The 144179-nt window shown below is 49.1% G+C and overlaps 1 protein-coding gene, 1 long non-coding RNA gene and 1 pseudogene across 4 annotated transcripts; 2 read left to right on the top strand and 1 right to left on the bottom strand.

Annotated features, from left to right (window-relative positions):
* Positions 1-43268: 43268 nt before the first annotated feature.
* LOC119976183 lies at positions 43269-106356 on the top strand. Of its 2 annotated transcripts, XR_005462879.1 has the most exons (5): positions 43269-43467; positions 83239-83339; positions 90343-90400; positions 105866-106103; positions 106257-106356. It is a non-coding gene; the product is annotated as an uncharacterized LOC119976183 (long non-coding RNA). The 2 variants fall into 2 exon arrangements; XR_005462878.1 differs by lacking the exon at positions 106257-106356 and having other exon boundaries at positions 105866-106179.
* Positions 59470-108497, bottom strand: LOC119976182 (contactin-6-like). Of its 2 annotated transcripts, XM_038816464.1 has the most exons (11): positions 108214-108497; positions 93104-93409; positions 90097-90417; positions 85664-85924; positions 83208-83324; positions 79684-79785; positions 75721-75846; positions 75056-75151; positions 72066-72170; positions 66012-66091; positions 59470-60011 (listed from the first exon to the last, which is right to left on the bottom strand). In XM_038816464.1, exons 1-11 carry the CDS (start codon positions 108467-108469, stop codon positions 59976-59978), a joined length of 1806 nt encoding a protein of 601 aa, XP_038672392.1. In that variant the 5' UTR covers positions 108470-108497; the 3' UTR covers positions 59470-59975. The 2 variants fall into 2 exon arrangements, with proteins under 2 accessions (XP_038672392.1, XP_038672395.1); XM_038816467.1 differs by lacking the exon at positions 90097-90417.
* A 12517-nt stretch (positions 108498-121014) lies between these two features.
* On the top strand, positions 121015-121140 carry LOC119976845 (annotated as a pseudogene).
* The last annotated feature ends 23039 nt before the right edge of the window (positions 121141-144179 follow it).

Below are 144179 nucleotides of genomic sequence, written 5' to 3'. Positions count from 1 at the left end.
TTTTAAAGGATGTGGGGCAACTCGCCGCTACCACTCTCCCAGGCAGCATTCCTGACTGTCACCACCATCTGGATAAAATTATTTTCCTCATATCCCCCTGAACCTCCTGTCCTTCACCTTGTACTTGTCTCCACTCGTAACTGACCCGTCAACTAAGGGGAACAGCTGCTCCCTATCCAACCTGTCCACGCCCCTCATAATCTTGTACACCACAATTCCGTTCTATACTTATTCGACTAAGTATTCAGAGCCATTTCCCATTGATTTTTCTGTTTGTTGCTGCAGCACATGTCTCAATAAATGAGATTTTAAAAATACTTAGAGAAACTCCAAATGGTGCAATCCGAAATGAATGAGGGGTGAATATTTCCAACAAAAGTATTATTATCGATCAGCAGCAAATAAGGAGAAAGAGTGGGACCTTAGAAGAAAGCTGATAAATGAAAGCGCTGATAAATATCCCTCCACTCCTGCAGCATGTTTACCGGCGGCAGAGATAGCTCGCCATTGGCCAAAGGTGGGATTTTCCAGTCCTGCCAATGTCTATGGCATTTTCTGTTGTTCGCCAGCCGAGCCGCCATGGAGCCCACCGCGGGTGGTCACTCTCGGTGGGACTGAATGTTGCCACCAGCGTGAAAGGCCAGAAAATTCAGCCCAATATTGAACAAAATGAAAATGGCTTATTGTCACGAGTAGGCTTCAATGAAGTTACTGTGAAAAGCCCCTAGCCGCCACATTCCGGCGCCTGTTCGGGGAGGCTGGTACGGGAAGAGATGGTCAGAATTAACAACATCAAGAACTTGAATTTATGTAGCGCCTTTTTTTAAAAAATAATTTTTATTCAAATTTTCAACAACAAATTTTATCACAACAGAGAAAAACAGTAACCCCTCCCCTCCAATACAAAAACAATAAATTAACAAGAAAAAGAAATAAGCATAAAACCATGAGAACAAACCCCCATAACGAACCCGTTGTCCGCCCCTCCCGGACGGGTCTCGCTGCCGTCCCACACTCGCCCCCGCTTCTGCTGCTCCTCCCGTCCTCCATCTCCATTTTCCTCGTTCCCCGCTCCTGAAGGTGTCATGCACGTTTTGGAATCCGTGCCCTCTCTCCGGCTCCTGCTTCCCTGCCCCCGCTCCACCCCGCCGGCCCTCCTCCACGGTTCGCCTCCCTCTCCCCAGGTTTAGCTGTCTTTCCCCCCCCCCCCCCCCCCCCCCCCCCCCCCCCTGTGGTTCGCCCCTCCCTCCTCAGGTTTAGCCGTCCCTGTCCCCCCTCCCAGTCTATCTCTCCCCTCCATGCCTTGGCTGCCTTCCCCCGATTCCCGACCATTTTCCCCTGATTCTTGGCCACAAACAGGTCCCGGAACAGTCGTGTGAATGGCTCCCACGTTCTGTGGAAGCCGTTGTCTGACCCTCGGATGCCGAATTTGATTTTCTCCATTTGGAGAGATTCCGAGAGGTCGGACAGCCAGTCTGCAGCTGCTGACCGCCAGCCGAACAGGATTCTACGGCAGGTGATCAGGGAGGCAAAGGCAAGGGCATCCGCCCTCCTCCCCAGGAATAGATCTGGCTGGTCCAAGACCCCGAAGGGCCGCCACTTTCGGGCATGGCTCCACCCTCACCCCCACCACTTTGGACATGGCCTCGAAGAAGGCTGTCCAGTACTCCACGAGTCTGGGGCAAATGTAGCACCTTTTAACCTGGTGAAACATCACAAGACATATCTAAGGGGAGATCATAGAATCATAGAAATTACAGTGCAGAAGGAGGCTATTCGGCCCATCGGGTCTGTACTGGCTCTTGGAAAGAGCACCCTGCTTAAGCCCAAACCGCCAACCTATCCCCGTAACCCAGTCACCCCTCCTAACCTTTTTGGACACTAAGGGCAATTTATCATGGCAAATCCACCTGACCTGCACACCTTTGGATTTGTGGGATGAAATCGGAGCAGCCGGAGAAAACCCACACAGACAGGGGGAGAATGTGCAGATTCCACAGGGACCCAAGTCGGGAATCGAACTGGATCCCTGGAGCTGTGAAGCAACAATGCTAGCCACTGTGCTACCATGCCAGCCTGTTTGGCAGTGGTCATGTTATTGGGTGGTGCAGTGGTTAGCACTGCTGACTCACGGAGCCGGGGACCAGGGTTCGATCCCAGCCCCAGTCTGTGTGGAGTGTATACATTCTCCCCGTGTCTATGTGGGTCTCACCCCCACAACCTAAAGATGTGCATGTTAGGTGTATTGGCCACGCCAAATTGCCACTTAATGTTATTGCACTAGTTATTCAGAAGCACAGGCAAATTATCTAAGGTCAGGAGTTCAAATCCCACCAGGGCAGCTGGTGATTTATAAAAAAACTATTCCACCACAATACTAGTGCGGCTGGCTAGGCCACCCCTAAGTTCCCTTGGGAAGGTGGTGCTGAGCCACCTTCTTGAACCATGCAGTCCATGTGGTATAGATACACCCACAGTGCTGCTTGGGGAGGAATTCCCAAGGGGGGAATCTGCACATTCACCCCGTGTCTGCGTGGGTTTCCTCCGGGTGCTCCGGTTTCCTCCACAAATCCCGAAAGACGTGCTTGTTAGGTGAATTGGATATTCTGAATTCTCCCTCAGTGTACCCGAACAAACCCAATCAAACAGGTTATGGCACAAAACGGGATATTAGGCTCCAGGACCAAAGGAGGCAGCTTTTAAGATGGTTCTTAAAGGAAGGAGGTGAGGCTGAGAGGCAGAAAGGTGTCGGGAGAGAATTCCAGAGCTCGGGCTTGAGGTGACTGAAGGTATGGGGCGAGATTCTCCGATCCCCCAGTCACCTGTTTCTCATCCATGCAAAGTTCGCTGGCAGTAGGATTCTAACCTCCCGCCGCTTGTCAATGGGATTCCCCAGTGAAAGCACTCGGTGCAACCACGAAGCCCGCTGGCGGGGTGCACTGCCGACAGGAACCGTGAATCCCAACAACCAGAGAATTACGGCAATATAGGGGCAATATAGCGTGGCCAATCTACCTACCCGGCACATCTTTGGATTGTGGGGGTCAGACCTACGCAGACACGGGGAGAATGTGCAAACTCCACACGGACAGTGACCTGGGGTTGGGATCGAACCCAGGTCCTCGGCATTGTGGGGCAGCAGTTCTAACCACTGCGCCGCCTTGCTGTCCAATGGTGGCGATTAATGATGAGTGGCATAGTGGTTAGTACTGCTGCCTCACAGCACCAGGGAAATGGGTTCAATTCCGGCCTTCGGTGACTGTGTGGAGTTTGCACGTTCTCCCCGTGTGTGCGTGGGTTTCCTCCGGATGCTCCAGTTTCCTCCCACAGTCCAAAGATGTGCAGGTCATATGGATTGGCCTTGATAAATTACCCTCTGTTGTCTAAAACGTGAGGTAGGGTTATGCGGATAGGGTGGGGGTGTGGGCCTAGGTTAGATGCTCTTTCCAAGGTCGGTGCAGAATCGATGGGCTGAATGGCTTCCTTCTGCACTGTAGGGATTGTATTTTTTTTAAATAGCCATGTTCGTGAAGACGAAGTGCATGGAGGGATTTGAAAATAAGGATTTATTTTGGGAATTATTTTTCTTGAAATGTTTTGTTGAAATGTTAACACTTTGAAATCAAAATGTTACTTACCAGTGGGCCAATGTTGGGTGGAGATTGGAATTGGGATTCGGGATTGGGCTCAGTGGTCACTCCCACACCCTCCCTTCCTCACTCCGCTCCCTATTGCATTTATTGGAAAATTCTGATAGGAAGGATATACTTTGTGAACCCCAGCCCTTCCCATTATTGAATTACTCAGGGAGATGAAGACAGTTCAAAGATTTCACTAATAATGTTTCTTATTGATGTTTGAAGGAGCCAATTGAAGTATCTGGAGGAGACGTGACACCTCAGAGGTACGAGTGGACAACTGATCAGTTATTCTAGATTTCTGTATGTTTAAAAAGTAAAGCAAAGCTGTGCCTCCAACCTGCATGGCATGGCGGGGAGATAGGGTGGAGAGTGGGAACCGGGATGGCGAGGATGGTCAACTCTTCCCCCCCCAACTGAATTCACAGCCGGCGGGCATGCAAACCATGCAGAATTTCCAGGCCTGTGTTTCTTTTTTTTAAAATAATTTTTATTGAAATTTTTACAAAATACAAAATATAAACATCTTAACTCTATTAACAAACAACCGTGGTAACACCCCATGAACAATACCCCCCCCCCCCCCAGCTTCAAGAGCAACTTCAAACAAAAGGAAAGAACAAAAACAAAGAAAAAGAAAAAAACAAAAAAGAGAGAGATAGCACCCTCCACAAACCCATGTGCACAGTTCTCCCTCCCCCCAATCCTTACCCCCCTCCCCTCCTGGGCTGCTGCTGCTGTCGGTCTATTTCCCTACCGTTCCGCCAGGAAGTCCAGAAAAGGCTGCCACCGCCTGAAAAACCCTTGTACTGATCCCCTCAGGGCAAATTTCACCTTCTCCAATTTAATGAACCCCGCCATATCCGAGATCCAGGCCTCCACGCTTGGGGGCCTCGCATCCTTCCACTGGAGCAAAATCCTCCGCCGGGCTACTAGGGACGCAAAGGCCAGGACACCGGCCTCTATCGCCTCCTGCATTCCCGGCTCCACTGCAACCCCAAAAATTGCAAGTCCCCAGCCTGGCTCGACCCTGGATCCCACCACCCTCAACATCGTCCTTGCTACCCCCTTCCAAAACTCCCCCAACGCTGGGCACGCCCAAAACATATGGGCGTGGTTCGCTGGGCTCCCCGAGCACCTAGCACACCTGTCCTCGCCCCCGAAAAACTTACTCATCCTCGACCCAGTCATGTGGGCCCTATGCAGCACCTTGAACTGTGTGAGGCTAAGCCTCGCACAGGAAGAGGAGGAATTCACTCTCTCCAGGGCGTCCGCCCATGTCCCCTCCTCAATCTCCTCACCCAGCTCCTCTTCCCATTTCCCCTTCAGTTCCTCCACCGAGGCCTCGTCTACCTCCTGCATCACCCGGTATATGTCTGAAATCCTCCCTCCTCCAACCCACAACCCCGAGAGCAACCGATCCCGCACCCCCCATGGGGGCAGCAAGGGGAACCCCTCCACCTGCTGCCTGGCAAACACCCTCACCTGCATGTACCTAAACATGTTCCCCGGGGGGAGCCCAAACTTCCCCTCTAACTCCGTCAAGCTCGCGAATCTCTCCTCCACAAACAGGTCCCTCAACCTCCTAACCCCTGCCCTGTGCCAGCCCAGAAATCCGCCATCAATGCTCCCTGGGACAAACCGATGGTTCCCCCGTATCGGGGCCTCCATCGAGCCCCCCATTTCTCCCCTGTGCCGTCTCCATTGCCCCCAAATTTTGAGGGGAGCCGCCACCACCGGACTCGTGGTATACCTCGTTGGAGGGAGCGGCAACGGCGCCGTGACTAGCGCTTCCAAGCTCATGCCCACACAAGACGCCTCCTCCATCCTCTTCCACGCTGCCCCCTCCTCGTCCATTACCCACTTACACACCATCGCTGCGTTGGCAGCTCAATAGTACCCACAGAGGTTGGGCAACGCCAGCCCCCCCCCATCCCTGCCTCGTTCCAGGAACACTCTTCGAACCCTTGGAGTCCCATGCGCCCACACAAATCCCGTGATACTCCTGTTGACCCTCCTAAAAAAGGCCTTCGGGATAAGGATGGGGAGGCACTGGAACAGGAACAAAAACCTCGGGAGTACCGTCATCTTAACGGACTGCACCCTCCCCGCCAGTGACAGCGGTAACATATCCCACCTCTTAAACTCCTCCTCCATCTGCTCCACCAACCTTGTGAGGTTGAGCTTGTGCAGGGCCCCCCAGCTCCCCGCCACCTGGACCCCTAGGTACCTGAAGCTCTTCCCTGCCTGCTTCAATGGGAGCCTACCAATCCCCTCCTCTTGATCCCCCGGATGTACCACAAACACCTCACTCTTGCTCAGGTTCAACTTATACCCCGAGAAATCCCTGAATTCCCTAAGAATCCTCATCACCTCCGGCATTCCCCCCACCGGGTCCGCCACATACAGCAACAGGTCGTCCGCATACAGCGACACTCGATGCTCCTCCCCACCCCGCACCAGGCCCCTCCAGTTCCCTGACTCCCTCAATGCCATGGCCAGGGGCTCAATCGCCAACGCGAAGAGCAAGGGGGACAGGGGGCACCCCTGTCTCGTCCCCCGGTACAGCCGAAAGTACTCCGACCTCCTCCTATTTGTGGCTACACTTGCCATCGGGGCCTCGTAGAGCAGCCTCACCCACCGGATAAATCCCTCCCCAAACCCAAACCTCTCCAACACCTCCCACAAGTACTCCCACTCAACCCTATCGAAGGCCTTCTCCGCGTCCAACGCCACCACTTTCTCCGCCTCCCCTTCCATGGCCGGCATCATAATGACGTTGAGGAGCCTTCGTATGTTTGTGTTCAGCTGCCCTCCCTTCACAAACTCCATCTGGTCCTCATGAATGAACCCAGGCACACAATCCTCTATTCTAGTGGCCAGGATCTTTGCCAGCAGCTTAGCGTCGGCGTTCAGCAGCGAAATCGGCCTATATGATCCACACTGCAGAGGGTTCTTGTCCCACTTCAGGATCAAGGAAATCAGTGCCTGTGACATAGTTGGGGGCAAAGCCCCCCCTTCCCTTGCCTCGTTAAAGGTCCGGACCAACAGGGGGCCCAACAGGTCCAAATACTTTTTATAAAATTCCGCTAGAAACCGGTCCGGCCCCAGCGCCTTCCCCGACTGCATGCTCCCTATCCCTTTGACCACCTGCTCCAGCTCGATCGGCGCCCCTAGTCCCTCCACTGCTCCTCTTCCACCCTCAGGAATCGCAACTTGTCCAAGAAGCGCCCCATTCCACCCCCCTCCACCGGGGGTTCAGTTCCCCATAGAAGTCCCTGAAGACCCCATTGACATCTACCCCCCTCCGCACCACCTTCCCAGCTCTATCCATCACTCTCCCAATCTCCCTGGCCGTGTCTCGCTTCCGGAGCTGGTGCGCCAGCATCCTGCTCGCCTTCTCCCCGTATTCATACACCGCCCCCTGTGCTTTCCTCCACTGAGCTTCCGCCTTTCTGGTCGTCAGTAGGTCAAATCTGGCCTGTAGGCTGCGCCTCTCCCCCAGCAATCCCGCCTCTGGGGCCTCCGCATATCTCCTATCCACCTGCGCCATCTCCCCTATCAGTCTTTCCCTTTCCCTCTGCTCCCCCCTCTCCCTATGGGTTCGGATGGAGATCAATTCCCCCCTCATCACCGCCTTCAATGCCTCCCAGACCGTCCCCACCCGAACCTCCCCGTTATCATTGGCCTCGAGGTATCTCTCGATACACCCCCGGACCCTCCCGGCCACCTCCTCATCTGCCAGCAGCCCCACCTCCAAGCGCCTGAGCGGACGTTGGTCCCTCTCTTCCCCCAGCACGAGGTCCATCCAGTGTGGGGCATGATCTGAAATGGCAATGGCGGAGTATTCCACTTCCTCCACCCTCGACACCAGCCCCATGCTCAGGACAAAAAGAACAATCCTCGAGTAGGCCTTATGTACATGGGAGAAAAACGAGTATTCCCTGGCTCTTGGCCTCGCAAACCTCCAAGGGTCCAGCCCCCCCCAACTGGTCCATGAATCCCCTCAACACCTTAGCCGCCACCGACCTCCTACCCGTCCGGGACTTGGATTGATCCAATGGGGGATCCAGCACAGTGTTAAAGTCCCCCCCCCATGATCAGGCCCCTCGCCTCCAGGTCTGGAATGCGGCCCACCATACGCCGCATAAACCCCGCATCGTCCCAATTTGGGGCATAAACATTCACCAACACTACCCGCTCCCCCTGCAGCTTACCACTCACCATCACGTACCTCCCGCCACTGTCAGCCACCACCTTCAACGCCTCAAACAACACCTTCTTCCCCACCAGGATCGCCACCCCCTTACTCTTCTCATCCAGCCCTGAGTGGAATACTTGGCCCACCCACCCCTTCCTCAGCCGGACCTGGTCCACCACTCTCAGGTGTGTCTCCTGGAGCATGGCCACATCCGCCTTCAGCCCCTTCAGGTGCGCAAATACTCGGGCCCTTTTGACCGGCCCATTCAGCCCCCTCACATTCCAGGTTACCAGCCGGATCCGAGGGCTCCCTGCCCCCTTCCCCTGCCGATTAGCCATACCCCATCCCTTGCCCACCCCCAGCCAGCGTCCCACGCTCTGCCAGTTTCCCACGGCGGCAACTCCCCCCCCCTCCAGCACCCCCTGCATCCTCCAGCTCCTTCCTGACCATTTCAGCAGCAACCCTGTACCCCCCCCTCCTCCTCTCCCCCCAGGCTAGGACCCCTCCTAGCCGCGCCCCCCCCCCCCCCTTCTACAGCACTCCCGTGAGCCAGCTAACTTCTGCTGACCCCGGCGGCTCCCGCCCTACTTTCGGCTCCTCCCAACGTGGGACTGCCCCTCCTCCATTGTGCCCGTCAACGAGTCCACCCTCCCCCCGCTCCTGCGCGGGAAAAGAAAACAGCCAGCAACGACCCGCGCTTCTCAGCCCCAGCCCCGCCCCCACCATCTCCCAGCGCGGGAAATCCACAGAAAGCCCGCGCTTTCGCCCTGCCCGGCCCCGCCTCCTCCAGGGCCACTCCCATTGTCAGTCCCCCCATCAGCTCCCCGAACACCTTGTTTACCCCTCAGTCCGAACCCGTCCACCCAACCCCTACTTGACAACCCATAGAGAAAAAACCCGTACGACATCACCCCACCCACCCTAAAACCACCCCACATCTTACCCTAAACCCAGCAAATACAAATACAGTATAAATAACTACAGTATTATACAGCATCCCCCATCAGGGGGACCCTCAGTTTGAGTCCAGCTTCTCGGCTTGCACGAAGGCCCACGCCTCCTCCGGGGACTCAAAGTAGTGGTGTCGATCCTTATAGGTCACCCACAGACGCGCCGGTTGCAACATTCCAAACTTCACCTTCCGTCTGTGGAGCACCGCCTTTGTCCGGTTAAACCCGGCCCTCCGCCTCGCCACTTCCGCACTCCAGTCCTGGAAGATCCACACCTCCGTGTTCTCCCATTTGCTGCTCCGCTCTTCTTGGCCCACCGGAGCACACACTCACGATCCACGAACCGGTGGAACCTCACCAACACCGCCCACGGCGGCTCGTTCGGCTTGGGCCTCCTAGCCAGAATTCTGTGGGCCCCCTCCAACTCCAGGGGCCCCTGGAAGGACCCAGCCCCCATCAGCGAGTTTAGCATCATCAGCACATAGGCCGCTAGGTCCGACCCCTCCAGCCCCTCCGTGAGGCCCAGGATCCGTAGATTCTTCCTCCTCGACCGGTTGTCCAGCTCCTCGAACCGCTCCTGCCATCTTTTATGGAGCGCCTCGTGCATCTCAACCTTCCCCGCCACGGCCACGACCTCGTCCTCCCTTTCGGCGGCCTGCTGCTGCAGCTCCCGGATCGCAGCCCCCTGGGCTGTCTGGGTCGCCATCAGCTCCCAGGTGGTTACCTTCAGGGACTCAAGCAGCTCCAACTTCAGCTCCTGGAAGCAGTGCAGCAGAGTCGTCTGCTGCTCCTGGACCCACTTCCTCAGCTCCTCAAAGCTTTCGCCGGACGCCATTTTGTTTCCCTGCCCCCGATTTTTCCTGGGTGTTTTTGGCGATTTTCTCACTGCCCCACTCCTGGTCCGGACCATGGGACCACTGGGGCGACTCCTGGCCTCTTTCCCCCGTCGGGAATTGCCTCCTCAGCTCCGTTGGGGGCCCTGAAAAAAGCCCCGAAGTCCGTTGATCGCGGGAGCTGGCGAATATGCGGCTCAACTGCGCATTGCCGCCACCGGAAGTCCACCACCATCATTCATCAAGACAAGCAGAAGCCTCGATTCCTGACTACCCACGGATCCCTGACCTGCGATCGCTACGCTTGCCGGTGGGACTACCGGTGTACGAGGAAAGGCGACTACCGGTGTACGAGGAAAGGCAGGCCATGAGTTCCTGCAGATAAGACTATCCATACTAAGACTATCCATACTAACCTGCCTACCAGGAGGAAGCGGGCAACGCACCATGTGACTGCAAATTCATTCCTGTTTATGTCTTATACTTATGCAAAGAAATTGAATGTCTCCTCTTGTTGGATATGTACGCATGTTCCCAGCCATGCCCATGGGGGTATTCCTTTGGTCCCTCTTTCCTATTTGATCGAGGAGGTCGCAGAATGGGCTTTGCGACGTAATCACACTGATTCTGATAATGATACACAAGATATGATAGATTGGCAATCGGCCGGGTTCAATATGAACAGATTTAAAGGATGGTGGTGGCCGAAATTTACTGCAACCCGTCAGCCGCCCTTCCTGATCCTCCCCAAGTATGCTAAATTTCCAAAAGGCAGTATATGTTTTAAAAAGGATCATGCCAATGGGACCCACCCGGTAGGTACCAGCCAATGTAACCAGACCCTGATTTGGCAACCACCCATAACTAATCTTACACAAAAAGGCTTGTTCACCTTTAATTGGTCAGCAATAGAAAACCAGACTAGTGTCGGCCCCTGGAGGGGGGAACCGACTAGAATCATGATGACTGATGCCAAGGGGAACTTGACCTCGTACAACGATACCTATTTTATATGCGGACATAAAGCATATCCCTGGTTGCAGGAAAATTGGTCGGGTTCTTGCTATATGGGCTTTGTAGTCCCTGGTATCACCCATTATACAGATCTATCCAAACATCCCCATGCCCGTAGCAATAGGTCCCTTGTGCCTTGGGAGGTAATAGCTACTGTCCTTTGGCCGCAGTTCGGCAGTATTAGAGCTCCGGGATATATTGGAGCAGATGGCCAATGATACCACGGAAGGACTCGGTGAGCTCAGCGCAGAGTTAGTAGCTGTTCGGACGGTTGCCTTACAGAACCGCATGGCTCTAGACTACCTCCTCGCCAGCGAGGAGGTACATGTGCTGTGGTGGGCTCTGAATGCTGTACTTATATCCCTGATAGCTCGGAGAACATTACTCACCTAGTGCACCACATTAAGGATGGGGTAAAGAGACTCCGCCAGTCCTCCTCGAACGACTGGTGGGGAGGGCTGAGGTCTAGTTCCTGGACCACCTATCTGTTTCATGGATTTATTATCTTTATCGCTATTTGCCTTTTGCTATGTATCATTATAACCTGTGTTAAATGCTTTTGTAATCGTTTAGGCGCCTCTGTGATGCCACAGATGCTGCAGCGGTTTTCCCAGTTAGACAAGCAGGACTTAGTAAGTGCCGAAAATTTGTATGAGGACGTAGGACCAAAGGATGATTTCCCGGAGGAATTCCTCAAAGAATGACTAGGGTAAGAGTAGGGCCAGTCAAGGACAGTGGTGGGAAGTTGTGTGTGGAGGCTGAGGAGATAAGCGAGATACTAAATGAATACTTTTCGTCAGTATTCACTCAAGAAAAAGATAATATTGTGGAGGAGAATGCTGAGACCCAGGCTATTAGAATAGATGGCATTGAGGTGCGTAGGGAAGAAGTGTTGGCAATTCTGGACAAGGTGAAAATAGATAAGTCCCCGGGGCCGGATGGGATTTATCCTAGGATTCTCTGGGAAGCCAGGGAAGAGATTGCTGAGCCTTTGGCTTTGATTTTTAGGTCATCATTGGCTACAGGAATAGTGCCAGAGGACTGGAGGATAGCAAATGTGGTCCCTTTGTTCAAGAAGGGGAGTAGAGATAACCCCGGTAACTATAGGCCGGTGAGCCTAACGTCTGTGGTGGGTAAAGTCTTGGAGAGGATTATAAAAGATACGATTTATAATCATCTAGATAGGAATAATATGATTAGGGACAGTCAGCATGGTTTTGTGAAGGGTAGGTCATGCCTCACAAACCTTATCGAGTTCTTTGAGAAGGTGACTGAACAGGTAGACGAGGGTAGAGCAGTTGATGTGGTGTATATGGATTTCAGTAAAGCGTTTGATAAGGTTCCCCACGGTCGTCTATTGCAGAAAATACGGAGGCTGGGGATTGAGGGTGATTTAGAGATGTGGATCAGAAATTGGCTAGTTGAAAGAAGACAGAGAGTGGTAGTTGATGGGAAATGTTCAGAATGGAGTTCAGTTACGAGTGGCGTACCACAAGGATCTGTTCTGGGGCCGTTGCTGTTTGTCATTTTTATAAATGACCTAGAGGAGGGCGCAGAAGGATGGGTGAGTAAATTTGCAGACGACACTAAAGTCGGTGGAGTTGTAGACAGTGCGGAAGGATGTTGCAGGTTACAGAGGGACATAGATAAGCTGCAGAGCTGGGCTGAGAGGTGGCAAATGGAGTTTAATGTGGAGAAGTGTGAGGTGATTCACTTTGGAAAGAATAACAGAAATGCGGAATATTTGGCTAACGGTAAAATTCTTGGTAGTGTGGATGAGCAGAGGGATCTCGGTGTCCATGTACATAGATCCCTGAAAGTTGCCACCCAGGTTGATAGGGTTGTGAAGAAGGCCTATGGTGTGTTGGCCTTTATTGGTAGAGGGATTGAGTTCCGGAGCCATGAGGTCATGTTGCAGTTGTACAAAACTCTAGTACGGCCGCATTTGGAGTATTGCGTACAGTTCTGGTCGCCTCATTATAGAAAGGACGTGGAAGCTTTGGAACGGGTGCAGAGGAGATTTACCAGGATGTTGCCTGGTATGGAGGGAAAATCTTATGAGGAAAGGCTGATGGACTTGAGGTTGTTTTCGTTAGAGAGAAGAAGGTTAAGAGGTGACTTAATAGAGGCATACAAAATGATCAGAGGGTTAGATAGGGTGGACAGCGAGAGCCTTCTCCCGCGGATGGAGGTGGCTAGCACGAGGGGACATAGCCTTAAATTGAGGGGTAATAGATATAGGACAGAGGTCAGAGGTGGGTTTTTTACGCAAAGAGTGGTGAGGCCGTGGAATGCCCTACCTGCAACAGTAGTGAACATGCCAACATTGAGGGCATTTAAAAATTTATTGGATAAGCATATGGATGATAAGGGCATAGTGTAGGTTAGATGGCCTTTAGATTTTTTCCATGTCGGTGCAACATCGAGGGCCGAAGGGCCTGTACTGCGCTGTATCGTTCTATGTTCTATGTTCTAAGTCCCTGAGGGCTGTGTGATCATGGAATGATCAAAGGGGGGAATGAGAATGTGAAGCAAGGGTTAATAGCTAGAACAAGCCAGAATGACCGGGATACATTAGTGGAAAATCACAAATTAGAAGAATGTGTTATTGAAGCCATTGAAGGAGAATGAATTTGTTCAGAGTAGAGGAATATGTTATTGAAGCCATTGAAGGATGCTCAGAGAAGGGAGTGATATTTGAAGTTGTGAGCCGACTCATGACTATAAGCCAAACAGCCTTGAGAAACAAGGCGCATGGCCGGATGACAGGATATGAAATGTGGGAGCCGCTTGCAACTATAGCTAACATTTATCAATTAAGCTAAAACTGCTACATTATCATGTGCCAATAGATAACCTCAAAGTCTGTAAAATCATGTACTGGAACTATTGTTTTTTTTAATAAATGTTTTTTATTCAGTTTTCATGTTTTATATTGAACAAATTACAAATTGTTAGAGAGAGAGAGAAAAAAAAAGAACACGCAAAAATTAACATATATATTTACAGGCAAGCATCTTCGTAATAATAACTGTGGCCTCCCCCCTTTAGCCGGCATACATATTTTACATTCCCCAATATATGGAACTATTGTAATAACCAAACTATGCTTTGAAATGTGGGCTAGCACAAGCGAATGTAAGAGACAACCCCTTAAAAAAACATATAAAAGAGGGGTGCTTTGAGCAAGACTTTGGCACTCTCAGAGAGGTGTTTCTTTGGAATACCTAGAGAGCGGCCCCGATCGCAGTAAAGAATATTCTGGAGTACGGACGTGTTTGAGACCGTTTCTTCCGGACTGAGAGACAAGTGAATTAGAGACGCATTCACACTGGTGCGGTTCCATCAGTTCAGTGACCGGGAGTGTGTTCTCCGATGGGCCAAGAAGGTGAGGTGTAGTAAGTGGGAGAATTCGGTAGTGCGTATCTACCAGGACTGGAGTGCGGAGGTGGCCAAGTGGAGAGCCGGGTTTAACCGGACGAAGGCGGTGCTCCATGGAAAGCAGGTGAGGTTCGGCATGTTGCCGCCGGCGCGCCTGTGGGTCACCTACAAGGACCGGCATCACTACTTTGAGTCCCCGGAGGAAGCGTGGGCCTTTGTGCAGGCTGAAAAGTTGGACTTGAACGAGAGATTGGGAGCTGTGGGAGTTTTTCTATTCTATTCATGTATCACTGTTTATGCTATAGCGGGTTATTCTGTTTTTGTTTTTTCTCTCGCTTTCAGACGATGTGGGTTATGGTTCTGTGTTCTAAAGGGGGTACTGGGGTTTGTGGTTGATCTGTGTCTTTGTTTGTACGGAGTTGGTAGTTGGGTTGGGACTACGGTTTGGGAGCTGCATTGGTGGGGTGGGGCAGTGTGAAAACGTGGGCTTTTCTCTGGTTTCCCGTGCTGCGGGACGAGGGGGTGGAGCTGGTGGCGAGGGGCGTGGTTATTAGACCGGGTTTCCTGCGCTGAAGCGGTGCCAAGGAGCTGATGCAGGGGAGATGGGGGGGACCTCATATCGGGAGGGGTCGGAGTTAGAGCGGGAATTGCCGGGGTCAGCAGAAGTCAGCTGGTTCACGGGAGTACAGTGTAGGGAGAGTCGCGGCTAGGAGGGGTCCTAGCCTGGGGGGGGGGGGGGGGGGGGGGGATACCGGGTTGCTGCTGGATTGGCCAGGGAGGAGTTCGGGGGGGGGGGTCAAGGTGAGGTTCTATCGCCGTGGGAAACGGGCCGAATGGGTGATGGCCAGGGGCAAGCAGTCGATGGATTATGGCTAGTCGAGGGGGGCGGGGTGCCCCTGTTCCGGCTGATTACGTGGAACGTGAGGGGGTTGAATGGGCCGGTTAAGTGGGCCCGGGTGTTTTCGCATCTGAAGGGGCTGAAGGCGGACGTGGCCATGCTCCAGGAGACCCACCTGAAGGTGGCGGACCAGGTCCATCCGAGGAAGGGGTGGGTGGGGCAGGTTTTCCACGGGTCTCGACTCGAAGAACCGGGGGGGGGGGGTGATCCTAGTGGGGAAGAGGGTGGCGTTTGAGGCGTCTGACGTTGTGGCTGATAGTGGCGGCAGATATGTGATGGTGAGCGGTAAGCTGCAGGGGGAGAGGGTGGTGTTGGTTAATGTGTACGCCCCAAATTGGGATGATGCTGGTTTCATGAGGCGTATGTTGGGCCGCATTCCTGGCCTGGAGGTGGGGGGCTTGATCGTGGGGGGGGACTTCATTACAGTGCTGGATCCCCTACTTGATCGTTCTGGTTCAAGGACAGGCAGGAGGCCAGCGGCGGTCAAGGTATTGAGGGGGTTTATAGACCAGATGGGAGGGGTGAATCCCTGGAGGTTCGGGAAGCCGAGGACTCGGGTGTACTCCTTTTTCTCCCATGTGCACAGGGTTTATTCCCGCATTGTTTTCGTTGTTTTGAGCAGGGGACTGGTCCCGAGGGTGGAGGATGCCGAATATTCGGCTATCGCGATTTCGGACCATGCTCCGCATTCGGGTGGATCTGGAGATGGGGAAGGCGCGGGACCAGCGCCCGCTTTGGCGTCTGGTCGTGGGCTGGGTGGCTGATGAGGAGGTGTGCAGGAGGGTCCAGGGATGTATCGAGAGGTACCTCGAGGTCAATGATACTGGGGAGGTCCAGGTGGCGATGGTGTGGGAGGCTCTGAAGGCAGTGATTAGGGGGGAGCTGATCTCCATCCGAGCCCATAGGGAGGCCCCGGAGGAGGCCCTGGAGGAGGGATTGCTGGGGGAGCGGCGTAGCCTGCAGGCCAAGTTTGATTTATTGACCACCAGAAAGGCAGAGACACAGTGGAGGAAGGCGCAGGGAGTGATCTATGAATATGGAGAGAAGTCGAGCATGATGCTGCGCACCAGCTGCGTAAGCGGGATGCGGCTAGAGAGATTGGTGGAGTGAAGGATAGAGATGGGAATGTGGTGCGGCAGGGGGCAGAGGTCAATGAGGTCTTTAGGGACTTCTATAGGGAACTGTACCGGTCGGAGCCGCCGGCGGTGGGAGGGGGAATGGAGAATTTTTTGGACATGCTCCGATTTCCAAGGGTGCAGGAGGAGCAGGTGGAGGGACTGGGGGCGCCGATCGAGTTGGAGGAGCTGGTCAGTGGGATTGGCCACATGCAGTCGGGGAAGGCTCCGGGACTGGATGGGTTCCCGGTTGAATTTTATAAGAAATATGCGGACCTGCTGGGCCCCCTGTTGGTCAGGACCTTTAACGAGGCATGGGAGGGGGGTGTTCTGCCCACGACGATGTCTCTGGCACTAATCTCCCTGATCCTGAAGTGTTATAAGGGCCCCTTGCAGTGCGGTTCATACAGGCCGATTTCACTGCTGAATGTAGACGCCAAGTTTCTGGCGAAGATCTTGGCCACTAGAATAGAGGACTGTGTGCCGGGGGTGATACATGAAGATCAGACAGGTTTTGTGAAGGGGAGGCAGCTGTACACTAACATGCGAAGGCTGCTAAATGTGATAATGATGCTGGCAGCAGAAGGAGAGGAGCAGAAGGAGAGGCGGAGATTGTGGTGGCATTGGATGCGGAGAAGGCCTTTGACAGGGTTGAGTAGGGGTACTTGTGGGAGGTGTTGGAGAGGTTCGGGTTTGGGGTGGGGTTTATTAAATGGGTGAGGTTGCTGTACGAGGCCCCGATGGCGAGTGTAGCGACAAATGGGAGGAGGTCCGAGTACTTCAGGCTCCACCGTGGGACGAGGCAGGGGTGGTGCTCCCTGTCCCCCTTGCTTTTTGCGCTGGCAATAGAGCCTCTTGCCATGGCTCTCAGGGAGTCGGGGAGGTGGAGGGGTTTGGTGTGAGGTGGGGAGGAGCACCGAGTGTTGCTGTATGCGGACGACTTGCTGTTGTATGTAGCAGACCCGGTGGGGAGAATGCCGGAGGTGATGGAGACTCTTGATGAGTTTGGGAGTTTCTCGGGCTATAAGTTGACCTGGGCAAGAGTGAGCTGTTTGTCGTACACCCGGGAGATCAGGAGGAGGGGATTGGTAGTCTCCCGCTAAAGAGGGCAGTGAGGAGTTTTAGGTACCTGGGGGTTCAGGTGGCTAGGAGCTGGGGGACTCTGCACAAGCTCAATTTTACTAGTTTGGTGGAGCAGATGGAGGAGGAATTTAAAAGGTGGGACATGTTGTCGTTGGCGGGTAGAGTACAGTCCGTTAAAATGACGGTGTTCCCAAGGTTTTTGTTTTTGTTTCAGTGCCTCCCCATTTTCGTTCCGAGGGCCTTTTTTAGGAGGGTGATCAGCAGCATCATGGGATTTGTTTGGGCGCATGGGACTCCGAGGGTAAGGAGGGTCTTTTTGGAGCGGAGCAGGGATAGAGGGGGGCTGACGTTGCCCAACCTCTCTGGGTACTATTGGGCGGCTAATGTCTCGATGGTACGCAAGTGGGTAATGGAGGGGGAGGGGGCAGCATGGAAAAGGATGATGGCGTCCTGTGGAGGCACGAGCCTGAAGGCACTGGTAACGGCGCCATTGCCGCTCCCTCCAATGAGGTACACTACGAGCCCTGTGGTGGCGGCTACCCTCAAGATTTGGGGGCAGTGGAGGCGACACAGCGGGGAAGTGGGGGGCTCGGTGGAGGCCTCGCTGCGGGGGAACCACCGGTTTGTCCCAGGGAACATGGATGGCGGGTTCCTGGGGTGGCACAGAGTGGGCATTAGGAAGTTGGGAGACCTGTTTATTGACGGGAGGTTCTTGAGCTTTGGTGAACTGGAGGAGAAGTTTGAGCTCCCCCCCGGGGAATATGTTCAGGTACCTTCAGGTCAAGGCGTTTGCTAGGCGACAGGTGGAGGGGTTCCCTTCGCTGCCCCCGTGGGGGGTAAGGGATAGGGTGCTTTCGGGGGTGTGGGTCGGGGATGGGAAGGTGTCTGACATCTACCAGGTAATGCAGGAGGTGGGGGAGGCGTCGCTGGAGGAGCTGAAGGCTAAGTGGGAGGTGGAGCTGGGGGAGCAGATTGAGGAGGGGACATGGGCGGATGCCCTGGAGAGGGTGAACTCCTCTTCATGTGCGAGGCTTAGTCTCATCCAGTTCAAGGTGCTGCACCGGGCCCACATGTCCAGATCTAGGATGAGTAGGCTCTTTGGGGGTGAGGACAGGTGCGTCAGGTGTTCGGGGAGTCCAGCGAACCATGCCCATATGTTCTGGGCATGCCCGGCACTGGAAAAATTCTGGAAGGCGGTGGCGGGGACGGTGTTGAGGGTGGTGGGATCCAGGGTCAAGCCAGGCTGGGGACTCGTGATATTTGGGGTTGGGGTGGAGCTGGGAGTGCAGGATGCCGATGTCTTGGCCTTTGCGTCCCTAGTAGCCCGGCGGAGGATCTTGTTGCAGTGGAAAGATGCGAGACCTCCGAGCATGGAGACCTGGATTAATGACATGGTGGGATTCATTAAGTTGGAGAGGGTCAAGTTCGCCCTGGGGGGGTCGGTACAAGGGTTCTTTAGGAGGTGGCAGCCTTTCCTCGACTTTCTGGCTCAATGATAAGGTACTAGGTCAGCAGCAGCAGCAACCCGGGGGGGAAAGGGCGGGGGGGGGGGTTTAGGGGGATAGTGTTTAAGTTAATTTGCTTATTGTTAAGTTATTCCGTTGTTTATTGGGGTTGAGGGGGGTGGGGGTGTTTGTTATATGCGTTGTTACGGGTGCCGGGGGGTGTTTATTATTATTATTACTGTTATTGTTATTATTGTTTTGTTGATATATATTTTTCAAAACTGCTGTTTTAAAAAAAATGATTTAAAAAAAAAATATATGTTTTGTTCTTGAAAATGGGCGAATATTTATGACCTATCATTATTGTTATTGTTGGTATTTTATTGCGGTTCGTTGTTATATAAATACAAACTTTTTCAATAAAAATTATTATTTTTTAAAAATAGGACCTTGTGTTGAGGTTCTTTGTTCTTTCTGTGTTTAGAGATTTATTTTGTGCTTATGCTTTTGTCATGTGCTTGAAATTTTTCTGTATTGTTTGATATTTTGTTTCTAACTTTTATTCAGTTCTGAAGTTCTTATTTTTTTAAAAATAATTTTTATTAAAATTTTCACAAAATATAAACAACAAAAGAATATTAACAAAACAACCATGGTAAAAACCCAAGAACAACCACCACCCAACTACAAAAGCTACTACTTAAACAGAAAAAAACAAACACAAAAAGCAAACAACAAAAGGGAAAGAGAAAACACCCACCACATCCCACAAACCCATGTACGCAATTCTCCCTCCCACCGAACCCAACCCCCCCCCACCCGGGTTTCTGCTGCTGCCGGTCTATTTCCCTACCGTTCTGCCAGGAAGTCCAGGAAAGGCTGCCACCGCCTAAAAAACCCCTGTACTGATCCCCTCAGGGCAAATTTTGCCTTCTCCAATTTAATGAACCCCGCCATATCATTGATCCAGGCAATGGCGGACTGGCCAAATGTCAGCTTGCCTGATGGCAAGTGGGCCCCTGATGAAGTGGGCCCCCTATATCAAATAAAAATGCAATAAAGAAACAAACATAGACAACTGTTTTAGTAATAAAAAGGAATAAGAAAAAAGAGAACAGGACACAAATAAGCAGTGCATGAAATGGAACGAAGCAGGGGAGGTAGTGGAAGGATGTGGACTAGGGGGGCCCGGGTTGGGCATAATTAAGGAAATTCCATGTTTTCAGCAAGAGTGTGTGAATTTAAAGATAAAGTTACAATTCGTGATTTGAGATGGTCGGCAACTTCAAAGGATATCGAACAGTAGTTTTGGTTCAGCCAGGAGAGCCAAGAAGGAGCCCGTGAATCTCTGAAGGGCCCTTAAAAACCATATTGGTTCACCCGGGTCGGACATAGTTGGAAATCCACGTTTTCAGCAAGAGTTTGTGAATTTAAAGATAAAGTTACAGTTCGTGATTTGAGATGGTCGGCAACTTGAAAGGATATCAAGCAGTACATAGGGTCGTGAGGTCACCGAAAAGGAGAAGCGGGTACCTTTGACCGTGAATCATGAGGTCAAAGATATTGAAGTGATAAGCCATGGTCGGTAAACTCAAAGGGTTGCGACTTGTAACACTACACTGGTATCAAACTGGACATGTTAACTTTGGTCGTGGGACCATTCTTTTTTTTAAATATAATTTTTATTGGAATTTTTTACAGAAAATATAAAACATAACGACAAACAATGAAATGCAACAAAATAACCCATAATAACTGTAACACCCCCAGACCGTATGTATCCCATCCCCCCACCCCCTCCCCCAACCCCAATGAACAACAAAAGAACTTAAAAATAACTTCAAATTAAATAAACAAACATAGTAATTGTCCGCCCCCCCCCCCCTTTCCCCCCCCCTTCCTCCCCTCCCCCCCGGGCTGCTGCTGCTACTGTCCCTGTACCCTATCGTTGAGCCAGAAAGTCGAGAAAAGGTTGCCAGCGCCTAAAGAACTCTTGTACCGACCCTCTCAGGGCGAATTTGACCTTCTCTAGCTTAATGAAACCCGCCATGTCATTGATCCAGGTCTCCACGCTTGGGGGCCTCGCATCCTTCCATTGTAGCAAGATCCTTCGCTTGGCTACTAGGGATGCAAAGGCCAGCACACCGGCCTCTTTCGCCTCCTGCACTCCCGGCTCCACCCCAACCCCAAAGATCGCGAGTCCCCTGGCTTGACCCTGGATCCCACCACCCTTGACACCGTCCTCACCACCCCCTTCCAGAACTCCTCCAGTGCCGGGCATGCCCAGAACATATGGGCATGGTTCGCTGGACTCCCCGAGCACCTGACACACCTGTCTTCACCCCCAAAGAACCTACTCATCCTTGTCCCAGTCATGTGGGCCCGGTGCAGCACCTTGAATTGGATGAGGCTAAGCCGCGCACACGAGGAGGAAGAATTAACCCTCTCCAGGGCATCAGCCCATGTCCCGTCTTCGATCTGTTCCCCCAGTTCCCCCTCCCACTTAGCTTTCAGCTCCTCTACTGACGCCTCCTCCGCCTCCTGCATAACCTTGTAGATATCAGATATCTTCCCCTCTCCGACCCAAACCCCCGAAAGCACCTTGTCACTCACCCCCCTCGCGGGAAGCAAAGGGAATCCCTCAACCTGCCGCCTAGCAAACGCCTTTACCTGCAGATACCTGAACATGTTCCCCGGGGGGAGCCCAAATTTCTCCTCCAACTCCCCCAGGCTCGCAAACCTCCCATCAATAAACAGGTCCCTCAGCTGTCTGATGCCCGCTCTGTGCCAACCCTGAAATCCCCCATCAATGTTCCCCGGGACGAACCTATGGTTCCCCCTTAACGGAGCCTCCATCGAGCCCCCCACTTCTCCCCTATGTCGCCTCCACTGCCCCTAAATCTTGAGGGTAGCCGCCACCACCGGACTCGTGGTATACCTCGTAGGAGGGAGCGGCCACGGCGCCGTTACCAGGGCCCCCAGGCTTGTATCTCCACAGGACGCCCTCTCCATCCGTTTCCATGCTGCCCCCTCCCCCTCCATTATCCACTTACGCACCATCGACACATTGGCCGCCCAATAATACCCCGAGAGACTGGGTAACGCCAGCCCCCCCCCCCATCTCTACCCCGCTCCAAGAAGACCCTCTTCACCCTCGGGGTCCCATGCGCCCAAACAAAGCTCATGATGCTGCTAGTCACCCTTCTAAAAAAGGCCCTAGGGATAAAGATGGGCAAACACTGAAAAAGGAACAAGAACCTCAGGAGAACCGTCATTTTGGAGGACTGCACTCTACCCGCCAATGATAGCGGTACCATGTCCCACCTTTTAAATTCCTCCTCCATCTGCTCCACCAGCCTGGTAAAATTAAGCTTATGGAGAGTCCCCCAACTCCTGGCCACCTGCACCCCCAGGTATCTGAAACTCTTCACTGCCCTCTTAAATGGGAGTCTCCCAATTCCCTCCTCCTGATCACCCGGGTGTACTACAAATACCTCACTCTTGCCTAAATTTAACTTATAGCCCGAGAAGCCCCCAAATTCTGCTAACAGCTCCATCACCCCCGGCATTCCTCCTTCTGGATCCGCCACATACAACAGCAGGTCGTCCGCATACAGCGATACACGATGTTCCACCCCGCACCAGACCCCTCCATCTCCCTGATTCCCTCAACGCCATAGCCAAAGGTTCAATCGCCAGTGCAAAGAGCAAGGGGGACAGGGGGCACCCCTGCCTGGTCCCATGGTAGAGCCTAAAGTACTCCGATCTCCTTCCATTGGTAACTACACTTGCCATCGGAGCCGCGTAGAGCAGCCTCACCCATTTGATGAATCCCTCCCCGAATCCGAACCGCTCCAGCTCCTCCCACAGGTACCCCCACTCAGCTCTATCAAACTCTTTCTCCGCATCCAGCGCCACCACTATCTTCACCTCCCCCTCCACTGCCGGCATCATAATAACATTTAGCAGTCTCTGCACATTCGTGTTGAGCTGCCGTCCCTTGACAAATCCTGTCTGATCCTCGTGTATCACCCCTGGCATATAGTCCTCTATCCTGGTGGCCAGGATCTTCGCCAGCAACTTAGCGTCAACATTGAGGAGCGAGATAGGCCTGTATGATCCACACTGCAAGGGGTCCTTATCCCGCTTCAGGATCAGAGAGATCAGTGCCCGCGACATTGTCGGGGGCAAAGCCCCCCCCTCCCATGCCTCATTGAAAGTTCGCACCAGCAGGGGACCCACCAGATCCGCATACTTTTTATAAAATTCCACCGGGAACCCGTCCGGCCCCGGCGCCTTACCTGACTGCATTTGTCCAATCCTCCTGACTAGCTCCTCCAACTCTATCGGCGCCCCCAGCCCCTCTACCAGCTCCTCTTGAACCCTTGGGAAACATAGCCTGTTCATGAAGCTCTCCATCCCCCCTCTCCCCATCGGAGGTTCTGACCGGTACAGTTCCTCGTAGAAGTCCCTAAAGACCCCATTTACTTCTGTCCCCTTCTGCACTACATTCCCACCCCTATCCGTCACTCCACCAATTTCCCTAGCCGCATCTCGCCTGCGGAGCTGATGCGCCAACATCCTGCTCGCCTTCTCCCCATACTCATATACCGCGCCCTGCGACCTCCTCCACTGTGTCTCCGCCTTTCTGGTGGTCAACAAGTCAAATTTGGCCTGCAAACTATGCCGTTCCCCCAGCAACCCCTCCTCCGGTGCCTCCGCATATCTCCTGTCCACATCCAGGAGCTCCCTCACCAGTCTCTCCCTCTCCTTCCTCTCCCTCCTTTCCCTATGGGCCCGGATGGAGATCAGCTCCCCCCGGATCACTGCTTTCAGAGCCTCCCAGACCATCCCCACCTGGACCTCCCCCGTGTCGTTGGTATCAAGATACCCCTCAATACTTCCCCGGACCCTCCTACACACCTCCTCATCAGCCAGCATCCCCACATCCAGGCGCCAGAGCGGGCGCTGGTCCCGCGCCTCCCCCATCTCCAGATCAACCCAGTGTGGAGCATGGTCTGAAATCGCTATGGCCGAATACTCTGCATCCTGCACCTTCGGGATCAATCCCCTGCTCAGGATGAAAAAATCTATTCGGGAATAGACCCTATGGACATGGGAGAAAAAGGAATACTCCCGCGCTCTCGGCCTCCCAAACCTCCAGGGATCCACCCCTCCCATCTGGTTCATAAACCCCCTCAGCACTTTGGCCGCCGTCGGTCTCCTACCCGTCCTTGAACTGGACCTGTCCAGTGCGGGATCCAGCACTGTGTTAAAGTCTCCCCCCATGATCAGGCCCCCCGCCTCCAGGTCCGGAATGCGGCCCAACAAGCGCCTCATGAAGCCGGCATCATCCCAATTCGGGGCATATACATTTACCAGCACCACCTTCTCTCCTTGCAGCCTACCCTTCACCATAATATATCTGCCCTCCTTGTCCGACACCACCTCAGCCGCCTCGAACGCCACCCTCTTCCCCACCAGAATCGCCACCCCCCGGTTCTTCGCATCCAATCCTGAGTGAAAAACCTGCCCCACCCACCCCTTCCTCAGATGAACCTGGTCCGCCACCTTCAAGTGGGTCTCCTGGAGCATAGCCACGTCCGCCTTCAGCCCCTTCAGATGAGAAAATACCCTAGTTCTCTTAACCGGCCCATTCAGCCCCCTCACGTTCCAGGTAATCAGCCGGATCAGAGGGTAACCTGCCCCTCTCCCCTGCCGGCTAGCCATAGCTTATCGACAGCTCGCCCCAGGCCAGCTCGCCCCGCCTGACCCGTTCCCCATGGTGATAACGCCTCTCCTCTACCCCCCCCGGCCCACACCAGCTCCTTCCTGGTCATTCCAGCAGCAACCCGGTAATGGGACCATTCTTAATGACTTACTATAGTCGGACCAAACTTCTAAGTTTCAACAGTTGTCTCAGTTGCTTGCTGGTGTGAACACTGGACAGTGGATTGTCTCCTCTTCTGAAGCTGCATAGGCCACAGTAGTATTGACTAATGAACATAGCCTATTGAAGTGTAAGTAAGTTATTTTATATTTTTTATCAAGTAGGGGTTTATCTGGCGTTCCTTCAAGTTATTCTTGCAATCATTAATATTCATTTTTCCCAATGTGGGCTATTTTTAATTAAGTTTTTATTTCAGGAATATTGCCCCTACCAGCATCGAAAAGAAAAAGCATAAATCTGGGTCACTAAAACGCAAAGAACAAAAAGAAGCAGAAAGGTAGGGATCAGCCAAGCGATGCAGGCTTATTACAGAGTTTATAATACCACAAGCACAATCCACATCAATATCCAGTTCTGCAACAAATAATCAAGAAGCAAGAAACAATGCTCATGGTGATGATGCAATGACATGCGAGTTACAAGAACAGAGAAGAGCTACTTTGAATGTAGAGACAAATACAAGTGCATCCATTATTAATCAACCCAAGCCCAATAATTCTTCTGGCTTCCTTGCTCCGGTATCTGTACTGCCTGTAGTTGCAACATCTGAACACATAGCTTCAACTCGTGACAGGGAATCAGGTATCAGCATAAATGACTTGGTTTCTGAAGCACATCCTGTAAATGAACCTATGCAAGAAAATAAAAGATCAATTACTGGAATCTTCCAATATCCATCACGAGCAAAGCTAAAACAGTTTTTTGCTGAACATCCACTTCAGCCACTTGATTATCTGCCATTTGATGCTCGTTTGTATGAGAGGAAAATTATGAATTACTCAGTCCCAAGAAAATGGCTAACATATAACAAAGAAAATAGATGCTTATATTGTTCATACTGCTTAGCCTTTGAGTTTCCCAACACTTGTAATCCATCACCCTTTGTACGTGGCTTTAGTGACTACAGGCGTATTAGTCAGAGCTTGACTTTACATGAATCGCCAACAACACATGTCAGAAATGTTCAGCAATATATCAGTGTGGTTTATGATGGCACCTTAGATAAATTTTTGCAGCATCACTAATTAAAAGGAAAGAAGAAGTATTGAAGCAGAGAAGTATTGTCATGAGGATTATAGACATCATAAAGATGTTAGGCAAGCAAGCACTTCCTTTTCGAGGTCACAGAAATGAATCGGCCTACACTCTAGATAATGAGGTTCTGAATCATGGCAATTTTTTAGCTACAGTGCAGTTGATGGCAAAATATGACCCCATTATGGCAGCTCACGTTTCTGCAGTGCAAAACAAGTCTAAACAAAGAATCAAACGATTAGAGCAACAAGGAAAGGCTCAAAGTAAAGGCCGTTGTGGACTTGTTACATATCTGAGTAAAACATGATATAAACATGTTAATTAAAATTATGAAGAATATGATACAAGAAAGAATTAGTCATGAAGTTTCTCAAGCAAAATATTATTCTATTCAGGTTGATTCAACACAAGGTAATTCATCCATCGATCAGTTTAGCATTGTTATTCGGTATGTGCTTAAAGGTATTATCTGTGAGCGACTACTTTCAGTTGTGCCAAGTAATGATGGTACAGGACTGTTCTTAAGTAGATTAAATTGATGGAACCATCAATTCACGAGACACGTGCTTTAAGATATGAACAGTGGTTTTAATGTACTTACTACAGAGCCAGCCTGTTACCCGTTGAACTCTCGATGAACTGCAGGCTGGCTCTGGACACGGTTATTTATACAGCAGTCTAGGGGGAGGAGTCGTGGGCGGAGCCAAGGATGGAGCCCTGTACAAACTCCTGAGCATTCCCAGAGTTACTCACCCTAGTGGCCGGATAACGCTACTGCGCTTACAATGGTATTGGTAAATATAGTGTGAATTACTAAGTTACATTCACCACAGTCCCGCAACTGTAGGTACCTAAAATCATTTCCCCTTACCAGACCAAATTTCTCCTCCAAGCTCCTCAAACTCGCAAAGCTCCCTTCCAGGAACATATCGCCCACCCCCGCCCGCCGCCATGCTTGAAACCCCCCATCCATACTCCCGGGGGCAAACCGATGGTTGTCACAGAGTGGTGCCCAAAAGGACGCCCCCATCTCCCCTACATGCCTCCTCCACTGGCCCCATATCCGCAGGGTCGCCACCACTACCGGGCTGGTGGAGTACCTGGCTGGCGGCAGCGGTAGAGTAGCCGTGACCAGGGCTGCCAGGCTGGAGCCCCTGCACGAAGCCGCCTCCACCCGCTCCCAGATAGATCCCGTACCCACCATCCACTTCCTTATCATAGCGATGTTGGCCGCCCAGTAATAATTAATCAGACTCGGCAAAGCCAGCCCTCCCTCGCTGCGGCTCCTCTCCAGCATCGCCTTCTTCACCCGCGGGGATTTTCCCTTCCAGACAAAGCTCATGATTATCCTGTTAACTCTTTTGAAGAAGGACTGTGGGACGAAGATCGGGAGGCACTGAAAAATAAACAAAAATCGAGGGAGGATTGTCATCTTTACAGTCTGCACCCTCCCTGCCAGAGACAGCGGGAGTGCATCCCATCTCCAAAACTCTCCCTTCATTTGCTCCACCACCCTGGCCAAATGTAACTTATGCAGCCTGCTCCAGTCTCGCGCCACCTGGATTCCCAAATACCAGAAGTTTTCCTCAACCAACCTAAATGGTAGCCCTCTCAATCTGTTCTCCTGGCCCCTTGCCTGTACCACAAACATTTCACTCTTGGCCGTATTTAATTTGTATCCTGAAAACTGGCCGAACTTCCTCAACATTCCCAGCATACTTCCCATCCCGGCCACTGGGTCCGACATATACAGAAGCAGGTCATCCGCGTAAACAGAAACCCTATGATCTACCCCGCCCCTCACCATCCCCTTCCATCTCTCTGCGGCTCTCAGCGCAATCGCCAGCGGCTCTATGGCCAGTCCAAACAGCAGCGGGGAGAGCGGGCAGCCCTGTCTGGTCCCTCGGTACAGCCTAAAGTACTCTGACATTTCTCTATTAGTCCTGACGCTGGCCAATGACCCATTTACTGATTGATGCCCATTCAAAATGGCTCAAGTTACCTAGGATGACAGGAACAAGGTCTCATGCGACCATAGAGAAGATGCGTTTAACTTTTTGCACACATGGCCTCCCGGAAGTCCTTGTCACTGATAATGGCACTCCATTCTCAAGTGAGGAGTTTGCTGGTTTTATGAAGATGAACGGGATAGGGCATATTTGCACCGCCCCATTGATGTGCCATCAATTGTTCACGAGACGAGTGCTTTACCAAAGTCAGGCTTTAATAGACTAGAACACAGCTCTGCGATCGTCTACAATGGAAAGGACGATCGTCAGGCGTCTGACCATTTATACCTCGTTAATGGAGGCGTGGTTAACTCAGCCTCTCGGCCAATCGGTCGAGAGGCACATGACCGACCAGGGCCAATGGTAAGCCGACGTTCTGGCCCAATGGCAGACAGGTATGCAGATCATATCACCACACCCATACTACCTGGCTTCCAATGGATTGGCAGAGCGCGCAGTGCAAACGTTAAAGCGAGACCTCAAGAAAGGTCTTCTGCGTCCCTGGATACTAGACTGGCTCAGTTTTGTTTTTCTATAGGAGCACTCCGCATGTGGTGACTGGGGCAGAAATCCTAATGGGTTGGAAACTTTGTACCCGCCTGAGCATGATGTTTCTGGACATTGGCGTGAAAGTACACCGCGATCAGGAACAGCAGGGGCATTGCCCTTCTCGACATCGGGCTGTCCACCAGTTTTCACCTGGAGACTTGGTGTTTGTTCGCAATTTTGCTGGCGGTGCTGCAGAAGCCAACTATTTCTAAAACACCCAATATAGGTAAAAGATATTTAGCGTAAATATTAAGCCCCAGTTTTACCCATTTTAAATTAAGGATTTCAACACTCTCAAAACATAACAGTTTCATAGAGGCAGCAAAATTCACTTTACTGGATTAAAACAGACAGTTTGAATACATTTTTCAAGTCATTGTCCAAGGACAGAGCAGTACCCATAGCAACAGCATTGCCTGACAAGATAACAAGAAGGATAATAGCTAAGCCAGCAGAAAACCAGGTTTTGCTGGCCTTGATAAAGCACAATATCGCATTCTTTAACATACACAAGTATGCAGGTACGGAACAATTAGAAGTCCTGTTGCATATTAAAGATGGACGGCTTGCCGTCAAATCAGATGTGTTTGAGTCAAACCCAAACCAATTAGGATTATATTGGGGTGTGATTAGATGGCTTAAGACAGATATGAAACAGTATAACTGTAAGTTTTGTGGGGTCATTTTTAGTTGGTTGGTTGGTGGTGTTGATTTGAAGCTGAAGATTAGCTGGATTTCTTTCTCTCTTTTTGAATCATCTGTACTTTGATCTGAACCATTCACTGTCTCCCTGTATTCATATCTCATTTTCAGACTTTGACTTTTAAAGTTATTGTCGAGCTGTTTGCCAAAGCAAACAGGTTCGATCCGGATCTGGGTCACTGTCCGTGTGGAGTTTGCACATTCTCCCCGTGTTTGTGTGGGTTTCGCCCCCACAACCCAAAGATGTGCAGAGTAGGTGGACTGGCCACACTAAATTGCCCCTTAATTGGAAAAAATGAATTGGGTACTCTAAAATTTTTTTTTTTTTAAATTATTGAATTTACAGTGCAGAAGGAGGCCATTCGGCCCATTGAATCTGCACTGGTTGTGGCGCGTCATTTTTAGCAACTTAGAAAAAAGAAATCTGCCCAGGTTTCATGCTGCCTCCGTGGTGGGCAGCTTCTGATTTGCCTGCCCCGCTAATGAGCTGAGTGCTTCAATCAGCTGATGTTGCATTAAACAGCTGCCCCAGTGCTCTATAGCCACTTTGTCCTGCTCCACCTGTGGTGATATGCATCACTGTAGGTACACAAGGGGTTAATGTAGGTACACTGCAACTAGGTAGACACTAGAGGGAGCACCAGAGACATCATGACACACAGACATTCAACCAATAGGTCAGTAAAATAGGACACGACCAATGGGCAGTCAAGACACACCCAGAGGTGACACTACCACAAGGGGGCTACCCATATAAAAGGACAGGGCACACATGCTCTTTCTCTTTCCATAGGCGATACTCAGAGAGACAGGGGCAGAGCAGGAAGCATCACACCCACCACGTGGCTTAGAGCAGACTGGTTAGTTAGACTGAGTTACTATAGCAAGATTAGCAGGAGAGTCGAACTCAAGTAGGAGAATTGTTAACTGTTCAATAAATGTGTTAAACCTATCTTCAAGTCTGAACCTCCCTTTGTCAGAGCATACATCAAGGAAGCAGCTTATGCTACATGAAGAAGGAGAACACAACACCACCAATACTCATGGATGCTAAGAGGACTGCCCCCAGTTTATCCAAAGCCCCCCTCAGCAGACTGCTGGATTCCATGGCTGAGCTTCATGATGTCCCGCACCCACACACAGGAAGGTGAGCATCAACCTAATATGGGATGGAGTGGCCGTGGTAGTCAATGCCAACTCCCTGCAGAGGAGGTTGGGCATTTAGTGCCAGGAAAGAATGAATGAACTCCTCCTTCATGCCAGGGTAAGTCACTCCTCCCATCACTTTCAACTCACACATTCGCACACCCATCGCACCTCCACAGGGACCTCACTCACTACCAGCTCAAGGGACACTACCAGTCGCTCTCCGGTGGGATCGTGTCCTCATCGCCTCACTAGTCGCACTCATCATCCACACATGCCAGGCACCCTCACCATTTTCCCTGGTAGGCACCCTGCTTACACTCCCTCCATCTGTTTTCATGCAAGACAGGATGGAGCCTAATAAAAGCGAGAGATCCCACACGCGCAGAGGAATGCCAGAATTGAAAGACCTCCCTGAATTCAAGGAAAGAGCCCTCCCGCTGGCCGAGGACATCCAACGTTCCTGCACTGGGGGTGAGGTGGGGTTTGAGTGACGTATCCGAGAAATCTTCCACTAGAACGTAACTAAATCCTATTTAACTGTTTGTCGACCAGAAGAGTCATCTCCCCCTAGTGAGAGCTGTTCAACGTCTTGAAGAGAGATAGTTTTCCCTTTTTCAGTGGATTAGCCGGAATAGATTAAGAATAAGATTAAAGCCCTCGAACAGGGAAATACTATTCCCGTCACACCGTTTGTGCGACATTGGCATGATATCATCCTGGTCACTGAGAGTAAGCGAGTTGCCTTCCACCAGAAGGGAGTCGGACATTCAGAGTAGCTCTTTCAGGACCAATGCACTGTCCCCACTGTAAACCATCATTATCCACCGTCAATGGAAGGATTATGGGTAACTTCTCCCTAATCCTAACCCTAACTTCTCCCTCCCCATGACATGAGCTATATCAGTGAAGGCAAACGCTGCCAACAGTCCCAAGGGGAAGCAGTGCACTTGGAAGGGTCTTTGGTCCGAATCATCACCATCCATTAATTTGGCGGATATGAGCACGTCCCAATTTGTTCTGCACTGTCTGGTCCTCATCACTGTCTCATAACCGACTCTCTCACCTTCCACGACCCCCTCTTTGTCATCCACCTCGACATCCTCCTCATCACAGGAAGGTCGTCCTCAAGCAGTTCCTCCCTCTGTTGAGGCATCAGGTTATGGAGGGCGCAGTAGACAGCCATGACACCGCTGAGAGGACCCCAGGAGAATCCCTTGCCGAGTTTCTATCCAGGCTACGCAGGATTGCGGAGTACTGTGACTATGGTGAGACCTTGTCAGAAATGTTACGCGACCGTTTGGTTTGCGGTATTAACAATCCGGCCACCCAGAGAAAGTTGTTAGCTGAGCCAACATTGACTTTTCAACAGGCCATTCAGATAGTATTGTCCCGAGAGAGCGCAGAACGGGGAGTGCAGGAGGTACAGGGAATGGAGGTGCATGCCTTGGGGCGCAACCCCTTCCGTTCGAAAGCGTCCCCCCGCACCCCTGTGGTACCTTGGGTGAGGCGATGTCCGGATCGACGCCAGTGGCCGTCGGACATTCCTCCCCGAAGGGAGCCTTCTCCAGAACCAATGGATGAGGAACCATGTCCGTGTCAGACTTGTAGGCGCCGACCCCGTTGTGGACGCCGGTCCTGGGGGCACCAGAGGTGCCGTCATTCCGACCAAAACTGGGGCCAGCCCAGGGGCCGAACTTTCCATTTGAATGAACCTGCGACAACTACTCCCGAGGATGTGGAGATGGAGGATGACTGCCTGCAGCTGCATTGTGTGGCAGCTCCCCGTGTGGCCCCCTTAAAGTGACAGTACGAGTCAATGGTCACCCGCTTGAGATGGAGTTGGACACTGGCGCAGCAGTCTCCGTGATCGCCCAGAGGACATTCAACCGCATCAAGCAGGGTATACAGACCCTTACACTAACTGACACACAGGCGAGGTTGGCCACCTACACGGGGGAACCATTGGACATTGCAGGAACTACGATGACCCCTGTTGTTTATGGACGTCAGGAGGGGCGTTTCCCACTTATCGTGGTGCGCGGCCATGGGCCCAGCCTGTTGGGTCGGGACTGGTTGCACCATTTGCAGTTGCAGTGGCAGCACATCCTCCAAACAGTTTCTGGAGGGTTGACTGAGGTGCTAGGACGATACCCAGATGTATTCCAGCCTGGTTTGGGGAAAATAAAAGGGGCCGTAGCCTGTATCCAAGTTGAACCAGGAGCCACGCCGTGCTATTTCCGGGCGGCCTGGTGCCTTACGCCTTGCTCGAGAAGGTAGAAGGGGAGCTCACTCATTTGGAGACTTTGGGTATTATCAGGCCCACCGTTTCGCTGACTGGGCAGCACCAATTGTACCTGTAATGAAGCCAGATGCTACAGTTCGCTTGTGCGGCGGCTATAAACCTACAGTGAATACGGCTTCCCGACTCGACCAATATCCAATGCCTCGCATAGAGGATCTCTACACGAAGCTTGCAGGCGGACTCTCGTTCACAAAATTAGATATGAGTCACGCCTCCCTACAGTTGGAGCTGGACCCTGCCTCTCGGCCATATATAATGATTAATACACACCGGGGCCTGTATGAATATACACGTTTGCCCTTTGGAGCATCCTCTGTCTGCATTATTTTTCAACGCGTTATGGAGGGCATTTTGAGAGGTTTACCGCATGTCGCTGTTTACTTAGATGACGTTTTGATCACAGGGACGTCGGAGCAGGAACATTTTGAAAATTTGGAGGCTGTCCTTAGACGCTTTTCAGAGGCTGGAGTCCCTTTACGTCACACAAAGTGCGTCTTTCAGGCGAAGGAATTGGTCTACCTGGGTTATCGGGTGGAAGGTTTGCACCCCGTCGCAGAGAAGGTGCGCACGATTCAACAGGCCCCCGCCCTGACTGACACTTCGCATCTTCGTTCTTTGTAAACTATTACGGGACGTTCCTCCCCAATCTGGCAACTACGCTGGCCCCGTTGCACCTTCTGCTAAAGAAGAATCACACCTCGGTTTGGGGTCAGCCGCAAGAAACCGCTTTCCGGCGGGTAAAACAACAATTGTCGTCGCCTGGGTTACTAACCCACTATGATCCTGGAAAGCCTTTGCTTGTCACATGTGATGCATCCCCGTATGGTATTGGGGCCGTCCTGTCCCACAAGATGGAGAACGGGGCCGAGCGGCCGATAACTTTCGCCTCCCGCACATTGACTGCAGCGGAAAAAAAGTACCCGCAGATGGAGAAGGAAGGCCTGGCAGTGGTCTTTGCGGTGAAACGTTTCCACCAGTACGTGTATGGCCGCCACTTCACTATCGTGACTGATCATAAGCCTCTGCTGGGACTTTTCAGAGAGGATAAGCCAATACCGCCCATTGCTTCCGCACGGATCCAGCACTGGGCTTGTTGCTCGCTGCCTACGAGTATTCTCTGGAGCACAAACCAGGAACCCAGATAGGGAATGCCGACGCACTGAGCCGATTGCCTTTATCGACCAGCCCCATGTCGACCCGCACGACCGGTGAGGTGGTTGCAACCCTAAATTTAATGGACACCTTGCCTGTCACGGCATCACAGATCCGTGAGTGGACCCAGACGGAGCCAGTCCTGTCAAAGGTTCGGCACATAATTCTGTATGGTGGGCAGCATAGACAGCTCCCAGGCAAGTTGCGGGCATTTTCCTCCAAGCTGTCAGAATTCAGCGTGGAAGATGGTATCCTCTTGTGGAGGACGCATGTGATTGTCCCGGAAAAAGGACAGGAGCTGATACTGAGAGACTTGCACAATGGGCATCCAGGTGTGACCAAAATTAAAATGTTGGCCTGGAGTTATGTCTGGTGGCCAGGCCTCGACACCGACATTGAGAAGGTGGCCCAAAACTGCTCCATTTGCCAGGAGCATCAGAAGCTTCCGCCGGCCGCGCCCCTACATCACTGGGAATGGCCAGGGTGGCCTTGGGCGCGCTTGCATGCGGATTTCACCGGCCCTTTTCAAGGATCCATGTTCCTTCTATTAATCGATGCCCAGTCTAAATGGCTAGAGATGCATAAGATGGGAGGCACAACGTCCTGAGCAACAATCGAGAAGATGCGGTTGTCTTTCAGTACGCATGGCCTCCCCGAGGTGCTGGTCACGGACAACGACACTCCGTTCACAAGTGAGGAGTTTGCCAGGTTCATGAAGATGAACGGCATACGCCATATCCGCACTGCCCCTTACCACCCGGCTTCAAATGGGTTGGTGGAGCGTGCAGTGCAGACATTCAAACAAGGCCTAAAGAAGCAGTCTTCCGGGTCGATGGACACGAGACTGGCTCGTTTTTTGTTTTCATATAGGACCACCCCCCATGCGGTGACTGGGGTATCTCCCGCAGAACTACTAATGGGCCGGAGACTTCACACCCGCCTTTGCATGGTTTTCCCAGACATTGGCGCAAAAGTACGCCACACCCAACAACGGCAGGGACATGTTTTTTTTCGGCATCAGCCGATTCGGCAGTTTACGCCCGGTGACCCAGTGTTCGTTCGGAATTTTGTTGGTGGTGCCCAGTGGGTCTCTGGCGTAATCTTTCGCCAAACAGGCCCTATCTCTTACCAGGTGCAAGCCCAGGGTCATCTCCAGTGCAAACATGTAGACCACGTTCGGTCCAGAAGACCATCCCTTCCAAAGATTCCCTGCCCCCGGAGCTCATTTCTACAGCCACAGAGACCAGACACAATGGAAAGTATTCCTCACAATCTTCCTCTGGTGCCTCAAACAAAGCCTGCGCAGGTTGTTACAGAACCGGGTGGAGATAGAGACGCCGAGATGACGGAGGCAGCAGACTCCGACTCCGAGATGGAGACACAGGACGCCTCAGAGGGGGAATCCTCGGGCCCTCGGGCCGTGGATGTACAACCGTTACGCCGTTCATCACGGAAGCGCCGGTCTCCGTCTTGTTACACACCGCCCGATCCAGCGCCTTGTGCAAATGGCGTCCAGCCTGCGGCAAAACGAGTCCGACGCCCTCCTTCGCCAGGGTCGTTGATGGATTCTTTGGACTTTGGGGGGTGTTATAACCTGCCTGATTACCACTGGCTGGGGACTAATGGCAATCCCACAATCCTTTGGGAGTATGAGCTTCCCCAATGAGGGGGGAGGAGAAATCATTAGCAGATCCCCTGCATAAATAAAGCTGGCCAGATTGGAACCAGCTAGAGGGGAGTGAGCAGCAAGGGAAGTTGCTGCTGCTGTTGTTTTTGTTTGTGTATATATGTTATTGTAAATAAATGTTATTTCTTTGTATCCTGAAAACTCCTGCTGGATTCTTCGTGGCCCTCACAAAAGATTGGAAGCATTTGTGGTTGATGAACTGCGCTCCGTGATGCCACAGGGATTAGAGAGCCATGTGAGTGTAGTCAATCGCTTCCGACACTTGTGGAAAGCCTGCAATCCGGAAAAATCCCATGGCTCTTGCATTCTGGCTAGCCTGATCCTGAACAAGCTGACGTAATTGTAGCCCTTGCTAAGAGTCCATTTGTCAACTCCATGGTGCATTCTGAGTGGAGGCTTGTGAGATGCCGCAGCTCACTGGGCTAAATCGCTGGCTTTTAAAGCAGACCAAGCAGGCTAGCAGCACGGTTCGATTCCCGTACCAGCCTCCCCGGACAGGCGCCGTAATGTGGCGACTAGGGGCCTACTCGTGACAATAAGCGATTTTCATTTCATTAGGGGCTGGTTTAGCTCACTCAGCTAAATCGCTGGCTTTTAAAGCAGGCCAGCAGCACGGTTCGATTCCCGTACCGGCCTCCCCGGACAGGTGCCGGAATGGGGCGACTAGGGGCTTTTCACAGTAACTTCATTGAAGCCTACTCGTGACAATAGTTAGGTGGATTGGCCAGGCTAAATTGCCCTTAGTGTCCTTAAAAATAAGGTTAATGGGGGTTGTTGGGTTACGGGTATAGGGTAGATACGTGAGCTTGAGTAGGGTGATCATTGCTCGGCACAACATCGAGGGCCGAAGGGCCTGTTCTGTGCTGTACTGTTCTAATTCTAATTCTAATAAGCAATTTACATTTACATTACAATGGTAATTCTTGGAGCTCTTGAAGGAGCCAGTCGAATAAAGGCTGAGGGCGGCTGTGACTTTCAAAGCCACAGACAGTGGATGCCCTCCAGCCCCCGTGGCACTGACTCCTGCAGAGTCAGAGAGGCAATTCCGGCGAGCAGCGCAGTGGGATTAGTTTTGGATTATTCTGGTCAAAAAACACTGCACTGAAACCATCTTGCAAAACATCAGACCACAGCTGAGTTTGCCTTTCTTGTAAATGGGATCATTCTTTCACCAGTCCGAAGTTTCTGTTTTGTTTTGCACACACCTCACAAAATCCATTTCCCTTATTGCGCAGAAAGGACATGGAGCCCGACAGCAATATAACACAGAAAGCAGTGATTCGGCCCAGCAACGACATGCCACCTCTCTGTAGCCCAACCCAGTCAGTCTGAAACTCCCACTCTATTCCCATAGCCCTGAGGGTTTATTGCCCTCAATAAACAAGGGGTAAAATGGAAGAGGGGAACGGAGTGCATGCTGCAACAACAACTCGCTGCATTTGCCTAGAGGGGAACGGAGTGCATGCTGCAACAACAACTCGCTGCATTTGCCTAGAGGGGAACGGAGTGCATGCTGCAACAACAACTCGCTGCATTTGCATAGAGGGGAACGGAATGCATGCTGCAACAACAACTCGCTGCATTTACATGGCACCTTCAAAAGAGAATAGCAAGACGCTTCATGGGAGTTTTGTCGAATGAGATCTGACACCGAGGACAGTTCAGCAAGAACGTGGTCAAATAGATTTGAAGGGGCAGCACGGTGGCGCAGTGGGTTAGCACTACTGCCTCACGGCGCTGAGGTCCCAGGTTCGATCCCGGCTCTGGGTCACTGTCCGTGTGGAGTTTGCACATTCTCCCCGTGTTTGCGTGTGTTTTGCCCCCACAACCCAAAGATGTACAGGGTAGGTGGATTGGCCAGGCTAAATTGCCCCTTAATTGGAAAAAATGAGTTGGGTACTCTAAATGTAATTTTTAAAAAAAATAGATTTGAAGAGGTTTCTTAAAGCAGAGGGAGATGAGAAGTGGAGAGATTGAGGAAGGGAATTCCAGGCTGGAAAGCCTATGGAGCTGAAGGCATGGTATCCAATGGCGGAGCAAAGGAAACCTGAGATGAGCTGGTGAACAGAATTGGAGGAGTGCGGCGATCTCGGCTGTTTGCCGGGTTTGTGTGAGCCAATGTACCTCAGTGAGCACAAGTGGTGACAGAGAGGGAAGGTTATGGATAAACCCATTGAAGGAAGGTGGAAGCCTGGGAGCACTGGAATATTGGAATAGCCAATTCTAGAGATAAACAAGGCAAACATGAGTGTTCCAGCAACAGCTAAGCTTGGCAGGGATGGAGACGCCCTGGTTTCATACATTGCACAGTAAACACTGTGACACAGGGCAGAATTGCATAACACTGTCTCTGTTGTTGATAAGAATGGCATTGTTAATAGTCACTGCTGCCAGCTCCAGTATTAATGCAGAATTTGTGATTCATTTGTGGCAGCTCCTGATGGAATCTAAAACATGTTTGCAAATGTTAAATACAATGGGCGGGATTCTCCGACCCCCCGCCGAGTCGGAGAATTTCCGGGGTCGGCGTGAATCCCGCCCCCGCCATCCTCCAAATTCTCCCACCCCCCCAAAAATCGGCCTGGCGTAAGTCGCACCGCCCGCCTCGGAGAATGGCGGCGACCGGCGCGGCTCAATGGGCCCCAGGGCTGCCCGGATTTTCCCGTCGGCCATTCCCGGTGCGGAAGTGAATCCCTCTGCGCATGCGCGGGGATGACGCCAGCACATGCTGGCACCCCCGCGCATGCGCCAATTTGCGCCGGCCGGCGGAGGCCCTTCGGCGCTGGTTGGGTGGCGGCCAGCCCCTTTCCCGCCGGCCGGCACGGCACAAACCACTCTGGGGCGGGCCTAGCCCCTGAAGGTGCGGAGGATACCGCACCTTTGGGGCGGCCCAATGCTGGAGAGGTTCACGCCACTCCGTCCCGCCGGGACCCCCCGCCCCGCCAGGTAGGGGAGAATCCCGCCCAATGTGTTAAATTTGCTCCTTCAGCAATTCTGTTATTAAGTTTATTTTTCTGCAGACGTGGAAGAGGAAGTGAGTTGGAGTTTCAGCAATTGTAATCTTGGCAATGGTCCAGATAGTTCAGTTTAACAATCTCCATTTCAATTATACAATATTTCCTGGAGTTGCATGAAAACCAGCTCGACAGGTCGCATTCTCTGCGAAACATACATAGAAACATAGAAAATGGGAGCAGTATTTGTTTATTCAGCCCTTCAAGCCTGGTCCGCCCTTTATTATGATCATGACTGATCATTCAACTCAATAGCCTAATCCCACTATCCACCCATATCCTTTCATCTCCTTCATCCCATGTGTTATATCAACTGCTTCTTGAAAAAAGACAATGGGCGCAATTCTCTGCACCCCACGCCGGGGGGGAGAATCGCGGGAGGGCCGGGCGAATCACGCAATGCCGCCCTGGCACCCCCAGCGATTCTCCCCTCCCCCCAAAATGGCGTGTCGCGTTTTGCGACAGGCCGCTCGGAGAATCGCTGCTCGCCTTTTCTCGCGGCAACCGGCGATTCTCCGGCCCAGATGGGCCGAGTGGCCTGCCGAACCCGACCGGTTCACGCCGGCGCCAAGCACACCTGGTCGCTGCCGGCGTGAACAGCCACTCCTAGTCCCCCGCGGTGGGAGGGGGGAATAGGGGGCGAGGTGCGGCCTCCGATGCCGGAGTGAAACTATTTCCTGTGGCAGTGAATTCCAAAGGCTTACCACCCTCTGGGTGAAGAAATTTCTCCTGATCCTGGTCCTAAATGGTCTACCCCACATCCTGAGACTGTGACTCGTGGTTGTGGACTCCCTGACCATTGGGACCACCCTTCCTGCATCTACCTTGTTTAGTTTTGTTAGAATTTTATAGGTTTCTATGAGAGCCCCTCTTATTCTTCTGAATTCCAGTGAATATAATCCTAAACGACAGAATCTCTCCTCATATGTCATCCCACCATCCCAGGAATCAGTCCGGTAAACCTCTGCACTCCCTCTAGAGCAAGAATATTCCTCCTCAGATAACAAGACCACAACTGCACACAATGTTCCAGGTGTGGTCTCACCAAGGTCCTGTATAATTGCAGCAACACATCTCTGCTCCTGTATTCTACTCCTTCCGTTATGAAGGCTAAAGTGCCATTTGCCTTCTTTACCGCCTATTGCTTACCTTCAGCGATTGGTGTACAGGACACCCAGGTCACGTTGCACATTCCCTTCTCTCAATTTATAGCCATTCAGATCTGCCTTCCTGTTTTTGTTCCAAAGTGGATAACCTCACATTTATAGTGCATCCGCCATCCATTTGACACTCAATCACCCTCTCCAAATCACACTGAAGCATCTCTGCAACCTCCACACAGCTCACCCTCCGACCCAGCTTTGTGTCACCTGCAAATTTGGAGATATTACATTTATTTTCCTCATCTAAATCATGAATATATATTGTGACTAGCTTGTGCCCCAGCTCCGATCCCTGCGGACCCCACTAATCACTGCCTGCCATTCGGAAAAAGACCTACCCTTTGTTCCCTGTCTGCCAGTTTTCTATCCATCTCCATACACTACCTGTAATTCCATGTGTTTTAATATTACATGCTAATCTCTTATGTGGGACTTTGTTGAAAGTCTACTGAAAGTTCAAATAAACCACTTGTCAACTCTACTAGTTACATCCTCAAAGAATTCCAGTAGATTTGTCAAGCATGATTTCCCTTTTGTAAATCCATGCTGACTCTGTCCAATCCTGCCACTGTTTTACAAGTGCTCTGCCATTAAATCTTTTATAATGGACTTGAGCATTTTCCCACTACTGACTTCAGCCTGGACTGGTCTATAATTCTGTTTTCTTTCTGTCTCCCGCAGACACGGGGAGAATGTGCAAACTCCACACGGACAGTGACCCAGAGCCGGGATTCGAACCCGGGTCCTCAGCGCCGTAGTCCCAGTGCTAACCACTGCACCACATGCCACCCTACTGTTTCCAACTAATACTGATTTCTTTCAGTTCTTCCTTCTCTCTAAACCTTGTGTTCCCCAACATCTCTAATTGTGTCCTCCATTGTGAAGACAGAACCAAAGTAAGTACTTAATTGGTCAGCCATTTCTTTGTTCCCCATTATAAAGGCCCCTGTTTCTGACTGTATGGGACTTACATTTGCCTTCACCAATCATTTTCTCTTCACACATTTATAGAAGCTTCCACTGTCAGCATTTATGTTCCCCATAAGCTTATTCTCATACTCTATTTTCCCTTTTTTTTATCAATCCCTTGATCCTCCTTTACTGAATTCTAAACATCTCCCAATCCTCAGGCCTGTTGTTTCTCCTGACCAATTTGTCTGCTTCTTCCTTGGACCTCGTACTATCCTAATTTCCTGTGTAAGCCATGATTTGGCCACCTTTCCCATTTACACTTGGGCCAGACAGGAATGAACAATTGTTGCAGTTTACCCATACTCTCGTTGAATGTTTGCCATTGCCTATCCACCTTCACCTTTTTAAGAAACCTTTCCCAATCCATCATACCCAACTCACTCCTCATACCATCGTAGTTTCCTTTATTTAGATTCAGGCCCCTATTCTCACAATCAACAACGTCACTCTCCATCCAGATGAAGTATTCTATCATATTATGGTCACTCATCCCAAGGGGCCTTGCACAACTAGATTGCCAATTATTCCTGTCTCATTACACAATTCCCAGCCTAGGATGGCCTATTCTCTGGTTGGTTCCTCAACCTATTGGTCCAGAAAACTATCCCGTATACACTCCAGGAATTCCTCCTCTCCAGTATTGTCACTAATTTGATTTGGCCAATTTACATACAAATTAAAGTCACCCATAATTATAGGTGTTCCTTAATTGCATTTATCTCTAATTTCATGTTTAATGCTATTCACAGCATCACCACTGCAGTTTGGGGGTCTATACACATCCCCATTAACGTTTTTTGCTCCTTGGTGTTTCTCAGCTCAACCCATACAAATTCCACATCGGCGGAGCTAATATCTTTCCTCAATATTGTGTTAATTTGCCCTTTAACCAGCAATGCAGCTCCATCACCTTTTCCTGTGTGTCTGTCCTTCCTAAATACTGAATATCCCTGGATGTTCAATTTCCACCCCTGGTCACCCTGCAGCCATATCTCCGTAATCCCCATACTCATTTATATCTACTTGCACGATTAATTCATCCACTTTATTGTGAATGGTCCGTGATTTAAGGCACATAGCATAAATGCTTGTCTTTTTAATGTCACTTGACCCATTCCATTATTTGTCACTGAAGCCCAGTTTGATTCTGGCCCTATCTGCCTATTCCTTTTCTTATTCCCATTTCTATCTTTTGTCCTTGTCCTTGATTTCCCCCTCCTTTGACTCCTTTGCATAGGTTCCCCGTCATTTTAGTTTAAACCCTCCCCAACTACTCTAGCAAATACTCACCCTAAAACGTCAGCCCCAGTCCTACCCAGGTGTAATCCATCCAGTTTGTCCATGTCACACCTCCCCTGAACCAGTCCCAATGTTCCAGAATCTGAAATCCTTCCCTCACTTCATCTCTTCAGCCACGTATTCATCCGAGATACCCTATTTCTACTCTGACATAGAATCATAGAATCCCTACTGTGCAGAAGGAGGCCATTTGGCCCATTGAGTCTGTACTGACCCTCTGAAAGAGCACGCTACTTAGACCCAATCCCCCACCCTATCCCCTTGACCCCCACCTACGGGCAATTTAGCATAGCCAATCCACCTAACTTGTATATCTTTTGGACTGTATTTATTCCGTGCAGGCTCCGGAAACCTGGCCTAGCATTGGAGAAGGATACCCCGACCATAGAATAGAATCCCTAAAATGCAGAAGGAGGCCATTTGGCCCATCATGTCTGCATCGACCCTCCGAAAGAGCACCTATCTAGGCCTAATTTCCTACCCTATCCCTGTAACCCTACCTAACTTTTTGGACGCTACGGGGCAATTTACCATGGCCAATCCACCTAACCTGCACATCTTTGGACTGTGGGAGGAAACCGGAGCACCCGGAGGAAACCCATGCAGTCACAGGGAGAAGAGCAGACTCCACAGTCACCCAAGGTCGGATTTGAACCTGGATCCCTGGCCCTGGGAGGCAGTAGTGCTAACCACGGTACCACTGTGCCACCAGCCAGAGTCTGACAAGAGAACAAGCGACATGAACTCTTGTTCTGAGCCATCCATCCACCCACAGGCTGCAAAAGGTGATAGATCAATGCAAATGATTTTCTTTCTCAAAAATTGACGTTTAGTGAGTAGAGTTGAGTTGTGGGGATCGGGGAGGGTGAGAAACATACAGAGGAGTAAATTGGGGAGTGTAGGAGACATGTCAGGGAAGAGGAGCAGGGTGCCGTGGTGGGGGGGGGGGGGAGGGGTAGAGCTGGGACAGTAGGGAAGGGGGTGGGTTACGGCAGGGAGGAACTGCGAGCGAGGGGGCAACTGCAACACGTACTGTCTGAGAATTTCCCCACGCCAAATTAAGAAAATTTTGGATTACCGGCTAGTGAACGGGAGTGAGGTAGGGGGGAGGGGCTGCGGCCATCGGAGCCTGGCAGAACAGGGTCCGAGTAGTCTAGCCGGGGTGGAAAGTTGGGGGGAAGGAACCGAGGTTGGGGGGAGGAGTTTTACAAGAGGTGTGGACGGGAGGAGTTGGGGAGGTTTACAACTCTTGGGTATCATGTACTGCACTCTTTCAGAGGTTGGACAGCGTTGGGTGTGGGGGGGGGGGGGGGGTTGGGGGGAGTGGACTCTATGGTGACCATGGGCGGTCCAGGATTCCTTTTTCTTTTTCTCCTGTTTTTTGTTTCCACCTTGGGAGAGTTTGTTTTATTGGATGCATATATTGACAGGCAGGCCGTTGTTTGGGGTGGTGGGAGGATGGGATCGTTGTTATTGTTAAGGGGATTGATTTTGTATTTGTTACTGTTTACTGTCTGTGGGTGGGGTGCAAATTTTGAAGGAAAATGTGAAAAAAAACATTTATAAAAAAAAAAGAAAACTTGGGGGATTGTTTTTTGCAGGATGTTGTGTTATTTTCGAATGCATTTGAAATTCCGGGTAAGCCAATTCTGTGCAGGTCAGAAGCACAATTAAAGATATTTCCCTGGCTGCTTGAGTCGCTGAAGAAACACTTACTCACTTCCGTGACCAATCGGGGTGGGACCAATAAAATTGGACGGGTTTTTTCAGACGGGTCTTCGTTTCACATCGAGAGTTGTCACAAAAACAACCCCCTCTGCAAATGGAATCTCCATGGAGGGGTGAGGTGGAAAGTTACAAGCGGCGGCTGCGAGATTGTTACCTGGAGGAACTGGAGCAGATCAAATCTAAAGCAACGATCCGCAGGTATGGACTCCTTTGCTTTCGTTTTCCAAACGCCTTTTACTGGTTACGTTTAACTGTTGTTATCAAAAGTTTGCCAAACTTTTGCAAACTTTTACAGCCTTTACCAAAACACAACATGCTGCAAAGTTTGAATTACCCCCGAGCTGTCAAATATCGACTTCTAACTAGGGTTTGACAGTTCTCAGCCTGTGCGCAAGCCAGAGTATGTTAATCTACAATTGGGAGAATGTATTGTATTCCCCAGTAAGCAGGTTCAATGATCCCCCCCCCCCCCCCCCCACTCTCTCCCTCTTCCAGTGGTATTCCCTGGAATTTTCAAAGTTATGGATCAGAGGTTTGAAGCTATGAACGGATCAATAGAAGGGAGGTTATCCTCTGATTGGGGAATCCATTTGAAGAGATGCAGACAGACCTTTCAGTGAAGTTGGAAACCAAATCAAAGGGTGGGGAAAAGTCTGGAACTCCGTTTCACCAGCTGCAATGATGTTAGATCAGCTTTAGTTCTGCAGTGGGACTTGAACCTACTGTCTGACTCAGTACTAATGAAGGAGCTACCCTCCGAAAGCTAGTGATTCCAAATGAACCTGTTGGACTTTAACCTGGTGTTGTCAGACTTCTTACTGTGACACAGTACTGCCCACTGAGCCACAGCTAGTTAGCCCATTGCTGGTGTCCACTTTTCTAATATTTCCTCTAACTCCAGCTCTCCTTCAGCTGAAGGCTACCTCTGGTGTTAATTCCCCCCTTGGTGCAATAACAGGAGGTTGGCTAATTTGTAGTGAAATTGACAAATGCACTGAAAACAGGCTGGCTTTGGCAATGAACACTTGCCTGTGGACAAAGGAGGGTTTTGTTTCTGTTTAGCTTCTTTCACTAAACGTAGGAGACCAGCAGCTTTCAGCGACAAGTTCTGAAGTAGTAGAACCGTTTTATTGCTAGAAGGGCAAAGACATTTCCTGAAATCGGGGTTGAGAGAGCAAGAATAATTAAACCATGGAATAAACAATAGTTATGTTTAAAAAGGAGCCGATTCAACCAAGCATTCTTGAGTTAACAAGGTGTATGGTGTATCGGCTTCCATTAACAGCGGGATTGAGTTTAAGAGCCGTGAGGTTCTGCTGCAGCTTTATAAAACTCTAGTTAGACCACACTTGGAATATTGTGTCCAGTTCTGGTCGCCTCATTATAGGAAGGATGTGGATGCTTTGGAGAGGAGACAGAGGAGATTTACCAGGATGCTGCCTGGACTGGGGGGCATGCCTTATGAAGAAAGGTTAAGGGAGCTAGGGCTTTTCTCACTGGAGTGAAGAAGGCAGAGAGGTGACTTGATAGAGGTGTACAAGGTGATGAGAGGCATGGATAGAGTGGATAGCCAGAGACTTTTCCCCAGGGTGGAAATGGCTGTCACGAGGGTACATAATTTTAAGGTGATTGGAGGAAGATATAGGGGAGATGTCAGAGGTAGAGAGTGGTGGGTGTGTAGAATGCACTGCCAGCAGAGGTAGTGGAGTCAGAGTGATAAGGGATATTTAATCGACAGGCACATGGACAGCAGTAAATTGAAGGGGTGTAGGTTGGGTTGATCTTAGATTAGGATAAATGGTCGGCACAACATTGTGGGCTGAAGGGCCTGTACTGTACTGTTCTATATTCTATGCAGCTACATTCATATGGATTAGATAACTGAGTCCAATGTAAGTGAATATAAATAAAAGTTACACGGTACAGTCCTTGAGCTGCGAGGCGTAGATGATAATGTGTTGCGGTTGAAACAAGTTGCTAACTTGCGCTGCCGCATAGTTAATTCTTCAGTTCAGCTGTTCAGTGGTTTTGGAGAGGGTTTTCAGTTGCAATCCCTCTGCTGCCTGAACAACTTGCAGTCGGAGAGAGATTTAGATGTTCCTGCAAAAACTGGCTATTTTGGCAGGGGTCCTGCCTCTGTCCCAGGACCTCTTTCAGTGTAACGAGCTTCCAGCTACTTTTTTGACAGCACATCCGCACACAGACAGCCCCCCCCCCCCCCCCCCCCCCGCAGTTAGGTAGTAACCAGGCTTTTAACCTCCTCCTATGTTAATCCCAATGGAGACTCAGAATACAATAGTCTTGATTAGGCAATTATACCCAGGGTCTATAGATGACCCTGGCAGCACAGTAGCACAGTGGTTAGCACAGTTGCTTCACAGCTCCAGGGTCCCGGGTTCGATTGCAGGCTTGGGTCACTGTCTGTGCGGAGTCTGCACGTTCTCCCCGTGTCTGCGTGGGTTTCCTCCCGGGTGCTCCGGTTTCCTCCCACAGTCCAAAGATGTGCAGGTTAGGTGCATTGGCCATGATAAATTGCCCTTCGTGTCCAACCAAAAAGGTTAGGTGGGGTTATTGGGTTACGGGGATAGGGTGGAGGTGTGGGCTCAGCTGGGGTGCTCTTTCCAAGGGCCGGTGCAGACTCAATGGGCCGAATGGCCTCCTTCTGCACTGTATATTCTATGATATTCTATGATGAGAGAACCATTATGTTCCTTTGTCTTTACCAGATGGTTTTACAACTCCTTGTCTGGAAGCACAGGGAGGGGTTCCATTGTCCCTATGAAAAGCCCCATGTAGCCATTCATGTCAGGGGCTAGCTGTGTCCTTTTAAACAAAATATAAAACTCAGGTCTTTATTTAAGTCCGATATTTCTGTTTTTGGGTGTTTTTTTCCTGCATCATCATAAGACTGGCACATTGAGGTGGGAAGGTGCTCACACTGATTGATGGCAGTAATTGAAAACAAGGGACAAAATGCTGGAAAATCTCAGCAGGTCTGGCAGCATCTGTAGGGAGAGAAAAGAGCTAACGTTTCGAGTCCAGAAGACCCTTTGTCAAAGTTAATTGATAACACTGCCCTCGCAGTACCTTTGCTGATTTCCTGGGAAATCCCACCTCATGTTAAGGTGTTTCCTTTAAAAAGTGGTGCCTGGCTGGGTTATGGGAGGAGGCCCTGAGGAGACTCAATGCTTCCTCGTCGTGTGCCAGGCTCAGCCTGATACAATTTAAGGTGGTCCACAGGGCGCACATGAGGGTGGCCCGTATGAACAGGTTCTTTGAATGGGTGGCGGATAGGTGTGGGCACTGTGTGAGGGCCTGCAAATCATGTTTTGGGCATATCCGAGGCATGGGGGATTCTAGCGGGGATTTGCTGACGTTGTGTCGGAGGTACTGAAGGTAAGGGTGGTTCCGAGTCCAGAGGTGGCTATTTTTGGTGCGTCAGAAGACCTGGAAGTCCAGGGGGCGACAGAGGCCTATGTCTTGGCCTTTGCCTCCCTGGTAGCCCGGAGACGGATCCTATTGGCGTGGAGGGACTCAGAGCCCGCAAAGTCGGGGGTATGGGTTAGCGACATGGCCTGGTTTCACAGCCTTGAGAAGATCCCCCCCCCGAGGGGCTCAATGCTAGGGTTTGCCCGGAGGTGGCAGCCATTTATCGACTTCTTTAGGTAACAATATGCTGTCAGCAGTGAGATGGTGGGAGGGGGTGCTAAAAAGGGAAGGCAGTGGACATTGGGTGGGGGAAGGTTGGCGGGGAATTGGAGTTGGGGAGTTGGTTATATAAGCCATGTTGACTGGGTTTTGTTGTGTGTTTGGTGTGTGGTTGCTTATTTTGCATTTTGTTAAAAGTTATTTGGTTAAAAGTTTTTAAAAGTTACAATATAAATGCTTTAATAAAATATTTTAATAAAAAAGTAGCACCCCAGGGTAGCACGATGGCACAGTGGTTAGCACTGCTGCCTCACGGCGCTGAGGCCCCAGGTTCGATCCCGGCCCCGGGTCACTGTCTGTGGAGTTTGCACATTCTCCCCGTGTTTGCGTGGGTTTAGCCCCCACAACCCAAAGATGTGCAAGGTAGGTGGATTGGCCACGCTAAATTCCCCCTTAATTGGAAAAATTTGAAAAAAAGTAGTGGCCGAGTTAAGAATTTATGTGTTTATGTAGCCCCATTTTAATTGATTAGTGATCATAGATCATAGCATTTACAGTGCAGAAGGAGGCCATTCGGCCCATCAAGTCTGCACCGGCTCTTGGAAAGAGCACCCTATCCAGGGTCCACACCTCCCCATAATCCAGTAACCCCATCCAACACTAAGGGCAATTTAGCATTGCCAATCCACCTAACCTGCACATCTTTGGACTGTGGGAGGAAACCGGAGCACCCGGAGGAAACCCACGCACACACGGGGAGAATGTGCAGACTCCGCACAGACAGCGACCCAAGCCGGCAATCAAACCTGGGACCCTGGAGCTGTGAAGCAATTGTGCTATCCACAATGCTACTGTGCTGCCCTTTTTTGATCCAATTAACAAGATAACCCAGCAGATAAGCTTTGGTCTCTAACAAGATGAATGATAGTTTATTTAAGGTCTGGAGCTGACATTCATTCTGTCGCATTTTCTGTTGGCTGCAGTGAGAGACAGGGATAAAGGGAGGGAAGGAGGGAGGGAGGGAGGTGGATGCCTCCAAGGGGTATGGCTGGTGGGAGGGCACTGTCACGAACCATGCTGAAGGTACCTGCGAGGGTATCCCAACTTGAAACACCAGTTTTGTTTTGGAATGGTGTGAGAAGTCACATGAAACCCCAGTGAGAATAACCAGCCCAGTCATTATTAAGGACTATTTATTAATATAAAGAAAACACATGAACAGGACAAAGACAATTAAATATATGAATAACTAAATATCGAGTTTATGTAGAATGTATCCCTTGTTCTAAAAAATTTTTTAAAATCCTGCAACTCCTTAAGACTTACCCTTTCTCTAAACAACATCCAAATTAAATAAATGTATAAGTCAAATCCAGCTTATAGTCACTACACAATACAAGGCTCAATACAGTCTGGGAAACATATTCTCCTGGTCCAGTGAAGATATTTAAACTGTAGTTATAAAGTTATCTTCATGGCCTTGGCTCTAAGCCTTCAATGTAAAAACTGGCCTCTTAGACTGTTGGATGGAAACTGGCCTGTCTGCTTCTGAGGGTGCTGGCAATTATATAATTTTCCCCCTTTGATTCTTCATTCTGTGCATTTGGCTGTCTGCCTCTCTCAAACTTGACTCTAGAAATCAGCATATGTATATTTCCACTGATCTCCAGTCATGGAGGTAAGCTGTTTCTACCTGATACTGTCTAGATGGCTGATAATCTCATTACTAGGAAAGTCACATCTCATCATGCCTTTTGAATGCTGGTTACTGCAGCCGCTAGACAGATTTATACCGGTTGCTGGGCAGATCTCATCCTATCATTCCTTGTTAAATTTGCCTTACTGCCATTACGAGGCAGATCCATGAAGGCAGTCAACTTGCGAATCCAAACCTCTAACCTTCTGGTCATGGCTGACAAAGGAGCATTTGGTTAGTCTTTTTATGATGCCAAGGCAATGGTCTCTCTATAGACTCTCGTGGGTAGTGGAGGCAAACAGGACGGTCCCGGAGAGTGGCTTTTCACACGGCTCACATCATCCTGGCCAAAGAGCAGAATCTCCATAGACCGTCATGTATGAATGGAAAGAAGAACCATCTCTGGTCCTCCAGGATGTCCTTCACCTGAAAGGGCTGGGGTAGGGATGCCATGTCCAAAGATGTGCAGGTTAGGTGGATTGGCCATGATAAATTGCCCTTAGTGTTGGGTGGAGTTACTGGGTTATGGGGATAGGGTGGAGGTGTTGACCTTGGGTAGGGTGCTCTTTCCAAGAGCTGGTGCAGACTCGATGGGCCGAATGGCCTCCTTCTGCACTGTAAATTCTATGATGTCTAGACAGAAGCCAAGCAAAGGGCCTAGCATCGGCCTGCTGGCTTTGAGATGGAGGCAAACACGTAAAGAATATGCTCACTAAATGTATTACTTTAATGCTTTCACACTTCTCTGAGCCATTGAGGGTGTAGGTTCCAAGCAACAATAGGCCTCCTAAAGATGAGGTTCAAATGTTTGGACTGCTCAGGTGCGGCTCTTAACTACTCACCGCAGAGAGTTTCTATTGTGCCCTGCACAGCATAGCATTATAAAGGCTGATGATTTGCCTGAGAGAGACATGGAGGAGCGAGATCTCTCCTCCGATAAAGAAGATGGTGAAGGAGATGGAGCTGACAATGACCAAGATGTCACCAAACCATATGCAAAGGCCACTGCAGGGGAACGATGTGGCAGACAGCTAAACAAATCTAACAGCTACCACATTGCAGGCAGTGAAAGCTGCTGACACATTCCAAATGGTTGGTTTTCTGTCCTCTGCAGATCGGAAGGCCACATTACCTTTATAGTTCTCTATTACATATCCTGGCCCTGGGTTACTGTCCTTGTGGAGTTTGCACATTCTCCCCATGCCTGCCTGGGTTTCACCCCCACAATCCAAAGATGTGCAGGTTAGGTAGATTGGCCGTGTTAAATTGCCCTTCAATTGGAAAAAAAATAATAATTGGGTACTCTAAATTTAAAAAAATTTTTTTTAATGGTTCTCTATTACACCTTGATTTATGAGTGCTGAATTATGTGACACTACCTATCATTGTAGTACAGTGGTTAGCACTGTGGCTTCACAGCGCCAGGGTCCCAGGTTCGATTCCCGGCTGGGTCACTGTGCGGAGTCTGCACGTTCTTCCCGTGTCTGCGGGGGTTTCCTCCGGGTGCTCCGGTTTCCTCCCACTCGTCCCGAAAGACATGCTGTTAGATGAATTGGACGTTCTGAACTCTCCCTCAGTGAACCCGAACAGGAGCCGGAATGTGGCGACTAGGGGCTTTTCACAGTAACTTCATTGCAATGTAAGCCTACTTGTGACACTAAAGATTATTATTATTATCATCTGCCCTGCTGTTGGTTTGATCCATTGCATGTGCCAAATTATGCTAATATTCAGCACCCTGGCGCTAAATGCGCATGTTAATGGGCCGAATGGCCTCCTTCTGCAATGTAAATTCTATGATTAAAACCTCAGGCACCTGGAGTGGAATTGTGATTTTGCCAATGTCCTCATAAAATCCATGAGCAATGCAATTTGGGAACAAATCTAAAATTGCCAGGGATGTAAACCTGGCATCCTCTCCCAAAGAGGGGCTGGTGTGGCAGAGAGCTCTTTCAGGCTGATGTGGCAGGGAGCTCTTTCAGGCTGAACCAAATAGGGAGGAGCAGCAAGAGAACGCCACTTAGCCCCTCAAGGTCTATTCCCCATGCAGATTAATGAGGGAAGATTGTATTCTGTCCCTTGAGATGCATCAAGGTTACTTCGGAGTCCATTCACTGAGAGGGCCTCACCTGCACTAGGGGTTGCTGAGGCGCAACCACTCCGAACCTTCCAATCACATGGACCCCGACAAGTCTCAGGCCGGGATGACCTGAGCATTAGTGTGAGACTGTGATCTGACACTGTGGAGAGCCCAGCCAAGGTAAACTTTCTTCCCGCATGGATCTTGCAGCGGCCTGTGAGACCTGCTGATGCTTCACATGGACAACCTCTCAATCCTCGGCAAGGATCAGCACACAGGCCCATTCTACTCTTTCCCTCGTGCACCAAAACCCTGGTCTTTCAATCGATGTCCAATGAACTTTGATTGCAAACCTTTTCTGTAAGGTGTACTGTCTGCCACTCATGATAAGGAGACAAAGAGGCCACTCAAATCTCTATGTGAGATCTGACAAAGGCGTCAGGCAGCTGAAAACACACCACTTCAATTCTACACTCCACCTCTTGCAGTCAAGACTGTGCCTGTTGCCTCTAAATCTGCTGCCGTCACCTACACATCAGCTCAAAATGACAAATCACCAAGGAAGGCTGTTGACAATTGAACAACCCCACCACAGCTTCCTCCAGTCATGTAAGACAGCTGCTGGTAAGGTTGTGAAATAACTTTCACGAGTACTTTTCCAAGCAAAAAGTGATAAAGTTATTAATTAAATACATCTGCAAAGATTAAAATGCAGAAAAAGGAACAAGATGCTTAAAGATGAGATTTCAAATTAGTTGCTCGAGTTTGATCTTTCCAAAGTGAAGGGATTGAAATTTGAGGTTCGGATTAGCAACGTCTTGCAATTGACCAGTCAGTGTCTTTTTAGCTGGACTCAGAAAGCAGAACAGATTCTAATTGAGTAAGGCATTTGTGACCCTTTTAAAAAAACATTTAGAGTACCCAATTCAGTTTTTCCAATTTAGGGGAATTTAGCGTGGCCAATTCACCTACCCTGCACATCTTTTGGATTGTGGATTGGATTTGATTGGATTGGATTTGTTTGTTGTCACGTGTACCGAGGTACAGTGAAAAGTATTTTTCTGCAAGCAGCTCAACAGGTCATTCAGTACATGGAAGAAAAGGGAATTAAACAAAATTCAAGAAAATACATGAGAATACATAATAGGGCAACACAAGATATACAATGTAACTACATAAGCATTGGCATCGGATGAAGCATACAGGGTGTAGTGTTAATGAGGTCAGTCAATAAGAGGGTCATTTAGGAGTCTGGTGACAGTGGAGAAGAAGCTGTTTTTGAGTCTGTTCGTGCGTGTTCTCAGACTTCTGAATCTCCTGCCCGATGGAAGAAGTTGGAAAAGTGAGTAAGCCGGGTGGGAGGGATCCTTGATTATGCTGCCCGCTTTCCCCCGGCAGCGGGAGGTGTAGATGGAGTCCATGGATGGGAGGCAGGTTTGTGTGATGGACTGGGCGGTATTCATGACTCTCTGAAGTTCCTTGCGGTCCTGGGACGAGCAGTTGCCATACCAGGCTGTGATGCAGCCCGATAGGATGCTTTCTATTGTGCATCTGTAAAAGTTGGTAAGGGTTAATGTGGACAGTCCGAATTTCCTTAGTTTCCTGAGGAAGTATAGGCGCTGTTGTGCTTAGTGATAGCATCGACGTGAGTGGACCAGGACAGATTTTTGGTGATGTGCACCCCTAGGAATTTGAAACTGCTAACTATCTCCACCTCGGCCCCGTTGATGCTGACAGGGGTGTGTACAGTACTTTGCTTCCTGAAGTCGAAGACCAGCTCTTTAGTTTTGCTGGCATTGAGGGAGAGATTGTTGTTGTTACACCACTCCACTAGGTTCTCTATCTCCCTCCTGTATTCGGACTCGTCGTTATTCGAGATCCGGCCCACTATGGTCGTATCGTCAGCAAACTTGTAGATGTAGTTGGAACCAAGTTTTTCCACGCAGTCGTGTGTGTACAGGGAGTAGAGTAGGGGGCTAAGTATGCAGCCTTGCGGGGCACCGGTATTGAGGACTATTGTGGAGGAGGTGTTGGTGTTCATTCTTACTGACTGTGGTCTGTTGGTCAGAAAGTCAAGGATCCAGTTGCAGAGTGGAGAGCCAAGTGGAGGCGAAACCTACGCATGCACGGGGAGAATGTGCAACCTCCACACGGACGGTGACCCAGAGCCAGGATCGAACCTGGGACCTCGGCGCCGTGAGGCAATTTGTGACTCTTGGTTGCTGGTTTCAGTACAATATGTTTTGATGAGGTTTGACTGGCTCTACGAGAGAGTGGGTGGAATTCAGCACAAATATTTCTAAGTGTGTTCGCCGGTGGGAAATGAGCTGCAATTTCCACCGGGTGGATCGGCATTTTCTAGATTGCATCCACCCAAACATAGGAATTTTAACGGAGCGAGGGGTGATTTGCGCCATGCGACCCGAAGAAGCTAACAAGGCCGGACCCTCAGAGATCAGGCTGCACTTTTTAAAAAAATAAATGTTTTTTAATGTGTTTTTGAACAAAGTATATTTACCGTTATGTACATAGAATAAGATATATATATATATATATATATATACATAGAAGAGAAGGGAACACGCACAAAAAACAAAACAAAAAATTTGAATAAAATAACTGGTAGGGTATTAAGCACTAGCTCAACAGCAACAACTCTGTACAATTGGCAATATTATTTTTATCACATAAGTAGGCAACTGTTTGTGGGGCGGGGGAACTGGGGATACATTTGGGTGCCGGAGAAACAATTACAGAGGGCAATACGCAAATGGATCTGGTGTTGGTGTTGTCGTTTAATTCTCCCGGACGGTTTTCACTGCCGTTGTCGTCTCAAGTTCACCTCCGCTTCAGCCGTTCGTCCCGTCTTTCGCCCGTATTTTCCTTGCTCTGCTTCTGTAGATGGACCCGACCCCCCCCCCCCCCCCCCCCCCCCGCCCCCGTCTATCCTCCCTCCCCCGCTTTGGCTACTTTCCCCTGATTCTTGGCTACCTGCTTGTTCGTTGGCCACAATCTAGTCCCGGAACAAATGGGTGAATGGCAGGGTGCACTTTTTAAAGGGCACCTCAATCTCAGTACAACATTAAAGCCCCACCCGTCCACCCCACTCCCTGGCCAGGCCCCCCCTCCCCCGATTGAGCGACACCCAACTATGGATTCGCCAACGGTTCCCCCATCAGACCCCACCCCTTGGTTGGCACTGCCTCCTGGCTGTGGCAACCTGGCACTGTAGCCTGGTACCCTGGCTGTGGCAAGTTGACAGTGCTCCTGGTACAGTGGCTGTGGAAACCTGGCACTGCCAGGGTGCCAGGGGTAACACTTGGACAGAACAACTGGCCTTTCTAGGAAGGACTTCAGAACAGAGGAAACACCAGCAGAAAAAAACTGCGGTTAGAAATAACACTTCAGAACAAAGAAAAATCATCTATGAGAAAACTAAGTTAGAAACAACACCTGCTCAGGAGCAGCACGGTGGCACAGTGGTTAGCACTGCTGCCTCACGGCACCAAGGTCCCAGGTTCAATCCCGGCTCTGGGTCACTGTCCGTGTGAAGTTTGCACATTCCCCCCGTGTTTGCATGGATTTCGCCCCCAGAACCTAAAGATGTGCAGGGTAGGTGGATTGGCTATGCTAAAATGTCCCTTACTTGGAAAAAATGAATTGGGCACTCTAAAATTTAAAGAAAAATAGCACCTGCTCAAGTGAGGAAGCACTTCAGAGAATGGACCATGAAGTGCTACAAAAACAAAGCTAATCCCACCTTTGAAATAGCCTGGGCCTGTCAATCATTGTGTATTGGAATTGGAATTGAATGTAAACAATGCAGTTAAAAGCTTTTAATTTTCACAGTAAGTCCAGAGGCTTGATAAAGTTAAAGCGGAATGAGATTGAATGTGAAAAATGCACTTCAAAGGTTTCCAACACATCAAAGGGAAGACTTTTACTTTCATCTCATTAAAAGACAGATCTTTTAACTTGACATGCTGGGAGAGAATTTAAAGATTTTCAAGGCTACAGAAGGAAAACTTGCCACATGGCCTCCATCTTGGGAAAGACCCCTGACCGGAACCCCTCCAGTCCAGCCCAAACAACCCCCTCTGACCCTCACCTTTCCTGAAGGACCTCCCTTGGCACCTTGGTAAGTATAGCAAGGGTACTCATCCACTTGCTCCCCTCCTCCCCCAAGTCCCCTGGAAACTGATCCTCACTTTTAGAGGCCAGTAGTGATTCACACCTGGGTCAATTCCTGCAGAGTGGGGGTAGGGGGGAGGGAGGGAGGGGGTCGCTCATTCAATTTTAACCTCGTTAATGAGATTTAAATTAATGCAAAGAGTTGTGATCAGATTCTCGCTCGTTCTGGTCGAGACCCTGATCACGCCAGCTGGAATGGTTCGGGAGAATGAGAGTCTGGCTTTCCCTGGCACAAATCATGTTTTGGGGCTTTCCCGCAATTCTGCCTAAGTGCGGGCTCAACGAAGGTGGAAAATCGACCCTAGTGTTTAGTTGTACTTTTTACACTATTTACAAAAACCTCATGGCGACTACATTGCTCTTTGGACACAGACGTCTGTGTCTTTCTCTCCCAGTGAGTACCTTTCAACTGTTGTCTATGGAGCCTGTATCATTGTCCTTGCTGTGAACCATCAATGTCTTGCAACGGCTGCGGAAGGGGTCAGTGACTGTTAACAGCTGCAGACATTGTGAGTGGCTCACTGTCTCCTACCAAGGTACATATTCATTTTATCCTTTGTTGTTGTAAAGTTGAGCAGTCCCGTGGGTTACCAATCTGTGCTCTCAGCTTCTTAACTATAGCCTCCAGCCCTGGCACCATGTTCTGATGAGGTTTCACTTACGCTGTGTGACATGGAGATGGCCAGTATTTAGTTTTCGTTGAACTATTTCCTTGCACTATTTACATCCAAGATCTCGTGGCAAATACATTGCTCGCTGGGCACAGACTGTGCCTTGCTCCCTTGAAACCTTTTTGTCATTTGTGGCAGTTGAATACAACAGAGCTTGCTAGTTAATTTCAGGGAGCATTTAAGAGTCAACCATATTTCTGGGGGTCTGGAGTCACATGTCAGCAAGACTAGATAAGGACGGCATGTTTTCTTCCCTGAAGGGCAGTGAACCAGATGGGTTTTTACAACAATCACCATTGTTTTTTTTAAAATAATTTTAATTGAAATTTTTACAAAATACAAAATTTAAACATTTTAACTCTATTAACATACAACCGCGGTAACACCCCATGAACAATACCCCCCCCCCCCAGCTTCAAGAGCAACTTCAAACAAAAGGAAAGAACAAAAACAAAGAAAAAGCAAAAAGAAAAAAACAAAAAAGAGAGAGATAGCACCCTCCACAAACCCATGTGTACAGTTCTCCCTCCCCCCCAATCCTTACCCCCCCCCCCCCCCCCGGGTTGCTGCTGCTGCTGCTATCAACCTATTTCCCTACCTTTCCGCCAGGAAGTCCAGAAAAGGCTGCCACCGCCTAAAGAACCCCTGTACTGATCCCCTCAGGGCAAATTTCACGCTCTCCAATTTGATGAACCCCACCATATCATTGATCCAGGACTCCATGCTTGGGGGCCTCGCATCCTTCCATTGGAGCAAGATCCTCCGCCGGGCTACTAGGGACGAAAAGGCCAGAACACCGGCCTCTATCGCCTCCTGCACTCCCGGCTCCACTGCAACCCCAAAAATTGCGAGTCCCCAGCTTGGCTCGACCCTGGATCCCACCACCCTCGACACCGTCCTTGCTATCCCCTTCCAAAACTCCCCCAACGCTGGGCACGCCCAAAACATATGGGCGTGGTTCGCTGGGCTCCCCGAGCACCTAGCACACCTGTCCCCCGAAAAAACTGCTCATCCTCGACCCAGTCGTGTGGGCCCTATGCAGCACCTTGAACCGTATGAGGCTAAGCCTCGCACAAGAAGAGAAGGAATTCACTCTCTCTAGGGCAGGGGTGGGCAAACTACGGCCCGCGGGCCGCATGCGGCCCGCCAAAGGTATTTCTGCGGCCCACCAAGTCATTAAAAAAAAATAATTTTTTTTTTTAAGGTTAATGGGGGGGGGGGGGCTGTTCGGTTATTTACTGGTATAGGGTGGATACATTGACTTGAGTAGGGTGATCATTGCTCGGCACAACATTGAGGGCCGAAGGGCCTGTTCTGTGCTGTACTGTTCTATGTTCTATATGAGGCGCCCAGAATCATAACCGGGTGAAGTAATTATTTTACTTAATATACTATGCGGCCCTTTGTGAATTGTGAATTTCTGAATGTGGCCCTTGCACGGAAAAGTTTGCCCACCCCTGCTCTAGGGCATCTGCCCACGTCCCCTCCTCAATCTCCTCACCCAGCTCCTCTTCCCATTTACCCTTCAGTTCCTCCACCGAGGCCTCGTCTACCTCCTGCATTGCCCGGTATATGTCCGAAATCCTCCCTCCTCCGACCCACACCCCCGAGAGCACCCTGTCCCGTACCCCACGTGGGGGCAACAAGGGGAACCCCTCCATCTGCCGCCTGGCAAACGCCCTAACCTGCATGTACCAAAACATGTTCCCCGGGGGGAGCCCAAACTTCCCCTCTAACTCCCCCAAGCTTGCGATCCTCTCCTCCACAAACTGGTCCCTCAACCTCCTAACCCCTGCCCCGCGCCACAACGGCCGCGCCCAAATTGCTGCGCCAAAACGTACCTAACCCACCTTCAGGGACTCCAGCAGCTCCAACTTCAGCTCCTGGAAGCAGCGCAGCAGAATCGTCTGCTACTCCTGGACCCACTTCCTCAGCTCCTCAAAGCTTTCGCCGGCCGCCATTTTGTTTTCCTGCCCCCCGATTTTTCCTGGGTGTTTTTGTCGATCTTCTCTCTGCCCCACTCCTGGTCCAGACCATGGGACCGCTGGGGCGACTCCTGGCCTCTTTCCCCCGTCGGGATTTGCCTCCTCAGCTCCGTTGGGGGCCCTGAAAAAAGCCCCGAAGTCCGTCAATCGCGGGAGCTGCCGAATGTGCGGCTCAACTGCGCATTGCTGCCACCGGAAGTCAACAATCACCATTGTTGATGGTCATCGTTAGATGATGAATTCCAGATGCTTTATTGAATTTAAATTTCATCATCTGCTGTGGTGGGATTCAAACCAGGGTCTGTTTTGGAATTTACAGTGCAGAAGGAGGCCATTCGACCCATCGAGTCTGCACCGGCTCTTGGAAAGAGCACCCTACCCAAGGTTAACACCGCCACCCTATCCCCATAACCCCACCCAACACTAAGGGCAATTTTGGACACTAAGGGCAATTTATCCAGGGCCAACCCACCTAACCTGCACATCTTTGGACTGTGGGAGGAAACCGGAGCACCCGGAGGAAACCCACGCACACACGGGGAGGATGTGCAGACTCCGCACAGACAGTGACCCAAGCCGGAATCGAACCTGGGACCCTGGAGCTGTGAAGCGGTTGTGCGATCCACAATGCTACCGTACTGCCAGAGCATTTCCTGGGTCTCCGGATTACTAGTCTGGGTCACTGTGGCCTAAAGTGCAATTCATGCAGCTCCATCCGAACCTCCCTGCTCTTATATTCTATGCCTCGGCTAATAAAGGCAAGTATCCCATATGCCTTCTTGACCACCTTATCCACCTGTCCTGTTGGCTTCAGAGATCTTTGGACATGCACCTCAAGGTCCCCCATTGGTCCTCTGTACTTCCTATCGTCCTGCCATTCATTATGCATTCCCTTGCCTTGTTAGTCCTCCAAAAATGCATCACCTCACACTTTTCAGGGTGAAATTTAATTTGCCACTGTTGTTCTCATCTGAACAGCCGGTCGATATCGTCCTGTAATCTAAGGCTTTCCTCCTCGCTATTTACCATGTCACTAGTTTTTGTGTCATCTACGAATATACTGATGATACCGCTCACATTCCAGACTAGATCATTAATGCACACTACAAACAGCAAGGGATCCAGTATTGACCCTGCAGTACACCACTGGACAGTCTTCCAATCACAAAGAACAACCTTCGACCACCACCCTCTGCCTCCTGCCACTAACCAAAGTCACACTGTGCAATTGACCCCAGTCTCTCCCCCCCCCCCCCCCCCCCCCCCCCCCCCCCCGCTGTCCGTGCTCCTGGGGCGACTTCCTGGACAAAAGGTGGAAGCCCCGTTTTATGCTAATCAATGCTTGTTGGAGCACGAAATGGCACCGGGACAGCTGGAGTCGGTAGGGACCTGTTCCCCACCAATACTCCACAGGCCCCCGCCATCCTGAAAATCCAGGCCTTTGCCTCCTGGAGCCAATAGAGATGGTACCAATATCAAGATTCTAACTAGATGTTATGTTATTCTCTTAGCCTGAATAAAGATTGTAGACTTCCAGTTAACTTCATTCAGTGGGTTCTGTTTCCAGAGCTTAACTAGATATAATACAGCCAAGAGGTATGTCCAGTGAAGCTAAGGTGACAGCTGCCTATGCTGAGCTGTCTCTGTCTGCTGCTGCTCCCTAGCCCTGTGCTTCTGAAAGAGGCGGATCCTCCCTTGGGCTGGACCCTTTATACCCGTCTCTGATGTTGCCCCTCTAGTGATGCTGTGGCTGTTACATCTGTCTGTAGTCCCTGGTGTATGTACAGATCACTACAGATGTGTTGAAACCTATTCTTTGTGTCTAAAATTAAAGGCTCACGGAGACTGAAATAGCGAAGTACCATTTCTGCTAGTGGTCTATGGTGTTTCCCGTTGCCATGGAGAAGGAGATAGGATAGGCAAAGCCAGTTTGGATCAAGTTACAGGCTGCCATTAAAAACCTAGGAATATCACAGACAGAGACAGTTAGTTACATTGGAATGGTTCAGCTTGACAAGTGTAGGGCCAGGAGCATTGCAGCCATCAGGAACACGTATGTACATAATTTCTAAACCGCTAAGCACGGATGCAGTGAGGTTCAACACTTGTACTAAGGCACCCACAGTTCTTGCAGGAAAGTTTAAAAGCAGAAGTTGGAGGGTTGCTTAACCAAAAGCTAATGATTGGATCCCTGCATACTCTTGGAGATTCCGGTCTTGAGTGACTGTGTAGAGAATTGCACGTTCTCCCCGTGTCTGCGTGGGTTTCCTCCGGGTGCTCCGGTTTGCTCCCACAGTCCAAAGCAGTGCAGGTTGGGTGGATTGGCCAAGCTAAATTGTCGCTTAGTGTCCGAAGATATGCTGGCGACAAGTCGGAAAATCACTGCCGTTGTGTCCATTTTAAGAGGGCTGAAATTATTCAGGTTCAGGCTTAGATTACGGATCTAGATTCGGGATTTGCAGACCTTCCTCCTGAAATAAAATAAGCGCATTTGTTATACTCAGTGACCAAATATTCAGAAACAAATGCGAGAGCGAGAGAGCGAATCAGAGCGGGGGAGGTTGAGAAGAATGGTTTCAGGGATGAGAACCTTCAGATATGAGGATAGATTGGGAGAGGTTGGGACTGTTCTCCCAGAGAGAAGAAGGCAGAGAGGGGATTTGATCGAGATGGACAGAGTAGATAGGGAGGGACTGTTCCTGCTCGTAAAAGGATTAAGAATGAGAGGGCACAGATTTGAAGTGATTTGCAAAAGAATGGAGTGTGAGAAAAAAATGTTTTGACACAGTGAGTCATTGGGGTCTGGAATGCACCGACTGGGAGTGTGGTGGAGGCAGGTTCAATTGAGGCATTTAAGAGGGTGTTAGATGATTATTGGAATGGTAACAATGTGCAGGGGTATGCGGAAATAGCAGGGGAATGACACTGAGTCATGATGCTCATTCAGAGAGCCGGTGCAGACACGATGGGCCAAATGGCCTCCTTTCGTACCGTAACAATGTGAGTCTGCGAGTGAGAGAGACCGAGGCTGGGATTCCCCATCCATTCACCCTGCCGGGGTTCTCTGGTGCCACTGCAGTGAATGGAGCTTTGGCTGAGCGGCAAAATCTCCATCCTCGTCGGCAGTGGTGACGGGGCGGCCCGGAACAGAGAATGGGAGTGAGTGAGAGAGAGAGAGGGGGACTGGGAGAGTGGGATGGGAAAGGGCAAGAGAGAGACTGGGAGAGAGCGGAGCAGAGGGGGGGTGGTGGCAGAGGGAAGGGTGGAGAGCAGGGGGGGGGTCGGAGGGGAGTGCGAGGGCGGAGGGGGGGCAGAGAGCGGAGGGGAGGGTGGAGTGGGGAGGGGAGGGCGGAGGGCGGAGTGGGGAGGGGAGGGCAGAGGGGAGGGCGCAGTGGTAATTTGTGTGTGGAGCTGGAGGATGTACGTCAGGTTCTAAATGAATACGTTGTGTCAGTGTTCACTTGTGAGAGGGTTGGTGTGGGTATAGAAAACAGGGAGAGGGACTGCAATAAAATTAGAGAGATTAACGTAGACAGCGAAGCGGTTCTGATTGGTCTGGCAGGCTTAAAAGTAGAGAAATCTCCAGGGCCAGGTGAAATGTATCCCAGGCTGTTGAATGAGACAAGGGAGGAAATAACAGGGGTGCTGGCAATAATTTTCAATTCCTCTCTGGCCACAGGAGAGGTGCCGGAGGACTGGAGAATAAACCAGGAAACTATTTGAAGTGATCTACTTGGAGATGACCGTGGTTTTTGATAAGGTCCCACATGGGAGACTGATGGCCAAGTTAAGAGTCCATGAGATCCAAGGAAATTTGGCAAATTGGATCCAAAATTGGCTGAGTGGCAGGAAGCAGTGGGGATGGCCGAGGGGTGTGCTTCTGACTGGGAGCCTGTGTCGAATGGGGTTCCGCAGGGATCAGTGTTGGGACCCTTGCTGTTTGTGGTTTATATAAACGATTTAGACATGAATGTAGGAGGGTTGATCAGTAAGTTTGCGGACGATACAAAAATTTGTGGGGTGCAAATAGTTTGGAGGATAGCCTTTGATTACAGGAGGATACAGACGGGCTGATCAGTGGCAAATGGAATTCAATCTGGATAAGTGTGAAGTGATGTACTTGGGCAGGACAAACAAGGCAAGAGAATACATGATGAACGGTAGGACTCTGGGAGGCACCAAGGATCAGAGGGATCTTGGTGCATGTACACTGGTCCCTTAAGGTAGCAAAGCCGGTGGATACAGTGGTTAAGAAGGCATGTGGTACACTTGCCCTTATTAGCCGAGGCATAGCGTTTAAGAGGGAGGTTATGCCGGAACTGTATAAAATGTTGGTTAGGCCACAGCTGGAGTACTGTTATTTCATAGAATTTACAGTGCAGAAGGAGGCCATTTGGCCCATCGAGTCCGCACCGGCTCCTGGAAAGAGCACTCTACCCAAGATTAACACGTCCACCCTACCCCCATAACCCAGTAACCCCACCCAACACTAAGGGCAATTTTGGACACTAAGGGCAATTTATCATGGCCAATCCACCTAACCTGCACATCTTTGGACTGTGGGAGGAAACCGGAGCACCCGGAGGAAACCCACGCACACACGGGGAGGATGTGCAGACTCCGCACAGACAGTGACCCAAGCTGGAATCGAACCTGGGACGCTGGAGCTGTGAAGCGATTGTGCTATCCACAATGCTACCATGCTGCCCGTAGTACAGGAGGGATGTGATAGCACTGGAATGGGTGCACAGGAGATTTATCAGGATGTTGCCTGGGATGGGGGAGTGTTCGTTATGAAGAGAGATTGGATAGATTTGGATTGTTTTCCTTGGAGCAAAGGAGACTGAGGGGGGACATGATTGAGATGGGTGAAATCATGAGCGGGGTAGACAGGAAGAAACCTTTCCCCTTGGTGGAGGGGTCAATGACCAGGGGTCATCAATTTAAGATAAGGGGCAGGAGGTTTAGAGGGATGTGTGGGAAACCTTTTACCCAGAGGATGATGGGATATATTGGCCTTGGAGGGAATACAACTAAGGTTTACAACAGTGATATCTGAACTGCAGGGGTTAAGTTATGAGGCAAGATTACTCAAATTAGACCTGTTTTTACCAGAATTTAGAAGGTTTTTAAAAAATATAGAGTACCAAATTATTTTTTTCCAATTAAGGGGCGTGGCCAATCCACCGACCTTGCACATCTTTGGGTTGTGGGGATGAGGCCCATGCAAACACGGGGAGAATGTGCAAACTCCACGCGGACCCAGGGCCAGGTGAGGCAACAGTGCTAACCACTGTGTCACTGTGCCGTTCAAGAATTTAGACGCCGATCCGATCAAAGTCTTCAAAATATTAACGGGAAAAAAGAGAGGGGTCGGAATTCTCCAGCCGTTGGCATTCTCCGTTCCACGTCGGCAGCACGCCCCGGCACGCTGGTTTCCTGGTGGCGTGGGGTGGCTTCAACGGGTGATCCAATTGACAAGCACCGGGAGTAGAGAATCCGGGCGCTAGGAAACGGCACGGCCGCTGAGAAACAAGCGGCTAGGGGACCAGAGAAGATAAACTATTTCCACTGGTTGGAGATTCTAAAACTAGGGGGCCTCGTCTAAACATGAGGGCCAGACCATTCAGGGGAGATGTGAGGAAGAACATTCTTCACTCAAAGGGTGGTAGAGGTTTGGAACTCTCTCCCATGAATAGCAGCTGAAGCTGGAACAGTTGTTAATTTAGATATTGGCCAAAGGCAGGTATATGGAGTTTGGTCACAGATCAGCTTTGATCTCATTGAAAGGCAGGACAGGCTCGAGGGGCTGAATGGCCTGCTCCTGTTCCTTTGTTCCTAAATAAAGGCAAACATTCCATTTGCCTTGCCGGTTACCTGCTGAACTTGCACACTAGCATTTTGTGATTTATGCATGGGTTCCCCCCCCCCCCCCCCCCCCCCCAAATCGCACTGTGCTGCAGCTTTCTACAATCTTTCACCATTTAGATGATATTCAGCCCCTTTATTCGTCGACCGAAGAGCATAACGTCACATTTTCCAACGTTATGTTCCATCTGTTTTTGTCACTCACCTAATCTGTCGATAGTCTTCACTCGTCTCTTTGGACGCTATTTAACTAAATGGGAATAAAGTCTCAGAGCGGGCGCGTTTAGGGGCGTTTCCAGGCACTCGCAGGGGCCAGAAACACGATGTTGTAAAACTGCGCTCGTGTTAGATAGGGGGCCCCAGCGGGGAATGCACGGCTGAGGCTGCACGTAGCCCCGTTTTGTGCAGTGAGCAGCATTGCGAGCCGGATCTTCTGAGTGTAGCGAGAGATTAAAATGGAGTCCTGATTGCCACCCCCCCTCAAAGCCCCAACGCTTTGGGGGTCCCCAGTCCCCCCCCTTCCACTTCCCCAACCCATAGCACAGTCCCCCTCCCCTCCAGCCTGATCGCAACCGTGCAAAAAATGCTGGCTTGGCACCTTGGCAGTGCCAACCTTGCACCCTGGCAGTACCCCTGCTGGTAGTGCCACTTGGGCAGTGGTAGGCTGGCACCCATGTAGCACTGCCATGGTATCAGTGTGGCAGTGCCAGGGTGCCTCGGTGGCACCAGACGAGCCAGGGTATCACTCTGCCCAAAGGGCATGCACCTGGGGCCTCCAATCCCCTGGGAGACCCCGTTTCTGGAGACCAGTACTGAACAGCACTCGCCCGAGTTCTCCGAGGCGAAGGATGTACATCCCAGGCCTCGGGCACCTCGGGAATCTGCGCATTAAAGTGAGGTGAGCTGCCTCGTCTCGCTTTGATATGCAGATTTGCTAAAAAGTGATCCCACCCATAATGGGCAGGATTTACATCGCAACGTCTCACGAGATTGCGTTAGATCTCGCAAGGCATGGCGAGCCTGGGAGGTCCCGGCAACAAAGTCACCCAGCGTCTTAACAGCTACGTTGCATCACCGCGTGCGCCTTTCAGGCATAGCGTGGCCGTTCGATCGCATCCAGTATTCAAGATTCGGATCCACCGAGGCCTGTATGACTGAAGCATAATATCCTTACTTTCATGTCCAATCCTCCCGTAATAAAGGATAGTATTTCAGTAGCCTTCTTGATTACATGCTGCACCTGCACACTATCTTCTTGTGCCTCATGCACTACAGCACCTAGATCCCTCTGCACCTCAGAAATTTGCAGTTGTTCTCCATTTAAGTAATGCTCTGCTTTTTTATTCTTCCTGCTGAAGTGAACATCACCCGTTCCCACATTATACTCCACCTGCCAGATTTTTGTCTTCTCACTCAACCTATCGATGTCCATCTGCAAACTCTGCATTTTTCTTCACAACATACTTTCCTACTTATCTTTGTGTTATCTGCAAATTTAGCTACCATGTCTTTGCTCCAAGTCATCAATGAAAATTGTAAAATGTTGAGGCCCCTGCAGGATTCCACTAATCACACCTTTCCAATCAAAGACTCTGTTTTATGCCACCCAGCCAATCTCCAGACTAATATGTCTACACCATGAGCTTTTATTTTTTTTTGCAATAATCTTTGCTGTGACACCTTATCAAACGCTTGCTCGAAATCCAAGTATAGTGGGCGGGATTTACTGACTGTTCAAGCCAGCGGGAAATTCCAGTCCCACGTCAGCACACGGATTTCCCGGGAAATCACATTGACAATGGCGGTGTTGGCAGATCTCGCTGGTGGGCTGCCTCCACCACTGAAAAACACGCGGCGGGGTGGTCGTTAAACCCCACCCAGTATGTCTACAGACTCCAGTCACATGTTAGTCATGCAAACATATGAATTAGGAGCAGGAGGAGGCCACTCAGCCCCTCCACCCTGTTCCGCCATTCAATAAGATAATGCATGATCTGTTTGTAACCTCCATCCCACATTTCTGCCGACCCCCGATAACCTTCAGTCCCTTGTCAATCGAGAATTCACCTAGCTCTGCTATAAAAATATTCAAACACTCTGCTTCTACTGCTTATCAGGGAGAGTCCCAGAGACTCGCGACCCTCTGAGAAAAAAATTATCCTCATCTCTGTCTTGTGGCTCTTGGCCTCGAGTCTCCCAAAAGGGAACAAAGTCCCATAGCGTGCACGTTTAGCCGCGTGTTTCCCGTGCTTGCAGTGCCAAGAAACATGTGGCTGTTCAACGCGACTCGTGTCGTATATGGGGCCTAAATGGATAACATGCGGCCCCATTTTGTACAGTGGGGAGCTATGCTTGCCGGAACTCCCAGGTGCAGCGAGAGATAGGGACACCATTTAAAAATGAAGCCCCCCCTAAAGAATCCCCGACCCCACTGAATGCGCTGTGACAAGAAGGAGAAGAATTTTAAAATTGAGATGTCGCTTGACTGGAAGTCAGTCTGCATCAGTGAGCAAAGAGGTGGCGGGTGAACAGGGCTCGGTGTGAGTCAGGATAGAGGGAGCAGGCTTTGGGGTGATCTCAGGTCTTTTTATCCCAATACTTACAAGATTTAAATGGTCAGAAACTTGCTCACGTGCACCTGCAGTTGTTATTACCATTCCTTGTTCTTTCCTCCGTTTTCTGTCTGTTGGTGCGACACAAAATAAGTTGTAACAATTTACAAATGAGCTGAACATTCTGACAATGGTTCGAGTGCTTCGTTCAGATGTCGTTGGATAGATTTTTCCTGTTGCATTGCTTGGGATTACAGGAATTGTGGCCAGGCAGTAACTTGTGTGCTTGGAATTCCCATTCCACCCCACTGAATTTTCCTCCTGTCGCAAGGTCATGAAGCTGACACATCGGGGTCGCTGGGACTGAAAGTGGGAGACGAGCGGTCTGGCTGGCAGTCAGATCCAGGGGTGGCATGATGCCAGCAGCAGCCAACGATGAGGCTGCCATCCAGTTAAGGACATCAGCCCCAAGAGCTGCTGGCCCAATCAGAGAGCTGGCGGCCCACCACTGGTCAGTGGCTCAATTGGCCAGCCCAGCCAGGCGTCCCAGGTTGCCAACGTTCCCACCGTTGGCAATTTGGCACGGCGGCAGGAAGACTCCCCGTCCTTTCACCGAAGCCTCCCTCCGCCATTTTGACAGCCCTCCCGCTGCGTTGCTGCCGCCTCCCAGCCCATTAACCCAGTCCCCAAAGCAACTCAGAAAACTCAGCCCATTATCCCTGCTCCTCTCTCGAAAGGTGCATCCAAACGTGCTAAGTATATCCAACGCTTCTCTGTTTTCAATTCAGATTTCCAGCATCCGCAATATTCCGCTTTAACTTTCCCTCGTGTTTGCTGCACACTGACGATCCAATAGCTCGAGGGGCGGGAATAAGAAAATTTGCTCCAACTCTTGTTTACTAAGACACTGCCTTAAAATCCCACCATGCAAAGTTTGTATACCAAAGAGCCATTGGCCGCTTATGAAAATCACTGGTCCATTATTTTGGGGGGGGATCTGGGCTTGGCCAGCATTTAATGCTCATCCCGCTTCTATAAACTTTAAATTTAGAATGCCCAATTCATTTTTCCAATTAAGGGGCAATTTAGCGTGGCCAGTTCCTGCACATCTTTGGGTTGTGGGGGCGAAACCCAGGTAGACACGGGGAGAATGTGCAAACTCTACACGGACAGGGACCCAGAGGCCGGGATCGAACCTGGGACCTCGGCGCCGTGAGGCAGCAGTGCTAACCACTGTGCCACCGACTGCCCTTTAATGCTCATCCCTAATTGCCCTTGCGGTGGTGGTGAGCTGCCAACTTGAACAGCTGCACTGAACTGTAATATAAGGAATAATATAAATGTAAGCTTCCCGGTGTGATAATGTGTGGCCGTTAGTCTTACCATTTTACTTCCCAGTCACTCCCACAGTTCACATCTATAGAGTTATCACCAGGTGATTTATCCTAAAATAACCCCCTTGCCCCACCTGCAACTTCCATATCCTGATATCTTATCTTGTGGCTCATTCTCACCGCCGACCTCTACCCCCACCCCTTGCTAATTGGCACACATTCTATCAACAAACTTACTGACAATCAAAGCCGTAACAAAAGCTTGAATGTAATGCAAGTAAAGCATCCTCAGGTACTGCACAGAGCATTAGGAAACAAATTTGACCTCTCTGTCCTGCTGGACAATATTAGGTCAGGCAGCTCAAGGCACAAACACCAACGGTGGAACAACTAAAATCAAGGATATAAAAGAGGCTAGAATTGGAGCAGCTCAGATATCTTGGAGGGCTGTGGAGTTGGTGACTACAGAGTTTTTAAAAAATTGATTTATGGGGCGTGGGTGTCACTCACTCGCCCAGCTTTTATTGTCCATCCCAATTATCCTCGAGAACATGGTGGTGAGTTGCCTTCTTGAACCACTGCAGTCCCGGTGATGTAGGGACACCCACAGTGTTGTTAGGTTGGGATTTTGACCCAACAGTAAAGAAATAACAATATATTGTCAGGCTGGGATGGTGAGAGGCTTGCAGGGGAATTTCTAGGTGATGGTGTTGCCGTGTGCCAGCTGCCCAAGTCCATTTGGGTAGTAGCAGTCCTGGGTATGGAAGGTGCTGCCTAAGGAGCCTTGGCGAGTTCCCGCAGTGGATCTTGTAGATCAGGGGTGGGCAAACTTTTCCGTGCAAGGGCCGCATTCAGAAATTCACAATTCACAAAGGGCCGCATAGTATATTAAGTAAAATAATTACTTCACCCGGTTATGATTCTGGGCGCCTCATATAGAACATAGAACAGTACAGCACAGAACAGGCCCTTCGGCCCTCGACGTTGTGCCAAGCAATGATCACCCTACTCAAGTCAACGTATCCACCCTATACTAGTAAGTAACCCAACAGCCCCCCCACCCATTAACCTTTTAAAAAAAAAAATTTAAAAAAAAAAAAATTTTAAAAAAAAAATTTTTTTTTTTTTTTAAATGACTTGGTGGGCCGCAGAAATACCTTTGGCAAGCCGCATGCGGCCCGCGGGCCGTAGTTTGCCCACCCCTGTTGTAGATGGTACACACAGCTGCTGTTAGTGGTGGAGGGAGTGAATGTTTGTGGAAGGGGGAGCAATCAAATGGGCTGTTTTGTCCTGGACGGTGTCGAGCTTCTCGAGTGTTGTTGCAGCTACACTCATTGGGCAAGTGGGGAGTGTTCTATCACACCCCTGATTTGTGCCTTGTAGATGGTGAATAGGCTTTGGGGAGTCAGGAGGTGAGTTAACCGCGGTAGGATTCCTAATCCAGTAATCCCCCTTTATAACGCGGGTGTTGGGGTCCAAGACAGCCACCCGCGTTGCATCCGAGCCGCGGATATCCACGATGGGGGTTTTAAATTTATTTAAAAATCTATGCTAGCGCTTCCCATTGAGAGTCTACTGGGGGGCGGGGGGAGAGGTCAGACCCCCATAGACTCTCAATGGGAAGCGCTAGCTTAGATTTTTAAATAAATTTAAAACCCCCATCGTGGATCTAATTAAAACAGTGTCAATTTCAGCGGCCGGAGAGGGAAGCTGCTCTCTCACTGAAACAATCAGCTGGCCGCTGAAATTGACACTGCCCGCTGCTCTCTCCCTCCAATCCAACGTTTAAGTTTTAATGTTTCTGATTGGAGGGAGAGAGCAGCAGGCAGTGTCAATTTCAGCGGCCGGCTGATTGTTTCAGTGAGAGAGCAGCTTCCCTCTCCGGATCAAAGTGAGCCGGCCGCTGAAATTGACACAACTGACAGTTGGGGTCCATAAGCCCCCCGCGGTATATCGCGAACCGCGGTATTGCGGAGCGCGGTATAACGGGGGACTACTGTATCTCAACTGCTCTTGTAATGCCAGTTTTAATATGGCTAGCCCAGTTCAGTTTCTGGTCAATGGTAACCCCCAGGATGTTAACAGTGCGGGATTCCGTGATGGTAATGCCATTGAATGACTGGAGTGATGGTTGGATTCTTTGTTGTTGCAGATGGTCATTGCCTGGCACTTGTATGGTGAGAATTTTACTTGTGACTTGTCAACACAAAACCTGGGTATTGTCCAGTTCTTGCTGCATTTGTACATGGACTACTTCAGTATCTGTGGAATTGCAAATGGTGCTGAACATTGTGCAATCATCAAAGAATATCTCTATTTCTGACCTTAAGATGGAAGGAAGGTCATTGATGAAGCAGTTGAAGATGGTTGGGCCCAGGACATTTCCCTGAGGAACTTTGACCTCCAACCAACACAATCACCTTCCTTTGCGGCAGGTATTACCCACGCCATTGGAACGTTTTCCCCCTGACTCCAGTTTAGCTCGGGTTCCTTGATGCCATCCTCAGTCAAGGCCTTGATGTCAAGGGCAGTCACTCTCACCTCACCTCTGGAGTTCAACTCTTTCTTTTTTCAGAAGAGTACCCAATTCATTTTTTCCAATTAAGGGGCAATTTATTGTGGCCAATCCACCTAACCTGCACACCTTTGGGTTGTGGGGACGAAACCCACGCAAACACGGGGACAATGAGCAAACTCCACACGGACAGTGATCCAGAGCCGGGATCGAACCTGGGACCTCGGTGCCGTGAGGCTGCAGTGCTAACCCACTGCGCCACCGTGCCGCCCGGAGTTCAGCTCTTTTGTACATGTTTGAATAAAGGCTGCAGAGGTCAGGGACTGAGTGACCCAGGCACAGCCCATACTGAACGCTCGATAGCACTGTTGATGACCCCTTCCATCACTTTACTGATGATCAAGAGTAGACTGATGGGCGGTAATTGGCTGGGTTGGATTTATCCTGATTTTTGCGCACAGGGCACTCCTGGGCAACTTTCCACATTGCTGGGTAGATGCCAGTGTTGTAGTGGTACTGGGGCAGCTTGGTTAGGGTTGCAGCAAATTCTGGAGCACAAGTCTTCAGTACAATTGCCGGAATATTGTCAGAGCCCGTGGCCTTTGCAGTATCCAGTACCTTCAGCCGTTTCTTCATAACACATAGGGTGAATCGAATTGGCTGAAGACTGACATCTGTGATGCTGCAGACCTCTGGAGGAGACCGAGATGGATCATTCACTCAGCACTCCTGGCAGAATATTGCACTGATGGGCTGGGCTCCTCCATCATTGAGAATGGGGATATTTGTGGAGCCTCCTCCTCCTCCAGTCAGTTGTTCAACAGTCCAGCACCATTCACAGCTGGATGTGGCAGGCATGCAGAGTGTAGATCTCATCTGTTGGTTGTGGAATTGCATAGCTCTGTCTCTCACTTGCTGCTTACGCTGTTTGACCCACAAGTAGTCCTGTGTTGTAGCTTCACCAGGTGAACAGCTGGGGCTGGATTCTCCATTTGGGAGACTAAATCCTCACCCAGACGTGAAAACGGTGGTGTTTTACGCCAGATGGTGATGGCTAGCACGAGGGGACATAGCTTTAAATTGAGGGGAGATAGATATAGGACAGATGTCAGAGGTAGGTTCTTTACTCGGAGAGTAGTAAGGGTGTGGAACGCCCTGCCTGCAACAGCAGTGGACTCGCCAACATTAAGAGCATTTAAATGGTCATTGGATGAACATACGGATGATAATGGAATAGTGTAGATGGGCTTTAGAGTGGTTTAACGGGTCGGCGCAACATCGAGGGCCGAAGGGCCTGTAATGCGCTTTAATGTTCTGGGACAACTGGCGCAAAATGGCCACCAATTTCCTGCACGGGGGTGGGGGGAAAGCTAGCAGCCAGGCAGCGTAGAGGTCCCAGCTTTAGCTGCCGATATGGCCCGGGGTATTGCCGCCCCGTGTTTCATGGCAGACGAAGCCCACGGACCACAAACATAGTTCCCCCTTCAGCTGGTTTGCTTGACTACGACCGCCCCCCCCCCCCCCCCACAGAGCCCCCAGCCCTGATTAAAGCCCCCACCCCACAAACTATGGCGGCACTGGACTGAGTCTGCAGCTGGCACACTGAGGTCCTGAGACGGGTTAGACCACACATGTCACACACCGTTGGGAACTCGGCCGGTCGGGGATGGAGCATCGCGGGCTGGGCCTCGAGCAATGGCCTGAGGCCGTGGATACAGCTTGCGGTGTACTCCTGGAGTAACGTCACTTTTCAGGGGGCAGAGCATCGCAAAAGTGGCGCCGCCCCCGATTCTGTCGTCATTGGGGATTCTCCATCCCTTCGCTGAACGCGATTTCGGCATCAGGGATCGGAGAATCCGGCCCCTCATTTTTCGGTATGCCTGATGTTGCTTCTGGCATGCTCTCCTGCACTCTTCATTGAACCAGGCTTGGTGGTAATGGTGGAATTGGGGATATGAGGTACAGATTTTGGTGGAGTACAATTCTGCTTCTGCTAATGCCCAGAGCGCCTCATGGAAGCCCAGTTTTGAGTTGCTCGATCTATTTGAAGTCTATCCCCTTTAGCACAGCGGTAGTGCCACACAATACAATGGAGGGTATCCTCCGTGTGAAGATGGGACTTGTTCCTACAAGATCTGTGCAGTGGTCATTACTGAGATACATCTACAGCAGGAAAGTTGGTGATGATGAGGTTTGCTATCTAAGGGTGTGAGATAAATACAAGATATTGTTACGGGTTTAGAAATCATTACTTACATTTTTGGACATAAATCGCAAAGATTAAAACAGTAATAACAATTGGCACCACCACAGCAAAGGAGATATGTAAATGTAGATCAGGTGGCGGTTCACATCCTTTACCTGCCAATAGACAACAGCATGTAAATCTATGAACTGGAGATTGTAATCAGCACATTATCTGCAAATTCCAAAAAACTGAAAAATATGTAAAACAATTCTATTTTATCATTAAAACTCCTGTGTACATGCTGACTTCCCATCCAACTTCCTGTTGTCTCAGTTTTTGAACACGACTTTGTTAATGTTTAACACAAAGACGGACCATGTAAACATTTGGAACAGAAATCTGTGACAAGGCAGCATAGCTGCGCAGTGGCTAGCACTGCTGCCTCACGGCACCGAGGTCCCAGGTTCGAATCCGGCCTCTGGGTCACAGTCCGTGTGGAGTTTGCACATTCTCCCTGTGTTTGTGTGGATTTCGCCCCCACAACCCACAGAGGTGCAGGGTAGGCGGATTGGACATATTAAATTGCCCCTTCATTGGGGAAAAATGAATTGGGTATTCTAAATTTATAATAAAAATAAACCCGTTACAATACACTCGCAGGCCAGTAGGTGGCACTGTGGGGTGAGATTTCTCTAACATCATCATCGCTACGTACACAATGGGCTGAATCGCTCTATCACATATCACCAAACAAAATGGCAGCATCAAAAACAATTCACAAATACAATACATGATGTGTTGAAATCACACAAACAAATGGAGGTGGTCATTCAGCTGTGCTGGCTCTTTAAAAGTACTATCCGATTAGTTCCCTATAGCTCTGCTAATTTTTCCTTTTCAAGAACATAACCAATATCCATTTGACAGTTACTACTGAGACTGCTTCTGACCCCATATTTCAGATCATAAACTTGCTGCATAGGCGAAATTCTTCTTAGCCACCCCTTCTCCCACCCCCTTTTCCCTCAGATTCTCCTCCAACTCAAGAACTACTCTGCTCTCGGCTCATCCTCTCACTCTTCATTTGCTGTGCCGCTGCCTAGATCTCCCCAGTCCCACGTTCTGGAATTTCCTCCTCGGAATAATTCCCCCCCCCCCCCCCCCCCACCTTCTATAAGAGCCTCCATCTCATAGACTGAGGTTTGTGCCTGCCGTTCGAACATCTCACTCTCTGGCTCGGTGTCCATTCCCCCCCCCCCCCCCCCCCCAACCAATGAAAACATTAAACAAGGATCTACGCTAAAAAGTGAATTGTGTGCATTTCTTTTTCATTCTTTAACTTCCAGGCAGTTAATCTGCCTTCTGGACCCTTTTCTACCTATGAATGATAGCTACTGACACCAGTAAATTGCGATGGGAACGATAGTAATGCACAAAAAGACCGCTGCTCCTTTCAAAACCTTGGGATGCCCTAAAGTGCTTGACAGCCAAGAAAGTTACTTTAAGTAAAAACACAGAAGTATAATGTAAGCAAAATAGCTTCTGATTTGTGTACGTCAAGATCCCACAAACATCAACATGATAGCAGATAACCTGTTTTAATGACATTGGGGGAGGGGGGGGGGGGGGCAGGAATGGACACTGAGCCAGAGAGTGAGATGTTCGAACATATTGGCCAGGATAGCACCTCTGTCCTTTCATGTAGTGCCAGGGGATCTTTCATGTCCACTGAGAGAGCTGACAGGGATTTTTATTTAATGTCTCCTTCAAACGTCGACGGGCTAGATTCTCCTTTTCAGCGGCTAAGTGTCAGCTCGAATGGAGAATTCGCGGGAGGTTTACGATGGAAAAGAATCGGCGCCGACCGCTCACCGATTCCGGGACTGGCGAGGGGGATAGCAGCGACACCAGGTGAAACTCCCAGCTCGGCTAGAGAATGGCTGGGCCCCTGGCTGTGCATACGCACAGCTGATGATCTGCAGTGGTCATGTGGACCTGACCCGCCATTGGCGACCCCACAGGCCACCACACCCCCCCCCCCCCCCACCAAAGCCCCTCCCCCGGCCAGTGGCACGGATCCCGGCTGAGTGTGGCGGTGCTGAACACCGGGTTCCCGTGCCATTGGGAACTCGGCTCATCGGGGCGGAGCATAGCGGGCGAGTCGGTCAATGGTGCGCCGATGCCATTGCAACGGCGCACGATGCGATGGTGCCATTTCTGAGGGGGCGCAGCATGGATGACTGGCCCGTCAAACCAGCGCCGGCCCCGATGTGGGCCGGAGTCGAATCTCCGCCCGATCGCCGATTACAATATCGGCATCAGGCAACGGAGAATCCCGCCTGGCTCTGACAGTGCAGCACTCCCTCTGCAGTGAATTGTTAGCCGAGACTTTGTCTCAAGTCTCTGGAGTGGGACTTCAACTCACTAGCTTGAAGAATTGAGAGTGCTGCAAACTGGCAGTGCAACACGACGTTAGACCAACAAGAACAAGACTATTTCCACTGGAACAGGGAAGGGGAAGAGGACATTTATTAGAGAAATTATTATTGTGCAGAACGTTATTAACGCTCAAAATGTTAGATCCCTTCTCTCTCCACAGACGCTGTCAGACCTGCTGAGATTGTCCAGTATTTTCTGTTTTTGTTTCAGATTCCAGCATCCTCAGTAATTTACTTTTTATGATAGAATTGGAGTTAGTCTGGCCCTGTAAAGAGCCGGCACAGACACTATGGGTCAATTGGCCTCCTTTTGCAGTGTAAACTTCAATCCTTCAGCAGGTGTCCATGAAAACTGGCAAAAAATACCTCAGCAATTAGCCCTTTCCTTATGAATCTGAATGAAATTAAATGAAAATCGCTTATTGTCACAAGTAGGCTTCAAATGAAGTTACTGTGAAAAGCCCCTAGTCGCCACATTCCGGTGCCTGTTCAGTGAGGCCGGTACGGGAATTGAATCGTGCTGCTGGCCTGCCTTGGTCTGCTTTCAAAGCCAGCGATTTAGCCCCGTGCTAAACCAGCCCCGAAACCAACCCCTGTTGATTTTATCATTAAACACTCACCTGATAGTTTATTTATTTCCCAGAGCAGAATACTCGATGTACAGATCACAATCAATCCGCCCATTGGAGTTACTGCATCCAGAGTGACACGGCAACCTGGAAAAAACATAAAACAGAAAGAATCACAGAGAGCACACATCACGGACACACACACCCTGAGCTGTCTACCACATGCTGTGTATCTGGAGAATGCAACCTGCCATAAAGGGAGTGCAACAAAGGCTTACCCGACTGATTCCTGGGATGGCTTACTCCTATGTTTCTATGGCCTACAGCTGCAGACAACATGTATGTTGCCACAGCAACTTGGACTTCTTTGAGGGAGGGTGCTTGTTGGGGTTGGCCCAGTTGGTGGATGGCCAGTGTGGCCTCATGTCGCTGTGACACAACCAGCAGTAAAAATGGGGGGACATGGAGAATGGAAGACCAGGGAGGGAGAGAGAGGATTTAAATGCAAGAGCAAATATAGAGGGAATTTGTCAAAGTAATGGGATCAAGGATATAACGTGCTCAATGGCGAGTCAGATAAAGAGATAGCAGAAGTCATTAGGAGGAGGTTAATGGGACTCTTTTTACATTGAGCAGCGGAGAATGGTCAGAGGAAATTTAATCCAGAGTATTAAAAATGTAATATAAATTAAAATAAAATCCAGGTTTGAACTTACAATTGGTATTCAAGATAACTTTGAATGTTTTCATGGCCCAGAAATTCATGCTGCATGCCGATAATATGGTGAGTATTAGCAGGAAAAACAAAATCCCCAACATGACAACCATAGTTGCAGAAATTCCTGTTGAAAGAACAAAAATGACACGGATTCATTGGTTGGATAAGAGAAACAAATAAAAACTGGAACTAACTTTGCTTTTTTAAATATAAATTTAGAGCACCCAATTATTTTTTTCCAATTAAGAGGCAATTTAGTGTGGCCAATCCACCTATCCTGCACATCTTTGGGTTGTGGGGATGCAGACACGGGGAGAACGTGCAAACTCCACACGGACAGTGACCCAGGGCCGGGATTCAAACCCGGGCCTCAGCGCCGTGAGGCAGCAATGCCACCGTGCTACCCCAACTGGAACTAACTGAAGGGAATTGTAGGCCATAGATGTTGACAGCACAGAAAATGGCCCACTCGGTCTGTTCCACAACCAGGCGGAACCCGTTTAAAATTAAGAGTTGCCCTTTCAAGAGAGAGATGAGGAGAACCTTTTTCTCTTTTGAGGTTTGTGCAGCTTTGGAATTCTTTGCCTCAGGACGTGGAAGGTAGAGGGCGAAATTCTCCCATCGGGAGGGTAGAGGGCGAAATTCTCCCATCGGGAGGGTAGAGGGCGAAATTCTCCCATCGGTAGCTAAGGGCGAAATTCTCCGCCCCCCCACGACGGGTGGGAGAATAGCGGGAGGGCCTTCCCGACATTTTTGCCGCCCTCCCGCTATTCTCCCCCCCCCCCCCCCCCCCCCCCCCCCCGCCGAAGTCCCGACCCGAATCGCTGCCGCCGTTTTTTTTACGGCCGGCAGCGATTCTCAGCTGTTAGATGGGCCGAAGTCCCAGCCCTTTCCGCCGTTTTTACGAACGGCAAACACACCTGGTCTTGCCGTTCGTAAAAACGGCGTCACAAACTCGCTATTAATAACCATGGCACCAATTGTCACGGCCGTGCCAAGGGTGCCATGGGCCCGCGATCGGTGGGCACCGATCGCGGGCAGCGGGCCCGATGCCCGCGCACTACTTGTCCTTCCGCCGCCCCGCAGTATCCATTCGCGGGGCGGCTGAGGGGCAACCCGGCCCGCGCATGCGCGGGTTTCGCGCAAAAACGCGATGACGTCACCCGCGCATGCGCGGGTTGGAGTCTTCCAAACTGCGCATGCGCGGCTGACGTCATATGACGCGTCAGCCGGCGCTAACTCCGGCAAGCGGGCTTAACGATTTTCGTTAAGCCCGTCTTGCCGGAGCCTACGGCGTCGGGCTGCTAGCCCCGACCGGGGACCAGAATCGGTCCCTGGTCGGGAAGGGGCGCGCTGCCGTAAAACCCGCCCGGGTTTTACGGCAGCTTTACGATTTCTCCCGTTTTGGGAGAATCGCGCCCTATGTGCCGACGCCGGAGTGAAAACCAGAGTGTTTCACTCCGGCGTTGGAGGCCGCTACTCGCCCCCTATTCTCCCACCCCCCCAGGGGGCTAGGAGCGGCGCCGCGTCACTTACGCGCACCGGGCCTTGGCGCCGCGTGAAAGCGGCGGAGCATGAAATCATGCGCGGTTGCCGCCGCCCGCGGGCACCCCGCAAGACATGGAGGATTGATCTTGCGGGGCGGCGGAGGAAAAGAGTGCGTCCTTTAGAGACGCCGGGCCGCTACTGGTGCTCGATCCTCCCCCCCCCCCACAGGCCGCACACGCAGCGTTCGCACGCTGTTCACGCCGGCAGCGACCAGCTGTGGTTGGCGCCGGCGTGAACCCGTCGGATTGGGCAGGCCGCTCGGCCCATCCGGGCCGGAGAATCGCCGCTCGCCTGCTACAAACGGCGAGCGGCGATTCTTCGAGCGGCCTGTCGTGAAACGTGGCACGCCGTTTTGGGGAGGGGGGGGGGGTGGGAGAATCGCGTGCGGGTGCCAGGGCGGCATGGCGGGAATCGCCCGGCACTCCCGCGATTCTCCCACCCGGCGTGGGGGTCGGAGAATTGCGCCCAGAATCTTTAAATATTTCTAAGGTGGAGGTTGATAAGATATTTGTTCGGCAAGGGAATGAAAGTTTATTTGGGGTGAATGAGAATGTGGAATTCAAAACACAGCCAGATCAGCCATGATTTTATGGAATGGCAAGGCCGGCTCAAGGGGGCAGAATGGCCTGCTTCTGCTCCTATTTTGTATGATTGTACGTGTTGTATGTTGCTGGAGTAATCCATAACTGCACTGTCCAGTCCACTCCATTAGGCTTTCCAACTGTCCCTTCAAAGATACAGTGAACTCAACGCATGGAGTAATAATGTAATTACAAATTTATATTGATGCAACTTCATTTCCTACATGACAACAATGACGACAATTAAAGAGTATTTAATTGGCTGGAAAGCATTCTTGGATCTTCTGAGGTGGTGAGAGGGTAGTGCAAATGCAAATCTTTCTTTTTTCAGTTCTCTTCACCTGCAACAGGATCTCTTCCTGCTTTTGTGTCGCTACCTCGGATGTCCCCCAAGATTCTATCTTTGGTTCCCTCCAATTTTTGATGAAATACTGCCCCTTGGCAATATCTTCTGAAAGCACAGCATTTGTTTTGATATGCAGGCTGGTGACAACCACATGTACTTCACAGCCACCTTCCTGAACACCTATCTTTTTAAACATTTTTCCAATTAAGGTGCAATTTAGCGTGGCCAATCCATGCACCGCGCACATCTTTTGGGTCGTGGGGGTGAGACCCACGCAGGCACGGGGAGAATGTGCAAACTTCACATGGACAGTGACCCGGGGATGAGCAGAAATGTTTTCCCAATTAAATAGTAGAAAAACTGAAGTTACTGGGCAGGACTTTCTGTTCCTGCTCGCCCAGAGGACAGAAATTCCCATCCCAGGTCAACGGACCTTTCAATGTCCGTCAAATTGTCCGTTCCGTCCGCGCCGATTCCAATGATGGGCGAGACTGGAATATTTACCGGATTGTTTTCGGTCCTCATTCCGAACTGCATTGCCTTTCCACTGATTCTATACCTCTCCCTGCCAAAGCCCTGTTATCAAACCAGTCTGTTTGCAACACTGGCCTCGAATTGACTCCAAGATAAGCTTCCACCTCACGTTCATGTCATCTTAGTCTGAGCTTTTTCCAGCTCAGTAGCATCACCCTACTTTGACCCATCTCCACTCACCTGTTGCTGAAACCCTCATTCATAACTTAGTTACCGCTAGACGCCTTCATGTTATCGTATGTCTGGTGTGATCTGCCTGGACTGTATGCAGGACAATACTTTTCACTGTACCCCGGTACACCTGGCAATAAATCTAAATCTTGACGGCTCTTTCACATTCTACCCTCTTTAAAATTCAGGTCACCCAAAACTCTGCCGCCCTCATCTTCGTGTGCTCACTGACCTACAATTGCTTCTGGTCAAGCAGCACCTTGATTTTAAAACCCTCCTTGGTTTTGCCCCTCCCCATCCCTGTCATCACCCTCAGACTTTCCGAGATATCTTTAATTCCGGCCTCATTGTGCATCTACGATTTTAAACTGTCCCTGAACTGGTGGCTGTGCCTTCACGATTCCACCTCTCTTTTCTTCTTTTAAGATTCTCTTTAAAACTACCTCTTTGACCAAGCGTTTGGTCATCTGATCTAATAAATTGTCTCATCATGCCATTGCCATCTGTTTGGAAGTGTAAACCAATATGTCCCACTTTCCCGTCCTTTCTCCATAACTTAGCACTTCTTTTCCCATTAAGTATTTATCCAGTTCCACTGTGAACGTTATTATTGGATCTACTTCCACCTTCCTTTCTGGCTCAGTGTCAAATGCTCCTGCGAAGTGCATTATATAAAATGTACGTTTTTATTGTTCCCCTAACTATTAAATTATAGCACCAACCGGATGATTAAAAATAGTTACTAACAGCGAGACGAAACAAACATGAGCATTCATAATACCTTCAGCCTGTATCCAGCACAGTAGGGCCGCAAAGAGAATGATAAACGAAAGCATTGCAGTGACCTGCAAGAATAGGAGGACTTTTCGATGAAAATCCACACCTGGAAAAAGACACAAAATGGGCATCAACATTACTCACAGAATTGTAGACAGTTACAACAAGAGTGGTAAGCCACAATGGGAGATGACAGTCTTGCCACTAATCTAGAGGCCCAGGTTAATGCTCTGGAGACGTGCAAATCCCACCAGGGTTGATACAATTAATAAATATGGAATATAAAGCTAGTCTCAGTAATGGCGACCATGAAACAATCATCGATTGTCGTTAAAAACCCATCTGGTTCACGAATGCCCTTTAGGGAAGGAAATTTGCCACCCTTACCTGGTCTACATAGGACTCCAGACACACACAGCAATGTGGTTGACTCTTAAATGCCCTCTGAGATGGTCCAACAAGCAACTCCGTTCAAGGACAAATAAGGATGGGCCACAAATGCTGACTTTACCAGTGACACTCACATGCAGAAAAATTAAGAGAATCATGTTACAGGGTTAGGGCGGGAGAGTGGGTCTAGGTAGGGTGCTCTTTTAGAGGGTTAGTTTAGACTTGATGGACCGAATGGCCTCCTTCTGCACTGTAGGGATTCTATGGAAGAAAAAATAAATTGTCTCATCATGCCTTTGAAATGAAATGAAAATTGCTTATTGTCACGAGTAGGCTTCAATGAAGTTACTGTGAAAAGTCCCTAGTCGCCACATTCCGGTGCCTGTTCGGGGAGGCTGGTACGGGAATCGAACCGTGCTGCTGGCCTGCTTGGCCTGCTTTAAAAGCCAGCGATTTAGCCGATTGAGCTAAACCATCTGTTTGGAAGAGTGAACCAATTTGTCCCACCTTCCCGTTCTTTCTCCATAACTTAGCACTTCTTTTCCCATTAAGTATTTCTCCAGTTCCACTGTGAAAGTTATTAGAACAGTGCAGCACAGAACAGGCCCTTCAGCCCTCGATGTTGTGCCGAGCAATGATCACCCTACTTAAACCCACGTAACCCGTATACCCGTAACCCAACAATCCCCCCATTAACCTTACACTACGGGCAATTTAGCATGGCCAATCCACCTAACCCGCACATCTTTGGACTGTGGGAGGAAACCGGAGCACCCGGAGGAAACCCACGCACACACGGGGAGGACGTGCAGACTCCACACAGACAGTGACCCAGCCGGGAATCGAACCTGGGACCCTGGAGCTGTGAAGCATTGATGCTAACCACCATGCTACCGTGAGGCCCCTAAATTATTATTGCATCTACTTCCACCATTCTTTCAAGCAGAAAAGACTTATTTTATTTTTTTAAATAAATTTAGAGTATCCAATTTTTTTTTCCAATTAAGGGGCAATTTAGTGTGGCGAATTTACCTACCCTGCACATCTTTGGGTTTGTGGGGGTGAGACCCACGCAGACACGCGGAGAATATGCAAACTCCACATGGACAGTGACCCAAGACCGGGATCGAACCTGGGACCTTGGCGCCGTGAGGCAGCAGCGCTAACCACTGCACCGCCTTGCCGTCCTAGCAGAAAATACTTGTAGGATTACATCAAAAGCAGAATTTAAGATGACTCGGTGTCATGTTTAACTTTTTCACAATGCCCAATGATTAAATTAGAATAGGAAAACAGAAAATGCTGGGAAAACACGACAGGTCAGCATCCATGAGGATAGTTAATGGGCGGGAATCTCCGGCCTCCCAGCCGCGTTTCCCTCGGCAGCAGGAGGCAACGCCCATTCGCTGGTGGGAAGATTCACTCTTCATGATGCTGCCAATGGGAATTCCCATGGAAGCCACTGCACGCCGCCGGGAACCTGCCGGCGGACCACAGAATTCCACAGCCGGAAAATACCAGCCAATATTTCGAGTCCACATGACTCGGAACTAAAGAAGAGAAAGTGTGATTGTATTTAGGGCGTGTGGAACAGAGATTAGTGGGAGCTGAGAGAGATTGCAACGAAGATGTCGCAGAACGAAAGAACAAGTGACAAATGGGCCGGTCGGGGAGGGAGGGCTTTTGCATCAGAACAAAAAATGTTTGGGACACAAAAAAAGGTTACGAAGGTGGAGAAAGGTCACCGTCTAAAATTGTTGAACTGGATGCTGGGTAACATGCCTAATCGGAAGAGGAGATGATGCTGCTCCTCCAGTTTGCTTTGGGTTTCATTAGCCAAGGCAGCAGGCTAAAGATGGCATGAGAGCCAACTGCAGAGTTGTAATGGCAAGCAACGGGAAGTGTGGGGCCATGCATGCGGGATGAGCGATTGTGACTGTGTTTAGTCTCCCCAATGTAGAGGCGACCAGATTGGGAGCAGAGAATGCAATAGACCAAGTTGAAGGAGGTGCGAGTGGAAAATTGCTTCACCTGAATTGGCGAGGAGGGAGGATGTAAAGGGCTGTGGGAAGGGAATGAGGGTTTGGGGTGATGGCGGAGTGGATCAGGGTGTCACGGAGGGAGCAGTCCCTGTGGAATGCTGACAGCGCAGGTGGGGGGAAGATGTGTTTCGTGGTGGCATCACGCTAGAGTTGGGCAGAAATAGCGGAGGATGGTCTTGTGGAATACGGAGGTTAGTAGGGTGGAAAGTGAGGGCAAGGGGGCCCTGTCATTGTTCTGGGAGGGAGGGGAACAGAGAAAGCTGGTGAGGGAGGGCATTTTGTGATACTGGACTATAATATCAATTATATTTATATCATGTGTGCCCCTGTAACTACATTTGTGCTCCAATATTACTTTTGAATAGTTCTGATGAGACAAAAGGTACTCATTGGCTTAGATGCCTGTTTAGAAGAGGCAATTTGTAGAAATAGATAGTGTATACACAATGCTGTTAATATCAGAAAGGACACAAAATGGCTGAACAAGCCACATTCCCTGTAAACTGTCTCATGAGACCCAAGCGTGGGTATGTATAGAGAGTGTCCCAACAGCCGCTGATAACAGCTTCACAGAACAAAGAGTGCAATGTATCCTTGATAAAGCTCAAGGTCCACAGCTGTAGGCAGGACATATCCTTGTGTTAGTTTTGAATGACTTGTGTGTGGTTAGGGGCGGGTAAGACAACACCCACTTTAGCCATATACGTGATAACTGGGATGCTAAGAAAATTGATTGACTGCATGTAATGGATTGTGATGCGCATATAGTTGATTGATTGTGTGTAAATAAGAATCCGCCCGTTGAATCTGTATATTAACCCGTGTGAGCCTTAGCTCAAGTGAGGAAAGGTGCTGTCAATAGGCTGCGGAGCCTCAGGCCTTCTCTCCCAGAATTCTGACATAATAAACTCCTTTTTTAACTTATACTCAGGCCTTCGTGTGAATATTTTCACCTCTAATAGCTGGAAAACCTCAGCAGGTCTGGCAACAGATTTTGTTTCAGATTCCGGCATCCACAGCCTCTCACTATTAAATTATAATTAAGACATTTTTAAACTTCTAACAGCAAACTGCAAAAATAATATGTTCTTCTTACTTATTTTTTTCATGTCGTGGTGCAAACACAGAAGCATTATACCAACGAAGATCACAGAGGCAGAAATCAGTGCCAAAATGGACAATACCATTGTGTGGTGAAGCGGAGGTGGAAGATCTGGAACAGAAAACGGTACGTTAAACTTATTTTTTTTTTACATCAGATAATATTGTTACAATCCAGTGAGGGACCAGTAGCTCTTTGTTTAGAGAAGGTGTAGTTTGAAATCTTACAGGAGAATAAAGTCACAAAAGTCCACAACTTTAAACAAACAAAATGAACCTTGGAAAAATGCATTTACGGGCTGTGGGCTGTGGCTAGGCCAGCATTTCGTGCCTATCCTGATTTTCCCTGAGAAGCTGGTGATGAGCTGCAGTCCATGTAGTGTAGGTGCACCCACAGTGCTGTTAGGGAGGGAGCTCCAGGAGTCTGACCCAGTGACAGTGAAGGAACTGCCGATATATTTCCAAGTCAGGGTAGCGGGTGACTCAGAGGGGAACGTCACAGGCGGTCGTGTTCCTTCGTATCTGCTGCTCTTGCCCTTCTAGATATGACAGTCGGAAGTTCAGTTAGGCGGTCAATGCCTGCCTTTTGTCGAGGACCAAGGGCACTGCTTCCTACCACGTAAAATCATGCCATGAACCCAAGGTTGCATCACTGCCTCAGTAATAAAGTTTGCTGTTCCAACCGTCTTTCAGCAGGCAGTGATGAGGCCAAAACCCATCGAATATACAGGAAACTCAGGGCTTGTGAGCAAAGTAGCCATTTTTCTTCATGACATTTAAGTGAAAAAAAAGTATCAAATCTGAACTGATTGATACACCCGTGATATTTACAAAAATAAACATCAGCCCGTTGCACTGCTCACTGTGCCTTAAGCTTAAGTTTGCGGGTACCTCTTGGTGCCCCACTCCCTCGCTGACAGCGGCACTGGAGGCAGATTGCTGACTGTGGCGTTTTGTTGGCCCAAATGATCTTGGCTGTCGTGCCCTCTGACTTGTGGGGCCTGAGCAGGCTGTGCTGAGGGGGTTTCGCTCAGCGATGTGCCTGGCAGTCCTCAGTCATCGCCACTTTGAAGATGGCGCGATGACTCGTAGAGAGGTGGAGGAGAAGCTGGCCTCTGGCGGTCCTGTGTGAGGTGGCCAGAGAGGACAGGCACCTTGTCTACTACCACATCAAAACGCCAAAACAGGATTTGCCCGTAACAAATCCAGGCTGCCTTTTAATGACCTGAATTTGACCAACTGATTATGAATTTTGTCCCGAATTATAATTTCTGAAAACTTCCCCACCATTGAGGTTAGACTGACAGGCCTGTAGTTGCTGGCCTCATCCTTAGCTGATTTCTGAATATGGATGCAACGTTTGCAATCCCCCAGACTTCTGGGCACTGCCGTTATGTATAAGGAGGATGGGAGAAATATTGGCCATTTCCATCCCTATTTCCTTCAGCATCCTTGAAGACAACTCCTCTAATCCTGGTGACTTATCACCTTTAAGTACAGCCGATCTACTATTTATCAGTTGTAAACCTTTCAAGTGTCTCAACTATCTCCTCTTTTGCCATGACTTGAGAAGCATCTTTACATCCCTGTAGACATTGACAGTCAATTTGAGCAGAAGTCTGTACTGCGTTAGCTGATCTCAGCCATAGCAGGGGTTAAGGTGTGGTAATTGGCCTAAGTATCCCAAGGGAGGGAAAAATCAGTCAGGGATCACATTCCTAATCACTACTGCTCCATGGTGACACAGCCTGTGTATTGATGCCAGGCAGCAGTGACCATAATACTGTTCATTCCTAAATATCCAACTAACACTGGGTGTTGAGGCTCCTGTATTTAGCAGTCACGTGAAGCAGGTGTGTGAAGGTTTAGGGAACTGTACCACAGCATGTGTCAGCATTCCCAGGCGAGTAGGGGACATAAGGGGGAAAGTTTTTTCAGAACGCAGAATCAGAATACACCCCCATCAATCACGGCTGACTGTATCCTTGTTAATTACATAGAATTTACAGTGCAGAAGGAGGCCATTCGGCCCATTGAGTCTGCACCGGCTCTTGGAAAGAGCACCCTACACAAGGTCAACACCTCCACCCTATCCCCATAACCCAGTAACCCCACCCAACACTAAGGGCAATTTTGGACACTAAGGGCAATTTATCATGGCCAATCCACCTAACCCGCACATCTTTGGACTGTGGGAGGAAACCAGAGCACCCGGAGGAAACCCACGCACACACGGGGAGGATGTGCAGACTCCGCACAGACAGTGACCCAAGCCGGAATCGAACCTGGGACCCTGGAGCTGTGAAGCATTTGTGCTATCCACAATGCTACTGTGCTGTGGAGCGTTAATCAACGTTTATATATCGATATTTATATTGTGTCTCTGCTATCGTGCCAGCAGCAGATGTTGCAAACTTTAACTTCAAAGTGTTGTTCATAAATCAATCTTACCATAAATAGTTAATGTGTAATCTGCCTGGATAGAGCTGATGGGATTGACTGCGAGGCAGGTATAGATCCCACAGTCACCTTTCATAGAGCTCGGGATAATGAGGCTTCTGTTCCCATTTATTAGCCAGTGACGCGGAGAGATTTCCCCTCCGTCCTTCTGCCATTTATACCCATGAGGTTTTCCAGAAACATCACAGGTCAGCGCAATGGTGGAAGCGAGAGAGCTGGTGTTGCTCAATATCGAGGTTTCTGACAGCTCCTCTGAAGGGGAAAAAACAATGATTAAGGAACTGCGATGTTAAAAATCTCCATTTGCAATGAAATTTACCTGTACAACATGGTATAAAAACATCGGCATGCACATTATATACACAGCATGTCTCAAAGTGTTTCACAGCCATTTTTAAAGTACAGTTGTTGTGAGACGAACGTGGTGGTGAATTTGTCCCGTTTCGTCACAAACACGAATGTGACGCATGGTCAGTTGATGTGAGTTTAAGAGATCAGGAAGAGAGTGGTACAGGGCAATTTTCAGTGAAACAGAGGATGGAATTCTCCCAAGACCCAACAGATGGGTTCACTGGGACCTGGGCGGGGGAGGGGGGCCAGAAATTGGTTTCACGGTGCCGTGGGTTTACAGCGGACTCCTTTGCTGGTGTCCACCATGGCGGGTTGGAAACCCCACCAGGGGCCAGTGTGCCAAGAAAGATCCACCACCCGACACCTGGTTATCCGCGATGCTGGTGAAAAAACACCCCAACGGGAAACAGGTTTGGAACGACATAGCGTGCAGATGTTGGGACTCACCTGAACAATGCCCGAGGCTGACTCCGGAGTTCAAGGTAGAGGCTGCGCACAATCCTGGAACATCAGGGCAGCATTGGGGCGGCATGGTGGCACAGTGGGCAGCACTGCTGACTCACAGCACCAGGGATCCGGGTTCGATTCCGACCTTGGGTGACTATCTGTGTGGAGTCTGCATGTTCTGCCCGTGTCTGCGTGGGTTTCCTCCGGGTGCTCCGGATTCCTCCCCCAGTCCAAAGATGTGCAGGTTGGGTGGCTTGACCATGATAAATTACCTTTTAGGGTGGGGTTCAATGACTAGGGCAGGGGATTGGGCCTAGGTAGAGTGGTCTTTGAAAGGGTCGATGTAGTCTTGATGGGCCGAATGGCCTCCTTCTGTACTGTAGGGATTCTATGATCATAGCAGTGGGTGGGAAGAGAATCTGCAGGTGGACCTTCCAGATCAGGTGTCCCGGACGGAGGTTCTCTTCCAGCCTTAGGGAGGTTGCCTTCCAGTGCAGCAGGATGCCATTCTGTCCCTCAAGTCTGTGCTGAACCTCTGAAAGAGAACTCTACCTAGGCCCACCCATCTGAACCTATCCCCATCACCCCGCATCTTCAGACACTAAGAGGGCATTTAGCTTGGTAAATCCACCAAACTGTACATTGTGGGAGGAAACCGGAGCACTCGGAGGAAACCGATGCAGACAGGGGGGAGAACGTGCAAACTCCACACAGACAGTGACCCGTTTCTCTGGCACTGTGAGGCAGCAGTGCTAACCACTGTGCCACCATGCACAATTTATGCCAGAGTCAATTCTAGGGACGAACCCCGAGTGGGAGCCCCATAAGGAGGGAGAGGTGAGGGAGAGCAGACATTGAGGGGGTGGTGGGGGGGGGGGGGGGGGGGGGGAGGGGGGGGGGGAATTCTGGCGGTAAATGTTAGAGGGGGGGGCGGGGGAGAAGAGCCTCTGAGACCTCAGGGATGTGGGCTGGTGGCTGTTAGACTGTAAGTGTCATGTGTTGGTGCAAAAAGACTGCAATGTGTAGCTGACTGGTTGGTGTGCTGGTCCGGTACTTGCACAACCATCATATGGACAATTGGCTGCTGAGCCTTCCAACAAGGAGTCTTTTGGTAGTCTTGTGGGTTACTAATTCTTGGGAGAATGTCACCATTGACCAAGAGGAGAATGTTGAGCACGAACATCTTAATCACTTCCCTGCCTCTTAAGGGATTGGAGAAATGTGCTCATGTCATCTTTCTGAAACTCTGTGGGAATCAGAGTTTTACTGGCATGTCTTCTAATTCTTACCATTGCAATGGCGTCAGCACATGGCATAACTCCCTCTTCAGGTTCGTGCCTTTACACAACCTCTTCACCCAAGGAGATGAGTGCCTCCTCCCTGTTGCAACTTATCCCCGGCTTTGAAGCACCACGCTGTTCAGAGTCCAGCAAACCACAATGATGCGGGACACCTTTTGAGCAGAGTACTTGAGAGACCCACCTGAATGGTCCAAACATCTGAAGCGTATCTCCAGGATGCCTATTGTTAGCTCTATCACAGACACTGTGAGTGCATGTTCTGCATTGCACCCCTTCACCGATGCACTTTGTGGGTAACGAATGGATAGTCATTATCCGTGCCTTATCATCTAGCAGCCAACCTTCTCTGCACTGAGGGCCCTCAAAGATCTGTGACACCTGGGACTGGCACAAGATGTACGAGTCATGCGGACTCCCAGGGTACCTGGCATAAACTTGCATGATCTGTTCCTGGTGATCGCAGATTAGTTGTATGTTGAGCGAGAGGGAAATCTTTCCTGTTTATGAAAATCAGTGGCTGCTGCCAGGAAGCACCTGAGGGCCACATGTGCACTATCAGTGTTGTGCTGTACTAATGACAAAGCCTGGCTTGCTTCACCACAGTAAACTGCATGTTGCACGTTATTGCAAAGGGCCGTTAACATCCCCCATACATTTATGCGTTTATGACCGAGAGATCTTGCACAGTTCCTCAGTGGAACCCTGGAATGAACCACTTGCAAAAACATGTATAAGAACCCCCGTCCCATGAGGCCATTGATTACTCCCACCCCCAGCCACCAACCCGACTTGCCAGTTCCGTAATCAGTGCAGCTGCCTCCCCTGACAGTGACATCTGCAGTGCAGGAGTTTGCTACCCACCCCCAGGATGCAACCCTGTGAGCAACTGACCACGCCCTGCACACTGTGTTGTGCATAGCCCACAGTGCACAAAAATGTCGGTCCACTCCTCGGACTTGGAACAAGACACGTGTGCCATGCATAGCCCTGTGGCATGGCCCACTTAGCCCCAGGACTGCCTTTCATCGTTGATCCTGACAATGTGATCTTTAACTCCCTCCTCCCCTCAATTTGCACGCGAGTCCACCCTATCCTTCCAGCCTCCAGTCAATCCCCACAGCCATGCCCCTGCCTTCCAGCCTCCCACCACCTCCATTGTGGTAGGAATAACAGCAAAAGGGATTATTATTTAAATGATAAAATATTAAAACATGCCGCTGTGCAGAGTGACCTGGGTCCGAGTGTATGAGTCGCAACAAGTTGGTTTACAGGTGCATCAGGTGATTAAGAAGGCGAATGGAAATTTATCCTTCATTGCTAGAGGGATGGAGATTAAGACTCGGGAGGTTATGCTGCAATTGTATAAGGTGTTAGTGAGGCCAAACCTGGAGTATTGTGTTCAGTTTTGGTCTCCTTACTTGAGAAAGGACGTACTGGCGCTGGCGGGTGTGCAGAGGGGATTCACTAGGTTAATCCCAGAGCTGAAGGGGTTGGATTATGAGGAGAGGTTGAGTAGACTGGGACTGTACTCGTTGGAATTTAGAAGGATGAGGGGGGATCTTATAGAAACATTTAAAATTATGAAGGGAATAGATAGGATAGATGCGGGCAGGTTGTTTCCACTGGCGGGTGAAAGCAGAACTAGGGGACATAGCCTCAAAATAAGGGGAAGTAGATTTAGGACTGAGTTTAGGAGGAACTTCTTCACCCAAAGGGTTGTGAATCTATGGAATTCCTTGCCCAGTGGAGCAGTTGAGGCTCCTTCATTAAATGTTTTTAAGATAAAGATAGATAGTTTTTTGAAGAATAAAGGGATGAAGGGTTATGGTGTTCGGGTCGGAAAGTGGAGCTCAGTCCACAAAAGATCAGCCATGATCTCATTGAATGGCGGAGCAGGCTCGAGGGGCCTGATGGCCTACTCCTGCTCCTAGTTCTTATGTTCCTGCCCCAAGGTCTCGCCCGGTGCTGAGAAAATCAAAGCAGTCTCCAGATATGGCAGCAGCACAGTCGAAGGTTAGCAAACGCTGCATGTACAAACCTTGATGGTGTGAATGAAGTGCGGGTCAACCTGTGCATCCCATTTATATCCAGTCGTGAATCAGACTGACCCAAATACCCGCTGTCAGGTTGCTCAATTTGGAGGAAGAATGTGAGTAGTTTAAAAAAAAAAAGAGTATTTGTGATATTGAAGTGGGATCCCGACACGTATCAGCAGGAACATTAATCTGCCATTTACCCACCAAAAGTTGTGCCCCTGCCCACCATGATTCCCACCACTGGCAGATATTCCACCTACTGTCGCTTAAACCCGTGACATAAACATACCTATTATCTGTAGCCGAACAGTTTGAGCAATGATATTTTGTTGATTGGTCGAAAGTGTATAAAGACCCTCGTCTGAAAAATGTAATTGATGAAGGATAAATGATCCATTAAATGGGAAGATGTCAATGCGATCGTTGTATTTTTTCATGAAGGAAGGTTCGGTATTGTTTGGGTGAAACTGCAGCACTTTAGTTCTGGTTCCATTCTCTGTACTTCCACTCAACACCTCCCATTTGAACATTTCAGCCTGGTTCCGGTGTTCCTCAAAGACTCCAGGAAAGAACATGGAGCCCCCAGGAGCACGGTAAACTTCCATTTTTCCTACAAAAGAAATAATAGTACAGTCTCTGTGTGGTGTAGAGTGAGTATTTAGTGTTATTCCATGTACTGAGGGCAAGTGTTGCTTCTATGAAGCATCAATACTTTCTGTCACTGACATGTTATGTGATTGACAGGGTGTAACATCCATTAGTTCACATTGCCACTGGGTTGGCCAGAGTGCATTTTCCCAGGTACTTCACAAATAGCAGGCAGGGAATTGGGAAAATCCCACAGGCAGAATTCATAAATTCCCATCATCTACCAGCAAACTACTCATGGTTTTCTGACAGTCTGTCAGTTGTTTGAGAGCCCCAAGTAACTGGCAGGGTCCATTTAGCCGACGGTCCAGGGGTTTCCCCGACGGCGAGGGGCTGCCCCCACAATGGGAAACCCATTGACCGGCCGGCGTTACGGAGCATCCGGCCGGCGGGGTGAAATGGAAATGTGGCGGGGCGGAGAATCCAGCCCGTCTCAGTGGAGAGAAACAGCAGCCAAATTGCGCATAGTAATAAACGCAATTTGGAGTAATTGTTTGGTTCCTCTTATGGTGATTTAGTTCATAACCACAGGGTGCTTGGCTGGCATTGACAGGCTGGCAGAGACAATGCCAGGGTGTCCAGGTGGCATCTTTCCTGTGCTAGGGATCAGAGGCCAGGGGGTGCCGTACTCATATGAGGTGGGGTGAGGGGGGCTCGGGTACATCCTAACTAGTAAGTTGGGGGGGTTGCGTTGGGGGGATTGAGACAGATCGGGGCACCATTTTCAAATAGCGGAGCTCCTCAGAACAGCAAATTAAGGCAATTAAGATCTCGAGGCCCAAAACAATAACATTTAATAGCGGGGTCATTCGCTGTGCTGCGGGGTCATTCTCTGTGCTGCGGGGCACCGGCATTTATAGCGGGGTCATTCGCTGTGCTGCGGGGCACCGGCAAACATTCACTAAACACGCCTGCAAGTCATTCTGTTTTTTTTCCATAAATAGCCCCCTTTAGCAAAACAGCAGGATGTGTCATGCAAAACCTAGACATGCTAATGGGGATGATGTCCTTATTACTCAAAGTTTCTAAATTGGAGGGGCGGGATTCTCCCATTGCCGGCGCCGAAATTGCTTTTGCCGATTGGCCGGAGAATCCGTTTTTACGCCAAAATCGGGGGCGGTGCAGTTTTTCGGATGCTCCGCCCACTCAAAAACGGCATGCTCAAGGATTACGCTGGACACCATTGGGACGGCCTCAGGACGTCACCCGCGGCCCTCCCCCGATGCTCCCCCCCCCCCAATGGGCCGTCTACCAGACAGCATCGGTCGCGTGTCCTCTCAACTTTCATGGAACCTGGGACAGCACGGTGGCAGAGTGGTTAGCATTGCTGCCTCACGGCGCTGAGGACCCGGGTTCGAATCCCGGCTCTGGGTCACTGTCCGTGTGGAGTTTGTAGATTCTCCCCGTGTCTGTGTGTGTTTCACCCCCACAACCCAAAGATGTGCAGGGTAGGTGGATTGGCCACGCTAAATTGCCCCTTAATTGTAAAAAAATTAATTGGGTACTGTATATTTTTATTTAAAAACCTGGCGTGACGGCTGCAGACTGTGTCCAGCGGTGCCACAGTCGGGGGGGGGGGGGGGTTTGGGAGCCGTTCTGCTGGTGGGGGGGGGGGGGGGGGGGGGGGGGCTTCGGCAGGGTCTGGGGAGACTGCTGGGGGGTGGTCCAGGGTGGCAATGGAGGTTACAGGGGGGAACTATCTGGCAGGCCGGGTCCGCACGCAGCCGCCGCCATGTTGTACGCCGCCGCTATGCGCGGCCACGGACCCGGCCATTCTGCTAGCCCCCCACCGGGGCGGAGCATCGGTGCGGGGGCGCCCCGACATTTTGGTCGTAAGGCCCGGCGCATTCTCTGGACATAGCTGCAAAATCGGAGAATCCAGCCCCAGATGTCTGGTCGGCAGTCATATTGTGCCCAAATGGTTTGGTGGGATAGTGAAAGGGACATTTGGCAGCTATAAGGAGAGACTTTGGCTGAGCTTCTCCACCTGTTCCTGCCGGTGGGGTTCTCTGCTCCCCCTGCAGTGAACGGGGTTTTGGCTGTGTGCCTAATTCTCCGCTCCCGCTGGCATCAGTGGCAGGGCGAACGCCGATCGGAGAATCCCGGCCTTTATCCTTACTCCCCCTGTTAGCATGTCACATCATGTGACTGAATTGCCAACATCATGTGACTGAATTGCCATTCCGTTTCCACGATTTCAATATTTTCACAGAATCCATATTGTGCAGAAGGAGGCCATTCAGCCCATCGGGTCCGCACTGACCCTCTGAAAGAGCACCCCCACCCAAGCCCACTTCCCCCACCCTATCCCCGTAACCCCACCTAACCTGCACCTCTTTGGACACTGAGGGGCAATTGAACATGGCGTGTCCACCCAACCTGCACATATTTGGAGTGTGGGAGGAAACCGGAGCACCCGGAGGAAACCCACGCAGACGGGGAGAACGTGCAAACTCCACACAGACAGTGACCCAAGGCCGGAATCGAACTCGGTTCCCTGGCGCTGTGAGGCAGCAGTGCTAACCACTGTACCACCAGCTTCAATGACGTTAACAGCCATAACTCTGTGGTAGACAATTCTTAAGTGAAGTGAATGATTCATGAGTCATATCAGTTTCAACACGTACAAATAAATCAAAAGTACTCACCAGAGACAAACAATTCTATTGTTCCCTCCAGTTTGGCATCAACAGAAATGGTATAAACCCCTTGGTCCGCAGGTTTCACATTGCTCAGGATCAGAGAGCCATCATTTTCATTAAAATATAAACGATGTTTGAACTGTGATTGTGGTTCTATTTTCTGCCTATGCCGGTCATAATCCAAAATAGTTATCGGGTGTTTACTGTTGGTGGTGAATTCCCACAAAAGGTCAGCGTTGGTAAAATTAATTCTTTGTCCAAGATCCAGTAAAACTGACGAACCGACAATGCTATACACTTCTTTGCTTGAAACTGATTGACATAACATAGAACATGCAATAATTAAAACTGTGGTAATGAAACACAAATGGAACGGCAATCATCAAGAAAAACTATAACAAATGAGACTATACGTTATACGAGCAGATATCATTTGGTGCTTTGCCCCAAATCACTTGACCTTCATGTTTTCTGCACTCCCGTTAGAAACATAGACAACTGCAGCAGGAGTAAGCAATTGGGCCCTTCGAACCTGCTCTGCCATTCAGTATGATAATGGCTGATTCCTTATCTCAACACCTTACTCCTCCAGCCTTCTCCCCCATACTCCTTTTGAGTCTCAAATTTCCTTTTCAAATATATTCAGTGACTTGGCTTCCCTTCACCACCCTCTGGGTGAAGAGATTTCTCCTCATCTCATTCCTACGTAGCCAACTCCATATCCTGAGATTGTGACCACTCATTCCAGACAACCCCAGCCCAAGGAAACAACACCCCTGCATCCAGCCCTGTAAAAATGTTACTCGCTTCAATGAGACCCCCTCCCATTCTTCTGGCAAGTGAACACCGGCCTAGTTGATCCATTCTCTCCTCCAACAACAGTCCCGCCACCCCAGGAATCAGTCTGGTGAACCTTTGCTGCACTCCCATCTATGGTACGTATATCCTGTCACATGTAAGGACCCAAAGCTGCACAAGAAACTCCAGGGTGGCACGGTAGCCCAGTGGTTAGCACTGCTGCCTCACAACGCCAGGGACCCGGGTTCAATTCCAGCCTCGGGTGACTGTCTGTGTGGTGTTTGCACATTCCCCCCGTGTCTGCGTGGGTTTCCTCCGGGTGCTCCGGTTTCCTCCCACAGTCCAAAAATGTACGTTAGGTGAATTGGCCATGATAAATTGCCTCTTAGTGTCTAAAAGGCTCGGTGGGGTTCTGGGGATAGGGCAGGGTCATGTGCCTAAGATGGGGTGCTCTTTCAGAGGGTCGGTGCAGACTCGATGGGCCGAATGGTCTCCTTCTGCACCGTGGGGATTCTATGATACGTGTGGGCTCACCAATGCCCTGGACAGCTGCAGTAAGACAAATCCTGTTGCAATAAAGACTGACATACCATTTGCCTTCCTGTTTGTTGTAGCTGCATTTTTGCTTTCAGTGACTTGTGTAACAGCACACCCAGAACACTTTGGACGTCAAAATTTCCCAATATATAACCAGTTAAATAATTCTCTGCCATTCTGTTTTTCCGACTGAATTGGATAACTTCACACTTTATATTGCATCTGCCCTGTATTTGCCAGCTCAACTTGTCGAACTCACCCTGAAATCCGACATCCTCCTCACCATTCTCATTCCCACCAAGATTCATGCCGTCAGCAAACTTAGAAATATTGCGTTTGGTTCCCTCATCCAAATCATTGATGTATATTGTTAATAGCTGGGGCCCAAGCACTGATCCCTGCGGGGCCCCGATTAGTCATTTATTCCACACCCACACCCATTTATTCCAATTCTTGTTTGCTAACAACTCTTAATCAATGCCAATATATTACCCCAATCCCATGCACTTTTATTTTGTACACTAACCTCTTACGTGGAACTTTATCAAAATCTTTCTGAAAGAGGGCGGCACGGTGGTGCAGTGGTTAGCACTGCTGCCTCATCACGGTACCGAGGACCCAGGTTCGATCCTCGCCCCGGGTCACTGCCCGTGTGGAGTTTGCACATTCTCCCCGTTGTCTGTGTGGGTCTCACCCCCAGAACCCAAAACGATGTGCAGAGTGGGTGGATTGGCCACGCTAAGTTGCCCCTTTATTGGAAAAAAAGAATTGGGTACTCTAAATTTATTTTTTTTTAAAAAGCTTTCTGCAAAATTCAAATGCATCACTTTTTTAAAAATAAATGATATAATTATAATTATATTTTTTTCCAGTGAAGGGGCAATTTAGCATGGCCAATCAACCTAACCCGCACGACTTTGGGTTATGGGAGTGAGACCCACGCAGATCCGGGGAGAATGTACAAATTCCACACGGACGGGGGACTGGGATCGAACCCGGTTCCGCAGCACCGTAGGCAGCAGTGCTAACCACTGCGCCACCATGCCGCCCAATTCAAATGCATCACATCCACTCATCCTGCCTTATCTATTCTGCTCGTTATGTTCTCAAAAACCTCCAGTAGGTTTGTCCTACACAATTTCTCTTTCATAAATCCAGGCTGTTTTTGTCTAATCTCACTGATATTTTTGTCTAATCCCATTGATATTTTTGAAGTGTACTGTGATCACATCCTTTATAATCGACCCTATCAATTTCCCTACTACTGACGTTAGGCTAAACAGTCTGTTTTTCACGGGTTTTACTTTCCTTTTTTAAGTAACGGGGTTACGTTTGCCACTATTAATTCTGCCGGGCTGGTCCCGAAAAGTATAGAATTTTTGAAGATGACAACCAATACATCCACTATTTCCATGATCACCTCGTTTTGTATCCAGGATGTAGATTATCAGACTCGGGGGTTTTAATCAGCTTTCAGTCCCATTCCTTTCTCTATTTTCTTTAGTAAAACTAATGTCCTTCAATTCCTCCTTTTCACTGGCCCCTTGGTTCCTCGGCATTTCTGGGAATTCACTTGTGTCTTCGCCCAAGAAACCCAGACTAAAGTAGTTGTCTGATTACTGATGGATCTCTGTGTCTATTCGGAACCCTGGATATCTGTTATCTCTTCCCAAATAACAGAGGTCAAGTCTGGGCTTTTTGGCAAAGTTCACTTGAACTTTATTTGTCAGCTATGTCACTGGTAAATTTTATTTGTCAATACAAAATTAGGTCAGAATGGTCGTCTTTAGTGAATACAGTCCTTGAGTTTTCATTCAATTACAAATCTAGGTTATTCTTCAAATCATAATACACAGTATAAAACGACTGAGTGATTTAAAGAAAAGAAAGATGGTGATTTAGTAAAACAGCAAGGAAATAGTTTTAGAAAAAGATAAATTGATTCCAAAATGAATTTTTCCATCTCGGCAAGTGATTCTTAAAGGAGATTATTATTTTAAGGTCTCGCCTTCTTTACACCTCTGATTGGCTTTAACTGATTTATAATTCACTTAATTCGGCCAAAGTGTGTCTGTCTGTCAATTTAAGTGTATTTAAATATATTGGTGCCAATTTCTCGTTCCATCGCCGCCTGCCAATTTATCCACACCTGCATTTAGACGTTATTGGAGAAACACAGTTTTCGCTAAGAAATTATCAGCCCTAGACTGGCTGTTACTATAGAGAAGGAACTACCAGTTCTTTACTGTATAACAATGGGGCCTTTTAGCTAGTTGACGTCACTGTTCCTACAATCTTAAGCAAGTCTCAAGCAACTTGCAAATGTTCCCAGCTATTCGGCTTCCCTTACTCTCATGGTTAATATGATTATAGTTAATTATTCTCATTTAGGCCTCTTATATCTGACTAGAATAGCCAATTTCTATCAATTACTCTGCCACTTATTTGCCCTCCATGATTAATTCGCCCATTTTGGACTGTAAGAAACCTACATTTATCTTAACTAATCTTTTTCTTTTCATGGAAGTTTTTACAATCTGCTTTTATGTTACTTTCAAGTTTACTCTCATACTCTATTTCTACCCTCTTATCAATCTCTTTGCCCTCCTCTGTTGAATCCTAAACTACTCCCCAATCCTCAGGCTTGCTCCTGTTTCTTGCAACTTAATATGATTCTTCTTTGAATCTACTATTTTGTCAGCCATGGTTGGGACTTTTTGTGTCCGAAAGGAATGTACAACTGTTACTATGCATATATTCATTCCTTAAATGTTAGCCATTGCTTATCCACCATCATGCTTAGTTCACTGAAGAGTTTACATTTGTGATTATATAAATCAATTACACCATATTAGATTGAAATTTGAACTGAAAGATCCCAGGGTCAGACGGTTATCCGCCGGAGTTTTATAAGGAGTTCACGACGGAGTTGGCACCACATTTATTGGGGGCGTTTAGCGAAGTGCTGGAGAAGGGGGTTGCTGCCGGAACACTGACACGGGCGACAATCACACTAATTCCAAGGGGAAGGACCCGCTGGAGTGTGCGTCATGCAGGCCCATATCACTGTTGAACACAAATATAAAAGTGCTGGCTAAGTTAGGGGCGGGGAGGATGTAAGGATGCATTCCGGGGGAGGATCAAAAAGGTTTCATGAAGGGTAGGCAACTTTCCAGTAATGTTAGGCAGTTACTAAATGTGATCATGACCCCGAAGGGATGGGTAAGAGGTAGTGGTATCTCTGGACGCGAAGAAGGCTTTCGACCGGGTGCAGTGGTGGTACCTGTTTGCGGTTCTGGGAAGGTTTGCGTTCGGGCCGGTTTGGGGGTGCGCCGGCTGTATGTAGCCCCGATGGCGAGTGTATGGACAACCAAGATGAGTTCACGGAGCTTCGGGTTGCACAAGGGAACAAGGCAGTGGTGTCCACTGTCACCCCTGCTATTTGCGCTGGTGATAGAGCCCTTGGCGATGGCCCTTAGAGGGTCAGCGGAGTGGAAGGGGATTACGAGAGGGAGTAGGGAACACCGGGTGTCGCTGTATGCAGATGACCTGCTGCTGTTCGTGTTAGAACTGCTGGAGAGTATGAGGAGAATTATGGGCTTATTAGAGGCGTTCGGGGCCTTCTCGGGCTATAAGTTGAATGTGGGAGAAAAGCAAGGTGTTTCCGGTGAATGAGCCTGGTCGGGGAGCCAATTTGGGGCGTTGCCATTTAGGGTAGCCGGGGTAGGTTTAGGATTTTGGGGTCCCTGCGAAGGGGGAGTGGGCAATGATGCACAAATGGAACCTAACAAAGTTGGTGGAGGAGATAAAGGAGACTTTAGGAGATGGGATACGTTACCCCTGACACTGCCGAACAAGGGTCCAGGTGGTAAACATTCACATCCTGCCAAGGTTCCTATTTATATTCCAGACCCTCCTGATCTTCATTCCGAAGACCTTTTTCCAGAAACTGGATGCAACAATTTTGGAGGTTATAAGAACATAAGAACTAGGAGCAGGAGTAGGCCATCTGGCCCCTCGAGGCTGCTCCGCCATTCAATGAGATCGTGGCTGATCTTTTGTGGACTCAGCTCCACTTTCCAGCCCGAACACCATAACCCTTAATCCCTTTATTCTTCAAAAAACTATCTATCTTTACCTTAATACCTCAACTGTTTCACTGGGCAAGGAATTCCATAGATTTACAACCCTTTGGGTGAAGAAGTTCCTCCTAAACTCAGTCCTAAATCTACTTCCCCTTTGTTTGAGGCTATGCACCCCTAGTTCTGCTTTCACCCGCCAGTGGAAACAACCTGCCCGCATCTATCCTATTTATTCTCTTCATAATTTTATATGTTTCTATCCCCCCCCCCCCCCCCCCCCCCCCCCCCCCGCATCCTTCCAAATTCCAACGAGTACAGTCCCAGTCTACTCAACCTCTCCTCGTAATCCAACCCCTTCAGCTCTGGGATTAACCTAGTGAATCTCCTCTGCACACCTTCCAGCGCCAGTACGTCCTTTCTCAAGTAAGGAGACCAAAACTGAACACAATACTCCAGGTGTGGCTTCACTAAGACCTTATATGGCGATCAAGGTACCTCGGATGAAGAGCGCCCTGATACCGAGGCAGAAAGTGGGGTTGGTGTTACAGAATCTGCTGCACTATTATTGGGTGGTGAATGTGAAGAAAGTGAGGCGATAGTGGGAGGGAGACGGAATGGGTTAGAATGGAGGAGTCCTGTAGAATGGGGGTCCAGCCAGAGGGCCCTGGTGACGGCAGCATTACCGATGGCACCAATGAGATATACGAAGAGCCCGGTTGTACAGTCCACGGTTAGGGTGTGGAACCAGCTGAGGAGGCACTTTAGGATGGAGGGGATGTCGGTGCTGATACCGTTGTGCAGAACCATGGGTTCAAGCTAGGGGAGACAGACGGCATGTACAGGAGGTGGGGAGAGCTGGAGCTGGTGAGGGCGAGGGAGGTTTACAAGTCTGGAAGAGCTGCGGGAGAGGGTAGAGCTCCAGAAGGGAAGCAAATTCGGGTATGTGCAAGTGAGAGATTTGCCCGGAAGGTACGGAGAGGATTTCCCAAGCTGCCGAAATATGCCTTACTGGAACGGTTGCTGCTCCCGAACGTGGAAGGGGAGGGTATGTTCCCAGGTGCCCAGAGACAGGGCAAGAGGAGCCTGGAGTCACAGCGAGGTCCTGGGTCCTGTCAAGAATTTAGGAAGAACAAATGGACCTCAGGACAGTGGATCAGCAGCTGCTGATGCTGAGGGGAGTTGGTGGGGAGAGCACCTTTGAAGACACTTGTCATTGGGACAGCCTCTTCTTTGCCATTGACACTAATCACTAATGCCTCAGAGTTCCTGCAGACACAGATGAGCCTCCCATCACTCCGCAGAAGATCCCTACTACCACATGGGGGCCCTCACGGTCTCAGGCAACCCTTATGTCCAGGCAACAGAGAATAACGGTCAGCCGCCTGTCTCCAGCAGAGCTACCAGCAGGGGCAGGTGGGCGGGGCAGCACCACACTATACAATCCATAAGAACATTAAGAGCATGCATTAGTCACACGTGGGTTCGCGAGGGCGATTATTAAGGCTTTGAATTGTTTGGAAACATGTTTGCTAAGATTCTGATTTAATGAAGGTGTTGGACCTACTTGCTGTTCTCTCTTCATCTGTCTTGTGTGTGTGTGAGAAATGCTGGTTTAGATTTGGATTGACTGCCTGCTATCAAGCGAGTTTCTGCTCATGTGGGTCCCTCTGAAAATTGTCTCATATTGTGCCTCACCCGTGTCACATGCACAGAGGGCCGAGCTGGGAGGTAGAGGAGACTGAAGCAGAGATGCTATCATTTCACAAATGCCATCTTCCTATTTACAAATCCTGAGGGGCTTTGACAGGATCGATGTGGAAAAGATATTTCCTCTTGTGGGAGAATCTAGAAATGGGGGGGAGGGGGCTGTTTAAAAATAAACTGGCATCCATTTAGGTCAGTGATATGGAGATCTTTTTGTCTAAGAGGGTAGACCGTCTCTGGAAAGGGCGGTGCAGATAGAATTTTTGAATATTTTTTTAAGGCAGAGCAAGTAGAGTCTAGATAAGCGAGGGGGGGGGGGGTGAAATGTTATCAGGGGTAGGCAGGAATGTGGATTTGACAATCATTCCAACTATTGATTAGCTGAATGGGTTCAAAGGACTGAGTGGCCTGCTCGTAATTGCATGCTCACATGTAAATATTGGGGCTGGGGTGGTTTAGCACAGTGGGCTAAACAGCTGGCTTGTAATGCAGAACAAGGCAGCAGCGCGGGTTCAAGTCCCGTACCGGCCTCCCCGAACAGGCACCGGAATGCGGCAACTAGGGCCTTTTCATGGTAACTTCATTGAAGCCTATTTATGACAATAAGCCATTTTCATTTTCATTTCATTGCATTTTTCATCTAAAACCTGCAACAGCTTCCCCTCCTGGCTGACATTGCTGCTGCTCCTCGCCTGACTTATTGTCACAAGTAGGCTTCAATGAAGTTACTGTGAAAAGCCCCTTCAGACTCCTCCGGAGATCCTGAGGCCTGTCATCAGAGGATGCCGACCACACCATGATATCATCCTCTGCCAGGGCTCCAGGTTGTGTATGACACGGCAGACCATGACAGTTAGTGAGACACAAGCTGCAGAATAATAGAGAACCACTGCACAGTCCAAACAGGGAAACCTCATTTATCGCAGACCAATGGTCTGCTTGATGATGGCCTGATAGGTGCCTGGCTCACAATGTACCATGCCCCGCCTCTCTCCACAGATTTCCCATCAAGGTCATGGGCAATCTCTAAAGTGTGCATCCCTCTTCTCCAAGACAGCAACCCTCCAATAGCTGTGTGATACAAAACATGGCATGTGCAAACCACGATTATCCCAGGATAGCAGGCACATACCAGTATAATCCTCTAACGATGGTCACACACAAGTTCCACACAGAAGGAATGCAAATCGTTTTGATTCACAAATGCCCCTGAATGCCCTGATGGGGATCTGATTGCCACATGCATGCAAACAATTACACCCGTGTTTTTCAAACGCTATGGGAGCCAGGGAACTCTGGTCTGAGCGCACCCCTGCTCGGACAGAATTTCACATGGGCCCCCAAGCCCCAAAACCCCCACTGGGAGCCAGAGCCCCATAACCTGAGCAGCCTCATGGAAATGCCCTTTCGCACTACATGGAGGGGTTTCCTGTCTGAGTTACTGCTGCACACCCTCCCTTTCCTTGCACTGGCCCGGTAATGCCATGTTGCTGTCCCGAGACAGAGGACTCCAGTGGAAACCCCCCTAAGGAGGGGCTTCCCCCTTAACATCAGGGACCTCATAGGGTTTATTCCCGGATAGACTTTTTTGTCCTGAGCAGGGGGTTGATCCCGAGGGTGCAGGATGCCGAGTATTCGGCCATAGCGATTTCGGACCATGCCCCGCACTGGATTGATCTGGAGATGGGGGAGGCACGGGACCAGCGCCCGCTCTGGCGCCTGGATGTGGGGATGCTGGCGGAGGAGGAGGTGTGTAAGAGGGTTCGGAGAAGCATTGAGGGGTATCTGGTTACCAATGATACGGGGGAGGTCCAGGTGGGGATGGTCTGGGAGGCTCTGAAAGCAGTGATCCGGGGGGAGCTGATCTCCATCCGGGCCCACAGGGAAAGGAGGGAGAGGAAGGAGAGGGAGAGACTGGTGGGAGAGCTTCTGGAGGTGGACAGGAGATATGCGGAGGCACTGGAGGAAGGGTTGCTGGGAGAACGGCGCAGGTTGCAGGCCAATTTTGACTTGTTGACCACCAGAAAGGCGGAGACACAGTGGAGGAGGGCGCAGGGTGCGGTATATGAGTATGGAGAGAAGGCGAGCAGGATGTTGGCGCATCAGCTCCGTAGGCGAGATGCGGCTAGGGAAATTGGGGGAGTGAAGGATGGGGGTGGAAATGTAGTGCAGAAGGGGACAGAAGTAAACGGGGTCTTTAGGGACTTTTACGAGGGATTGTACCGGTCGGAACCTCCGAGGGGGAGAGAGGGGATGGAGAGCTTCATGAACAGGCTATGTTTCTCAAGGGTTCAAGAGAGGCTGGTTGAGGGGCTGGGGGCGCCGATAGAGTTGGAGGAGCTAGTCAGGGGGATCGGGCAAATGCAGTCAGGTAAGGCCCCGGGGCCGGACGGGTTCCCGGCAGAATTTTACAAAAAATATGCGGACCTGGTGGGTCCCCTGCTGGTGCGAACTTTCAATGAGGCGTGGGAGGGGGGGGGCTTTGCCCCCGACGATGTCGCGGGCACTGATCTCTTTGATCCTAAAACGGGATAAGGACCCCTTGCAGTGCGGATCATATAGGCCTATTTCACTCCTTAACGTAGACGCTAAGTTGCTGGCGAAGATCCTGGCTACCAGGATAGAGGATTGTGTGCCAGAGGTAATTCATGAAGATCAGACAGGGTTTGTCAAGGGGCGGCAGCTCAACACGAATGTGCGGAGACTGCTCAATGTCATCATGATGCCGGCAGTGGAGGGGGAGGCGGAGATAGTGGTGGCGCTGGATGCAGAGAAGGCGTTTGATAGAGTTGAGTGGGGGTACCTATGGGAGGTGCTGGAGAGGTTTGGATTTGGGGAGGGATTCATCAAATGGGTGAGGCTGCTTTACGCGGCGCCGATGGCGAGTGTAGTCACAAATGGAAGGAGATCGGAGTATTTTAGGCTTTATCGTGGGACCAGGCAGGGGTGTCCCCTGTCCCCCCTGCTCTTTGCACTGGCGATTGAACCGCTGGCTATGGCGTTGAGGGAGTCAGGGAAGTGGAGGGGTCTGGTGCGGGGGGGGGGGGGAGGAGCACCGGGTATCGCTGTATGCAGACGACCTGCTGTTATATGTGGCGGACCCAGAGGGGGGAATGCCGGGGGTGATGGAACTGTTAGCGGAATTTGGGGGCTTCTCGGGCTATAAGCTGAACTTAGGAAAGAGCGAGGTATTTGTAGTGCACCCGGGAGATCAGGAGGAGGGAATTGGGAGGCTCCCCTTCAGGAGGGCAGTGAAGAGTTTCAGGTACCTGGGGGTGCAGGTGGCCAGGAGTTGGGGGGCTCTTCATAAGCTTAACTTCACCAGACTAGTGGAACAGATGGAGGAGGAATTTAAAAGGTGGGACATGGTGCCGCTATCGCTGGCGGGCAGAGTGCAATCCGTCAAAATGACAGTTCTCCCGAGGTTCTTGGTCCTCTTCCAGTGCTTGCCCATCTTTATCCCTAGGGCCTTTTTTTAAAAGGGTGACCAGCAGCATCATGGGATTTGTTTGGGCGCATGGCACCCCGAGGGTGAAGAGGGTCTTCTTGGAGCGGAGTAGGGATGGGGGGGGGCTGGCATTGCCCAACCTCTCGGGGTATTACTGGGCGGCCAACGTGTCGATGGTGCGTAAGTGGGTGATGGAGGGAGAGGGGGCAGCATGGAAACGGATGGAGAGAGCGTCCTGTGGGGATACAAGCCTGGGGGCCCTGGTAACGGCGCCGTGGCCGCTCCCTCCCACGAGGTATACCACGAGTCCGGTGGTGGCGGCTACCCTCAAGATTTGGGGGCAGTGGAGGCGACATAGGGGAGAAGTGGGGGGCTCGATGGAGGCTCCGTTAAGGGGGAACCATAGGTTCGTCCCGGGGAACATGGATGGGGGATTTCGGGGATGGTATAGAGCGGGCATTAGACAGCTGAAGGACCTGTTTATCGACGGAAGGTTTGCGAGCCTGAGGGAGTTGGAAGAGAAATTTGGGCTCCCGCAGGGAAACATGTTTAGGTATCTGCAGGTAAAGGCATTTGCTAGACGGCAGGTGGAGGGATTCCCTGCGCTCCCCGCGAAGGGGGTGAGTGACAGGGTGCTCTCGGGAGTCTGGGTCGGGGAGGGGAAGATATCCGATATCTACAAGCTTATGCAGGAGAAGGAAGAGGCGTCAGTAGAGGAGCTGAAAACGAAGTGGGAGGGGGAACTGGGGGAACAGATCGAAGACGGGACATGGGCTGATGCCCTGGAGAGGGTAAATTCTTCCTCCTCGTGTGCGCGGCTTAGCCTCATCCAATTCAAGGTGCTGCATAGGGCCCACATGACTGGGACGAGGATGAATAGGTTCTTTGGGGGTGAGGATAGGTGTGCCAGGTGCTCGGGGAGTCCAGCGAACCATGCCCATATGTTCTGGGCATGCCCGGCATTGGAGGAGTTCTGGAAGGGGGTGGCGAGGACGGTGTCAAGGGTGGTGGGATCCAGGGTCAAGCCAGGATGGGGACTCGCGATCTTTGGGGTTGGGGTAGAGCCGGGAGTGCAGGAGGCGAAAGAGGCCGGTGTGCTGGCCTTTGCGTCCCTAGTAGCCCGGCGAAGGATTTTGCTACAGTGGAAGGACGCGAGGCCCCCAAGCGTGGAGACCTGGATCAATGACATGGCGGGTTTTATTAAGCTTGAGAAGGTTAAATTCGCCCTGAGAGGATCGGTGCAAGGGTTCTTTAAACGGTGGCAACCTTTCCTCGACTTTCTGGCTCAACGATAGGGTACTGGGACAGTAACAGCAGCAACCCGGGGGGGGGGGGGGGGGGGGGAGCGTTGATTATGTTAGCTTATTTTATTTAAATTTGATTTATCTAATTTTAATTTATGGTTAAGTTCTCTTGTTTGGGGGGGGTGGGGGAATGTGATACATGTGATGTTACGGTATGGGGGGAATTGTGGGTGTTATGGGGCTGTTAGTTGCATATTACTGCTTTTTGCTATACTTTTTGTTATATTTTCTGCAAAAAATTCCAATAAAAAAATTAAAAAAAAAAAAACAAAAAAAAAAAAAACATCAGGGACCTAAGGTGGGGTGTTGCATTCAGCAGTCCCATATAACCATTGGCTGCATCAGTTCACAGACTCGCTTGTGGAGTCCATGGGCCATTCTTATATAGGTTGCTTTAGAGGGCACTCACTTCTCAGTTATTTAAATAACCTTTTGTTGTAGTTTTGTTTGCACTTCAGTCTTGCACTCCGGATCTATGGGCACCCAGTGCGGAGGGGGAGGAGAAAGGAGGACCTCCTCCTCGTGAACCTCCTTCTGGGCATGGCCAAATTTGCCATCAACAGGTCCCAGCAGTGAATGACCAAGGGAGTCGTCCAACCAAATGTCTGCTCCTCTACTGCAGCTACATTCGCGGCCTGGTGTTCCTCGAGTTGGAACATGCAGTGTCATGGCACCCTCGAGGCCCTCCGTGCCCATTGTGCACCACAGGGGCTAGTGACTCTTATCGACCCCTTTAAACACATTTTAGTTTGATGCTTTAAAATTTATTTTGTGATTTGATTTTTGTTTAAGGCAGCATCCCTTTAAGGGAAATGTCCCTTTAATTTTGTTCCTCAGTTTATTTGATTTTGTTTTCTTGGTTGTTTGTGCTGATCCAAATTGTTTTGTCTTTCAGGACCAAATGGCCAGTTGGTCACAACATTCAGATTGGATATTCCGGGATTCTCAGTTTGAAAGTATTTTTATGCAAGCACACAGTAGAATGGAGGTTCAAAATAAATCACTAACTTCACCAAACTGTACCAGCGAGGAAAAGTAAAATTGTTCTCAAGGTGAAGGTGGCTTTGAATGGGAAATGTTTGTGTTATCCAATCAGAACGTTCTGAGGGACTGGCCAGCCAACGTACTGAAAGGTGAACCACTCAGGGCAGTGAAAAGCGACGCACTGTTCAACTATTCTGCCAAAGAAAGATTAGCGGCTGCGCTCCAGATTGAGTATCTGTGTGATTTTGTGTGAACGTTAATCTCAACCTTGAACATTAACTCTGCTTTTCTGATCTCCACAGATGCTAAATGATCAACTGAGTTTCTCCAGCGTGAGATGATCTACGTGGATGAGACCAGAAATGCGTATCAGGAGAGGATTAGGGCAGCACGGTAGCACAAGAGGATAGCACTGTGGCTTCACAGCGACAGGGTCCCAGGTTCGATTCCCCGCAGGGTCACTGTCTGTGCAGAGTCAGCACGTTCTCCCCGTGTCTGCGTGGGTTTCCTCCGGGTGCTCCCACAGTCCAAAGATGTGCAGGTTAGGTGGATTGGCCAGGATAAATAGCCCTTAGTGACCAAAGGGGGTTAGGAGGGGTTATTGGGTTACGGGGATAGGGTGGAAGTGAGGGCTTAAGTGGGTCGGTGCCGACTCAATGGGCCGAATGGCCTCCTTCTGCGCTGTATGTTCTATGATTGACGGGCTGGCCCTCATTCCTGTGGATACAAAAACTCTTGGTGGACTGGATACAGAAATTGGGCAGGATACTCCGGCATTCGCTGGAAGTGGCATTCTCTGGTCCCGCCGGTTGTGCACCCTCCCCAGCGGGTTTCCTGGCGGTGTGGTGTGGCTACAATAGGAAATCCCTTTGACAAGCGGCAGGAGTAGAGGATCCCACTGCCAGCAACTACACGTCAAAATTCTCCATCCTCGCTAACAGCAGGGCGGCATCGCAACAGGGAATCCTGGCTATTGTTTTCTCTCGTGGGGAAGAATGGAACTGGAGGCTATCAATACAAGATAGGCACCAAGACAACCAATCAGAAACCTCCTACCTGGAGATTAGTGAGAATATGGAATTTGCTACATTTATATGATACATTTTAGATAGAAGGAAATGGATGGTATCAATGGCAGATTAGATGAAAGAAGATGATCAGCGGCTGAAGTGGAGCATAAACAGCAGGGTTTGGTTGGGCCAAATGGCCTACTTCTCTTTGCTGTTGAAATGAAAAATGAAAATCGCTTATTGTCACGAGTAGGCTTCAATGAAGTTACTGTAAAAAGCCCCTAGTCGCCACATTCCGGCGCCTGTCCGGGGAGGCTGGTACGGGAATCGAACCGTGCTGCTGGCCTGCTTGGTCTTCTTTCAAAGCCAGCGATTTAGCTGAGTGAGCTAAACCAGCCCCTGGTTATCTCACACCAACGAGTTCCGGGAACATTCCAGGAGTTCCGCAGAAGGTCTGGCGGAGGGCAGGCCACAGCCATCGCAACCAGAAGCCTGGGTCTGGGGAGTTCAGGGCAGGTGGGGCTGGAAGCCGGGCACTGTGAGGGGCCGGGGGCCAGGAGGAGCAAGGGAACTAGAGAGACAGGCAACAGTGATGGACGGAGAACACAGAGAGAGAGATGGGTTTGTAAGTGGGAGACTGTTCTTTGTGTGTGAGCATGTGTTTGTGTGAGGGAGCACATGTGAGTGAGAGAGTGTGTGAGGGGGCACATGTGAGTGAGAGAGTTTGTGAGTGTCTCTGCACCAGTCTGTGCCTGATATCAGAATCCATATCAGCAACATTAAATGAATGTGAGCGAAACATCACTTCACAATAACAAAATCTTAAGACTTAAGCTGAATAAGAGAATGTTGTAATTGAAATAAATGTATACAAAAGATAAGAGGAAAATCTTTGTTTTTGCATGTTTGCGTCAAAAGACATTTTTTTGTAGTTTAACAATCAGACTGTTTCCTCCGGGGTTCCGAGCTGGAAAGGTTTGGGATCCCTGGCTGTGGCTGGGTGTGTGTGGGGTGGGGGTGCGCGCTCCAATGAGGGAGGCCTCCCTCCTTCACAAGGACACGATACTAGACAGACTTGATATACCAGACAAACTAACCGACAGAAGGGCGCGTCCCAAACAAGCGGCAGTGACAAAGTGAAAGTGCGTTTATAATCCGCCTGAAGTCCAAATTAAACAATAAAACTGATAGAAATTCACCGGGAGACGGCGAAGGGCGCAGCCACACCCAGCCCCTCCCAGTTCCTCACCTTCTTCAAACAGAGCCAGGAGAGAGAGGAAGAGCAGAACCCAAAGGGTTAATCCCTTCTCCATCCAGCCCAATGCTTCCGGCAAATCGGAAAAAAAATTCCCTCGAGGCACAATTTGCGAAACTTTCGACCCGATGGCGACTCCGAAATTATTGATCTGCTCAAACCCGGAAGTGCCGAGTCTCTGCGACGCAGGGGGCTGGAGCTCAGCAACGTTGCAGGCTGGAGGAGTGCATCTTGTCTGATACACGGGCATTGCCTTCTTTCTCTGAGGTTTTTTTAAATGATAGAGTATTCAATTATTATTTTTTCCCCCAATTAAGGGGCAATTTAGCATAGCTGAATGCTAAATCCACCTAATCTGCACATCTTTGGGTGTCGGGGCGAGACCCACGCAAACGGGGAGAATGGGCAAACTCCACACAGACAGTGACCCCCAGCCGGGATGTGAACCCAGGTCCTCGGCGCCGTGAGGCAGCAGCACCGTATCCCCAGTGCTAACCACTGCGCCACATGCCACCTGTCATGATATGCAGACATGCACATAATGAGATACAGACAGGCAGCTAATGTACACAGAGAACAGGACATAACCAATCAGCAGGCAGAACACTGGGGGGTGGTTTCCCAGTATAAAAGGCACGAGACACTCATGCTCCGCCTCTTTCCACTGGGGACATCTACAGAGTGAGTCAGGTGTATATATCACGTCACGCATACAGCACGCGGCTAAGAGCTAGTCTGGTTCAGTCAGACAGAGAGATCTAACTTAGGTTAGCAGAGAATCAAACTCGCAGAGGGCAGCACGGTAGCATAGTGGTTAGCACAATTGCTTCACAGCTCCAGGGTCCCAGGTTCGATTCCGGCTTGGGTCACTGTCTGTGCGGAGTCTGCACATCCTCCCCGTGTGTGCGTGGGTTTCCTCCGGGAGCTCCGGTTTCCTCCCACAGTCCAAAGATGTGCAGGTTAGTGGATTGGCCATGCTAAATTTCCCTTAGTGTTCAAAATTGCCCTTGTGTTGGGTGGGGTTACTGGGTAATGGGGATAGGGTGGAGGTGTTGATCTTGGGTAGGGTGCTCTTTCCAAGAGTCGGTGCAGACTCGATGGGCCGAATGGCCTCCTTCTGCACTGTAAATTCTATGATCTATGAACTGTGCTAATTGTGTGACAGGTTCAATAAATCAAGTTGAACTAACTTCAAGGTCTGGAGTCTACTTGAGTTATAGCTGCATCCAGTTGCAGCCCATGTTATCTCAGTGTGCTGAACACGACACCACACTCAGGTCATTTTGAACTATGCCTCAGAATAATGGCGAAGGCAGCTATGCTAAAGCTGTGCCAATTGAGACATTGATTTTCCAATTTTTATCTCTACTTCGAGGGCCGAAGGGCCTGTTCTGTGCTGTACTGTTCTATGTTCTATGTTCTGGTTAATTTGGGTTTGAGTTTGGGTGCTATTACGTTATTCCTCACCCTTTACTTGAAAATAGTCAAAGTTAATCACTTTTCATTGGCTTAAGGTGAGGATCTTCTGGTACCTCTGTAACTTCAGTCAGGTAATCTAAAGCCATATGTCCATCTATTATTCCCTGGGGCCCTACTGTTTACATTTCACTGTGAACGCTGGCACATGGTTAGCACTGCTGCATCACATCACCAGGGACCCAGGTTCGATTCCGACCTTGGATATCTGCGGAGTCTGCACTTTCTCCACGTGTCTGAGTGGATTTCCTCCGGGTGCTCTGGTCTCCTCCCACAGTCCAAAGATGTGCAGGTTAGGTGGGTTGGCCATGCTAAATTGCCCCTTGGTGTCCAAAGAGGTGCAGGTTAGGTGGGGTTGCAGGGATAGAGCGGAAGAGTGGCCCTAAGTAGGGTGCTCTTTTGGAGGGTCAGTACCAACCCTATGGGCTGAATGGCCTCCTTCTGCAGTGCAGGGATTCTATGGGTTGAACAAATTACACGTCTTTGTAGATACAGACAAACAATGGCTGGAATCTGCAGTCTTTCACTGGAGGCGGGGTTCTCTGGTCCCGTGTGCAGCACAGCCCTGCTGTGGGTTTGCCGGTAGTGTGGAGTGGCTTCAATGAGGGATCCCATTCACAGTGGAGGGAGCAGAGAATCTCGCCACTGAGAAACACATGGCTGGGTGGCCGGAGAAGCCCACTCAATGTTACAGAGAAAATAGGAACAGCAGTAGGCCATTCGGCCCATCAAGACTGATCTGCCAATCAAGGTGATTGATCATGATGGTCCTCTGTCTCAACCATGCTCCCGTGCTCTCCTCATACCTCTTGATTCTTTTAGTATCTAGAAATCTATCTCTTCCTGAATTACAGACATTCTGCCCTACAGATATAGTCAATCAATTGAGCCAATATATAGCTTTATTTAACGATAAGGGCTGGAATTCTCCAGCTGTTGGGATTTTCTTTTCCCGCTGGAAGCCAATCCGGGCCTGTGGATTTCCCAGTGGAGTAGGATGGCTTCAACAGGAAATCCCATTGACAAGTGGCGTTTAATAACCTGCATGCGACCCATCCAGCTGGGGATGATTGATTCCCTGTGCTCACTGGAGTTAACCCAGCACTCGTATAAGGTCAAACGTAAAGTCGCCATAGTCCCAGATGACCACAGGATGCTTTCCCCTGAGAGAGGGGAGAGCTGACTGGTGGTGATCTAACCTGAGGATCAGCACAGCTCAGGCGAGGAGCAAGGTTGAGAGGCCGGGCCTTCATTAATAACCTCAGCCGGTACGGGAATTGAACCCACGCTGCTGGCCTTGCCCTGTGTCACGAACCAGCTGTCTAGCTGTGGTAGTATGACGAGAGGTACTACGGTACCTGAGAGTGTGAGCTGCTATTGGTGGAGAAGGCTCGCTGCTCATTGGCCCAAGTGTTGCTTTCTTATTGGTGAAGACGAAGGAAGCTCTGCCCAACGAGGCGGAGTATAAGAACCCGTGTTTCCCAGCAGCCATCATTCTTTCTGTACTCAAGCTGCTGGGGAAACATCTTGTAGATTAAAGCCTTCAATTCGGACTACTCCTTCATTTATGTGGTTATTGATTTATGCGGCCGCCCTGATAGGGGGCGGGGGGGGGGATCCGTCACCGAGGGGGGGGGGCCTCCAGGATGGCAAGGTTCCGATTGGGGGCCAACGATCGGTGGGCCTGTGTGATTTGGGGGGGTGGGCCTATATTGTTGGGGCCGGCCTGCTGTGTGGGTCCGCAGAGTTGTGCAGACCCATGTTCGGAGGTGCAGGGCCCCATATCGGCAGCCGGAGCTGCATGGAGTCCTCCGGGGCCCTGCCAGGCCCCTTCAAAACGGAGAATCACTCTGGACTTCCTCCAGGAAAGTCCAGATTGATTCATACCCATTTTCTCACGGGCATGGAGACATAGCTCCATTATCAGAGAATCCTGTCCTGTGTTTCCAGGCTTCTTATTTAGAAGAGGAGAAGTCAGACTTTTCAGCACTGGGTGGGTCTTCGGAACCGGTTTTGGCGGGAGTCGGTTTGACTAGTTGATTGACAACCGGTGGGTTGGCCAGGGATCATGTTCTGCCTGACAACAGTCAGTGACTGGTTCCTGCATGATGCCTTCTGAGATAACAGGGCAGAAGCGATTAGACCTTGGAAGGGAGAGGAACGGCTTCTCTCTCTCACTCCTGCTCGCTGAAATGAAAGAGCGGCTCAATTGTTAAAAAAGCAGTGAGTGCCCGTCATATCCTTTGCTGTGAACCTGAAATGATGCTGATCCTGCAAAGAAGGTAGACAACCCTGCCAGAAAAATCAACTCAAGCCTAAAAGAAGAAAAGGTACCAAACTGAAAACCTGAACTTCAGAAAGACATCAACTGGAAGACATCCCAGTGCAACGAAGATCACTATACTTTTATTTTTATTAATATTTTCTTTCCCTTTCCACCATATATTACCCTCTGCATTGTTTGTGTGTGTGTGTGTGTGTGTGTATGGAGAGTAGGGCAAGTTAGAAAGAGGGTATTGAGAAAGGGGTAGTAGATAGCCAATTACATTTTCTGTCTGTTTAATTGTAATACTGTACATAATAAAATGTTACTTGTGTTTTAAAGTTACAAACCTGGGGACTAGTTTATTGGGCTCAATAAAGAACCATGGTTTTTTTTTACAATAAAATCTAATTTTGTTTGTGTTGCGACTCCAGTTCAAGTAGTGCTGGAATTGACCGTGCCCTAGTCCAGGGGGTCATGGCCCAGGCAAGGCGACAGTATTCCATCACACTCCTGACCTGTGCCTTGTAGATGGTGAGCAAGCTTTGGAAAATCAGGAGGAGTCAGCATTCTTGGCCTCTGACCTGCTCTTGTAGCCACAGCATTTATATGGCTAGTCCAGTTCAGTTTCTGATCAATAATAACCCCCAGAATCTTGAGAGTGGAGGATTCAGCAATGGTAATTCCATTGAATGCCTAGGGGCAATGGTTAGATTCTCCCTTGTTGGAGAGGGTCATTATCTGGCCCTTGTGCGGTGTGAATGTTATTTGCCACTTGTCAACCCAAACCTGGATATTGTCCAGATCTTGCTGCACTTCAATACTTGAAGAATCTCGAATGGTGCTGAATATTGTGCAGATTCAGAGAATAATGGTGGTAAGTAATAATAAGTGTTGTTGGTCCTAGAACCACTGTTTTTAGTGATAGGTATCAAAAATGTGCATGGGGTATAATTTACAAAAGGGCAAGTGACACAAAACTTGGAAGTATAGTGAGCTGTGAGGAGGTTAGTTATAGACTTCAGGAGAACATAGGCAGGCTGGTGGAACAGGCAGACATGTGGGCAGATGCAATCTAACATGGAGAAGTGTGAAGTGATACCATTTAGTCAGAGGAAAGAGATGAAATATAAATTAAAGTTAAAGATGTGCAGGGTAGGTGGATTGGGCATGCTAAATTTCCCCTTAATTGGAAAACTTAAACAAATAAATTGAAATTATAATTCTAAAGAGGTTGTAGGAACGTAGAGACCTGGGGGATAACTGCAGAAATAATTGTAGATACCAGCACAAGTTGAAAAGTGAATAGGCAGACAAGATCTAACGCTTTGTAAAGCTTCGAAAAGTAAGAAAGTTATATTGAAACCTTTTAAACACTGGCTTCGATTCAACCACAGGCTCGCATCAAATTCTGGGCACTGCTCTTTAGGAAGAATGTGAATGTTTCAGAGAAAGTGTCAAATGATTTTTTGAGAATTGTTATAGGAATGAGGGACTTCAGTTAAGTGGCTAGATTTGAGAAACTGAAGTTGTTCCCTTTAAAGAAAAGAATATTGAGATGAGATTAGATAGAGGTGTTCGAAAACATGAGGTGTCTGGACCGAATAGAGAGGGAGAAACTGTTCCCAGTGGCAGAGGGAGGATGCTCTGAAAGTGGATTCCAGCGACCTCCTCTCCCCAATTCTGATACGTTTAGCCTTTTTTTTAATAGGGCCCTTACTGGACAGATTCATTGGAGGGTGATGAGTATAAAATATGTAACACTGCAGTTTTCAGCCAGCAGATGGCACTGTTAGGCTGTGGGCACTGCACTGAATCTTCCCTTGCCTGCTGCACTGAATCTCAATAATTGAGCGTCTTCAATAAAAAATACCAGTTTTTACAAGAAGACAGTGTATGCTCACTTTTGAAATCTTCCTGTAGTTTAATAGCATGTACTGTTAAAACGTTTTAACAGTGGCGCATTGGTTAGCACTGCTGCTCAGGGCACTGAGGACCTGGGTTTTATCCCGGCCCCGTGTCACTGTCTGTGTGGAGTTTGCACATTCTCCCGTGTCTGCCTGGGTCTCACTCCCGCAACCCAAAGATGTGCAGGATCGGTGGATTGGCCACGCTAAATTGTGTTGTATTGGCAGGACACATAGCTACCTTTTAGTGAATCTACCCTATGTCACCTAGATTTCAATTGAACTTAGTCAAGTGAATTCTACAATAGATGGGTCCCGAATATCAGCCGTCAAGAAAATTCAAGTTACCACCACAGAAACTGAAGACTTTCCAGGCAGATTTAACCTACCTACCAGCACCTTCTCAAGGACAATTAGTGATGGACAGCAAGTACCGGCCTGGTGGCTTGGGGGAATTGTCAATGGACTAGTAATCCAGAGACCCAGGCTAATGCTTTGGGGATCTGAGTTCGAATCCCACCATGGCAGACGGTAAAATTGAAATTCAATAAAAAGTCAAATGATAACCATGTCGATTGTTTAATTGTCCACTACCATCCATGGCTAGATGTGGCAAGATTGCAGAGCTTTGATCTAATCCATTCGTTCTGGGATTACTCATGCTGTTTGACACCCAATTTGCCCAGATGTGACTCCAGACCCACTCTCCAGCTCACCCTAACCCTGAATGGGAAAGAAAGAATAGGTAAACCCAGTAGGAATGGGAAATTTCAGTTCAGTTTTATACCACAATTGCACACTCTAGTTTCAATGGTCAAGTTCTTCTCACTGAAAATACTGAAAGGAATTTTAATATTGGCTGGTAATACAAAATGAGCCATATAGAATTAATGATGTGGAGATGCCGGCGTTGGACTGGGGTGAGCACAGTAAGAAGTCTTACAATAAATTCAGCTTTGGAAGGAGCAGTACTCCGAAAGCTAGTGTTTGAAACAAACATGTTGGACTTTAACCTGGTCGTAACCTGACTTTAACCTGAAGTCGTAAGACTTCTTACGAATATAGAATTAAGAAAGCATTGAATCCAAATGGCTCTGGATTAAAGGCTGGTAAATGGGTTGAGTTACTGATCAGCCTTTGTTTGATTGAAAAGCAGGGCAAGTTTGAGGGATTAAGCAGTCTAAAACAATGAGAACAAAGTACTGGTGCTGGTGCAGTGATGTAGCTACATAAGAACATATGAACTAGGAGCAGGAGTAGACCATCTGGCCCCTCGGGCCTGCTCCGCCATTCAGTGAGATTATGGCTGATCTTTTGTGGACTCAGCTCCACTTTCCGGCTCGAACACCATGACCCTTAATCCCTTCCCTTAATCCCTTTATTCTTCAAAAAACTATGAAGGAGCCTCTACTGCTTCACTGAGCAAGGAATTCCATAGATTTACAACCCTTTGGGTGAAGAAGTTCCTCCTAAACTCAGTCCTAAATCTACTTCTCCTTATTTTGAAGCTATGCCCCCTAGTTCTGCTTTCACCCGCCATTGGAAACAACCTGCCCGCATCTATCCTATCTATTCCCTTTATAATTTTATATGTTTCTATAAGATCCCCCCTCATCCTTCTAAATTCCAACGAGTACAGTCCCAGTCTACTCAACCTCTCCTTGTAATCCAACCCATTCAGCTCTGGGATTAACCTAGTGAATCTCCTCTGCACACCCTCCAGTGCCAGTACATCCTTTCTCCGGTAAGGAGACCAAAACTGAACACATTACTCTAGGTGTGGCCTCACTAACACCTTATACAATTGCAGCATAACCTCCCTAGTCTTAAACTCCATCTCTCTCGCAATGAAGGACAACATTCCATTTGCCTTCTTAATCACCTGTTGCACCTGTGAACCAACTTTTTGTGACTCATGCACTAGCACACCCAGGTCTCTCTGCACAGCAGCATGTTTTAATATTTTATCATTTAAATAATAATCCCGTTTGCTGTTATTCCTACCAAAATGGATAACCTCACATTTGTCAACATTGTATTCCATCTGCCAGGCACTAGCCCATTCTCTTAACCTATCCAAATCCCTCTGCAGTCTTCCAGTATCCTCTGCACTTTTTGCTTTCCGACTCATCTTAGTGTCGTCTGCAAACTTGGACACATTGCCCTTGGTCCCCAACTCCAGATCATTACATAGAATTACATAGAATTTACAGTGCAGAAGGAGGCCATTCAGCCCATCGAGTCTGCACCGGCTCTTGGAAAGAGCACCGTACCCAAGGTCAACACCTCCACCCTATCCCCATAACCCAGTAACCCCACCCAACACTAAGGGCAATTTTGGACACTAAGGGCAATTTTATCATGGCCAATCCACCTAACCTGCACATCTTTGGACTGTGGGAGGAAACCGGAGCACCCAGAGGAAACCCACGCACACACGGGGAGGATGTGCAGACTCCACACAGACAATGACCCAAGCCGGAATCGAACCTAGGACCCTGGAGCTGTGAAGCGATTGTGCTATCCACAATGCTGCCGTGCTGCCCGCATCTATGTAAATTATGAACAATTGTGGGCCCAACACTGATCCCTCAGGGACACCACTAGCTACTGATTGCCAACCAGAGAAACACCCATTAATCCCCACTCTTTGCTTTCTATTACATGCTACATCACTGCACCAGCACTCTGCTCGAAGGAGAACAAGTCCAATTTCTCTAATATTTCCTTGCATTTAAATTCCTCATTCCTGGTATCTTCCTTGTGAATCTCCTCTGCAATCTCTCTAGGGCTTTATCATCCTTCCTTAAATAAGATGCCCAGAACTGAACACAATACTCCAAATGTGGTCTGACCAATGATTTGCAAAGGTGGAGCATCACTCCTTTGTTTTTATACCCCATCCCTTTATTTAGTAACCCAAGGATCCTTTTAGCCTTCTCAACAACTGTTTCACCTTGCCTGGCCACCTTCAGAGAATTATGCACTCGAACCCCGAGGTTCTCCTGCTTCTGTACTCGCCTCAAAGTTGCACAATTGAGCCTGTATTGTCTCCCCATGTTTTCTCTCCCAAAATGCATCACCTCACATTTATCTGCATTGAAATTCATTTGCCAGGTACCTGTCTGTTTGGCCAACTTGTCCACGTCCTTCTGAATTTGCTCAGCATCATACTCACAATTCACTATTCTCCCTCGCTTAGTATCACCAATGTTTGGAAATGGGATGCCAATCAAACGGGCTTCTTCGTCCTGGATGGTGTCATGATTCTTGAGTGTTGTTGGAGCTGCACTCATCCAGCCAAGTGGTAAGTTATCCATCACATTTCTGACCTGTGTCTTGTGGATATATTTATTGTCACAGGTAGACTTACATGAACACTGCAATGAAGTTACTGTGAAAAGCCCCCTAGTTGCCACATTCTGACGCCTGTTTGAGTACATAGAGGGAGAATTCAGAATGCCCAAATGACCTAATAGTACGTCTTTCGGGAGGAAACCCATGCAGACAAGGGGAGAACCTGCAGACTCCGCACAGACAGTGCCCAAGCTGGGAATCAAACCTGGGACCCTGCACCCACACAAACCCTGTAATGCTCCTATTAATCCGCCTGAAGAAGGCCTTCGGGATAAGGATGGGGAGGCACTGGAACAGGAACAGAAATCTTGGGAGCACCGTCATCTTGACTGACTGCACCCTACCCGCCAGAGACAGGCAGCATGTCCCACCTCTTAAACTCCTCCTCCATTTGCTCCACCAGCCTCGTGAGGTTAAGCTTATGCAAGGCCCCCCAGCTCCTGGCCACCTGGACCCCCAAGTACCTGAAGCTCCTCTCCGCCCTTTTTAGTGGGAGCCTACCAATCCCCCCCTCCTGGTCCCCTGGGTGAACAACGAACAGCTTGCTCTTCCCCATGTTGAGCTTGTACCCTGAGAAATCCCCAAACTCCCTAAGAATCCTCATTACCTCCGGCATCCCCCCCACCGGGTCCGCCACATACAACAACAAGTCATCCGCCAAGAGCGACACTCGGTGTTCCTCCCCACCTCGCACCAGCCCCCTCCAGTTTCTCGACTCCCTCAACACCATTGCCAGGGGTTCAATTGCCAGCGCAAAAAGCAGGGGGGACAAGGGACACCCCTGCCTCGTATCTCGGTATAGCCGAAAATACTCCGACCTCCTCCTATTTGTAGCCACACTCGCCACTGGGGCCTCATATAACAGCCTCACCCACCTGACAAACCCCTCCCCAAACCCAAACTTTTCCAGCACCTCCCACAAGTACCCCCACTCTACCCTATCGAAGGTTTTACACTGTTACCCACCCCTCGGTGTACATTTGGTGGTGAGACCTTACACTGTGGTCTTTCCCCATTGCGCCTTGGCGGCAGCTGCCCCAAGCTTGAGTGCGTCCCTCAGCACGTAGTCCTGGACCTTGGAATGTGCCAGTCTGCAACACTCGGTCGAGGACAATTTTTTGCACTGGAAGATCAGCAAGCTTCGGGCAGACCAAAGAGCGTCTTTCACCGAGTTGATGACCTTCCAGCAGCAATTGATGTTTGTCTCGGTGTGTGTCCCCGGAAACAGTCCGTAGAGCACAGAGTCCTGTGTCACAGAGCTGCTCGGGATGAACCTTGACAAATACCACCGCATCTCTCTCCAGACCTTCTTTGCAAAGGCACATTCCACAAGGAGGTGGGTGACCGTCTCATTTCCCCCACAACCACTCCGAGGGCAGCGTGCATTGATGCTGAGCCTTTGGGTGTGCATGAAGGATCTGACAGGGAGGGCCCTTCTCACCACCAGCCAAGCTAGGTCTTGGTGCTTGTTTGTAAGTTCTGGTGATGAGGCGTTCTGCCAGATGACTCTGACAGTCGGCTCGGGGAACTATCCAACGTCCTCCACAGTCTCCTTTTCCCTGAGGGCCTCGAGGACATTACGTGCTGACCACTGCTTCATTGCCTTGTGGTCGAAGGTGTTTTTCTTCAAAAGTTTTTCCACGAGGGACAAGTGGTGCGCACGGTCCAACTACTTGGAGCGTTCCGCGGCAATGAGGCCAGCCCCATCCTTCGTAACACCGGGAACAGGTAGAACCTCAGTATGTAGTGACGGTTTGCATACCGGGGGTCCACGCACAGCTTGATGCAGCTGCACACAAAGGTGGCCATCAAGATGAGGGAGACATTGGGTACGTTCCTCCCTCCTTTATCCAGAGGTTTGTACATGGTGTCCATTTGGACACGGTCCATCTTGGATCTCCAGATGAATTTGAAGATGGCCCGGGTGACTGCTGCGGCGTAGGGTCGGGTAATGGGCCAGACCTGCGCTACGTGCAGTGACACTGAGAGTACCTCACACCTGATGACTAGGATTTTGCCCGCAATGGAGAGGGAGCGTTGCTCCCACCAGCCCAGTTTCTGTTTTACTTTAGCAATGCACTCCTCCCAGTTTCTGGTGCACGCCCTAGCCGCTCCGAACCATATCCCCAGCACCTTCAGGTAGCCTGACCTGACAGTGAAGGGGACAAAGGACCGGTCGGCCCAGTTCCCAAAGAACCCAGGTCTTTAGCGCCATGAGGTATCAATGCTAACCACTGCGCTACCGTGACGCCCTCTTGTACAGGATATAGCTGCACAATAATACTTTTCACTGTACCTTGGTACGCGTGACAATAGACAGACTCCAATCCACAATTTTCCACATTGCTGGTAGGTGCCAGTGTTGTAGCTGTACTGAAACAGCTTGGCTAGGGTTGTGGCAAGTTCTGAAGTGCAAGCCTTCAGTATTATTTTGGAATATTGTCAGGTCCCATCTCTTTTGCAAGACCCAGTGGCTTAAGCCGCTGCTTCATATCACGTGGAATGAATCAAACACTTCTTCATAAAATTTACAGTGCAGAAGACTGGAGATTGTTGTGAATGCTTCGGCATTACATTTTGCACTGATGTGCTGGGCACCCCCATCAATGAGGATGGGGACATTTGAGGAACATCCTTCTCCAGTAAGTTATTTAATTGTCAGACTGTGCTTAGCCCTAAAAGTATATGACTGTGTTGAGGCACTTCAGAGTGCAACATGATCGAAGTACATCTTTTGATAAGAATTGTACTCTCTGTAACAAAAATATTGAAATCTATCATCTTTATTCATGTCACAATTAAACTTACATTAACAGTGCAATGAAGTTACTGTGAAAATCCACAAATCGCCACATTCGGGCTCCTGTTCGAGTACACAGAGGGAGAATTCAGAACGTCCAATTCACCCAATAGCCCGTCTTTCGGGACTTGTGGGAGGAAACCGGAGCACCTAGAGGAAACCCACGCAGACACGGGGAGAACGTGCAGACAGTGCTCCAAGCCGGGAAAGAAACCCGGGTCCCTGGCGCCTTGAAGCAACAGTGCTAACCACTGGAACGTTTGTAATGTCCGCATTGCTGAATTGAAATATCTCAAAAGTGATATTTCTGGAGAAAATGTGACCATCGTTGCACTTTCCTGTTATGACAATTTGAAATGGTTTGTAATCTTTCTTTCAGATATTTTATGAATAAAGTTTATTTTTGCAAAAAAAACAGTTGGGAGTATCCATATTACAGGCAGCTACTCCTCTGTCAATTAGAGTCAGAGTCCCCCTCACACACCATCACCCCCTGGCCATCCTGTCACCTCAATAACACCCCCTCCATGACCATGCCTTAACCTCCCCCCCCCCCCACCAACATTAACATGACCCTCCCCTCCCCTCACAAAAAATCCTCACATTGTCAATGACTTCTTCATCTCCAAAATCCTCCTCATTAATCTCCCTCCACCCAGCCCCTGGTTTCAGAAAAGTCTTTCCTTGCTGAACAGTTAGACAGAAGAGGTTTTATTTCCGGAAACGGTGCCTGGGTTTGACGGACAAGTACACGAGGGGCGGTTCGCTGCCTTTTAAGGGCAATATGCAAATAAGAATGGTGGGCTATTTATCTGAATGTCATCCCTAACTGAGGGCAACATTCAAACATTTGTCAGAATAATGCAGGAAGACGGCCTTTTTTGATAGAGTGAATTCTAATTAAAGGGACAGTTCGGTGGTGTAAATGCAGTAAGTGTGAGTGTAAGATGTGATGTGTGGTGTGGGCTTGGAGGCTGTGAGCGTTTTTAAGCATACTTACCTGGCAGGGGTGAAACCATGATCAAGAAGGTGGTTCGCCCAGGACGAGGCTAGCCCATTGCACTTCGGGTGTGCTGACGCCTGCGATGTCCCCAAATGCGGGATACTCGACTGCGTTCGCGCTCTCCCCTGATTTACAAATCAAAAATAGAACTGCTATTCAAAGACTATCCAATAGGGTGCTGAACTCCTTTGTATTTGCTGCAGTTATGTAGTCTTTCCACGTAGTAATAGCCTACGTTCATTATTTTGCTCCCTTCGATTATCACTGGACAATTATTCATTCTTCTCATTACTCTGCCTGCAATTGACCCACAACTTGAATTTATTCCCCCCCAAAAAATTACCCTCACCCCACACAATTCTCCCCCTGCCATTTTATTTTGTGGCTGGCAAATTCCAAACACCGTGGGCTGGAATCTCCATTCCTTTTTTTTTATAAATTTAGATTACCCAATTATTTTTTCTATTAAGGGGCAATTTAGCGTGGCCAACCCACCTACTCTGCACATTTTTGGGTTGTGGGGGCGAAACCCACGCAGACACGGGGAGAATGTGCAAACTCCACACGGACAGTGACCCAGAGCCGGGATCGAACCTGGGACCTCAGCGCCGTGAGGCGGTTGTGCTAACCACTAGGCCACCGTGCTGCCCTGGAATCTCCATTCCTGAGGTTAAGTGCTGACGCCAACGGAGGATCCATGGAGTTTCACGACTGGAAAGTTGGCGCAAAACCCTCACCAATTCCGCTACCGGTGAGTGGCTAGCACCGGCGTTACATGAAACACTCGTGGAATGCGTGGAAAATGGTTGGAGAATCGCCAGGTCCCGTGCTGCACATGCCCAGGGCTGACAAGCTGCAGCCGCCCATATGCCTGCAACCCCCACACATGCGCCGGAAAAGATGGCAGTGGTCGTGCTGGAGTGCGTACCTCCTGGCCACCCCCCACCACGCCCCGTAGTCCTGGCAGAAGCCCCCCCAGCCCATGGCACTGATCACGACCAAGTGTAGCGGCTCTGGACACTGTCCCCATGCCCTCCCTCTCTCTCTGCAGCTGTAACGCCAGGCTCCCGATCGCTGGGATCACACGTAGTCTGGAACATTGAGAACTCGGCCCATCGGAGACGGAGCATTGTGGGTGGGCCGGCTAATGTCTCGATGACACCAACTTGGAGGGGACGCAACATCGCGACCAGGAATCAAACCGGCGCCTGCATCAGGAGCTATTCTCTGCCTGATCGTCGTGTCCAATTTCATCATCGGGCTGCAGAGAATCCCGCCCCATTTTGTTACTCCTCCAATTTGCCCACTTCCCACATTCCTTCCAGCAGTCCCCGTATCTCTCTGAATAAATCCAAACTTATATCATCAGTCAACTCATTTACATGTAGCTTTGGAAACAGGCAGCAGCGGCCCCATATCTTTTGAAATAACAACCATGTTTTAAAAAAAAAATGTTTTTATTAAGGCATTAATAGCAATACATTAACCAACCAAAGCCAAGGGCAGCACGGTGGCACAGTGGTTAGCACTGCTGCCTCACGGCACCAAGGTCCCAGGTTCGATCCCGGCTCTGGGTCACTGTCCGTGTGGAGTTTGCACATTCTCCCCGTGTTTGTGTGGGTTTCGCCCCCACAACCCAAAGATGTGCAGGGTAGCTGGATTGGCCACGCTAAATCACCTCTTATTTGGAAAAAATGAATTGGATACTTTAAATTTATTTTAAAAAACACAACCAAAACTAAAAAGAGAACAAACAGGAAATGACATAACAAATAAATAACCAACACCCCCGCCACCCCACTCTCCCTGCCTTCACCCTCCACCCACTCTGCCTCCTTTTGTAGCCCCAAAGTCTGGCCCGCTGACCTCTTAACTGTTGAGGGGCGACCTGATAGAGCTCGAAAAACATTATGAGGGGCATAGACAGAGTGGATAGTCAGAGGCTTTTTCCCAGGGTAGAGGGGTCAATTACTAGGGGGCATAGGTTTGAGGTGCGAGGGGCAAGGTTTAGAGGAGATGTACGAGGCAAGTTTTTTACACAGAGGGTAGTGGGAGCCTGGAAATCGCTGCCAGAGGAGGTGGTGGAAGCAGGGACGATAGTGGCATTTAAGGGGCACCTTGACAAATCCATGAATAGGATAGGAATAGAGGGATATGGACCCAGGAAGTGTAGAAGATTTTAGTTTAGATGGGCAGCATGGTTGGCACAGGGTTGGAGGGCTGAAGGGCCTGTTCCTGTGCTGTACTTTTCTTTGTTCTTAACTATCCTTAAAGAAGTCGATAAACGATTTCCACCTCAGGGCAAACCGCTCCACAGTCCCTCTCAAGGCAAACTTGATATTTTTCACCCCAATGCTAACATTACATTTGGCTTCCTAACGTTAACTTTAAGAGAAATTTGAACAATGACTCCCAAATCCCTTTGTGCTTCTTATTTCCTAAGCATTTTTCGACCAATACTTTGAGGATCCGGCTAGAGAACAGGCTACCCTAGATTGGGTATTGTGTAATTAGAATGGAATAATGATCAATCTAGTTGTGCAAGGCCCTTTGGGAATGAGTGATCATAATATGATCGAATTCTTCATCTAGATAGAAAGTGAAGTAGCTGTTGTGAGACTAGGGTCCTGAATCTAAATAAAGAAAACCACGATGACATGAGGCGCAAGATGGCCCTGATCGATTGGGGAATGTAATTTAAAGGGATGACAATGGATAGGCAATGGCAAACATTCAAAGAGTGCATGGGTAAACTGCAACAATTGTTCGTTCCTATCTGGTGCAAAAAAAAAATTCAGCAACGAGGACAAAGAGATTGATTAAAGGGGAGAAAAATAGAGTATGAGAGTAAGCTTGCAGAGAACATAAAAACTGATTGTAAAAGCGTCTATAGGTATGTGAAGAGAAAAAGATTGGTGAAGACAAATGTAGGTCCCTTACAGTCAGAAACAGGGAAATTTAATCTTTATTAGTGTCACAAGTAAACTTACATGATGTTACTGTGAAAATCCCCTGGTCGTCACACTCTGGCGCCTGTTCAGGTACACTGTGGGAGAATTCAGAATGACCAATTCACCTAACAAGCACATCTTTTGGACTAGTGGGAGGAAACCGGAACACCCGGTGGAAACCCACACAGACACGGGGAGAATGTGCAAACTCCAGACAGGCAGTGACCCAAGCTGAGAATCGAATTTGGGACTCTGGTACTGTGAAGCAATAGTGCTAACCACTGCACTCCCGTTCCACCATATCATGGAGAACACATAATGGCTGATCAACTAAATACATACTTTGGTTCTGTCTTTACAAAGGCGAACAGAAATATCATGCCAGAAATGTTGGGATCCGTGGTTTAGAGAGACAGAGGAACTGAAGGAAATCAGTATTAGTAGAGAAATTATGTTAGGTTTGAAGGCCAATAAATCACCAAGACGATATTCTACACCCCAGAGTATATAAGGACGTAGCCCGAGAAATAGTGGATACTTTGGCGGTCATCTTGCACGGTTTTATAGACTCTGGAACAGTTCTTATCAATAGATTGTAGTTAATGTTATCCCAATATTTAAAAAGTAAGGTAAAGATGGAATTAACCAGTCAGCCAGATGTCGATAGTGGGGAAAATCCGAGATCCAGCATCAAAGACTCTATAGCACAGCACTTAGAAAACACTGGCAGGATCAGACAATGTCAGCAGGGATTTATGAAAGGGAAATCATGCTTGACATATCTACTGGAATTCTTCGAGGATGTAACTAATGGAGTTGATAAGGGAAGCCAGTGGATGTGGTTTATTTAGACTTTCAGAAGGCTTTCACCAAAGCCCCACATATGAGATTAGTGTGTAAAACTAAAGTGCATGGGATTCGGGTAGTGTATTGAGATGGATAGAAAACTGGTTGGCAGATAGGAAACAAAGAGCAGGAATAAACAGTTTTCCATGTGGCAGTCAGTGACTCGTGGGGTACTGCAGGGATAAGTGCTAAGACCTCAGCTAGTCGCTATATATATTAATGATTTAGATGAGGGAACTGTTTGAGGTGAAAATATTCACACGTAGGCCTGTTTGAGTAAGTAAAGAAGCAGTTTATTATTTCAGATCTGGGAGAAAGATTTGGTGACTATGCAGTCTCGCTATACTCTTTCTCACTTGAGCTAAGGTTCGCATTGGGTTAATATACATATTCAAGCGGCGGAATTAGTTGTATTCTTATTTACATACAATCAATCAACTATATTCGCGTCACAATCCATTACATTCAGTCAATCAATTTTCTTAGCATCCCAGTTATCACATATATGGTTAAAGTGGGTGTTGCCTTACCCGCCCCTAACTTCAGACAGAAGTCATTCAAAACTAACACAGGATATGTCCTGTCTACAGTGGGGGACCTTGAGCTTATACATTGCATTCCTTGTTCTGTGAAGCTGTTATCAGCCGCTGATGAGATACTCCCTAGGTTCTCATGATGTAGTTTACACAGTTTGTAACTTATTGTTCAGGAATGTGGCTAGTTCAGCCATTTTGTGTCTTTAGTATTGCTTGAATGGCTAACAGCCATTTTGTGTCCTTTCTGATATTAACAAGCATTGAGTATACACTATCAATTTCTACAAATTGCCTCTTCTAAACAGGCATCTAAGCCAATGAGTACCTTTTGTTTCAACAGAACTATTCAAAAGTAATATAGGAGCAAAAATGTAGTTACAGAGCCAATTATAATTTATATCATAGTCCAGTATCACAAAGTGTTCCCAACTGAACCAATTGGAATATCTTCAAATTTGCATATAGGGCAAAAAGTTGGGTGGGAGGGTGAGCTATGAGGAGGATGCAGAGATGCTTCAGTGTGTTGGACAAGTTGAGTGAGTGGGTAGATACTGTACAATGTGGGTGAATGCGAGATCATCAACTTTGGTAGCAAAAACAGGAAGGCAGATCATTATCTGAGTGGCTATAGATTGAGAGAAGGAAATGGCAATAGATTGAGAAAGGGGAATGTGCAACGAGACCTGGGTGTCTTTGTATACCAGTTGCTGAAAGTAAGCGTGTAGGCGTAGCAGGCAGTAAAGAAGGCAAATACTTTGTTGACCTTCTGAGCGAGAGGATTTGAGTACAGGAGCAGGGATGTCTTGGTGCAATTATACAGGGGCTTGCTGAGGCCACATCTGGAATATAGTGTGCCATTTTAGTCTCCTGATCTGAGGAAGGATGTTCTTGCTCTAGAGGGTGTGCAGAGAAGGTTTACCAGACTGATTCCTGAGATGGCGGGACTGTCAAATGAGGAGAGATTGAGTCGATTAGGATTATATTTGCTGGAGTTTAGAAGAACAAGGGGGGTTCTCATCGTAACCTATAAAATTCTAACAGGACAGGACAGGGTAGATGCAGGAAGGATGTTCCCGATGATGGGGGTGTCCAGAACCAGGGGTCACAGTCTGAGGATATGAGGTAAACCATTTAGGACTGAGATGAGGAGAAATTAATTCACCCAGACAGCGGTGAGCCTATGGAATTCGTTACCACAGAAAGCAGTCCTTGTTTTCAAGGAGTTAGATGTAGCTCTCGGGATGAAGGGATGAAAGGATATTGGGGGGGATGGGGGGGGGAATAGGTTATTGAGCTGGATGATTAGCCACAAATGGCAGAGCACACTCGAAGGGCTGAATGGCCTACCCCTGTCCCTATTTTCAATGTTTCTGTGTTTCAAAGATCCTGAATGGTGTTGACAGGCGATGGGATTTCCTCCGTGGATGATTCTAGAACTAGGGGGCACTACATTAGAACAGAGAAGTGGCCAGTTCCTTTCTCTCAGGGGTCGTGGAGATGGAGTCATTGAATATTTTTAAGGTTAAGGTAAATACATTCTTGTCAGGCAGGGGAATCAAAGGTGATTGGCGGGGTGCGGCTGTAAATAGGGATTTAGAACTTTTAAAAAATTTAGAGTACCCAATTAATTTTTTCCAATTATGGGGCAATTTAGCACGGCTAATCCACCTAGCCTACACATCTTTCGGTTGTGGGGGCGAAACCCACACAAACACAGGGAGAATGTGCAAACTCCACACGGACGGTGACCCAGAGCCAGGATCGAACCTGGGACCTTGGCGCCATGAGACTGCAGGGCTAACCCACTGCGCCAAAGTGCTGCCCTTAGGAATTTGGAACTTGAAACACAAAAGATCAACCATGATTTTATTGAATTGATGGACACTCCTGAGGGGCTCAATGGCCTATTTTCTTCTCCTATTTGTATGTTTGCTAAATGATTTGTCATAGCTACCATCAAAAATCAAGCAACTTCAGAACCCCGATGCCAGCCAATTATTTTCAGGTTAAGGCCCTACATATACAGGAATCTAATTATAGGTTTACCCTTCCTGACAGAAAAACACTATATTGAATTCACTGAAAAGAATGGGCAGGATTCTCCGGTCGCCAAGATCACATTCAACGATCAGCCAGAGAATACCCGTTTCCGACCAAATGGGGGGGCGGTGCCGCATTCACGTTGCTCCGCTCCCCTCCAAAGCGGCATACTCTCGGAGTAGGCCGCATGCCGTATCGAAGGCCTCGGGAAGTTGCTTGAGGCCCACCGCCCCGATGCTCCGCCCCCGGCCAGCCGAGTACCCAATGGCGTGGGTCTTTCATGGGCTTACCTGTCAGGAACGCGGCCTGATGGCTGGACAGCATGGATCGGGGTGGGGGGGGGGGGGAGAGGGGGAGGAATTTGGTTTCAGGCATAGCTGAGCCTCTATTGTGCTTAGAGAGGGTTACGGCATACAGAATACATGAAAGCTAGCAGAAGCATATGGTCGTTGCTTAGCAACGCGTGGGGGTTGCTTTTAAAGGTTAAAAAGGTTTTTGAATTTAATTTTAGCTGAATTTGTTTGGTATTGGTTGAGCAGGCTAAAGAGGGAACTTGTCTCTCAGCTTTGCTAGAAGAAAATTATACCATGGAGTAATGGTTAAGAAAATAAGTGCAGGGAGCAAAGTCCAGCTAGTTGAGGAAACTAAAGAAATGAAGAGAAATATGCAAGAAACCCGAGGTTAACGGTATGAGAACAGAGAACTATTCCATAAAGAGAGGCAGAGCTGAGAAAAAAGCTGACTTAAATAGACATCTGCAGTAACCAGGTTTCATGATACCAGACTTCAGAGGTAAATCCAAAATCTGATGTCATTTTAATACTGTTTGGGAATCGATCATTAAAGCAACATTGAACGCAAATAAATCCTGAAGTGGGAAAGTGTAAAACCTGTCAGCAAATCCTCGATGGATGCCTCGGAAGGAAAGACTTGTTCAAAAGAAGATTTGAAAATGTATATTATTGAAAGCAAAATTTTAAATGTCTGGTGCGGAAGCAGGAGTTCAGTGAGACAAGGTGGCTCATGATATGTAGATCATCTGGGGGGGGGGGGGGGGGGGGGGATTCTGAGGAGAAATGCACAGATTTTTCTCTTGGGTTCTTGGACAGTCACTTGGGTTCAGAGTGGAGTGCGTTTTGCCACAGCCAGTCTGTGCGTTTAAAGGGACATTGTGTTACTGAGACCATTTTCACTTAAGACATACTTTGTTATCCATGTTAACTTAGTGTATATTTGTGAAACAAAGGGGGTAATAAAGAAGTTTTGTATCATAATCCAGTGTTTCATGTTTAATAAATGCTTTTTTTTTGTTAAAACTGATTATCAATCCTACAACTCTGTTCCTCCACATTTTCTAATAGGAAGTACAAGTTATCGTTGTTTGAGTCAGGGTTACATTCTGGGATCTTCCCATCCAATTATAATACCAACTCAGATTGTAACAAAAGAAATAGACTCCCCTTGGGGAGGATGAAAGACCTCATCTCCTATTAACTTTACACTCTTATTCTTCAACAGTTTCTGAGATCAGACATTAAAGTAGAATCTGTTTTACAACACAATGACTAAGCAGATATGAATTGAATTCCTCTGGAATATGCAGCCAGCAAGGCTTTTAAACAACAGTTTACTGTGCCACGCGAGACAAATTCTAAGAAAGTTTTCCACAGAAGGAGCTGGTTGAAAGCTGGGCTCTCTCCACTTGCTTTCCCTTGGAATAAGTGTGTGTCACCTGGTTTGAGAAGCAAACCACCAGAAACCTAACAGTGAATCAAGATGTTGTAATAATTGAAACATCTTCTCACATCGGGCCACCTTTGAGAAAACAGCTAACCTGAAGTGGCCGCAACATTTAAATTCTATGTCCCTTGGGCAATTAAAAGACACTTAAAAAAAAATTTTTTTTTAGAGTACCCAATTATTATTTTTTCCAATTAAGGGGCAAGTTAGCGTGGCCAATCCACCTAACCTGCACAGCTTTGGGTTGTGGGGGGTGAAACCCACGCAGACACGGGGAGAATGTGCAAATTCCATACGGACAGTAACCCAGAGCCGGGATCGAATCTGGGACCTCGGCGCCGTGAGGCAGCAGTGCTAACCACTGCGCCACCATGCTGCCCAAGATTTCCGTTCTATGTTGCTTTTGACAGTCCGATACTCATACAAACATTGGCAAGTCAGACAGCTGTTAAAATCACAAAGACTAACAATTTCTACGTTGCCTCATTTACAGTCAATAATCTTTCCACACATTTGCTACCGTATGTACAACTTCCTTGCCACTGATTTATTTTGTGATTAGTTCCTCCACGTTTGAATATGAGCATATTCCAATTTCTCATCAGCAACGTGCAGCTCGCTTCCATTGGTTCCTGTAGATTCAGATGACTTAATCTCACTGTATAACGCAGCAGGATTGCTAGATGAATTCTGAGAGCAAATAAAAGAACACTGGTCAGAAATTAAACCGACAAATAATAAATTTGCCTTTCTTTAGCACCTTTAATGTCATAAAATGATACATGGAGGTGTTTAAGGAGGGAATCCCAGAGTGTAGGGTCTTGTCATCGGAAGGCACAATCATCAGTGGTTGATTGACTAAAATTGGAAATGCAGAAGAGGTGAGATTTGGAGGAGTACTGATATATTGGAGAGTTAAAAAAAAAAATTTAGAGTACCCAATTCATTTTTTTTCCAATTAAGGGGCAAGCGTGGCAAATCCACCTAGCTTGCACATCTTTTTGGGGGTGAAATCCACGCAAACACAGGGAGAATGTACAAACACCACACAGACAGTGACCCAGAATTGAACCTGGTATCTCAGCGCCGTGAGGCAACGGTGCAAACCCACTGTGCCACCGTGCTGCCCTAGATATATTGGAGAGTTGTGGGGCGAGAAGAGATCAGAGATAGGGAGGGGCAAGGACATGGAGGAGTTTGAAAATGGAGCTGGTCAAAGTTTAAAATGGAGGTGGTCAAAGACGATGCCATGAAGAGGTTAAGAAAGATGAGAAATCACGGTCACAATCATGTCGGATGTAATCTGTGGCTTTGACACGACACCTTCAAGTACTGTGGCCAGGGCAGGAACCTGAGGGGAGAGATTCAAACCTGTAGGCCAGGCACAACAGGCGAATCATGGGAGAGGGCCAAACCAGGCTTCGTGCCAGACCCAAAACCTGGCTTGAGGAGTGATCCGGCATGAACTGGATCAGGCCTTAGCTGGGTGTGATCCAGATCATGATATTTAAATATGCGCGGCCGATTTGGGACCGCATTTACCCTGCTCCCAGGAATCCCCGGCCGGAGACCTGTCCTGATGGGCTCTGAGGACATTGGAGCCCCCGGGTGGTCAGGGAGAGGGAGGGGAGTCAGGGAGAGGGCGGGGAACTCCCCCCAATCTCGGAGTTCTGCTCCCCACTGCTGAAAGAAATTCAAAGTGTGGGCTAGACTGGGGAGAATCTCCCCAATGCCTGAAACAAACGACTAAGGTGTGGGTGAATACTGGTCTGGATTTCACCCAAAATGCTGATGGGAAACACCTCACTAAACCCGTCCAAAATGTCGCTAGAAAATCTTTGATTGAATCACGCCTGAGATTTCATAGTGGAAAGATTAATTTGTGTTGCATTCGGACCCAGCTAAGTAAATTTGTTCTTGAATATGTTTTTTTCACTGCTTATCCTATCAAAACTGATAATTGATTGTTATCCTTCTTTTGATGTACTTTTTGCGAAAAGGGACAACGTCTTGCCAATGGGCGGCACTATAGTTAGCACTGCTGCCTCACAGCACCAGAGACCTGGGTTCAATTCCAGCTTTGGGTGACTATCTGTGTGGAGTTTGCACTTTCTCCCCAATCCTGCATAGGCTTCCTCCTGGTGCTCCGCAGTCCAAATGTGTGCAGGTTAGGTGGATTTGTCATGCTAAAATTGCCCCTCGATGGGGTTACAGGGATAGGGTGGGGGATTGGGCCAAGGTATTGGCCTAGGCAGCGTGCTCTTTCAGAGGGCCAGTGCAGACCCAATGGGCCGAATGGCCTCCTTTTGCACTGTAGTGATTCTATGATTCTGATTTACTTCCACCATTCTGGTTATAGCCTCTTCATCACAACCAGATGGTTGTGAAAGGGCTAAAATGACCATTTAGTAGTTTATATTCCTTCTTTGTCCCACAGTAAAAGTTTATCTTAAAATACTGCTCCAAAAGTAAAGTCCAGGAGTTGTAGATGCTGATGTTTGGTATGAGATAAAATCAGTTACTCGTCAATGGGCGGCACGCTAGCACAGTGGTTATCACTGTTGTTTCACAGCACCAGGGTCACATGTTCGATTCCCGGCTTGGGTCACTATCTGTGCGGAGTCTGCACGTTCTCTTGTGTCTGCGTAAGTTTCCTCCGGGTGCTCTGGTTCCCTCCCACAAAGTCCCGAAAGACGTGCTTGTTAGGTGAATTGGGCATTCTGAATTCTCCCTCAGTGTACCCGAACAGGCGCCGGAAATTGGCGACTAGGGGCTTTTCACAGTAACTTCATTGCAGTGTTAATGCAAGCCTACTTGTGACAATGCCGTAAGTGGCAATGAGAGATCAGGTAAACCTCCAAAACGTAGGCTTCTGGTTTCTTTAATACCTTTGGAAAGAAAAACGGTGTTAAAATGATTGTTAATGCACAATTGAGTAAATTTAAAGTGACGGGTGAAAAATTAGAGAATAGAATATCCAATTTCCCGACCATTGCTGGGAGGGTGGAGATTACAGGTTTGGCGGAACCTTTTCAAGGCTGCATCAAGTCAAAATATATCATTTCTAAGCAAGATAGCAGAAGGATCAGCAACATAAAATGAGACTGGTTGGGCAGATTTATTGACCGTTACTGCTAACGGCAGGCCAAGCGGAAGTTAACTGAAGGAGACGGAGAGTAGAAAACTCCCTTGGAGCATGGCATAGACTCTCTGGAGGGAGGGGACCAGGAATCAATGTAAGTGTCACGACCTCAAAAACTACCAGCTAATGAATAATGAGGCTTAATGACCTCAGAAGGCCAACCGAGCTAAAGTAAGCTTCTGGGGTCAATAGATGGGCTCCACCTATCCTACACCTTCACTCCCCTCTTTGCACTCCCAGAATCTGGATTTAAAGGCCATTCTAGCCAAGGGAGACTTCTTCAAAAAATCTTCATTCATCACCAGTTTTCCTGTCACTTGGTTGCTGCCAGTCTCCAAGGGGATTTCTTTAAAGTAGATAAAATACCATAACCTCCCAGTGTCACGGTACGTATGGTCTCATCTGGGCAAGTCTTCATTACATTAAAAAGCCTACATTATAGTCCCCACTGCTTCGGAAAGCAAAAAAAAAAAATGTACAAGATCATCACAGAGGTCAACCAGGGAGGTAATCTCAGAAAACACATCTTCGGGCCTTATCACTGGTTAATACGTTAACTGGACCAATCATATAATTACATTTTTAAAAACATTCATTTATAGGATGTTAGGCCATCCCTAGTTGCCTTTCAGAAGGTGGTGGTGAGTTGCCATTTCCCACTGCTGCAATCCCTGAGGTGTAGATACACCCATGTGAATAGAACTGAGTGGCTTGCTGGGCCATTTAATGGTTCTCCGTGGTTCATGGAGTCTGGAGCCAAATGCAGGCCCAGTATGAGAGATTTGCTTTGTGGTGGGATTTGAACCTTGGTCCCCAGATCATTGTACAGGGTCTCGGGATTACTAGTCCAGCGACAATACCACTATGCCACCACCTTCCCCAATAAATACTGTTGTGAAACGAGCAGCTCGGAGGCAAAGAATTTTGCAGTAAGTAACTCACCTCTTGAGTCTTCAAAGGCTGTAGAAAGTCTACAAGGATGATTATGACTCTAAAACACTAAAATAAATTCCCTCGCTGAACACCAACACACAGTGGCAGCATTTTGTATAATAACAAGATGTACTGTAGCACCGGTCCAAGCCTCCTTGAATAGAACTGTGACAAACATGCTGGCTGCGATTTAGTGGCTGCATTAGCCATGGACACAAATCCTGTAACGGCCCCTAAACCTCGCAAGCGGCCAAAAACGGGTTTTGCGCCGGGGGGACCACGGTTTGCGATCGTCCCTGCCCCACTCTGATGACACGATCAGGTTCACGCTCAGGAAGAGCGAGAGCCTGTGTTACATGAATTAGCATGTATTAACATATACTAGGTGGGCTTTACGCCGCAGCTTCTGGCCTCGTTCTATCATCTCACCCATCAGCCGTGACGTCACACTGACGCAAATCACTACTGCTCTTCAAAAATGGGAACTTGGCGCCATGACCTCTGAGGCTGGGGATCAGAGGTCAGCGTGGATTTCCCCACTGTCCACACCAGGGAGTCCAAGGGCAGAGCGGTCACTGGGTAGCTAGCAGAGTGGGGAGGGTGGGGGGGGGTGGGGAGGGGTATTGAACCCGAAAAGGCCAGCTTTCAGGTGTCTGGGACACAGGGGTCTGTAGGTCCATCCTTTAGTAGTCAGTGTCTCTGTTCTCTGTGCTTTATGGGTCCATCCTGGGTGGTCAGTGTTTCTGTTCTCTGTGCTTTATGGGTCCATCCTGGGTGGTCAGTGTTTCTGTTCTCTGTGCTTTATGAGTCCATCCTGGGTGGTCAGTGTTTCTGTTCTCTGTGCTTTATGGGTCCATCCTGGGTGGTCAGTGGGTGATGCATCGGTGGTATTTGAGTATGTTTGTGGGGGTATTTGAGGGCAGGACAGGGGTGATCGGTGCCATGCTGCCTGGCCAGATTGGCATCTTGGCTGTGAGCCCCCACAGCGCCGGCACCAACGGTGGGTGTTTCCAATATATTGTCAGGAACATTGAAAAGAAAAGCCAAGGGACAAATTCCATGATGTCCCATTGGCGCAGCTTGCGCCTGTACCACCAACCATTTTTTAAAAAAGATTGAGGTGCCAGAAGTTAAAATGGGCCCTCCACCACTAACCCCCCCCCCCCCCCCCCCAACATGTCCCCGGTGCAGCCCACCCCTTGGGCACTGCTTGGGTACTGCCACCTGGAATGTCCCGAGTGCCTCTTGGCACTGCCCCGTTGCACTATCCCCTGGTACAGTCCGATCATTACTCCCATCCCGAGGGGTGTATTCTCATGCTGCTTGTGCCCTCACACCAACGTGAACGGATTCTCAAATGGGGAGGGTGATCAGGCATTGAGGCCTGATAATTATGTTCAAAGTTATTATAATGGTTAGGTTTGGAATGACACCAACAAGGAGAACCTTTGTGCCTTTATCCTTTGTTACAGAACGCCAAAGATTGGATACTGTAGTGATCTCTGTCGGTGCATGCACACAAGGGGTTAATGGGTAGACAGCAGCACAACATGATCACTAGAGGGCTGGACCAACAGGGGTATAAAAAGCAACCACATGGGGTCTCTCCCTCTCTGTCTTGTGGGTGTACTGTGAACAGGGTAACATCAGAATCACATAGATAGTTAGTGGAGTTACGTTTCGGTATTATTGTTAAATCTTGTTAACCAATTTGAGGGCAGCACGGTAGCATTGTGGATAGCACAATCGCTTCACAGCTCCAGGGTCCCAGGTTCGATTCTGGCTTGGGTCACTGTCTGTGCGGAGTCTGCACATCCTCCCCGTGTGTGCGTGGGTTTCCTCCAGGTGCTCCGGTTTCCTCCCACAGTCCGAAGATGTGCAGGTTAGGTGGATTGGCCATGATAAATTGCCCTTAGTGTTCAAAATTGCCCTTAGTGTTGGGTGGGGTTGCTGGGTTGTGGGGATGGGGTGGAGGTGTTGACCTTGGCAAGGGTGCTCTTTCCAAGAGCCAGTGCAGACTCGATGGGCCGAATGGCCTCCTTCTGCACTGTAAATTCTATGAATTACTAGTTTCCATGTTAAGGTAAAGAACTCGTGCATTTATAGTTATATTACTCAATAAATCTTTGTTGTTACTGGACGAGTTCGAGTCTTCTTCAACAAGATTCAGAGGACCTCACCATCAACCAAGGATTGAGTAACACGTGTTATCGACCACGCAGGCAACACAACAGAAACCATTGTCCCTTGGGGAGAATGGCAGTAAACCAATATTATTCAGGATTGATCCAGAGTCTATATGAGGAAGTCTCAGATATGAATCATTGCCACTAAATAGTGTCCCAACTTGCACCGAATTTTACTCATCCTGTGAATCCCTCTGTTAAGAAACAAATTTGAAATTCTCATCTTTTGTTGCAAATATCTTCATACCTTCAGCTGTCTGAATCTGTAACCTCCTTCCGGCTCTTTGGATCTCTCCACTCCTCGAAATCTGGCCTCTGATTCATTCAGCATTCCTGATATTTATTGATCCACCATTGGCAGCCATGTTTTCACAGCCAGGCCTGAATCTCTGGAGCACCCTCGTGAAATCTCGCTGCCTCTCTACCTCTTTTCCTGCTCAATATATTCCTCAAAACCTACCTTTTGGACCAAGATTTCGACACTTGCATTAATATCTCATCATGTTTCACTATAAAATCACTGTAAAGTGGATTGGAATGTTTATTGTGTTCATACATAGAAACATACATAGAAAATAGAAGCAGGAGGAGGCCATTTGGCCCTTTGAGCCTGCTCTCCCATTCATTATGATCCTGGTTGATCATCAAGTTCAATACCCTGATCCCACCTTCCCTCCCATATCCCTTTAGGCCCAAGAGCTATATCGAATTCCTTCTTAAAATTACACAACATTTTGGCCTCAACTATGTTTTGTGGTAGCGAATTCCACAGATTCACCACTCTCTGCGTGAAGAAATTTCTCCTCACTTCAGTCCTAAAAGGTTTACTCCTTATCCTCAAACTGTGACCTCTAGCTCTGAACTCCTCCACCACCAGGAACATTCTTTTTGAATCTACCCTGTCTAATCCTGAGGAAGGAGCAGTGCTCCGAAAGCTCGTGTTTGAAACAAACATGTTGGACTTTAACCTGGTGTTGTAAGACTTCTTACTGTCTAATCCTGTTAGAGTTTTATAAGTTTTGATGAGATTCCTCCCTCACTCTTCTAAGCTCCAATGAATAGAGTTCTCACCGACTTAGTCTCTCCTCATATGACAGTTCCGCCATCTCATGAATCAACCTGATAAACCTTCGCTGCACTCCCTCCATAGCAAGAACATCCTTCCTCAGATAAGGACACCAAAACTGCGCGCAATATTCCAGGTGTGGCCTCACCAATGCCCTCTGCAATTGCAGTAAAACATCCCTATTCCAATATTCAATTCCTCTCACTAGGAAGGCCAACATACAATTTGCCTTCTTCGCTGTCTGCTGTACCTGCGCGCTTACTTTCAGCGACTGATGCACGAGGACACTAAGGTCTCGTTGAGTATGCACCTCTCTCAATTTACACCCAATCAAATAATAATCTGTTTTCCTATTTTTCCTACTGAAGCGAATAACCCCACATTTATCCACATTATACTGCATCTGCCACTCACTCAGCCTGCCAAATCCTGCTGAAGCATCTCTACATCCTCCTCACAGCTCACCCTCCCACCCAACTTTGTATCATCTGCAAATTTGGAGATAATAAATTTAGTTCCCTCGTCCAAATCATTAATATATAATGTGAACAGTTGGGGTCCTAGCACAGATCCCTACAATACCCCAATAGTCACTGCCTGCCAATCGGAAAAAGACCCAATTATTCCAACCTTTTGCTTCCTGTTTGCTCTATCCATCTCAGGACCCTCCCCACAATCCCATGCACTTTAACTTTACGTAGTAAAGTCAATTTTGAACATACTAATTATCGATACAAAAGAAAGTAATTGTTGTTATATATAGGTATCAGGCTGCCAGAAGCTGCTCTCTCTGATAGCAAGTACCCCTGAGACAAATCACACCAGGTCTCTAAAGATTCAGGGGAACTATCCACCTTTAAACTTTGTCTCTCTTAGGAAAGATTTTCTACGGGCAGTAGATTAAGGAGTACAGTAAATAGTTTAGCTGGGATTAAGCGTAATCTCTGACCTCTCCTCTGGTAACAATATTCCCTAATCCAACTCTGCTCCTTGTGTAACCCTTGATTCAGCGGGGCAGGTAAAGACCTTCTTCGTCTGTAAACTCTGGTGTGTATGTACGTATGTAGAAGCCTTTGGTTATGCCTGATTTCTGAGCCTCCAATCCAATCTCTTCCCTGTCAACGTCAAAACTTCCAAGTCAAGAATGAATCTATTCTCATTGAGAAATCTCGACTTAGATGCCAAACATTTTATTAATCAGAATTGAGTAACATAACAGAAGAGGTTCTCGCTCAGTCTCCAAGCTCACTAGGCCCAAATCCTTGGTAGATTCCGTAAACCACTTGTAAACCGGGTTGTGGGGGTGAAACCCACGCAGACATGGGGAGAATGTGCAAACCGTATGTAAACCGTTCATACGGCGCTGATATTGGGAACAGATTTAAAGTGGAAATGGTATATTTACTTGCACTGTAGCATATACAACAGTTTCTTTGGTGAAATGGATTTTCTTTTTGGTCCGAGTCAATTGAGGCCAATTGATGTCTGTATATAGCACATTGGTGCTGTCCTTTGATTTCTGTGTCAAAGAGAAATACAAGCCAATGAAAGAGTGCAGCTCCATCGAACCTTCACTAAATATATCTTGGCCTCCGTTATGACACTGATATTTAACTGAAGTACACAAATCAATTTAATCACAAGCAGTACAGGTGAAATATGCAAATTTCACCATGGTGTCAAGACAATAATTAAGGAATAATAGAAATAGGAAAATACTGTTTAACGCTGGCAATCTGAAATACAGACAGAAAATGCTGGATAAACTCAACAGGTCTGGCAGCATCTGTGGAGAGAGAAACAGAGTTAATGTTTCCATTGACCCTTCTACAGAACTGAAAAGGGATAGAATTTATTTATTTATTTATTTATTATTCATTGCGGGATGTGGGCAATGCGGGTTAGGCAAACATTTATTGCCCATCTCTAGTTGCCTGTCAGCTGCCTTCTTGAACTGCTGCAGTCCCTGATGTGTAGATACACCCACAGTGCTGTTAGGGAGGGAGTTTCAGGATTTTGCCCCAGCCACAGTGAAGGAACAGCATCAGGGTGGTGAGTGACTTGGAGGGAAACCTCCAGGTCGTGCGGTTCGCAGGTATCTGCTGCCCTGACCTTCTAGGTCAGTGGTGGGCAAACTTTTCCGTGCAAGGGCCACATTCAGAAATTCACAATTTTAAAGGGCCGCATAGTATATTAAGTAAAATAATTAATATTTAAAATAGCCAAAATAAAAGGTTTTTAAAGAAAAAAAAAGCAATTAATTTTTATTAATTAATATTTTAAAGTAGAAACTTTAATGAAACACATTTATTTGAAAAACAAAGTAACTCAGTTTAAAGAAAAAAAGCAATTAATTTTTATTAATTCATATTTTAAAGTAGAAACTTCACATGAAACACATGTTGTGCTGAGCAATGATCACCCTACTCAAGTCAACGTATCCACCCTATACCAGTAACCCAACAGCCCCCCCCCCCATTAACCTTAAAATTAAAAAAAAATTAAAATTATTATTTTTTTTTTTAATGACTTGATCTTGGTGGGCCGCATAAAGACCTTTGGCGGGCCGCATGCGGCCCGTGGGCCGTAGTTTGCCCACCCCTGTTCTAGGTGGTAGCGGTTGTGGCGATGAATCATGTAGCTGGAGAGGGAGGTGGACAGAATAGCGAATCAGTGATTGGTCGGAGCTAAGAAGGGATTGGCAAAGGTATCACGGGCATGAGACAGAAGGGGCTGTTAATGGTGCCATAAGAGACTGAAGTGTTAATACTGTAGTGGTAAAGGATGGATAGCAGAATGTGTTAATAGGAAAACAGTTGTCGGTGCTCAGGCAGGGCAACACTGAACAAGAGACAGTGGCCATGTGGGGGAGGGGTGGGTAGTCTTTGGACAGGCCAGGGGAACTGAATACAGAAAACAAGGGGGGCGGAGGGGGCGGGATAGTCAAGATGAAGGGGAAAGTCTACAGCCACAGTTTCTGAATTCAATGTTGAGAAGGCTGTAGCTTGCATTTTAGCTTGTAGGAAGTGTGATTACCCATGCCAGATTGAAGTGATTCAGTTCGCACGCAAACCTCATGCACCCTCTTGATCTCCATAATTGTGGTGTGCAGTTCAACACTATGCGTGCTGCTGACTGATTACATGCTCAGTGTGGGGCCGGGTTTCACAGAATCAGAGAAAGTTGATGCCACAGAAGGAGGCCACTTGGCCCATCATGTCTGAGCTGGCTGGAAAACCTGGCACAGAGTCGAATCCCGCTTTCCAACATTTGGCCCGTAGCTCTGAAGGTTTAAAGACTTCAGATGAGTTGATGACTTTAATACAAGTTGAGGGTTTGTGCCTCTACTACTCTATCAGGCAGTGAGTCCTGGACCCCCCACAACCCCATGGTTGGAAACAAATCTATTTCTCATTTGTGTGAGGCTTGCTTGTACTTAGAGCCAGGCAGCACTATTTAAAGGGACGGTGGGTTGTAGCTGCAGAAGGTAGCGGAACAATCTCTCTAAACATTTGTCATATGGAACAAAGAGGATCAATGAAGCAGCAACTCAGAGAGAGCACCTGCAGGTTCCATGTTGTGGTGGAAAGGTAGAGTAGGGCGGCACGGTGGTGCAGTGGTTAGCACTGCTGCCTATGTCGCTGAGGACCCGGGTTCGATCCCGGCTCCGGGTCACTGTCCGTGTGGAGTTTGCACATTCTCCCCATGTCTGCGTGGATCTCACCCCCACAACCCAAAAGATGAGCAGGTTAGGTGGATTGGCCACGCTAAATTGCCCTTAATTGGAAAAAAAATAATTGGGTACTCTAAATTTATTCAAAAAAAAAGGAAAGGAAGAGCGATGCCATATTTCTACAGAGGCCAAATGTCCACCTTGCATATACTGCAAAGGAAATGGGGGCAGCTAGCCTTGGAGGTGTACGCAAGGAAGTGAGCCCTGAAAACATGGCTGTACTGCTAGAAAAAAATTCAATAACCTCACAAGTGTGGTCAAGGTCAGTGGTTCCATCTTCTTTTTTTTCTAAATTTAGAGTCCCTAATTCATTTTTCCCAATTAAGGGGCAATTTAGCGTGGCCAATCCACCCAGCCTGCACATCTTTGGGTTGTGGGGGCAAAACCCACGCATATACGGGGAGAATGTGCAAACTCCACATGGACAGTGACCCAGAGCCGGGATCAAACCTGGGACTTCGGTGCCGTGAGGCAGCAGGGCTAACCCACTGCGCCACCATGCTGCCCTCAGTAATTCCATCTTCAAATGCACCACGCCATCTATTGACATCCCATTATTTATCCATCAGTACTATCTAGAGGTTGGAACCCATACCTAACATTCAGTGGTGCCGCATCCCCTGCACATATTTATCACCGCGCCAAGCCTCATACCTTGCAGTTTCCCCATATTTCTAGCGATAAATCTGTTATACCGTCAATTCACCGTGAGACCGTGAGAGCGAGTGAACATTAGGCTTTATTAAGCATGAACTCGCCTGCCAGAGTCGGCTGTACAAATGAGTGCCACCCACAGGAGGCCGGTCTATATATGGCCCCGGTGAGGGCGGAGCCAGAGGCGGAGCCGACTGGGGTTCCAGTACAGTACCTGGAAGTAGCCCGTATCATCACTTCCAGGTCATAGGTCACATCATTATACAGACAGCTCATGCATTAGATGAATACGTTCACCACAAAATCTAATACAGGCACTTCACATACAGACATTGCAACACACTTGCCAACAGCCTTTCTTATCTCTTACAGAACAATACATCATAGGAGGGAGTTTGTAACCAGGCAAGGGACAGGTAACACTCCATCTCCAGGGATGTCTGGGGGATAAGATCTTCTGAACTATTTATATGCGGCAGTCAGCATGGCCAGCTGGCTTTGTAGAGCTCACCAGGTTGAAGGTATGTTTATGCACAACGTATCTTTTCAACCTCTCGGAGATAATAAATGCAGAAGGTAAGGTGGGTGGATAGGAAGCGGAAATGTCTGGTCAACTTTCAAACGCAGAAGATCTGCGTCCTGGCTAGACAGAGCAATCTGAGGATGAAGGTGAAGAAGAGCAGATAAGACTGTGACTTGATCTGTTAGTCACAGCTACCAACTTTGATATTTTGCACCACGTGTACATTAGAGGAGTGTACAGAGGCGAGGGCTCCATGCAGTGAGGCATGAATGGACTGCAGGAAGGCTGAGGCAGAGAATACCATCTCTGTCAGCTCTCCAGCGGGCAAGGAACAATATGGAAATAGTGACTGGAAATGTGGGTTCACAACTGATTTGATCTCCAATTATAAGAATTCTGTTGGCATCTAAAGTGTAGTGGGAGGGATTTAACTAAATGGGAACAAAGTCCCATAGCGAGCGCGTTTAGCCACGTGTTTCCCGGCACTCGCACGGAGCCCCATTTTCTGTATCGAGGAGCTCCGCTCGACAGAACCTCTCAGTGTAGCAGGAGATCAGAACGCCACTTTTTAAATGATATCCCCATCTCTAGAGCCCCAGCCATCAACCCCCGCAAATTCACTATGGCAGGGTCTGCAGATGCTCCCAATCTTCCCCCAACACCCACACAGCCTGATGATCACTGTGGAAACAATGCCAGCTTGGCACTACCAACCTGGCACCCTGCCCCTGCCAGTGCCAGGCTGGCACCCAAGTGGTACTGGCAGGGTGCCCAGCTGTCACCAGCAATGTCAGGGTACCACTCTTCCCAAGGAGCATGCACCTGGGGGCCTCCAATCTTCTGGGAGACCCCCACGAGTGCTCCTCCGTCTGGTTCCCATGTGTAGAGTCCAGTACTGAACAGCACTCACTGAAGATCTCCGAGGCAAAGGGAATAGAACCCAACGCCTCGGGTGCCTCGGGAATCTGCATATTAAAGTCAGACTAGCTGCCTCGCTCTAATAAGTAGATCTGCCAAAAAGTGATTCCGCCCACAATGGGCAGGATTTACATCACAACATCCCGCAAAATCGAGGGCTCCATGCAGTGAGGCGCTGTGCGCCGGGTAGATCCTGGGAACAGGGTCTCCCGCTTTCTATCAGCCACATTGCGTGGCGGTGACCTGCTTGTCGGGCGCAGCGTGGCCGATAGATCGCGCCCGCTGTATTCAACTATAATGGGTATTTAATCATGTCAACATTTCCTCCTTGTAACCTGCAACCACTGTGGCTGGGACATTCTGCTCCCATTCGCATTGGGTGGGTTCGGCGACTGGATTGGAACATATTGCGAGAAGCGCAAAGTAGTGTTTGGTGTCAAGTAAAAGCATGACACAATTCTCTGCTCCACATGCCAATGGCTGGCCATGTTTCCCACCGTTCACCATCGGGAACCTCATTGGAAAACATTTCCATCTCGTTGCCTCAGTGTGGTGCACGGGATGACTCGGTCGACCAAAGGTATTGGGGTTTGACTCAGAGGAAGATTGGGGCTGAATCAGGGGATACTGGGGGTTGACTCAAGGAAAACCGGCAGCCCCTAGTCAAAGGAAACTGGGGTGGGGGTAGAGGGGGATGTTGACTTGGGGAGACTGGGGAGGAGGGGGGGTGTTGACTCAAGAGGGGGGGGGGGGTTGAGTTTATCGGGGGGGGGGGGGTGGAAACAGGTAGGTTTGACTCAGGGGAGACCAGGGAGTGGATAGGGGTTGACTCCAGGGGTTAAGTCTGAAAAGCACTGATCTTGAGAATGCTTTCTACCGCCGGTCCCTAGGCTTTTTAGAAGGGCTCACAGAGGGAAGGGAAGCCCAGGGTACTGGTGGGGAGCCATAATGCACAGACAATTCCATTAAATGTGTGGGGATGAGACTTGGTGGCTTCCAAAGGCAGAATGTTGACAAGGGAAAGGTTAATTAAAAACATATCAGTCTTCGGCAGCCCGTAGCAGATGAGACCGTTCATAGAACATAGAACATAGAACAGTACAGAACAGAACAGGCCCTTCGGCCCTCGATGTTGTGCCGAGCAATGATCACTCCACTCAAACCCACGTATCCACCCTATACCCGTAACCCAACAACCCCCCCCTAACCTTATTTTTTTGGGACACTATGGGCAATTTAGCATGGCCAATCCACCTAACCCGCACATCTTTGAACTGTGGGAGGAAACCGGAGTACCCGGAGGAAACCCACGCACACACGGGGAGGACGTGCAGACTCCACACAGACAGTGATCCAGCCGGGAACCGAACCTGGGACCCTGGAGCTGTGAAGCATTTATGCTTACCACCATGCTACCGTGCTGCCCAGCTGTAACTCAATTGACATGCCGAGACTCTGCTTTGGCATGCAATTATATCCACTCAAGCAACACTTTTGTGCGTGAGTGCCACTGATTGCTACTCCGTATTTAACCCTTGGTGTTCTGAGTTCCAAAATCGAGACTGCCATGGTGTACCTGTACCATTGTCCGACTGGGGAAGCGACTAGATCGCCTTAGAAAGTGGCAATGGCGTATTGTCTGAAGAGAGTGCTCCTAATCCTTGGCTGTGTGCTGAGGTGCATATTGTCAAGTGCCACCCGTAGGCCACGTTGAGTGCTAGGCCTTGGACTAAAACAAATGCCTGAGTTAAGAGGTCAGTATGGAGTAGAGTGGTCAAAGCTGTGGCCACTCGGTCATGTGGTGTGGGGCAAATGTGGGGGGGGGGGGGGTGTTGACAAAGCAGAATGCTAAGTAAGGACTGTGGTGGTCAGGGCCTGAGTCAGTG

Source organism: Scyliorhinus canicula, chromosome 13 (assembly GCF_902713615.1).
Source record: "Scyliorhinus canicula chromosome 13, sScyCan1.1, whole genome shotgun sequence".
In the NCBI taxonomy this organism is placed as follows: Eukaryota; Metazoa; Chordata; class Chondrichthyes; order Carcharhiniformes; family Scyliorhinidae; genus Scyliorhinus; species Scyliorhinus canicula.
Note: the sequence above shows the minus strand (reverse complement) of the source record. Positions and strands in the feature narration are given on the sequence as shown.

Excerpts from the sequence above, each read along its gene's own strand:
- LOC119976182 (XM_038816464.1), bottom strand. The coding sequence starts at position 108,469 with ATGCCCGTGTATCAGACAAGATGCACTCCTCCAGCCTGCAACGTTGCT. Across the intron at positions 83,325-85,663 it reads TTACACATTAACTATTTATG|ATCTTCCACCTCCGCTTCAC; the intron begins GTAAGATTGATT and ends TTTCTGTTCCAG. Across the intron at positions 66,092-72,065 it reads TGCGATTTATGTCCAAAAAT|ACAGAAAACGGAGGAAAGAA; the intron begins GTAAGTAATGAT and ends TCGCACCAACAG.